Source organism: Diceros bicornis, chromosome 5 (assembly GCF_020826845.1).
Source record: "Diceros bicornis minor isolate mBicDic1 chromosome 5, mDicBic1.mat.cur, whole genome shotgun sequence".
Lineage (NCBI taxonomy): Eukaryota > Metazoa > Chordata > Mammalia > Perissodactyla > Rhinocerotidae > Diceros > Diceros bicornis.
The window spans coordinates 27091759-27235937 of NC_080744.1; the positions used below are offsets into that span (position 1 = coordinate 27091759).

Below are 144179 nucleotides of genomic sequence, written 5' to 3' on the forward strand. Positions count from 1 at the left end.
TACAATCTATCACTACACACTTGTGCCTAATCATCCCTTTTGCCCTCCTCCCTGTCATCCTCCCCTCTGGTAACCACCAATCCAACCTCTGTCTCTAGGTGTTTGTGTGTTGTTGTTTTTATCTACTACTTATGAGTAAGATCATAGGGTATTTGACCTTCCCTCTCTGACTTATTTCACTTAGCAGAATACCCTCAATGTCCACCCATGTTGTCACAAATGGCTGGATTTCATCATTTCTTATGGCTGAGTAGTATTCCATTGTGTGTATATACCACATCTTCTTCATCCATTCGTCCCTTGATGGGCACTTAGGTTGCTTCCAAGTCTTGGCTATTGTGAAGAATGCTGCAATGAACACAGAGGTGCGTGTATCTTTACACATTGGTGTTTTCATGTTCTTTGGATAAATGTCCAGCAGTGGAATAGCTGGATCATATGGTAGTTCTACCTTTAATTTTTTGAGGAATCTCCATACTATTTTCCACAGTGGCTGCACCAGTTTGCACTCCCACCAGCAGTGTATGCGAGTTCTCTTCTCTCCACATCCTTTCCAACACTTGTTGTTTCCTGTCTTGTTAATTATAGCCATTCTGATGAGTGTAAGGTGATATCTCATCACAGTTTTGATTTGCATTTCCCTAATAGTTAATGATATTGAATATCTTTTCCTGTGCCTGTTGGCCATCTGTATGTCTTCTTTGAAGAAATGTCTGTTCAGGTCTTTTGCCCATTGTTTAATTGGGTTGTTAGCTTTTTTGTTGTTCATTTGTATGAATTCTTTATATATTTTGGAGATTAACCCCTTATCAGATATATGGTTGGCAAATATCTTCTCCTGATTGTTAGGTTGTCTTTTCATTTTGCTGATGGTTTCCTTCACTGTACAGAAGCTTTTCAGTTTCATGTAATCCCATTTGTTACGCTTTGATATTTAAATTCAACTTGCACAGTATCCCTTCTACAGGTAAAATGCAGAACTGTGAAGTCTCTCATTTTGATCAAGAATCTTGTCTCCCGTTATCAAATATCTAAGCCCTAGCAGAGCTTCCAAGTCCCTCTCTCAGGCTGACTAAATGAATGTCCTTAATTAGAAAAAAATGTCAGAATTTAGATTTATCAACTTGGAATGGGGAAAGTCTTCCTTAGAAGGCTTAGATTTGACAACTATAAAAATAAAAATATCCCTGATAACAGCTGAATAAGCAAATTTAATATACAATATATTTGGAGGAGTTATGTGCAGTATATATAATAGGCAATACAATATTCATATTATTAAAAGAATTTTTACAGTTAAACAAGAAAAAGACAATCTATTAAAGTGTCAACACATGGGACAAGTTGTTCAACTGCCCTGGTAATCAGGAACATGAAAATGAAAATACCAACAAGATACTTTCAAGTTATCTAAAATCTAAGAAAGACTGAAATAGTGTTAATAGTCTTCTTGCACCCTGTAGGTGGCAGTGTAGATTGTTAGAGCCATTCTGTAAGGCAATTTTTCAAAATCTATAAAAATATAAAATAGGCATGTCCTTTGACCCAGCAATTTCACTTCTAAGAATCCGTAAGAAATATATTTATAAATATATATATATATAAATTTGTATTTGTTGATATGAATAAATATAAACATATATACATACTATGTATATATATGTTGATTTATGATTCTGGTAATGACTACTAAGAGAAGCAAAAAATGTAAATATTATTAATAGGTGATCAAGTTAATTAAATTATTATACAAGTATCCTGTAAAGTTCATTTGTGTGTGTGTATGTATGAGCACATACCAAAAACACATTTTTAAGTAAATAAAAATAAGTGGCAGAAAAATACATTTGATATGTTCCAATTTATGTAAGAAAATTGGGTAGATCTTTCCATGAGTATCCATGTAAACGAAAAGGAATGTGATTGGCAGGACACACCCCAAACTGTCAAATGGGTTACTATAGGACTTGAAGAGGAAATCCAACGGAGGTGGGGAGAGTCAGTTTTGGGCTTTCGGGTTTTACTCTACATACTTAGGTAATACTGTGAGTCTTTTACAGGGGGAGAGGATTTGTGTATTTTTTGTGTCATAATAAAAATACTTCAACATAAATTTAAAAAATAAAATTAATAACCACATATCTGCCCCTTTTTTACTTCTTCCCCCAAATCTTCTATATCCAAAGTGTATGTGCTACAGATAAGCACCAAAGAAAATTTCAAATTTTTCCCAAGGGCAAATGAATTAATTCCTAAAGTTCATTTCAATTTTTGAGAGGTCGGAAGGACTGATATGATGCAATACCTAGAGCCTAGGTGCTTGCCTGGGTCCAACGGAAGACAGTCTTTGGAACAACCAAATGGTTGTTCTCACCTTTTTTAGTGAGACCTACAAAGAAAGCAACATTTGATTAAAACGAAGAGCCATGGGCGCCAGCCCCGTGGCTTAGCGGTTAAGTGCGCGCGCTCCGCTACTGGCGGCCCAGGTTGGGATCCCCGGCGCGCACGGACGCACCGCTTGTCAGGCCATGCTGAAGCAGCGTCCTGCATACAGCAACTAGAGGGATGTGCAACTATGACGTACAACTATCTACTGGCGCTTTGGGGAATAAAAAGAGGAGGATTGGCAATAGATGTTAGCTCAGGGCTGGTCTTCCTCAGCAAAAAGAGGAGGATTGGCATGGATGTAAGTTCAGGGCTGATCTCCCTCACACAAAAAAAAACAAAGAGCCACGGCAAATCTCATTTCCTCTCCCCTTTAATGCAGGATTACAGTCTTGATTCTTTGTTTTCTCACAAGCTTCTCAGTACTTTCAATCATGTAAGCTCTTCTTCCTCACCCTCTTTGTTTCTTTCATTCCTCATTTATTTCCTCATGATCTTCTCTTTACTCCTTTTCCTTTGTTCCTCCTTTACTTTTCTTCTTCTTCTCTTGGGTTTCTGCTCATTCTTGTGCAGCCGCCTCTTTGGATGGCCGATGCTGCTTCCCTTCCCCACCAGGGAGGTATTGCACAGGTGCAGCCCCCTCTGTCCCAGTGTGCCTCTCACGATGCAGTAGTACACAGCGGTGTCTCTCAGGGTGGCCTGGGGGAGGATCAAGGTACTGGACTTTATGTCTGTTGTGATGGTCACAGATAACATTCCACTTGTCACATTGCTTTTTAGACCATGAATCACATACTCTGGACCCTGGGTGGGTATCTGTCGATACCAATATATGTACCCATATATGTACTTATTTCCACCGATTGTGGGGTGGTTACAGGGCAGGTGCACAGGATCTTCTTCAGTACTCTCCATTGCATTTGACTGCGTGGACTTAGTCACCCATAATGCCTGAGGTGTTGAGAAACAATTGATTAGCTCTGGATTGTCAAACCTGGGTGCATCTAAGGTCAGGTTCACAAGCACTCCCAGAACTCCTCTCTCCAGTGGTAACCCATGCTTGAGTATTTTCCTGTGTGTTGCTCAGGACATGAGAAATATTACTGGTATTTATTATTCAGCTATTCAGAGCCACAAGACCAAAGATAAATTGCTGCCTTCCATGAACCTTGGGCTCAATGAACCCAAACTCCTTACAGCCTGAGAGCTGTGAGACTTGGGGGATCTTCTCCGAGTAGAGGATACCATCAGCCTCTCACAATGATGCTCAGACTCTCTAGAGAAACACACAGAGACAGAAACACAGGGATGCAAGTTGTTTCCAGCAGTTTGGAAAAGTACAGTAGGAGAAGTAGAAGAAGCAAATAGTCCTTTGACTTTAGCCATGAAAATCATCCTTTCTTAGATCCACATCACTTACTCAATATTAGAAGAATAATTATTCTTGTCACTGATCTCGTAGTTCAAGTGCAATCTGCGGTTCCAGGCCTCAGAGCTCAGGATCTGTGTCTGATCCTCGGTTGGAGGTCCCAAGCAAAAGCACACACAGCATCCACTAGCACAGCCCCACACCAGGCAGCTTTCAATTCGGGTGTTCCCCGGCCAAACATCAGCTGAAGGTAGAGTAGTCTCTTGGTTGGGTCTACTCCCACCCCCAGAACTAAAGATAAATTTAAAAAGAAGGTAAGAACATTTTCCAAATGTCTAGGCCTAAGTCAGAGGGTTTACACCGAAATCATTTCCAAGGTTCAAACTCAAATAGTCTATGTCTGAATGAAGCTGAATGAGTAAAATCATCTACATGGAGATTGTCCATTCGTCATTTGCAGTACAATGCAAAACCTGCCATTAATCAATGGTTTGATGATACATCAAGTTGATATTACACGTCCCTTAAACCAAGAAACCTATGTTGAGCTCTGGGCTGCAAAGGCAGGAAGAGAACTCCTATCCATATTCCCAGCCAGAGCAAGTAAGTCTCATGAGCAGTAATATATAATTTAACTTTAAAAGTTAGAAACTTCAGGTCAAAAAAAACCCAAAATGACTGTAAACTAAGCTATAAAACCAGTGACAGTGTGGAAGAAAATATTTGCGACACATATGACAAAAATAACTTCATGGTTGTATAATATTGTTGTGCTCAGTCTGACGGGAAAACATTACACTAAAATCCAGCCTAAAAGCCAAGTTGTCTGGTATTCAGGTCTCCCACATTGGCTCCTGGAACGATGTCTTAAGCATCTTCCAGATGGACATTGTTGGATGCCTCTGGTCCTCATTGAGGAACCACTGACTTAGATGGCACTTATTCCTATTCCACTGAGCCCCTCTTTAACACATATTTTCTCATCTCCATGTCCATGCCTAGGGGTGGCATACACTCAGGCCTCTAAGGAGAAGAGAAGAGAAGGAAGAGATGGGATGAGAAGATTTGGAAAGGGAAATGAAATGAAGCCATTTTACAAAAGAGGTGGTAATAAACATAAAGGAACTTATCTGGTTATTCTCAAAAGTGGTTATATTCACCAAATGGGATAGAATAAAGCTAAAATTACTCATCTTTCTCTGCTACAATAACTAAGCTTATTATTCCACTATGGGAACAAATATTTGGCCATTTAAAATTAAACTATTAATCATCTCTCTCTTTTCTTCCTGTGAGGTGTCAGCTCTTTGCTCTGCATTTGTGAAGGGGCTTACCCATGTCCTTGAAGCTGTGCACACACTCAGTGAGGTACACACTGGCGAAGGGGTGGAAAGTAAGCTCTTTGCACAGCAATGATAACCTCTCCCTCACCCTGGAACAAGCTTCAGTTTGCAGCTCTAACAGCTCCCTCTTGTGACTGTACTATGAACCCCTTTACTTAGAACCAGGAACAAGTCAGTCATCAATCGTTAAGTTTTGTGTTTCCAGTCTCAAGATAAGTGTCTAAAATATGATACCTCCATCTAGTGGGAAGGCTCAGTGAAGCGCTTCCTACCACCGTACTCTAAGATTAGAGATTGAATTATTTTCAGTCACTGGGGAATTTTAGAACTATTTCTATGAGAAAAACATCAATAAATTTCCTGTCATTTTCCTTAGTATCTTGTACTTCCCACGTTTAAAGGCATTTCCCGAAGCCCACGTTATTCATAGTTTAGCATAGAATTTGGCACAGACTATACACTTAATAATAATTTGTTGAATGGATATATTAATTAATATTTACCAGAAGAAGTTATGTGGAATCACTGTCAAAATTATTCTGAATAGAAGTTTCTAATTTTCTGGAAAACTAGTTAAACAAAACTATCCAGCAGTGAAGGTAAATACAAGATTAGACTGTGGACAAAAGTCAAATAGACAGCACACCGACTTCACTCCCCATCCTCCAAAAAAGAAAAATTCATGAATCTAGAATAAAGAAAGCCTGGTTATGAGAATACGGCAGTGTATGGCGTGGTGATCATGTATTCATAACTAATGTAATAAATATTCAACGTGCATCTACCATGTGCCAGATTATAAAGTAATAATAGTAATTCAAGGCTGGTATAAATATATAAATGAAAGTAATATTGGAATTGCTAAAAGAAATATGAAAGGTAAGAGTCTTTATGTCCACTAGTTATATAATGTAAAAGTAGACCAACATTACAACTTTTTATCTAGGGTTCATTACTGCCATGTTCACACCGAATGGAGAATCCAGACTGAGTCCAGAGAACAATAAATACTGTTATACTTTTTGCTTTTGTTTGTTTTTATATAACAGCTTCATTGAGATATAATTCACATACCATACAATTCACTAATTTAAATTGTGCAATGGTACAAGTGTTCAATGTTCTTTAGTATATTCACAGAGTTGTGGGACCATCACCACAATCAGTTTTAGAACACTTCATGATCCCCAAAAGGAACCCATCATTTCCCCCCATGAAACTCCTCCTAGGCAACCACTAACCTACTTTATCTCTGTCTCAGTCCATTCTGTCTGCTATAACAAATTCCCACAGACTGCGTAGCTTATAAACAAAAGAAATTTACTTCTCACAGTTCTAGAGGTTGGGATGTCCAAGAAACAAATGTTGTTTATTTTTCTTGATTTCCAGTTATTAAAACTTTTATTTCTTTTTCTTTGTTTTTTATACTAGCAAGGACCTCCAGTACATCGTTTAATAGAAATAGTGCTACTTGGCTTCCTTGAAATAAGGAATTTAACATTTCACCAAGTCTGGCGTTTGCTATGTGTTTGTAGCATACAACCTTTGGCAGAATAAGAAAGTTTTTCTTTTTCTTTTTTTTTGTGAGGAAGATCAGCCCTGAGCTAACATCCATGCCAATCCATCTCTGTTTGCTGAGGAAGACTGGCCCTGAGCTAACATCTGTGCCTATCTTCCTTCACTTTATATGGGACGCTGCCACAGCATGGCCTGACAAGCAGTGTATCCGTGCGTACCCAGGATCCGAACCCCAGCCGCCAGCAGCAGAGCACACGCACTTAACCGCTATGCCACAGGTCCGGCCCCATAGAATTTTTTTTTTAATCCTAATTTGCTAGGGATTTATTTCTCTATTATGTGTGAATGTTTTTTAAACATCAAATACTTCTGCGTAACTATTGAGATGATGAAATGATGTTTTTATTAATGTGGAATATTACTTTGATTTATTTAAAATGTTAAATAAACATTGCATAAACCCAAATTGGTTGTGATATATTATCCTTTCATAAAACTGCTAATTCTTTTTGGTAATATTTTGTTTAGAAGGTTTTTTTTATTGCAGTAACATTGGTTTATAACATTATGTAAATTACAGATGTACATCATATATTTCAATTTCTCTGTAGATTACATCATGTTCACCACCCAAAGACTAATTACAATCCGTCACCACACACATGTGACTAATCACCCCTTTTGCCCTCCTCCCTCCCCCCTTCCCCTCTGGTAACCACCAATCCAATCTCTGTCTCCATGTGATTGTTTGTTGTTCTTTATCTCTTGTTTAGAAGTTTTAAATTTACGATCATTGAATGAGGTTACCCTATAATTTTTTTTAAATTTCTGTATTCATGTTTTAGCATTAAGATTATTCTGTCTTTGTAAATGTTTCCTGGTTTTTTTTGGTATTTAGGTAAGTTTGGTGCACCAGTCATGTTATGATAGGTTATGCTGTCATAATAATCAATGATCAAATTCAAAATCTCAGTGACTTAAAGAAACAGCTGTTTATTTCTTGCACATACATAATTCATTTTGAATCAAGGTGATTTTCCGGGTCAGCTATACTACGAGTGATGACTAACGTTTGAAACTCCAAATCAATACACATTAAACAGTCACCACAGTCTGAGAAAGCAGAGGTGGAAGGTTAAGCTAGGCAATTGAATGCCTCTATCATGAGATGACACATGCCATTTCCACTCACATTTCTTTGGTCAAAGCAAGTACTATGGCCACGTCATCCTTTAGGAGGCACCCAATTCTCCTGGGTTGCTGGAAGGTGAGGGGAACTGGATATTGGTAAACAGTCCATAGTCAGCCTTTGGATTTGTAACCAAGAATTCATTTCCTCTCTTCTCCCCACACAGGAGAGAGGTACTCCTTCTCCAAAGGAGGCAACATAGGATCCCCTTTCAGTGACTCCTTCTGATCAAAGGCAGGATCTCTGATGATCTCCCACAGTCTTCCTCAGGTCTGGATGTGGCTCCTCTTGGTCTGAAGATCTATGAAAAAAAGCAAAAAGAAAACAAACAAAAACAAGTAAACTGCCTCCTTCACACACTGAATATGCAATTGTAGAACAGTTACTTAATTATGTCCTGCAAGGTTCTCTTGCAAAGACATTGAAGAGGGACATGGAGTGTTGGTTTGAAGTTAGCCTGGAATCCCTGGAGGCATTGGTTATGGCATTCCTTACCCACTTGTGATGAGACTCTGACTGTGCTTTATGCAAGGAGCTCTCTTGCTCATTGTTTTTCACATTATCTGGCTCAGCCCTCTGGAATGTTCTTCTTCCACCATCTTCTTTGGCCACACACCCCTTCCTTGGGGGATAGATTTCTCAGCCCATTCTCTGCTTGAGTTTCTTAAGAGCTGAGGAATTTCTTTGAATCTTTAATGATCATAGTTTGTTTAAGTCAAAGCTGGTTTTGAACATACAGCTCTTTCAAAAGATTAGATGCCTTCTTATCTATTTGATTCCAGTAAGGGTCATGTTTATGTATTAAAATACATAAAAATAAATTTATGTATTTATAACATTTGTGTATTAATTAATTAATTAATTAAATGCATCATTATATTTGTGAGAACTGTTAAAATCTGCATGATTAGAAGAGAAAATGAATGGGTTTTAGTGCTATTTCAGACCTGAAAATTTAACAATTCAGGTTGATAATTAGAAAACTACTCCGGATTTTCCTGAAATAAATGGGTTCATTCAATCTAGCTGTTTAGTACAATTTGAAAAGCACTTTGTGATTTATTTTAACCCAAGGTACAAAAATAATACCTGGGGATCTCATGGAAAAATGCGGTTTTACACGAGTTCAAACATGGGAACCCTTTTTATAGAAGGAGAGTTTACATCAGAAGGTCTCAGCTGTGCCTCCACGGTGCCTGCCTTCTTCTGTCTGTGGTTCACGTGAGCAGCCTCTGAGCAGGTGTCTGCCTTTATGGAGCTCTAAGGTTTTTGATTGTCTTCTACTGTCATTTCTATTACTGTGGGATCCCAGAGAGCACAGAAGTACGTTGCTGAGTCTGCCAGTTGTAAGGAAGAGATGGTGAGGCTGATGATTTTTTTTGCCTTTTGAAAGTTCACAGAGAAGCGATGCTGCTTTGCACTTGGCTTATTATAGCCCTGATAAATAAGGAAAACCATCTCTCCACCAGAAGGCTGTTTGTACCAGTACAAGCCATAACTGCTCCAACCGGTTTCATACTTGCAGTCCATGGTCACAGCTTCTCCTTCCTGCCTTGTTATTATGGTCTGAGATTGTGTTACTTTCTGAGCCATGCTGGATCCTGTGGAAAAAGCAGAAAACGGGGTTTGTTTCTTCTGAAATGTCTCAGATGGGCCATGAGGACAAGATTCATTTACGACACAAAGACAAAAGAAAAGAATCACTTAGTGTTTCATTTCTCCACCTCTCTTCCCTCTTAATTCCCCCACTAGTTACAACTTGCATAGTCTCTTCCTTGAGCTCTAAGAGGAAGCCGAGGCCTCGTGTTTAGGGCCACACGTACTGAAGCCAAAGGAGGCCAGGAATGCCCACAGCAGGCCAGGGCAGAGCATGGTAGAAGGTCTTCTCCTGGTGGAAATTTCTCTTGTTCTCACTCAAGCCCAGAGACCAGCCTTTCACTGAGTGCACCAGTGTGGAGTCTCTGGGGTATTAAATGTTTCTGCCCCCAAACAGGAAGTAAAGTTCATTAGTAGGATGTTACACTGTCTTATGCAGAGACTGGAACATCTAGCCTACCCCAAATCTCTGTTTTGCCTCGATGTTTTTTCTGTGGCAATACGTTTGAAAAATGGCTATCACATCTAGCAAGGTACAGGAATGAAGTTTAATTATCATTTTGTTATTTAAGTCTCGCCTAATACCATTGTGATCAGACTATATACTGAATGATTTAAATCCTTTGTAATTGATTAAGGCATGCTTTAAGATTTAGAATTGAGTCAACTTTGATAAATATTCCATGTGTATTTGAAAAGAATATGTATCCTGTGGTGGTGGTATTCTAGGTACGCAAATTAGGTAAAGAATATTGATTGTGTTGGTCATATTTTTTCTACATTTCTACGGAGAAATGTGTGTTAATGCCTGTCACTATGGTTGTTTATTTATTGATCAATTTTTTTTTTTTTGGGGGGAGGAAGATCAACCCTGAGCCAACATCTGTGCTAATCCTCCTCTTTTTGCTGAGGAAGACCGGCTCTGAGCTAACATCTATTTCTAATCTTCCTCCTTTTTTTTTTTTGCCCCAAAGCCCCCAGTAGATAGTTGTATGTCATAGCTGCATATCCTGCTAGTTGCTGTATGTGGGACACGGCCTCAGCGTGGCCGGAGAAGCGGTGCGTGGGTGCGAGCCTGGGATCCAAACCCGGGCCACCATATTGGAGCACGAGCACTTAACAGCTAAGCCACGGGGCAGCCCCCGATTGATTTTTTAAATAAACAAATTCTACTAGTTTAACTCTACTGATTTATGTTTGATATATTTTGAAACTCTGCTTTAGGTGCATATAATAATAGAATTGTTCTATCTGCCTGATAGACTGTGCACTTAATCATTTTGAAGTATTGCTCAGTATCTATGTTAATAATACCTGGTTTAATGTTTACTTTATCTGATACTAGTAAGGCTACTCAGCTTTCTTTTGCTTAAGGACTCCAAAAGTCTTGTAATCCAAGTGCAAAAAATGAAGTTGTATCTCTACCTCTCACCATATTAAAAATTAACTTGAAATAAATCAGTCACTTCAATGTACGAGCTAAAACTATAAAACTCGTAGAAGAAAACACAAATATAAATCTTTGTGACCTCAGATTAGGCAGTGGCTTTAAAATATGACATCAAAGCCCAAGTAACTAAAGAAAAATTAGTTACATTGGACTTTATCAAAATTAAAAACTCTTCTGCTTCAAAAGATACTAGCAAGAAAGTGAAAAAGACAACCCACAGAATGGGAGAAATTATTTGCAAATCATATATCTGTTAAGGGTGGAGCATCCAGAATATATAATGAACTCTTACAACTCAACAATAAAATGACCAATGACTGAAGGAAAAATTTAATTTTAACAGTGGTTTTACTGGGATTCTGGGGATAGTGGGGATAAAGGTGAGAGAATGTTACTTTTCAATATATTTCACTTTTTATAATTTTTGTTTTATACCATGTATATTTATTACCTATTCAAAAATCCAAGAATAATTTGTATTAAAATATTTTCACTATTCTTAGTCCTCCTTTATAAATATTAATTACTTTTTTTTTTTTTGCCTTACAAAGGAATCGTTGAGCTTTTTCTCTCTAATTTGAATGTTTTGTTTAAAATAGTTATTATTTTCCTCTCCTGAAGGAACATTGGGAAAAACTGAGACCGTTCCTACTGTTGCTGAAGTTTATGTAGACCTAAGAAGTTTGAAGGAACTGATGGTATGTTTGGGCAAAATCTCAAAACCTTTGCATAGAGTCATTGAACCCTGGTGTACACTGTCATCAAAACCTTTCCCAGGTATTTCTGGTGAGCAGACATCCATCACAGGACAGAGGCCGAACAGAGTTAAATGTTGCCATCCCTTTCCTGCTCAACCTTTAGCACTGAGAACAGTGTCTGGCACAGAGTAGGCAGTCAGTAAATACTTGTTGAATGTAGAGCAGTTGCAATGGGAAAAAGCTTTGCAGGACTTCCTGTGATTGCTATTTGAATTGGACCGTTTATAACCAAGCATCCATACACTGAAGATGAAATTTACAGAGGAAAACGGACATAAATATTACATGAAAAATATACTTTAATTTTTAAATTGACATGAATTATGGCATATGATATGAATTAAGGCATGAGGCATATCATTAAGACACACCTGGAATGAAAATACTTATAGTAAGTGATTATCTTTGGGTGGTGAAACTTTGAATGATTTTAATTTGTCCATTAGTTTTCTATATTTTCAAGAGTGCCCATAATGAGCATGTATTGATTTCACGACAATTAAGACTTTTTTTTGTGAAGGCCACCAAACGGTCACCCAGAAGAGTTTTAGATCTCTCTGGTACGTTATGGAAGGTGCAGGATTTCAATGAGAGAACTTCAAACACCCCACTGAGGTTATCTTTACAATTTACATATCTACTTAAAACACCACGACTTCTCCTGTGGAATAGTTGGAGTTAGTACAAATTGTAGTAGTTCATCATGAGTTTTTTTGAAAACAGACATTTTTATAATCACAATGATTACATCTCGGCATTCTTTTCCGGTTGGAAACAAGTGCATTATGACATCCATTCTACCCACAGCCTAGTCAAGGACAAAGAATGTGACTGGAGCCCCCGCTGCAGGCTGCAGGGGCCTGAGAGCGCTGTGTGTTCCCTGCACAGAAGTACAAGGCTGAGTCTCCTGGTTGGGTGGCTGCGATATGCAAGGAGACATGTTGAACTTTTTATTCAACAGTACTGTGAATCTTCTGCCCTGTTTTCTATCCGCACTTGAAGGAATCTCTATTAGAAGAGTAGAGTCTTTCTCTGCTTCCTTCTTGTACCAAGAGAAATAATTCAAAGCTCCATCTGTCTGACTACAGTTGATAACAGCTGCTTCTCTCTCCCAGACACTCAGGATTCAAGGACTCTGCTTCACATCCTTTTTTTGGCCTCTCACCACTGCTGAGGCAATGAAGACAGGTTACTGGGTCATTTTCAGAATTTACATTGTATTTCTAAAGTATCTGCAGGAAACCTGAGAAGAACCAGAATGACCCTCTTCCTTCCCCAGTCATGCAATGGACCCTTCCCGAAGCCACAGTTTTAGCATCTATGACAAATCTTGGACAGATAAAAATGTTAATAAGAAACATCTCTTTTCACCCATTTCCTCAGAATTATATCTCGTGAATAAAAGCATATGAATAAACATCTTTTGAGGTAAAACTCTATGGAGATAAAGGATTGAGAGAAGATAATATAACACAAGAAGAAGGGTGGTTCACTCAGTCTGATGTGTTGTCCATCCATGTCATCTCTAGGAAGGGAAAGAAGTAGAAGACCTGGAAATAGAGGATTCTGCAATAATGCTGCCCTTAACATAAATATAAAAGTGTTCCTGAAACAATCTTGTTGCTTCATGAGCCACTGGAAATCTAGCTTCTTGAATCACTGTTAATTTATATTAATTTAATAAGGCTTCTGTGGTTATGTTAAAAAGACATCTCTTTTAGAGCACTCCACCCTGGGCTCCTAGCTCCACCCTCACCTTTAAGCCATCTCTGCATTCCCGCAGCAGGAGAAGATCTCTCTCTCTCTATTTGCTCTTTCTCCTCCCCCAACAATAGATGGCTGTTTGTTATGTAGTGCTGGCTAGGCTCATTGTGTGGGTACCTGGACTTCTCTGTTGTCTTGAGCCAGATTCAATCTTAGACAGGTCCATGTATCTGGATCTTGGATTTAGGATTTTCTCAGTATTCACGCCTCTCCTCACCATGGAGACCAAACACTGACTGCCATGTTTCTCTGTGGGTCTTGTGCAAGAGAATTTTCTGTCTCTCTCTCATTGGTAGCAGAATTATAATGGTATTGTTGTTGCATCTTCAGCTCCGAATGGTTTCCTGTCCCTCAAACAAAGGTAGAGGCTATTTTCCTTGACTCTTTTCTTTGCTGCAATGGATCTTAACTGTGCCCTGGGCGGTGTGTATGTGTATGTATGTGTGCGTGTGTTTGCGTGTGTGACAGAATTTGCTGTCATCTCTTTATCCCCATCCTCAACAGTTTCAGGCTTTTCCTTCACGTGAGAGATGGCTCTTGGGAAGTTGTCAGGATTTGTCCTTTTCTGTAGTCACAGTAGATCATGTCCTGCAGGCCTATGTCCCTGATGGGGCTCCTTCTGTCACCTGCTCTGTCCCCAATCATTCTTGTGAACACATGGTGGAGTTCTGTGAAAAGGACCTTACCAATGACTGCAAACTCCTCTTGTGTCTGTGACTCCCAGCAGTTCTATATTGTCAAGAGGGTCCTCAATCAGTCTTTCAGCTGATTTCTCTTTCTTGCTTGTATGGCAGCAAGCTCCTCTTTTACCTCTGCTCTGCTCAAGTTGTGCCAGTCCATATGCCTGTCTATCCTTGGAGGAGCCTATTCCTCATTGCAATCCAGCCTACTTGGTTGCCCTTTGACCTCAGGTCTCTGATAGGTTAAAGCATAGTTATGATTTTCCAACCATAAACATTAGGGTGGAAGCAACATTCTTTCATGCTTTATACATCCTAGGAGGAATTGAACCTTGTCCATCTTCTATTGCGTTTAAAATTGAAATATTGATATCAGGAATGCAACATTCTCTCTGAACCATAGGAAACAATGCAAAACATATTATCATTATAAATCACAGTTCATTATTGAAATTCCTCCTTCCTATTCAGTCAGAGAAGGAGGGCATTGTTTTACCTTCTCCTGGTTGTATTTTGACTTCTATTGGTCTCTAAGCCCTTTTTTTAAGAAAAAAAATTTGATCACATTTTATATTTTATTTTTAAGGGTCTCAGAGAAACTAGAGTCTTTATTGGGTCTCTGCTGATGGAGGAATGGGCAAGTTCCTAAGAGTATCATTACTGATTCTGGCTTCAGCTAGGTTGTGCATCATGGGAGTAAATTTGGACACAATAAGGAGAAATCCCAAGGAACATTACTAGGCTGAGGAATCAGATAATTATGGCTTATCCTGGTCCAAATAGGTTTTCTTAGGGAGCTTTAAAAATGGGTTTTGGAGATGGATTATGGATAATTCGGATATCCATGGAACATCTTCCACATTGTTTTTCACCTTGGTCTTGGTCCAAAAATCATGGGGAGAAGCATTTTGTAATACATGTAAGGGAACTTGGACATAGACATTTCCCTTAAAGCAGTGAGAAGCAACTGAAGGGTTTCACACAAGGCATATGTTTTTTTTCTTGATGGAACAAATGGTTGACTAAACCAATGAGGCAAAGTATCCAACAAGCATTGCAATCCTACTTTGAGTTCAGGCAGATAAAATTTCCAGGGAGGAGTGTCCAAATTGTCCAGCAATAGATAACAACTAGGAAAGAGTTGACACTTCATTTATTCCATTTGTGGTTCTGACAAGTTGTCAAATCCTTAGTTGAGGGCACAGGATTAAAAGGAAAGGAGGTTAAGGGTTAGTCACTGTGTCAGGCCTGCATCCACATGAGTTAAAGTCCACTCAGCATTCTCATCAGAAGATTCCTAGGAGGGATTTCTAGGGAATTCCCAAGGCAAAGAAAATGAATCATCAGAGTTGAAAGACTAGTCCTGTGGACTTGACCCAAACAGTTGGGAAGTAGTTGACTGAACAAAGGAATACTGTGGTTTAGAAACAGCAGTCCCATTTCTGGTGCTTCCATGAACTAGTCAGGTGGCTTGCAAGATCAACTTCAGATGTTAACAACTGTAGCTGCGCCCCATCACTACCTCCTTTCTCGGTTGTGGTTAACCAAAGTTTGTGATGGACATGTGACTATAGGGGGACCCCAAACCACAGACCCAGCTGCAAGGAGCATGAGAATCAAAGGGAAGCCAAGCCAAACTGAAGTTGGCAAGGGTAAGAGTGAAATGTAGCCAAGGAGATAAGAAATGTTTCTGGTCGAAAGTGGGTGACTATTCTATTTGGTCCAATCGACTCCAAGCTGTAATCTCAGCTGATGTTGCATTTTTCTGGCCAGTCTTTAGGCATTCCAGTATATAAACCACCACTTTATGTGCTTATTTTTTCCCAGTGTCTTCCACACTATCCTCCCCAAAATATCGAGTTGAACATGTGTAAGATTTGAAACAACCATGTACAATTTAAAATGTTGTCCTTCATATGATGCATTTTTTATGGCATACTCCATGGGAAGAAATGGAAATATGATGATATCTGAAGAGTATGGCTTTTACACACAGTCCTATGTGGTCTCTGAACCAACTGTGAGGGAGTGCTTCCTAGAATGAATTCAACAAATTACTTTCTAGATCTCATCCTATGCTCCTTAACGACTAACTGCTAACAAATGTCTGGGTAAGGTTTGTGAGTCTTCCCTGAGATTATGGGAAGAGGCAATTGTCTCTGGTTGAGTTCTGGGCTTTTTGTAAGGCTGTTCTATCGTATTTCTATTTCTGCAGTGAGCTCTCTGAGATAACAGAAATATGTTTCAGAGTCTTCTAGCTGTGAGGGTGATGTGATGAGCCTGATAGTTTTAGTTGTTTTCTGGAAGTACACAGAATATTGACTCTCTGTTGAATTGGTTTCTACGTCTGTGTGCTGAGAAATGAGGAAAATCATCTCCCCACTGGGAGGCCATATGTACCAACACAATACATAATATACAACTGTGGCGTCACATGAACATTCTAGTTCTACAATCTCGCCCTTCTGCCTAGATGTTGGCAGTTGAGACTGAATGACCTCTGGGATGTGCTGGATCCTAGACAGAAGAAATAACAAGATTGATCCTCTGAGCTGACCTTGTATGGGATATGCCAAGAACTTTTGCAGCAGGAGTTAAATCTTCAGACAAGGTGCTACCAAAATCTGGTTCCTTTCCCCTTCCTTCTTATTTTTCTGGAGTGTTTGTTATGGTTGACCATTGTTCATCCCGTCTGTCCCTCCTCACTACCTACCCCCAAGCCTAGACTGTTCTCAGCCTTGCTATAAGCCACTGTCCCTATTAAGAATGACAAAGACCATCAGTGCCCACAATATGCTGAGAAGAGTCATTTTTGCTCCTCTGTCTCTAGGAAAATATCTCCTACTCTGGGCCTGGGGCTCTGTCTCATTCAGTTTTGTGTAAAGCTCCACCTAGAATTGTTGGCAATAGGCAATGCATGTGTCTCAGAACAGGAAATCTAGTTGATGGCGAAGGAGTGGGACAAGTCGTCAGATCATATCCTGCTCATCCTGGCACAGACTATGTTGATCCACTAGATGTGTTTAAGATAGCTTTTTTCCCCTGATAAAAGTTGTTTAGTTAGTTTCCAGAAATTTGGAGACCATGTAAACTTTTTCCTAGATTTACATTGACATTAGAAAAAAATACAATACCTATGTTTTCTTTTCCAAATGAAGAAAAGATATTTTAAATTAAAATGCAGATATAGTTCTGTATTCTTGTATGGTGATAGATATATATTCTTACACAGAAATTTCATGGTAATGCTGGAACCTGTGCCTTCTTTTCTGTCTCCTTTCCCTCTCAATTCATACTTTCAACCACTTTCCTTTAAAGTCTGCTCTTTTTTTCTGATTATCTTAGGCTTCTGGTGAGATCTAGGTAACTATATTTCGTTAAGATAAAAGAAAATTTCCATTCTGTTCAGTGTTCTTTGCCCTGGGCTCAGCTATAGTAGATCACTTAATGATGAGATATTATTTCCCATGATTGCATGTCACTAGCTGGTCTGTGAGATTAGGAGAAAATTATCTTTTCTCTACTCTCACCTCCAACCCCTCATACTGCTCACCTAAAAGAAAAAACCCTGGAGCCACCATGCCGTGTGGATCACCTTCCACAATTTTATTGAGAGAACCTAGGCTTACTTGAAATGACCACTTTTGGTTAATAAAAATACTAGCAAAATTCACTGATCCCTTAACCTGGTCTATGAAATTCATGTATATAATCTTACTTAATCCTCACATTGTGGGAAAGGTGAACCTTGTGAGAAATTATTACTTCCCTTCCTTCCTACTTTACAGAGGGGATATGGAGGCTCAGACACTTGCTCAGGATCACAGTAAATGGAGCACCTGGGGTGTAATGCCCTCCAAACTAAGACACTGAACTTCAATCATTACATATTGCCTCTTGTTATCTTTCCCCACCTTCACCTTCTGCTTGTTTTATTTTTATTTTTTTTTTTTTTTGTGAGGAGATCAGCCCTGAGCTAACATCCGCCAATCCTCCTCTTTTTTTTTTTTTTTTTTTTGCTGAGGAAGACGGCCCTGGGCTAACATCGGTGCCTATCTTCCTCCACTTTATATGGGACGCCGCCACAGCATGGCTTACCAAGTACTTCGGTGCGCGCCCGGGATCCGAACCAGCGAACCCCGGGCCGCCGCAGCGGAGCGCGCGCACTTAACCGCTTGCGCCACCGGGCCGGCCCCTGCTTGTTTTATTTTTTATTCTAAATTGAAACAGAATTGCTTAACTATTGAGTTAAAAGAAGTGTTACAGCTTATCTTGAGGTCTAGAACTGAAACTCTTTTATCTACCTTATTTTTTAAATCAATTTTATTGGATATAAGTTACATGAAATAACATGTTACATTTCAAGTGTAACATAAAGTGTTCTGACAAATATATCAAATAGATCATGTATCTATTTTTATATATGGATCAAATTTCACTGTGACCCACTGTACTCAATGCCCTCCATCCATTCCCAACCACTGGCAATAACAAACATGATTTTCTCACCATAGATTAGATTTGCCTTTTTCTGGAATTTCATCCACATGAAATGATATAGTAGGTACTCCTTTGTGTCTAGCTTCTTTTTTTCTGAATAATGTTTTAAAAAATTCCTCCATATTGATGGATGACTCAGTAGCTTATTTTTGTTGCTGAATGTTATTTGATTTTATGAATATACCAATTTCTTCATTCATTTAAGGACTTTTTCTTCTTCCATCTCCAATCTGCTCTTGAGCCCATCCGATGAGTTTTTCTGTTATTACACTATGCTGTTCTAAGATTTCCATTTGTTTCTTTTTTATGGTTTTCATTTCTCTGCTGAGTTTTTATTTCTGTTCACTTACTAAGAACATATTTTTCTTCAATTTTTTGAATATATTTTAGTTGAATTCTTTGCACCTGTTTATTAGAGCTGCTTTAAAATATTTGTCTGCTCACTTTAGGAACTTGAGCCATCTCAGAGTCAGTTTCTACTTGCTTTTTTCTTGACTATGAATCATATTTTCCTAGTAATTTTGGTTGTGTAATGAAGATCAATGTCTATGGCTCCATTTGTGTATTTTAACTTCTCTAACAAAGAAGCATTACTTTCCTCTCTGTCATCCTAAATTCTTGTGAATAAATAACCAATCCAAACTCGTTGATCATGTACTATATGCCTGTGTTCTGCTGAGTTTGATGCAGGGTCTTAACTGAGGGAAGATATTGACCCTTGCATATTTGGGCAAATTAATGTCATGTTGATAACTCAGACTACCTCAGGCAAAGCTGAAAATCCAACAGAATAAAGCACAGCGACAAGAGACGTGGAGGTAAGTCTAAAAGTGGAAGTGTTCTCCTTGACATTCCCCAAAACAAATGTTTAAAATCTTGGAAAAAATTATTGCTAGTAACCACCAATCTAATCTCTGTCTCTATGTGTTTGTTTATTGTTGTTATTATCTACTACTTAATGAAGAAAATCATACGGTATTTGACCTTCTTCCTCTGACTTATTGGTTACCAGAGGGGAAGGGGAGAGGGAGGAGGGCGAAAGGGATAATTTGGCACAAGTGTGTGGTGATGGGTTGTAATTAGTATATGGGTGGTGAAAGTGATGTAATCTATGCAGAAATAGAAGTATAATGATGTACACCTGAAATTTATACAATGTTATAAACCAATGTTACTGCAATAAATAAAAAATCTAAAAAAAATTATTGCTAGTGACCTCTCAAGGTAAGTGACGTTATCGATGTAACGGTGTACAATCCTGATGCCTTACAAGAAACCAGACTAAAGAAATTTTTGTTTGTTTGTTTTTTCACTATCTTCCTAATGAGAAGCTGAAGACACCTAGCAGAAGAAAGAAAGATTAGTTCTCATTCTCAGACAAGAATACAGACACAAAATAATTCACATATATGGTTCACTCTGGTTTTGAACACCGAAATTTATTTCATTTCTTCTTAATCTAATTTACCTAACATGCAATTATATAATTACCTACCCAGCATTTGTACAATTATCAAGAAAATATGTTAAAATAGATATGATCTTAAGAGCATAGTCCACTTCTTGCGTTATATCTTCATGAAATTGAATTTCCTTCAGGTTTCTCTTTTTTTATGGATGAACCTTCTGCTAAGTGCCCCACAGGAGCCCTGTGCTAGGAGAGCATCGGTGGCCCAGCTTCAGGCTTGAGTACAGCGTTTGGGGGCCTGGGTATCACTGTGTCTCTACTCCACAGAAGTAGGTGCCTGAGTGACTGCACTGAGGAGCTTTGATGAACAGAGAGCTTTGCTGTTTTTTTTCATTTAATGTGACAGTTGTTTTGTCATAACTCTTCTCCGTCTTTCGTTAACATCATAAAGAAGATAGGACCTTCACCATGCTTCTGCCAGTACCATTGTAAGGAATATAAAGTTTTGAGAAACTGCAGTTGATGGTAACGTCTTCCCTCTCTTGTAGGATCAAGGACTGAGGACTCTGCTCCACTTCTTCGCTTCTCACACCTGATCAGAAAGACAATTGAAGGACACAGAAGACCTTCACGAGATACTGAATTTTAAAAAGGGAAGCACGATTTTTCTCCACTCCTTCCTTATTCAAAATGTAAACAGCACCATGTAATTACAGAACATTCTCCACATTCTTGGATTGTAAAACTGGCAAGAGGCTTATTTAGCTTTTTAAAAGGTTTACATACATCTCAAAGGACAGACAAAGAATTCATAATTACAAGTTTTCTGAAGTAAATACTCTAAGAAAAGAGAGGAGGAGAGTGTCATTCTCTTTTTATACAGGGGGATAAACTTCAAATTCATTTTTCTTATTTTTAATTTATATTTGCCCTTACAACCTTCAAAATGAAAGAGCTCTCTGTAATGAAACTTTTGGGGGATGCCTTTGGAGTAGGTTACTGGGGTAATATGAGGTTAAAAACAAGAAAAACAAATAACTGAATCTAAAAGTGAGAAAAATGTAAGACTACTGTTATTAAATATTTGGGTGGAAATTTATGTTGTCTATGGTTAAAAGCCTTGGGATGAAAAACAATCCCATAGTCTCCTATGAATGTAAGAAATTGATGAAAATTTAAAAATGAGCCCTCTCTGAAAGAAAGGTGAAGGTTAATTTTTTCTTAATAAAAAATTACAAGAACATTAATACTTCAATAAATACATATGATCAATATAAATGCAGGTCCTTTCTTTGTATAAATACAGCACTTTATTCATATCTTGTTTTCTGCACTTACACATGGGCACAGAGAATCGCAAAGACATTTTATGTCAGTCCTCCCACAGTTAGGGTTGTGTTGAGCTGCAAGCAACAAAAAGTCAACCAAATAATGGTTTATTAAAATTTTTCATGTAAAAATAAATCTGGGGGAGGGATTTTACTTGGCATCTAGAGGATGATCAGGAATGGGACTGGGGAGGGGTTCTGCTGGTGCTTTCCTTTGTGGGAAAGTTGTCATTTCCATGTTTCAGGAAGACAAAAGTTGGAAAAGGGGACAGGAAAATGTGGTGCCTGTACCAGGAGAGCAAAAACATCACAGGAAATCCCTAGCGGGTTTCTGATTATGTCTTATTGGTCAGAACTTCGCTGTATGCCACCCTTATTTGTAAGAAAGGATGTAAAATGTGATATATATGAATATATATTTTTAAGCTGCAGATATAGTTGCCCAAATCAAAATTGAGAGTTCTGTTAATAAAGAAGCAGAAGAGAAATGGTGATGATGTTGGCAACTCGCAGTGTCTGCCTTCGTGACTACTAAAGTGGGCATTCAGAATATTAGGCAGAGATTAACTCATTCCTCCTTGAGGAGTCAGTGGAAATTTCACAATAGGGATAAGATTTATCTACAGGCATTAATAGTAATATTATTTACAGGGGCATTTATTGAGTACATATGTTGCACCTGGGACTTCATATAATTTTGTATATTTTATCTCATTTAGTACAGCAACTCAGAAAGATAGGTGTTCTTATAACATGTATTTATAAGGCAGCGTAGAAGAAGATAAACAATTGCCCAAGGACACAGAGATAGAAAATTGCAAAGACAAGATTTGAACCTGAGTTATTGTGACTCCAAAACCCTTGTGTTTTGTATTGTATCATCTTTCTGTAGAGAACAAATAGGAATTCTTCAAGTATAAAAATGGGCCAGTGGAGGGCCTGCCAGGTGGAGGGAACTGTCAACTTCTATGTTCTTCAGGCTTGAAAATTTGAAATTCTTGGTATCTGCCTTTGAAAGTCTAATGCCCAAGCAAACCCTGTGCAGACACAGGGTATTGTAGTTAATGTTTGAGCAGTTTCAGAATCACCAACTGGGGACATTGCTTTGGAATCACAGTTGGAGGTTATTGAAATACACGTTGGGCATCTTTCTGTTAAAAAAAGTAGCAACTTTCTTCTAATTATTTTTTACCCTACTCTAGTTTAATAGACAGGGAACATAGCAGTTACATCAACTGCAGAGTACTAGAATAAAGCTGGGAAATCATCCATTTCTGACCCCTTGGACTAACCATTCCTGGCTGTGGCCTTTAAGAAAATAGAACCAACAGTCAGAACTCTGATGAGCCCTGTCTAATATCTTCCATGTGTCCCTCCACATCAACTCTCTTCATCACCCCACTGTCTACACTGGAGAGCTCTAGACACCTATTGTTTCTGGTTCTAACAGTGAGCTACATTTCCAGAAGGTTGTCTTGTAACGGAGGGGTCTTGTTCTTCAGTGTATGTGGGAAATTTTTTGGAAAAGCATCAGAAAGGGTTCCACGAGGGGCTGGGGTTGTTATCACTATTCATGCCAAGAGGTGTGTGAGGAGGAGCTGGAGGAATGTGGCAGCAGTGTGAGTGGGGGCCTGCAGCAGGGTTTGGGTGCAGGCAGCCGGCACCCCAGGAGCACTGTGCCCCTGCGCAGAGGTAGATGCCTGCATCCCCAGGGTGGGCTGCAGTGATGAGCAGGGAGCTGTCCTTTCTTTCCTTACCAAATTGAGCCCTTAGTCTCTTCTGCTCCTTCATTCCTCCACCCTTAGTTAATGTCATTAAGAGGACAGGACCTTCCCCAGTCTCCTGTTTGTACCCTTGAAAGCTGGCAAAAATGCTTGAGGAGTTGCAGTACACTGTGAAATTTTCTCCCTCCTGGATGCTTAGAAACCGAGGACTCTGCTCCAGCTGCTGGGTGCTCTCCCCTGTTCAGAAACAAGGAAGGCACCGGGAAAGGGAATCAGGGACTTTTCACAACCTGAAGTGATTTTTCCTCCCTCCTCTCTCCCTTCTCCCTCCCCCACTGTCTCCCTTTCTTCCTTCTTTAATTCTTCCTTTCACACTGTACCGTAAAATAACTCACCTTCAAGGATTTTCAGACTCTTTAGGATTTCCTGTTATCATAATTGGGAGCTTCTCAAACTCACATGCCAATTGAATCCAAAGGATGAACACTGAGAATTTCAGGAGCATCTTTTCTTTCTATCACGTGGTGGCCCTGGTCACTGACTTTAGCTGCCCTTGGAAGATCCCCTCCTAAAAGAGGTTTTCTTGGGCTAGAGGAATGCCTGCCACCCACTTTGATCTGAGTAAAAAGGCTGAGGCCTCTGTGTGGCAGCCAATTGAATCATTCACCCTCCACCGTCCCCTCCTCCGGCCTCCAACTCTGCTTTGACTCTGGGAAAGATTTCGCCTTTTGAAATACTCCCTTCCTGTGGAGAGATTGAAAAGTGATTTACTTTCAATAATGTTTCTGTTTCTCCCAATTTCCTTTGGTATGCACAAGTATGAAGGTTTAAGTAGAGTCTAATGAACTTATCCCAGAAATGGAAAATATATCCTTTTAAAAATTGATCATTTTCAGCCAGAATAATAGGAGATAAAGGAAATATTATCTTATCATTTCTGGTATCCTCAACAAGCATTTTGAGCAATATGGTGTCTACAAGCCGTATTTGTAAGTGTATGTGTGTGTTGTGTTGTATATGAAACTTTATTATATTTTCTGGGTCATATGGCATGGGTAAGTACCCTGTCATAAACCTATTTTTACCAAATTCAAGATGCATAACCCAGTTGTATATTATTTAATTTAGAATACTTCTCTGATATCCTATTGCATTACTCTGTATTAGGTCCCTGGTTCATGACTATCCAAGTCCTCAACATACTGTGTTGTGATTGCACTTGCTGGATTCACCTACAGGTTCTTTGATGAAAAGATTGTGTCATTTTCACTTTTGTGACCCTAGCAATTACTCGGCAGAAAAACAATACATAGGTAACAAACTGTTGCATTAATATGTAAAAGTCTGTGTGTATGTGCATTAATATAGTGATTCAAGAACATAGACATTGTGGTGTGGGTGCAGTGTGCATTTGAATACCACAAAATCTTGGATAAATGACATAATGATTGCTTTAACTACTGCTTATATTCATTATTAAATATAATCAGTTTTGGCCATGTGACCCTTAATATCCCAAATAGGATAATGGTAATGCTCATGCATTTTTTTTTTTTTAATTTTTAGCTCTAAGTAGAGTGTGGGAATCCAGATTCCTCAGATAGGACTTAAAATAGAGGGTCGCTCTTAATCCTTTCAGGCTGATAAGAACAATAAAAGGGCTGCTTAAGGAAGACAAGCTATGGGCTGATTTTTTGAGGTATCCCATAACAAACCCTTTAGACATAAATATAGATTTCACTCCAAAATGAAAGTATTGATTTAACTTCAAGATGAGGATAAGAATAAACTTTCGTGGCATTAGAAATAACTTTCATAGCCATTTTACTGACTGGGAATCTGGAAGGTTCTTTTTTAGTGCGCAAATCTCCTGACACCTTCATCCAGAATAAGAGCCCTGCTGTGGTTTACAAAGGGGGATGGAATCCAGGACAGCATGGATGGCGCAAGTCTTCTTCCTGGGATTATAATTTCCAGGTGTAAGTGAGGGAAACATAGTCATGGATTGGCCTAAGGGATGTAATGAAGTAGAGGTACCTTTGTGTGTCTCTACAGTAGAATGTTTTCAGCCCAGCAGCATAAACCAGTTCTCATTGATCAGTGCACTTGTCAAAGGTGCATTGTCGTCAAGTTGTAGGACCATGTACTAAACGTTTCTTATGTGTCAGGGATAGTGATAACACCTGGGATTAAAGAAAATAATATGAAAGGGCCCTTATCCTTGAGGAACCTGGACTAGTGAAGAGTTAAGAACCAAAAAAGTATTCATAATGTGGTAGATACATGCCATTGCAAAACTATGTACAGAATATTAAAAGAGGGAGAAGGCAAATAGATGTAATTTAGAGAACTTCAAAAAAGCTTTTAAAAACGTATCATTTTCTGGGTCTTGAAGACTAATTAGGATCAGGCCAACTCTAAAATTGAATAATAAAAAAAAGAAGAAAAGATAGTGTGAGTTCATTTGATATGGCTGATGTTCAGAAATCATGGGGTAATGATGGGGATGATGATGAAAAGTTACTGGGAGTAAGACTGTAGGTGCCGCACAAACCTTGATTTCTACTTTTGGGTAATGGGGAGCTATAGAAGGTCCTGAAATAGGATAGTGATCTAATCTGATGTGTGTTTTAGAATGATAACTCCAGGGAAGATGATGGATTGGAGAGATAAGAGCTAAGAGGTAGGGGATACACTTAAGAAGTTATTCCAATCAACTAGATGAGAGATAATAAGAACCAAAGCCAGGATAGTAACAAGGGGATTGAAAAGGAGTGGCTGAATATGAAAAATATTTAAAAGATAGAATTGATATGACTTGGTGTATCAACTTTGACTACAGTAATGCTCAGTACAAACAACCTCAAAATCTCAGTGGATCACAAGAACAAAGTTTAGTTGGTTGTCCATGGTATGTTTGCTGTGGGTCAGTTGCAATTCTGACACTCTGAGGCTCTGCTCTCGGTTACAAGTGGAATCAGGTCTGCTCCCATGAGTTGTCTTTTCATTCTGGACCTTGAGTCTGCAACACATTATGGGATAAAAGCTGAAAGAACAACCACTATCTGGTACATGTGGGGAAAAAACAAAAGGAGCCAAACTATGTGAATATATTTAGTTTTTGCTTCAATATAGCATATTTCCTATCCACTCACATCCCATTGGTCAGAGCTAGTCGTATCACCAAGTCCAAAGTCAACAGTGTGGGAAAGTACAGGAAATATACTCCGGCTAAAGGTTAGCATGACAAACGTGGAGGAGAACAACGATTGTCAGCAAATAATACAATCTGCTGCTCTTGGAAATGAGCTATGTGAGAGTGAGTTTAAAGGGCACTCTGAGTTTAAACAACTTACAGGAAAAAAGAAATATTAACTTGACTCTAAAATCTTTAAGAAAAGTTTTTGTGAAGACCTAGGAGAAATCATGAATAATAACAATATGCTTTTCCCATCTCTCTTTTTTGTTCTTTCTTTTTGAAGGGCATGCCTTCAACGAACTAGTTGCTCACATTAACAACCTCATTTGTAAGATCTTGCCCCTTTTATAAGAGCAGGTGGCTTTGCCCTGGAAAGCTCTGTGGTTCCTAAGGTCCCAGGTCTGTACTCAAATACCTGGCCCAGGAAGCCATAATAATGAGGGAAATATGATTTTTTAAATGTAGTTTTTACTACTGTTTAATTTCCCTCAACTCCATGTGACTACATGATAAACAAAGCTAAAGGGCTAGAATCCACCATATCAAACATGTGACCTAATAACTGAAATTCAGAAGTGAAGTCTTTCCCTCCACACCACTCAGCAAGCAGAAACATTTTTCTTGGCTGATTCACAGCTATTCAGAATGGTCTAGAATCTTGCTTTAAAGTCATTGTATTTCAGATTTTTATTTTCTTTCCATAGGTATCAGAGCAATCCACAAATGAGCCAGATTTGGCTTCACTTTTCCATCTTCTGACTTTTGAAAACTGTCCTAGAGTCTCAAAGAAAACTCCCAAGAGCTTTCTTAATAGCCCTTGCACCCAAGTTTTCTTTAGGTTAATGGCTGTCCCAACAAACGTTTTTGCTCCTTCCCTGCCACGCTGTGTTCCATCAAGTACTTTTGAGTTGTAAATACTGTATCACCTTTTTCTCATGAACTATGTTATTCACAGCATCTGACAGAATTAAGTCATATTAATTAGCTACTCACATTCTGAGGTGAAATGGAATCACTATTAACTTTTTCCAATTGTTGAAGAAATGTTTCTCTCATAAATGTACCCATTATGAAGGGATCTGTTTATAATCATATACAGCCATGTGCTATATAATGATGTTTCGGTCAGCAATAGACCACATTTATGACAGTGGTCCCACCAGATTAGTGCTATAGAGCTTAGGTGTGTAGTAGGTTATACCATCTAGGTTTGTGTAAGTACAGTCTATGATGTTCACGCAATGACAAAATTCCCTAACGATGCATTTCTCAGAATGCATCCTTGTCGTTAAGTGATATGTGACTGTATTAAAAAGAGAATAAAATCAGTTATGTTCAAACAGCACAATTATCTCTCTCGATATATAATGAGAAGAAGTGTGGCTCCATAGGAATATAGGTTAAAAAGCACTACTTTCATTCCTGGTTGAATGAGCAAGCCATTTCTCCAGGATCTGACTTTCCAACTCATTGCTCATTCAGTAAACAAAGTTTCAGGCACTGGACTAGGTTTGGGGGATATAAATGTGACAAGACACTGTCTCTGCCTTCCGGGTCCTCACAATCCGAAGGTGCTATTGTCAACAATTTTTAAAGGTAATGTGTTGGAAAAGATCTACACTAGCATCACAGGCAAGCATTGGAGATGTAATAACTGTACTGAAGTTTGGGCCATTGAGAAAGACTTTATTCAAGGCTTAGAGAGGCACCCCAACAAAGATTCACTCGTGGGGAACTTGCCCACATCCCTTTATGCACAGATGTAGAGCCAAGTGAGAAGCAAGAGAAATAAAATAGCACTTTGTAGGATGGGCTAGAGAGGATGGGGCTGGGGTCAACTGTTGACCCCTAGGGTATTTCCCCCATTTCTCAGAACTTAAATGGAGCCATCAGCCACACACAGAGTCCCTCAGAAACATGCGGTGTGAGCATCTTGGCCCATGTGGACAATTCCCCTTTCACTCTGAGTCCTCCCCCGGGAGCCACCAGCGCTGCTGAGGGTGGTGGAGAGAAATTGGGTTCAAGGTGCCAGTTCTGTGTAAGCCTCTTCTCAGCATCACAAAGCTCCTCAGTGGCACTCAGGACTCATGAAAATAAATAGAATATTGAATATAAAAAAATTTAACACAAAATCTTTTGTGAAAGGGTGATAAATTCTCACTAAATTATTTCACATTGGAGTCAGACTTCATACTTAGATTAAACTGCATCATTGCTCTTTACTAGCTAGGTCACATCAAACAATTTATTTAATCCACTCATGTTTCCTATTCAGTAGAACAGGGCTTACATTACCTATTCCATGGGTATGTCTTGAGGCTACATTAAGATTATGTATATAAACCAGATTGTGTCTCAATCAACATATAGATGATTCCTTATCTAGGTTATTCATCTCTATTCCTCCCATTTCTCCTCAACAGGCACTTAGCAAAAGGCCCAGCTGTGTCCTTATCCAGAAAAATCCAAGAACACATCACCATCATCAGCCACATTCATCCTAAGGGAAAAACACTCAGACTGTGTGAGTGTCCTGCCCTGTGACAAGGGTTATGTGAAGAGGTGGGACAAATACACAAAGTCCAATTAGTCACCTTTTCCCTCTTTAATCAACTGGTATACAAAGTACCCAACTAGGTCAAAACGGATATTTTTTTTATGGATGATGTTTTAATAGTTTTTAACTGTGAAATTTTGGGTTGTACATTTTTGTTTGTCCATCACCATATATATGTCTCCCTTCACCCCTTGTGCCCACCCTCCACCCCCATTGCCCCTGGTAACCACAATACAGTTTTCTCTGTCCATGTGTTGGTTTATATTCCACATAGGAATGAGATCATACAGTGTTTGTCTTTCTCTTTCTGGCTTCCTTCACTTAACATAATACCCTCCAGAACCATCCATGTTGTTGTAAATGGGATGATTTTGTCTTTTTTTATGGCTGAGTACTAATCCATTGTGTATATATACCACATTTTCTTGATCCAATCATCAGTCAAGGGACACTTAGGTTGCTTCCACTTCTTGGCTACAGTGAATAATGCTGCAATGAACATAGGGGTGCATAAGCCTCTTTGGATTGTTGATTTTAGATTCTTTGGATAGATTCTCAGTAGTGGGATAGCTGGATCATAGGGCATCTCTATTTTTAATTCTTTGAGGAATCTCCATACCAAAATGGATATTTTTGATTTGGTAAACTTGATAAACTGTATATACAACTAGCAGTGCTATAAACTCTTCTAAACACTTTAAATAAATCAACTCATTTAATCCTCCCAATAACACTGAGAGGTAGCTAATATTATTCCCATTTTTTTCAGATGAAGAAATTGAGTCCCGGAGAGGTTAATTAACCTTCCCAAGATCATTTAGGTAGTATGAGGCAGAACCAGGCTTCAAATCCAGACAGTGCAGCAAAAGAATGCACAAACTTAACCACCTTAGGATACTGCTTCTCAGATAGTATAAACCTTACTGTGAGAGGCTGGAAGACCAGTAGCATCAATATCAACTGGGAGCTTGTTAAAAATGCAGACTTTCAAGCCCTACTGAATCATAATCTGTAGTTTAACAAGATCCCCAGGTGATCCACATAAAACTTTAAGAAGTTGTGAAGTAAAAGTGGTATAGTAACAGTCCCAGATCACTGTGCTAATTGTGGGGAATAAATATGCATCCAAGCTGGGTGGTGGATCCCAGAGAGAATCATAGGTACTCACCTATTATATCTACCTGGAGTTTTATAGATATTCTAATGTACACTTCCCCTTCACGTAGCTGTGGATATTCTTTCCTTAACCCACTTCCTCAACCCAACCACTGAGATATTTCTTAGTCCCTCATGTCTGTAATGTGGATGCTGGGGACATCTTGTGTTTTTATCTCCTCAACTTCTGCCTAGGAAAATCTGTTCTATCTCCGTTTACCCAAGGCTGAGATTGCATCTTCTCATGCCAAGGAAAACATCTTTTATTTTATTCAACTTATTCAAATCAATGAGTTGCTTTACATAATCCTAAAATTTTTAGGATAACTACAGTGCAAAGAGCTAGAGCTTAATTTTGAAATCTAGAGTTTAACGTCCTTGGATGTTCACAGGTGCTATAAATTAACTAACTGGCCTGTGTTCCTGGTTAAGTCATCAAAGCAACTCTCTCCAAGTCTGTTTTATATGAACAAATGTACATCTTTAGCAACCTCTGACTATGTTGCAATTTAGTATTTAATCCGTTTCAGAAATACTCTACATTTTACTTCACCCATACAATGAGGCTCATCCCATTATCTATATAATTCTTTATTAGTTTCATATTATTTAGTAAATAGAAGATATTTTTGAACAACCCTGTGAGAGGTAGAGTAGGCAAAACTGTCCTCACATGATAGAGGTGGAAGTCTGTCTAAGATCACACAGGAGGGATGGACAGACCAGAGTTAGAAGTCAGTTTCCTCTTGCCTGCTCATTTTGAGGCACCACAGAGAGGCAGAAAAAGGAAACGGTGAGATAGGACAAAGAAAGAAATGTCCTTGTTGATGAAATGGAAGAAATTAGAACACAAGTAACCATAAATTAGAGAGATCAGCACTGCATTTACTAATAGGAGTTATTCAGATTTAGGCCTAAATCTGCGTGTGTGTGTGTGTGTGTGTGTAAGTGAGGAATACTCACATTGCAGACCCCGTTCATGCAGGGGCAGGAAATAAGGTAATACCACCAACATTTAGAGGATAGGAAACTATGAAAAGCCACTATTACAACTCAGTGTATAGGCTTGAGTGACCTACAGTGTCATATTATATAATATCAAAAAGAGAGAGGATAGATTGAGTTACTGACGTGCCTGATACACAGGAAGAGAAGCTGATAACAGTTCATATTAAGGTACAGCCATATTATTGAATGATATGTATTAGCATTTTGAGATAATTTTTCCAGACTATTAAAATATTTGATTCACTGAGGTTGCTTTTCCAAAATACCTGTTGAGGACAAGTTTTCTGCCGTGATGCTGAGTGTCACAACCCCAGTAGCAGGACTGGGGACAGGCTGCAGGTGCCGAAAGTACACAGAACACAGAGGCAGATGGTTGAGCCTCAGGCTGGGAGACTGAAATGTGGAGGAAGCTCTGAACCTCCTTATTTGTAAGCGTAACTCCTGGTTTCTCTCTTCCTTTTCATTGCAATTTAAATGTATTACAAACGGGATATTGACAGGCCTTCCTGGGAGTCTGCTTATACCTGCTAAATCACAAAAAGAAACAGAAGTAAGAACTTTCCTCTCCCTCCCCGCTTTGGCATGCAGGGATCAATAACTGCTCCCTGTTGATGGGCAAGACAACATAAGACACATTAGTCTGATCTCACTACAGAATTTGCATCGTTTTAACATCCTTCTTATGGGGAACGCTGGATAACCCCAAATGAACATGACCGTGCTATATCCTTTAGCCTGTCGGGAAAAGTCTTTGACAGCTTCTGTGCTCACATCCAGGGTGCAGCCACAAGATCTGAGCTGAGGACTCCAGGGTCTTCTCTATTTGTCCTGGTCAAGTATCCAAGCCTAAGATGCTCTAAAGTTTAGATTTGTTGAGATCTTATACTTCAAGACACAGAATCGTGTGTGTGGTTGTGAAGAGAATCAGAGACAAGCTCCACTCTGCCCAGTAATCATTCACACACCCAGTTTAACTATAAATGGTGTCACTGAGGTCTGTGGGTGGAAACACACACATGACCTTCCTGCGGGAGATTCATAAGTGTTAAAAATACTATCCCATGTACTGTAAACTATTTCCGTTAGGGGTATTCCAAGCAGAAGGCTTCTGTTTTTCAGGTTTGTGGGGCCCCAAGAATCTTTTCCAAGGCTGGAAACTCTTCCTAAAGTTAACAAATAGCCTTCTCATGCTAGGTCTTACCAGTTCTTAGAAAATTATCAAGAAACAGCAACCTGACCCCCGCTGCTCTAGGACCAGCAGACCATGCTCTTCTCTCCTGGAAAAGCCACTTTCCCCTCCTATTTCCTACCACAAACCCTCTTCTAATCTGTCACTTCCATAAACCCTATACTTTCCTGAATTAATTTAAATTTTTTAAAATGAGCCAGAAAGCCTCTAGGCAAACATAGCTTTCTTGCCAGACATGATCATTAACGTGCTGAAGCACAGAGACACCACCTGCTTGAAGAAAAGGAAGGAGAAACTCGCAAGGAGAAAGGAAACATAAATTAACATAGCAAGATAGTAGCAAACTATATTTATATATACATAAAAAATATACACACACACAGATATGTATATATATACTTTTCCATCATTTTAAGGTTTTAAAATTTATTTAAATGCTAAAAGTGATACTTTATGAAAAATTATTTTTTTTCCATATCTTTGATTATCTACCATTTTTTCATTTTAAATGAAGTTTATTTGTGTCTTCCCTTCTTTTGATTTATTTACTTTTTTCAAGATCCAATTTTTTAAAAATTACTCTTCAATTCTATTTTTCTGTCTCATCAAGTTATGCTTGCACATTTATTAATACCATTTCCATACTTTCCTTAGGTTTCTCGTGTTTTTCTTCTAATTGCTTGAGTTGCACACTCTCTTAACTTATTTTGTTTTTTCTTTATTCTTAATGAAAGTGACGTTAAATGATAGATTTTAACATCATCATCATTATCATTATTACCCAGTCACTTGACCAAGGAAGCATGTCCCAACTGGGTTTCCTTGTCAAAGAGAGAAAGCATTCTGACCTTGGGAAAGTGTTTTGTGTGTATTTCCCTCAACTGCCTTCCCAGGCTGCGTCCTCTCTATGTCCTGGAGCTATGGCACAGGAGCAGCCTCACCTGTCGCTCTGTGTGTCTCTCAGAGCACAGTCATCTCGCAGGTTCACCGTGGGCAGGTTCGGGTTGCTGGACTTTCTGTCTGTGACAATTGACATAGAGGCCATGTCATTTGTTACAGATTCTTGTATCATTGAGTCAGAAAATCCAGTCTTTGTCAGGGAAGCTATCAGTCCTAGACTATGCTTTTATTAGCTGCTGAGCTGCGGCTGTAGGTGGACCCCAGGTGACTGCAGTGAGAGGCTGGGATGTGCGTGCTGCTCCAGGACTAGAGAACTAAGCACAGAGTTACTGCAGAGCCTCAGTGAACGTTCATCCCCAGCAGAGGAGCAAAGCTGGGGCCTGGCTTCACACTCAACCAAAATGGAAGCTGCACTGGGTACTAGGACTTGTCCTGATGGAATCTGTGATCCCAGATGACACATACCCTAAAAGCTGGCCCTGCTTATGGAAGACATAAGGAGGGAAAGACTCACACCTTCCGTGAATTCTTTGTTCAGCTCAGAGGAGTTTCAGGGAGTCACATATTGAGGAAGCGACTTTTGGAAGAAACGTGGAATGTTCTGACGGCACCTCTAGGTCTCCAATGCCCAATTCAGACCATCTTTCCTTAGGACCTCCTGTGTTATCTTTTGTACCTGCAGTCACAGAGGCTCAGCACAGAAGTAAGGCCATGTGTGGGCATTCAGGCTCTGTTACCCTTTCCTGCTTAGTATCTCCCAGCTCAGCTGAACATCCCATTCTGACTTTTGCCTCTACCACTGAATTTTTTTACAGAATTCTTTCTGGCCTGACTCCATGAATCGGCGCACACATCAGTTCCTTTCTAATTCGCATATTAAGATCGGCCAGGAAAGAGCCTGCTGCTATTGAAAGTGACAGTGGGATAGATAAAAGTCTCGAGGAGCTGTTATAGACTGAGGATTTAATGAACTGAAGCTCACACAATACAGGAGAGATGGGCAAGTAAACTGCCAGTGTCTCACTTCGCTTATCCAGACTCTCACCCATTGAATAATGGAGAAAATCTATCTTCATCTCCTCTCTTACCTATTGCCTTCCATACAGTCTTGAGAAGAAAGACAAAACTTTGCACGTAGTTGTTGTCGTAGCAGAAGAAAACGTGTTACGACCCCAGTTACTAATCAGCGCTGTGTCAGGACAGAGAGAAATGATATTCTATTTCATGAGCGCAAGGAGAAATAGCTGTAAAGAACATGATGTTTACAACCTTAGAGAGATGTGGACTAGATCTAGGACAACAAATTAATCAAGGTTAGAGAAGGTTATGCCAGATTCTCTCCATTAAGTCTGTTGCCCAGTATTCAACAGGATCAGAAGAATATCTGTCTATGTGACTAGACATCTGAACAGATGATACGTATTGTATTGTTTCAAAGTTTTTCTCCCCTCTATCTCCCTTCCCCTCTACCTTCTTCCACCCTGCCCATTCTTTGCTCCCAATACATGTGTGCAAGATAATTCACCAGTGGTATTGTAAATTGAAAATACCTGGCTTGAATTTAAATCCAGGGATATTCAGAATGCAGGTTACTCTCTATAATGTACTAGATGTGTGATCATGGACAAAATCATTGTGTTTTCTGGGCCTCCAATTTTTAATCTATAAGAATTTATTGTGTTTATACTGTGGTAGAATATGAGTTAAGCCCTTGATAGATATTTTCTTATTTGATCATTAGAACAACTTCTGAAGGGATTATTATTATTATTATCCCAGGATACAGATGATAACACTGAGGTTTAAAATGTTTATTAACTTTTTTACTGTAGTTCAATTGATGGCCGACTTGAAAACTGGACACATGTCTATCCAATCTATAAACTTACCTTCTTAGATGGCTTATAATACTGCTTTACTTAACAGGGATTATTTCTACTTTCCATGTTTTGATTATAATTGAATTACATATATCTGCCAATAGTCTTGCATAATACATGCTGCATAGTAAATACACAACTATGAAGCACCAAGAAAAAAAGTTGAAGAGGGTAGACAGGGCAGGAAAGTAGGAAATGATTTGAGCTGCTCATACTAAAGATTCTCCATGAGATGGAGCTTGTAGAATTGACTTTTCTGTTTTCTTTGTAGCTTCTACATAAAAACCAATATTTTAAAAGCTAATAGACTTTATTTTTTTAGAGCAGGTTATTTTTTAGGTTTACAGAAAAATTGAGCAGAAAGTATAGAGAGTTCCCATATACCCCATATACACCCACAGAAAAAATATTGATTTTCAAACTCTTATATACCAAATATAATACATAAAAGCTTATTTTTTTTTATTTTGTCATGTTCTATAATGCTTCTGACAATTAAATGAGATGCCAGCATGTTGTTATGCTGTTATACTGAACACATCCAGCAAAAAGTAAAGAGAAGAGTGGGCACATCGCAATGGAGAATGGCTACGTACTCCTCACGTCCACTCCATTCTGCACCTATGGGCTCCAAGGATGCTTGTCCCAGCTAACTTGGGGCCTAGCCTGAGTCATGGTTTCCCCTCTCAGCCTTATTTGTTTCTAGACTTGACCCACCACATGACTCGGATATTCTTGCGCCTGTCCCGTCAAAGGCTAAGGGAAGGCACAGTGACATAGCTCTATGTGAGTTAGTGATGTCCCACCTTGGGTGAAAATATGTAGACGTATTGTAGGGTACCCCATAATGTTCTGTTCTAATTCATCATGTGTATAACAGCACTCATTTTGTGGCAGATCATCTTCATAACTGGTCATTTTCAAAATGATAAAGGAATAAAGTTTTCCTGTACCCTCTCTGAGATCATTACTGTAACAGGAAGGCTCATCACCTGCTCCAGAATTGTAGCATCTGATGTGAGTAGAAGTGATCTCCATTTAATCACTGAGCACAGGAAAGCAACATAAGTTGTAAAAGGCACAACATTTTCTAGCTGGATACCTGGTGCAGTAATAGCAGAAACTGCTCTAGTTTGCCTGAACTCAATACAGACTAGAGTTTCCTGGATTGCTGAGATTTTTCTTTTCTATGTACAACACCATCACCTGAGACACACCCAAGAAGGAGATCAGATTATTGATTAGAAACTTTTTTCTTTTTCTAATGCAAACATTTACTGTTATCAATTTCCTTCTAAGCATTGCTGTCTGTTCTTTCAGTTGTTGTTTAGTGAAGTGTTCCATAAATATCAATAAGTTCATATTGGTTGATAGTGTTGTGCAAGTCTTCTATTTTCTTGCTGATTTCTGACTACTTATTTATTACTTATTGAGCACAAAGGGTTAAGGCCTCCAAATGCAATGGCAGATTTGTTTATTTTTCTTTTCAGTTTTAACAGTTTTACCTTCAAGCATTTTGAAGCTTTGTTGTTAAGTGCATATACATTAACATTGTTATGTCTTCTCAGTAAACTGACTCTTTTATAATTATGTAATATCCTGCTTTATTTCTGTAATATTTATTTATCTGAAGCCTAATTTGTCTGACATTAATATAGCCTCTCCAGATTAGTGTTGGCATGGATATCTTTTTCCATACTTTGACTTTTAATCTATCTATGTCATTATATTTAAAGTGGGTGTCAGAGTAATTCATTTGAGAGATGAGGGTGACTTGACCAAAGAGGTAGCAGTGGAAATAGTGGCAATTGTTAGATTATGGGTTAATTTTTAAGATAGAGCCAACTGCATTTCTTGACGGATTAGATGTGTTAACCTTAAACAAATAGACGTCCACTTAAATCTCCAGCAAAAATGGGTTTATTCAGGATTAGCAAAGAATTACAATTCGGGGTCTGCAACCATGGTGGGCCACGTGCCAGAACCCTCAGCAGCAAGGGAAGAGAAACTCTTTTATAGAGGGGAGGAGGAAGTTGGGAGGGCCATTGTAAGCAAAGAGTCCCTTGGATGAATTGAGAGCTTGATGTGTAGTGGCTTTTCATTGGCTGAGTTGTGACAGTGCCTCATTGGCTGAGCTTCTTACTGGTCAAAAAGAGGAAGTCTTTCTTCTTCCTCTTGAGCTCTGCTATTGACACAGGATGTGAAGAGCCCTCCCATTGCCTCTTGACTCCAAATTTAATGAGGTTTCTCTTTATTAATTTAATAGACATAAACAGTGAGAGAAAAATAAGAGTCAAAGATAACTCTGAGGTTATGACCAGAGATACTGAAAGAATGGAGGTGCTGTCAATTGAAAAGCAAAAGGTAGTGGGAGGAGTATGTTGGAGGTGAGTTCAGAAGGTGAAACATGAGAAGTCAGTATTGGCCACATTAGATTAGAATCCTGAGCCTCTAGAATGCAGTATCTCCAAGTGGAAGGAGAATATCCATACAAGTTTTTCTGCACTAGGTCTTGTTTAACATGACCCAGTATAAAAGAAGGAACATATTGAAGTTCCTATTTATCCTCAGGAGCCAAGCATTCTCCAGGGCTCTCATCCCCACCTTGCTCACTTTCATCACATGAGAGACCTTGCTGAAAACAGATCAGGCTGTGTCCTCGAGTATCTGAAAACTCATGTCTCAGGAGGTTTGTGTTCAGCTCCTCCTGCAGTCTCAGTCACTGTGTCACTCAGAGCACAGAAGTACTCGGCCGAGTCACTCAAATGGGCTGATTGTTTCCACAGATGGAAGGAGGTTTCACTCTTCTTAAATTCAGCCTGGAAACCTTTGATGCCTTTAACCAGGGTGGCCCCTGATAAGTACTTGAGGAGAAGCTGGAGGCCTTGGCTGGGGTACTGGACGTACCAGAAGAGATACAGAGTCCCACCATAGGAATAGTTGCACCTCAGCTCGAGAGGGTCTCCTTCAGAGACAGCGATGTGGTCATCAGGCTGGGTCACTGACTGGGCTCTGGTTCCTCCTGAAACATCAATGCTGAGTCAGTGAGACCAGGACAGTCAGACTTACCCGTAATGAGACACTGTCTCTAATCAGATTCCAGTTGGAACGATGTTCCTTCTATGGAGACAGGAGCATGGAATACACGTTACTTACTCACTGTGAAGAACATTCCAAGCAGCAGAATGGTGATTGAGAACATGGCTGGGCAGAGAAGAAGCAGAGAGCTATATTCTGGAAGATCTTCCTAGAGGAGCAGGAAGGAATGTGCCAGAGTATGCTGAGTCCTTGCAACTGGGAAAATCTGGGACTCAAGAGATCGCTGTTTAGACAAAAAGATGCTTCCTTGACAATGGCTGCTCCTGGTATTGAGCCTGCTCAGAACGTGCCCCTCAGTGAGCTGTGAGTCAAGAAGCTCATACGACTGAAGTAGAACTTTAATAGAGGAGATATTTCCAGTTTATGCAACATCCCCCTCTGGAGGTCAATTATAGAAACAAATGGAGTCTTAATGTTTTTGTGCCCCATCTCCTTCCTATTCCCATCAAGGCTTGAATTTCTTAGCATTATCATCTGAAGAGAGTGTTTTCAGAGGTCTACTTATTAGGAAAATTTTTTAATCTTATGAATTAAGTAGAATTATTTAATCCTATGAAGTAAATCATATTATCATCCTCATTTTATAAACAAGGAAACTGAAGCATGAAACGAAGGATGTAAATTGTCCAAGGTTACCAGTAAGTGACAACTGGAATTTGTCCCATTAGTATGATTTAAGAATCCACATTATTACCCACTGATAAATTAACACTATAGCCCTTTAGAGTAGATATTATCCTTACTTAATAGAAAAGAAATCAAGTCTTTAATAACAAGTTCAATAGTTCGCCCAAGGACACACAAGGACTAGAACTAATGCTGTTAGACTCCAACCCCAGCTCCTCACCCACTAGGTTATCTATGATATAGTACCACCCTTTAAGAGCAGATGTAATTTCACCAAGACAAACACTCAGAGCAAAATTCAGAACAGAATAGAAACTAAAGACAATCCCCAAGGATCCCAAACACTAAATGGATGGGCAGTGGGAAAAGTATCACAGAAACCTCAATGAGCAGTCCAGAAAGGTAAGTGACAAATCAGAAATGACTGGTGTCCTGAAAGAGAAGAGAAAACAAGTTTAAAGAAGGAAGGAATGTCCAACAGAGAAAATGCTGAAGAAATGTCTATCTAGTCAGATGATGACTAGAAAGTATCCATTGATTTTTAACAGCACAAAAATCATGATTTAAGTTTTTTCAACAGAACCTAAACTGCAGTGGGATGAGGCATGCAGATGAGACAAGGAACAGAAAATCTGATTATAGAAATCTTTTTCCAGAGGTTCGACTCTGAAGGGGAGGAAAGAGACATGGTGTTAACTAGATAAGGATGTTGAAGTGGTAATAGTAGGCTTTATAAAGATTGGGATATATTTTACATGCTTTTGGAAGGATATATAAGCAATGGATCAAAGCTGTGAGGACAGATAGGATTGGAATACAGACCAGAGGCAGAAGGACCAAGTTTTGGGACAAGGAGGAACAGTTATTTCCAATTTTATTGGAATCAAGAAGGAAAAGATTGGTGTATATTTCAGTAATTTTTCAGTGTGTGAAGGCATAAAGTTGAAACATCTTTAATTTCTAATAGAATCTTTTTTGTTCTTATGAACAGAAATTAAGTGCCTCCCGAGAGAGTGAATGGAGGAGGTTGGGGTTAGGGAATCTGAGGAGTGTGAGAATTTTTGAAACAGTCCCTGTAGGAAATGACCATGGGAGATAATTATAGAGACAAAGAATATTTTCCTGGCAACACTGTGGGCCTAGTTAGTGTTGATGATGACAATAGGTTTCAAAGACACCAGTCTGCACCCCTGTGTGATTATCTTGAACTCTGCCTAACAGACAAAATATACATTATAAGAAGGCAGATATTGAACCATGATTGGGAATTAATAAAATCACTGACAGGACACAGAACTGGGGAAAGAAGAATGAGACTAATGGCTAAAGACTGATTGAAGTAAGACCACGGAGTTTAGGTGTTTAGATAACAAAATAAAAGATAGGAAGCCTCTGAGATGTAAGATGACAATAAAGGGATCAGGGGACTAAATGATCATATATCATCAAAGAACAAGTGCTGTAGAAGGAACTGAGTGTAAGAATCTAAGGATGCGAGGTTTTAGACAGGATGTAAGATTTCAGAGGTGGAGCAGCATGTAACTTGGAGAATTATCATCCGATCTTTCTAAAGTGTGGCCATGGGAGTTAATGGCTAAAGAGATTCTAATTAGTGGTCTTTAAGTTGATGAGTTCAGGATTCTCTCTGAATTGTCCACGTGGACATTTAAGTTACGTGGTATTTTAGGTTACAGTGGAGTCTTCTGAGCTGTGTTAAAGTCTTTAATACATAAAGGAGAGTGTCTAGTGTTTATAAAGATGGTAGAGAAAAAGAGGTAGGGAAAAGTAGGGGTGGAAGACCTGAGTGTCAAAGGTGCACAGATCATAATCTGGGTTTTTTGGGAGATGGTGAGGAGAATGCTCTTCCTATCTCTAAATCTGAGGTGTTGTAGATGAGGGGGAATAAGGAGCAAGCACCAGAGAAAGAAACTATTCCAAACAGACTCAGGTTTTAGTGAAGGCATGTGGAAGGAGTTTGCACAGGGGCTGTTGAATGTTTGTTTACAGTAGAATGGGCATCTAGAGGCCAACTTGGAAAGATTTCCATGGGAAGATAAGAGGCAGTTATATCAATTTAGAAAATAGAACAGAGTCAAATTCCTTAGTGAATCATTTCTCTCTGGAAGGAGTCAATCACAGGTAGGACTGAAGGTGCTTCCAAGGGGTCCTAGCACAGAGGAACACGGCCACAGAAAGACCAGTTGGTGCTCAAGTCTCTCAGCAGGTGTCGTAAATCAGTCAATTCTGGCTATCCAGATGGATTCAGCTCGCATACACTACATTACATTACACATTACATTACAAAATCTTCATGCGCTTCTATTTATACACAGAAACACTAGAGAAGAGTATCTCTCGCTCATATTCAAAGCTCACGTGGCGGAGGGCACACGTGGAGCACAATCCCTGGGGCCCCGCGATCACTGCACTCATTGCTTATAAATAATTGCCTGGGTCTCTGCAATGGAGGCTGTAATGTGCCGGAAGACTTTGGAATGTTTATTTTGGTTATTGTGAATCTTCTTTCTTGCATTCTTGTCTACTGATAATTTAAGTATCTGACCCCTCTACTTTCATTCTGAACATCATCCCTCTCTTATCTTCTCTTGCTTCCTTATCTAATACAGAGTCTAATACAATCATTCCAAAGATCTTTTATAAATGCCATCAATCAGCACATTCCTCTCTCTTCCATTTCACCAGCCTGCCAGATCCAAAGACCAGATGAACTCTCTTACCCACTATTACAGCAAACTGGAACCATGCACTGAATTATGGGGTAATGTTAATTATGGCAAAGATATTGGCTAACAAATCTTATTGACCACATAACATGCCACAGTGCTATGGGAGCCCTTGAATGTTTAAGGCTGTGGCAGGTACTACTTGTCATCTACAGAGAGTGGATTTACTTCTTCACCCTTACTAACAGCATCCTGATGTTCTTTTAGTTAGTAATGTTCCTACATAGAAATACCTTCCCAGACTTTTGCAGCTTGGGGTCACCATATGCTCTGTTCTGATCAATAAGATGTAAGTATCCTGAGAGATTGTTCCTCCTTTCCTATTCAATAGATTTGTTTACTTTTCCTCATAATCCAAGATGTTGACAGCTAGTCTCCTTGGACTATGCACCAAAGGTCAAAAATCCTACATTTGTATCCCAGATAGAGGGAAAAGACCATTATCATATTTCTCATCTATGGTCTTTTTTTTTTTTGAGAAACTTTTTTTTCCCTCATTTTTTTAATTGATGTTTTAATAGTTTTTAACATTGTGAAATTTTGAGTTGTACATTTTCACCATATGTATGTCTCCCTTCACTCCTTGTGCCCACGCCCCACTCCCATTGCCCCTGGTAACCACAAAACAGTTTTCTCTGTCCATGTGTTGGTTTATATTCCACATATGAGTGAGATCATACAGTGTTTGTCTTTCTCTTTCTGGCTTACTTCACTTAATGTAATACCCTTCAGGCCCATCCATGTTGTTGCAAATGGGACGATTTTGTCTTTTTTTATGGCTGAGTAGTATTCCATTGTATATATATACCACATTTTCTTGATCCAATTGTGAGTCAATGGACACTTATGTTGCTTCCACTTCTTGACTATAGTGAATAAGGCTGCAATGAACATAGGGGTGCATAAGTCTCTTTGGATTGTTGATTTCAGGTTCGTTGGCTAGATTCCCAGTAGTGGGATAGCTGGATCATAGGGCATCTCTATTTTTAATTCTTTGAGGAATCTCCATACTGTTTTCCATAGAGGCTGCATCAGTTCGCATTCCCACCAGCTGTGTATGAGGATTGCTGTTTCTCCACATCCTCTCCAACATTTGTTGTTTTTTGTCTTGGTGATTATAGCCATTCTAACAGGCATGAGGTGATATCTTAGTGTTGTTTGATTTGCAATTCCCTGATGATTAGTGATGTTGAACATCTTTTCATGTGCCTATTGGCCATCTGTATATCTTCTTTGGAGAAGTGTCTGTTCATTTCCTCTGCCCGTTTTCTGATCGGGTTGTTTGTTTTTTGTTGTTCAGTTGTGTGAGTTCTTTATATTTTATGGAGATCAACCCCTCGTCAGATGTATGTTTTGCAAATATTCTCTCCCAGCTGGTGGGTTCGTCTGTTCATCTTGATTCTGGTTTCGTTTGTCTTGTAGAAGCTCTTTAATCCGATAAAGTTCCACTTGTTTATTTTCTCTTTAGTTTCCCTAGTCTGGGTAGGCATGTCATCTAAAAAGATTCCTTTATGACCAATATCAAATAGTGCGTTGCCTATATTTTCTTCTATGAGTTTTATAGTTTCAGGTCTCACCTTCAGGTCTTTGATCCATTTTGAGTTAATTTTTGTGAATGGCGATAGCAGATGGTCCACTTTCATTCTTTTGCATGTGGCTGTCCAGTTTTCCCAACACCATTTGTTGAAGAGACTTTTCTTTCTCCATTGTATGTTCTTAGCTCCTTTGTCAAAAATTAACTGTCCATATATGTGTGGTTTTATTTCTGGACTTTCAATTCTGTTCCATTGATCTGTGTGTCTGTTTTTGTACCAGTACCATGCTGTTTTGATTACTATTGCTTTGTAGTATGTTTTGAAGTCAGGGATTGTGATGCCTCCTGCTTTGTTCTTTTTTCTTAGGATTGCTTTAGCTATTCAGGGTCTTTTGTTGCCCCATATGAGTTTTAGTATTCTTTTTTCTATTTCCGTGAAGAATGTCATTGGGATTCTGATTGGGATTGCATTGATTCTGTAGATTGCTTTAGGTAATATAGACATGTTAACTATGTTTATTATTCCAATCCATGCGCATGGGATGTCTCTCCATTTCTTTATGTCATCATTGATTTTCATCTATGGTCTTTTAACAGAGCCAGAGCTTACCCATGGTCTGAAGTTATGCTTGTTTAACAAATGTGTTCTTACTCAAATATTTCAGGCACAAAAAGGAAAACTAGAATGAAAACACCTGAAATTTTAATTTTAGTTCACATGTCACCTTATAATTAATATGAGGCCACTGTTTCATTTTAACGATTTTATTGGAGTATAACATACATATAAGAAAGTGTAATATATTGTAAGTGTATAGCCTGATAAATTTTCACAGAATTGACACACCCTTATAATCAACATCTAGATCAAAAAACAGAACCTTAACAACACGCCAGAGCTCCCTTTATGACCTTGATGATACTGTCCCATGGGTAACACCATCCTGACTTCTAACAGTGTAGATTAGTTACGTCTGCTTCTGTACCTAACAGAAATGACATGTTTATTGGACATTATTTTGAGAAATATCTGCTTAAGACTTTTGCCTTTTCTATCAGTTTGCTTATTTTCTTATTGATTTCAGGATGTTTTTAAACAAAATGAGCCTTTTGACAATAATATTTGTTGCAAATATCTTCTATTCACTGGCTATCCTTTTAACTATTGAAATTACTTAATTTTAGTGCCAATTTTAATATAGGCTAATTTTGATGCTTAAATATTTTTGTATTCTGTTTAAGAAATATTTATCTAACACAAAGTAATGAAAAAGTTCTGTATTTTCTTCTACAAGCTTTGTATTTTATTCTTACATTCACATCTGCACTCTATCTGAAGTAAAGGCCAAGATATACGTTTTCCATATGACAAATTATTGAACACCATTTGTTGAAAATACTATCCTTTACCCATGGCAAATAGTGCAAATGTTTTTTTCAATTTTTATTGTAATACTGTTCAGTATAAATTTTATCACAAAATTTTATTTTACCACCTATCTCCATCTGCTCATCTTATTCTTCTATTTCAGCTTTTTCTCTATTTTTAGATTTTTGCTTTATGTTTTATAGTCACCACTTATTTCTTACATTGATGATGCAGTTTTCTTAACTTTGTTCTAATCAGTAAAATAAATTTTCAGAAGTGTTCTCCTCCTCCTTGTGCTCAGGATATTTTCTTTTCCATGAGCCGTATGTGTGTACATTTGTTATTTGGTTTCTCACAAAATTCTCATCTCCCATGTACTTCTGGTGGCAAGTTAATTTGAAAATCATTTAGCATGTTAGCCATTTCATGCAATTCTGATGGAACGAATCAGATATTCTCCTAACTTTAGAATCAATCTCTCAGACGTGCTTAACAGGCGGAGTTTGTGGGAAATTAGAATCCTCAGTGTGCACTGCTAACAGTCTCTTCCTGATTCAATCTGTATTATTTGTAGGAAGTAAAAGTCAAGCAAAAATCAAAAGGTACAATGTGCCAACGGAGCTCAGAGTTCTTAACTCTTGTTATTTTCTTGTGAGATCATTTACTAATGGTAAATCTCTAATGGTCAAACTAGTGGTAGAACTAATGATGGTTCTGTTAAAAACTACCCATTAATCTTGTAATTTATGAAGATAAATTTAACAACATATTTTAAAGCAGAAAACATTCAGTGTGAAGACAGCCACATGATTTTTTTGATTGGTAGAGGATTATTTCTGAACAGGGATGAAAAAGACAAGAACATAAGAAAAGTTTTTTTTTAATGTGTCAACTACTTTAGCGTTGGCAAACACTGTTTCCTGGGAGCATAACATGTGTACATTTTACACCTTCATTGGCTTGTAGTTGTGGCAATGGATTGATTGTGAGTATCAACTGATGTCTAAATATCTTTCTTTGTTTTTTTCTGTTTCATTTTTTGTAAAGTTAGGAGAATCCCCTGCCGCTTTATAGAAGATTCTAGCTAAATGCCATTCTAACCTTTCAAAATATCTGGTGTCAACCACCTTGTGACAAACACAATGTATTAATAGAGAAATTTATGCCAGTTGGCAGGATCTATGAAAAATTTCACAAATAAAGAGAATTTTGAATTGGAATGAATTGAAATGTCACAGGAAGAGTTTAACAAAATACTTGGGGGACCTATTTTACTAAGAATGATTGGAAAAAGGAATAAAGGAAGGAAGGAAAAGAGAGAAGGAGGGAGGAAAGAAGAAATGAAAATAGGAAGAAAAGAATTAATGAGTATAGGAATAAATAGAGATTTTGAAATATATCCCTACCTTCATTACTATATGCATGTGATATTCTTGAGCTCTTTCCTGTATTTTTGTAGAAGATCTAACTCATGGCCCTGGTATTTTATTGTATCTCTAGCATTTGTCACTAAAATTTTCAGTCATGAGTATTTATTTATTCAGTAAATATTTATTGAGTACCTACTATTTGTCAGGTACTGTACTAGTTACTTTGGATATGTCAGTAAACAAAACAGACCAAAAAAAAAAATATGTTTCAGACCTTTGTTTTCAAATATAGGGATGCAGAGGATGGCCACAGAAGGAAGGGAAAGTGAGATCAAAGCCTGTGAGGAAGAGGAAATGAGTGTGAAGAAAGGAACTGGAAGAATCTTGAAAGAAATATGCTAATCTTTAGAAACTGCTACTAGCCCCTCCCACTGCACTTTCTAAGACTTGAGTACAAATATCTGTTCCCTCATCTCTCTCTCATGGAATCCAAGCAATTTCCAACGTATGATAATCATAGCAATTTACATTTGTGTACACATCTTATGTATCAGGACAAACTTCTCAGTCTTTGTGAAGATCCAAGAATATCCTGAACGCCACTCACATCAAGGATCAGAGCCCCTCTCTCCTGTTTTCTCTGCCTTGTGTACTAATTTCTTCTCTAGCCTTTCTGCTTGGGAAAATACATGGCTAATACAGAGCTAAGGATGCTTCAGAATCTCTCTACAATCAACAGGTATTTCTGCTGCCATTTGAATATTTAGGGGGCTAGCACTATCTCTTTATAGGATTAGAGACCATTGCTTTTCTCAACTCATAACTCATGATTCCTACTCTAACATTATGACATTTTGCTCTAAAATGTGTATCACCTTCTGGGATGGGTACTATGATCCATTCCACTGACTTCCATTTGATTCATTATTTGGATGTTTCCTTCTTATTGTTGCTTCCAGTAAGGCAAGATTGAACAACATACGCTCAGGTTTTGGAGCTTGACAGTTTCAGATTTAAAAATAAGTTAAAAAGTTGATGCTAACGCTTATTAAGACTGTGAATATTGGCAACTTTTTAAACCTCTTTGAGGCTTAATTTTCTAATATGTAACATAAATCTCAGAATAATTCTTCACCAAATGGTAATGAAGATTAAAAGATATAATATAATTAGGGATTTCCAAAAAGATACTAACATTTGAAGCCAAAAAAAAATAAATACCTGATAGATTTGACAATGTAAAAATTAAAAACAACCACACTAAAAAATAAACAAAACAAAAGGTAGTGTGTTAGAATAAAATATTCAAACAAATATAAAAGCAAAAAACTATCTAAGATATAGAAATAATTCCTACAAAGAAAAAGAAAAATAACCTAGCAGAAAAATGGTCAAAATGTAGGAATAGTCACGTGACCAAACTTGAACGACAGGTGCCAATGTATGGAGAAAAAAATTGCTCAAAACACTAGAAATCAGGAAGATGCATATAGATAAAGTTGCACAAAGATAAATTAGGATTGTTAAAATAAAAAATACTAGTAATTCCCAATTTGTGCAAAGATATAAAGCAAGCCTTCTCATTTACTGTGGGTTGGAGTATAATTATTTAAAACCAGGGAAAAGTGTCACTTTCTCCAAAAATTTTAAATGCACCTTTCCTTTGACATAGCAATTCCAATTTCAGAAATCTCATTAAAACAGACACTTTCATACAAAAATGAATCTACAAAGATGTATAAGACAATACTCTTTATGACAGCAAAGGAATAGAAAAAATTTGCATCAATAGAAAAGTAATTAATCAAATGATGGAAAGTTTCAAAGTTCTAAATAGGCATCAAAAAGAATGAAATGAACTTCTCTGCTTTTTTCTATGGTAGAAATATCTCCAGGACACCTGATTGAATGAAAATCAAAAGGCAAGTCACAAAAAATTCAAATAAATCCAGTTTACATGGCAAATTGTTTGTGTGTGTGTATGTGTGTGTGTGTGTAAATGTGTATGTAGTTGCATCAAGTTATATGCGAAGATATATATATATACAATTGAAAGAAAACAGGCTGGCATGATACGTCTTAAACTATCAGAACTGGTTTCTCTGAGAGGGACAGAGGGAGCTGGGGGAGATGATGGAGACACAGCCATGGGCTTTCACTTCTGCTCTGCCTGAACATTTTATGATGAGATGGATCTGTGTGTTCCTTAGGGAATATCAAAAAATGATGAAAACTGTTTAGAGATGCAGGACTTCTAAACAAATAAAAATAAATTAATATTCACAATTTTTATTTCTTTCCAAAAGAAAATTTTCTTTCTCACAAATACGCATGCTCTAGATTAGCAACAAAAAAATCATTCAGATTTTTCTCAGGGAAAGGGTAATTTGTTTCTGGTAAGTGAAACAACTATAATAGTATGTGTTTCAGAGTTTGGACTTGCCCCTGGGTCCAAATAAAAGAAATCTTTGGGACAAGTAGAATTACTTTTATTTTCCTCACCCTTTATATTGAGACTAACACCCTGAAAACCACATTTTATTGACATGAAGAGGAGCCATGACAAATTATTAATACCTCTTCATTTTACTGCTATGTTAGAATTATGATTCTTAGTCTCCCCATAACTCCTCTCAGCCACATCCACAAATTAAGTGCTTATTCCCTGTCCTCTCTCCCTTCATCCTGTCTTTCTTCTTTTCCTTATCCCTCTTCTCCCTTTCTCCTTCTCTTCATTTTCTTCCTTTCTTATTGCTTTCTGACTCTCCTTCTAGATGGTCCTAGATTTGCTCTCCATGGCTGCTGCCTCCCCACCCCCCACCACCACCACCAGGGAGATATTGCACCGGTGCTGCCCCATCTGTCCCAATGTGCCCCTCTCACGATGCAGTAGTACACAGCAGTGTCTCCCAGGGTGACCTGGGGCAGAGTCAAGGTACTCGACTTTCTGTCTGTTGCTATGATCAGAGAGGCCATGCTGTTGTTCACAGTGTTTTGTAAGCCATGAATTATATACTGTGGACTCTGACTGGGATTTTGCCGATACCAATGTATATACTCATTTCTACTGATGGTAGAGTGGTTACAAGGCAGGTTTACATCTTCTCCTTCAGCATAATCCATGGAGTTGGGCTGGGTGGTCTTAGCATTAATCACAGTCCCTGAAGAGTAAAGAAAATCAAATTAGCTCCCGACCACAAATCAATGTAATTCTGTGGATCAAGGACACAACACTCCCACAACTCTCTGGCCCTACCCCATAGTCCAGTGTATTTATTTATGTCCTGCTAGAACACAAAAATATCATCAGTGTTCATTGTGGAGACCAAAGATACATGCCAAGAATCAGAGACTCCATAGGCTCTGTTCCGTGGGTCCTTGGCTCAATAAACCCAGAGATTTCTTATAACCTAGATATTGCTAAGGTCTCTTTTGAGATCAAGCCTATGTTTTAATCATGTGGAAGTTTGTGCTTCCTAGACAAATGCATAGATCAGTTCTCATTTCCATTCATAACACGCTGGATAAAGCACAGGGAGAGGAGTAGAGAACAGTTAACCCTTCAAAGTCTCTTGGCCTCAAAGCCATCCCTTGGTAGACACAGAACACTTACCCAAGGTCAGAAACACAGTTACTCCACTCACCAGCCTCATATTTCAAGGACAAACTAGGATCATGGGCCCAGAGCTCAGTCTTTGTGTCTGATCTTAGGCTTAAAAAGGTTCCAGAGAACAGAAGCAACAGCTACTAGTACAGACTGGCAAGGAGTGCAGCTACCACTGTGTTGTTGCCAGGACCTTGTCAGCCAATGAGAGAGCAGTTCTTTCTTCCTCCCCTGCTTTAGTCACGTCCTCAGTAAGAAGGTGCGACTATCAACCAGACATCCCCAACTCACAGGGTGCCCACTGCAACTATTTGTGAGGTTTAAAGTCTGGCTCTGGATAAGGAAAATCAATCAATAGCATGTGTATATCCAGAAGCTTTCTTCCATCATTTCTTCCTCAATGTACCAAAGAAACTGGTTGATGTTCCGTGGAGCCAGTGGAAAGGGTCCTTTAATCTCAGAAAACTGTACTCAGCTCTGTGCTGTAAGGAGATGAAAATTCCCATCCACATTCCAGAAAATGCATGTGAGATTCAAAAGTAGGCAGTGATGTGCTCAAGGGGACAGGAAAGATTAATAACCTTGAGACTAAAAGCTAAACCTCTGGGAGCTCAGGTTTCCTACAAAGGCCCCTGGAGTCATATATCTACTGTCATCTAAGGAGACATTTCTCAATGCCTTTTTTCTTGATAGAGTTACTGATGGCATGCATGGTGTTCACTCTCATCCTCCTAGAACAAACGTCCTCAATACTCATCTCCTCTATGCCCATGCTATGGGTACTGGGCACCAGGGATGCTGGAGCAGAAAGAAAAGAGAGAAGGGAAAGCAATCAAGGGGAGGAGATGGGAGTGGTAGAGAAGGCTAGAGGAGGGAAGACAAAAGAGTATAAGGAATGGGGAAGGTAAGGCATCATCAGGGAAGGGAAACTGAGGGAAAGTGCTTAGGGAGGTACAGGGAAAGGGCTCAGCCGAGTAGGCTAATGGCCCTGAATCCTTGACCACACACACTCAACAAGAGATTATAAAATCCAAGTGGTCTAAAGAGGATGAAATATGTCATTTTTCCTGTTTTCTGTGGAAGATCAATGGAAAACATAAGTTTACCTTCTCTTCTCCCAGAAAGGAATTAAGCTTGGAGATGAAGCAGCTCCCTCTTGTGACTGAAGAGATGAATTGCACAACTCCAACCAGGCAAAAATTCGGCCAGCAATCTTCTGCAAGATGCTTTCCTCAGGGTTGAAGGTGGGTGTCTTAGTTGTAATATCTCTGTACTCATCTTTGTTTTCTCTAAACACTCTGAAAACTCCAATGAAGGTTTAGATTATTTTTGATAACTTTATTTCAGTAATATTCTCACTATGATTCTCAGTTGTTGGCCTCTCTTTAATTTTCCTTTTTTCACTGACCTTATATTTAAAGGTTGGCTCAAAAGCCCATATTATTTAATGTTTATAAGAGAGGTTGGTACAGACTAGGCACTCAAGAATTACCCGTTTCCTGAATGAGTAGATGAGTCTCTATTCATGAATTTAGTGGGACAAGTTATGCAGAGGAACTCTTAAATTATTCTAAATACAATCTTCCAATTTATGGAAAACATTTTGAACAAAAGACTCCAACAGACAAATATAGAGTTAGATTTGTGGACAAAATTCAACAATAGATGACAAACTTCCCAAACCTAGGGTGGAAAAACCATACTGTGAAGATAAGGGAGTAAATGTCATAGTTATCATACTTCATTCATTTAACAAATATTCATTGGGAGCCTATTCTGTGCCAGATCGCACACACACACACACACACACACACACACACAGAGATAAGTCAATAAACACACTAATGCTGAAAATATAAGAACAAATAAAAACTGAGATTACTTAAAGGCAGAACTAAAGTAATTAATAACTTTTTTGTTGGTTTATTTGCCTTTATGTTTTAGAAGACAGTGGAGGTCACTAATAAGCGGCATTTTAAATAATTTTGAAAAACAAAAAAATACTCTGTATGACTCTGGAGAATCTAAAAATATGTTTGTCCAGTCTATTGCCTCTTTTCAGAGTCTTGAATTTTAGAAGTTCGTGTTATCTATCTCATATGGTCCTAGAGATAATATGATCTTCTAAAACAACGTACTTAATTTACTTTCAAAAAAACAAGAGAATTTGATAAAAGACTAACACCTTTGCTTGATGAATACTCTTAACAATCCAGAAACAGAAGAGAAATTCCTGAATCAGATAAAGAGTGTCTATGATATTGTCCAAAGTCAATGTTATTCCCCCTGAGGTCAGGAACAAGACAAAGAGATAGATTCTCACTACTTCTATTCGCTGTCATACTGAAAGCCTGTCATCAAGTCAGGAAAAGGAAATTAAATGTATAAAGTTCGGAAAGGTAGAAGTAAAGCCATTTTTATTCATAGATGATACAGTTATATGTGTAGAAAATACAAAGGAATTTATAAACAAACTACAAGATCTAGAACTAATAGGTGAATTAAACAAGGTCACTAAACACAAAAATCAATTTTATTTCTAGATTCTACCTAAAAGCAATGGAAAATAAAATTTAAATGCCATTTATCAAATATCTGGAAATAAATTTAATGAAGATATGCAAATCCTCTAGAATAATAGCTACAACACATTAATAAAAGGAATTAGAGAGGATCTACATAAATGAAGAGGATATCATGTGAATCTGAAGACTCTGTATGTTAAAATGTCAATTGGCCCACATTGACCCATAAATTCAACACAATCCCAGACAAATTATTAGCAACCTTTTGTGGCGGAAGTTGAGTAGCTAATTCTATAATTTATGTGGAAGCACAAAGATCTAGAATAAGACTTGAAAATGAAGGAGGAAGTTTTACTTGCATTTCCAGATTTTAAAACTTATGTGAAGTCCCAGCAATTAAGACAGAATGGTCTATTTGACCTTCTCCCTCTGACTTATTTCACTTTGCATTATACCCTCAATGTCCATCCATGTTGTCACAAATGGCTGGATTTCGTCGTTTCTTATGGCTGAGTAGTATTCCATTGTGTATATATACCACAGCTTCTTTATCCTTCATTAAGTAGTAGATAATAACAACAATAAACAAACACATAGGGACAGAGATTGGATTGGTGGTTACCAGAGGGAAAGGGGGGAGGGAGGAGGGTGAAAGGGATAATTCGGTACATGTGTGTGGTGATGGGTTGTAATTAGTATTTTGGTGGTGAACATGATGTAGTCCATGCAGAAATAGAAGTACAATGATGTACACCTGAAATTTTTACAATGTTATAAACCAATGTTACTGCAATAAACAAAAAATTAAAAAAAAAAAAAGACAGAATGGTCTACTGGTATGAGGATAAAATAAACAGGTGAATAAACAGAGTCAAATCAAAAAATACACCCATACGTATACACTGCCAATTGATTTTCTCAAAAGCTGCCTATACAATTCAATGGGGGAAAACATGATCTTGAGCCAGCCCTGATGGCCTAGTGGTTAAAGGTCAGTGCTCTCCACTTCAACAGCCCAGGTTTCTTTCCTGGGCACAGAACCACACCACTTTTCTACCAGTAGCCATGCTGTGGTGGCCGCTCACATAGAAGAACTAGAAAAACTTACAATTAGAATATACAGCTATGTACTGAGGCATTGGGGAGGGGGAAAAAAAAAGAGAGAGAGAGAGACAGGAACATTGGCAACAGATGTTACCTCAAGGCAAATCTTTCCCAGCAAAAAAAAAAAAAAAAAAAGATGATCTTTTTAAGATAAGTACTGGAGAAATTGGCTATTCATACTTTTTAAAAATACCTTGACCCCTCCCTCACAACATACAAAAAATTGATTCTAGATGGATAAGAGCTGTAAATGTGATAGATGAAACTGTGAAGCTTCAAAAAAAAGCAGGAGAACTTATGACCTTGGAAGTGGGCAGAGATTTCTTTAAAAGTAAACAAAAAACCACTAACCATAAATGAAAAAATAATAAGTTGCACTCCTTAAAAATTAAATATTTATGTTCCCCAAATACACCATTGAAAGAGTGTGAAAGCAAGTTACATACTAGGCTAAAATATCTGTGCTACGTATATCTGGCAAAGAACTTGAATACAGAATACGTAAACTTGCCTACAGATTTAAAAATAGTAAAAATAAAATAAATAACCTAAAACCCAAAGAAACATGGGCAAATGATGTGAAGGGACACTTCTGAAAAGCAATTATCCAAATGGCCAATAAGCTTAGGAAAATGTGCTCAACGCCATTACTCGTCAATAAAAAGTCAATTAAACCCACAAGGTGATCCCACTACACACACAATAAAATGGCTAAAATTTTAAAAAGAATAAGAACGTCTGCTTCTGGAAAGATGGAATTGTCACAAATTTTATTTTAGCCGTTCTGATAGGTGTGTAGTGATATCTTGTTGTGGTTTTAATTAGCACTTCTCTAATGGCTAATGATGTGGAATATGTTTTCATGTGCTTATTTGTCATCTGTATATCTTTTTAAGGGAAATATGTCTTTGTTCATGTTCTAGTTGGTTTGTTTGCTTTATTTACTGTTGAGCTTTGAGAGTTCTTTATATATTCTAGATATGAGTCCTTCGTGGGACACGTGGTTTGCAAATTGTTTTTCAAAGTCTGTAGCTTGTCTTTTCATCCTCTGAAGAGGGTCTTTTGCAGGGTAAAGATCTTAATTTGGAAGTCAAATTTATCAGTTCTTAAAACTTTTATGGACTGTGTTTTGCTGTCAAGTCTAAGAACTCTTGGCCTAGAGTTATATATCAAAAATTTTGTCCTATGCTTTTTTCTAGTTTTACAGTTTAGCATTTTACATTTAAGTCTGTGATCCATTTTAAGTTAATTTTTGTATAAAGTGTGAGACTTAAATCAAGGTTCATTTTTCTTGCCTATGAGTGTCCACTTGCTTCAACATCATATGTTGAAAAGTATATCTTTCCTCCATTGAATTTCTTTGCCACTTTTGTGAAAAAAATAAATAAATAAAACCAGTTGGGTATATTTGTGTGGATCTATTATGGGTTCTCTATTCTTTTCATTGATCTGTGTGTCTATCCCTGTACCACTAACATAATCTTGATTACTGTAGTTATAGCTTGAAATCAGGTAGACTGATGGCTCCCATTTTATTTTTCTTTTTCAGGATTGTTTGAGCTATTCTAGTATCTCTGCCTTTTCACATATATTTTAGAATAATATTGCCTATATGTATTACAAATCCTGCATAGATTTTAACAGGAACTATGTAAAATATGTATATTAATTTGTGGAAAATTGACATATTTACTATTTTGAGTCTTCCAATTTACAAACAGGATGTCTCTTCATTCTTTTATTTCTTTCATCAGTGTCTTGTAGTTTTCTGCAGGAAAGTTCAGTATACGTTTTGTTTGATTCACCTAAGGATTTGGGGTCTTTTTTGAGCCATTGTAAATGGTATTGTATTTTTAATTTAGATGTTCACATGTTCATTGCTAGTATATAGAAATGCATTTGATTTTTGTATGTTTATCTTGTATCCTGTGACTTTACTGGACCCATTTAATAGTTTTAGGAGCTTTTTTGGTATATTCGTTGGGATTTTCTACATAGATAATCATGTTATCCACAAATAGTGGAAGTTTTACTTCTTCTTTTCTGATCTATATGATTGTCTTTACTTGCTTTATTGCACTGGCTGGAACATCTAGAACTATGTTGAATGAAAGTGATAAGAGTGGATATTCTTGCCTTGTTCCTGACTGTGAGGAAAAAGTATATAGTCTTTTACCAGTAAGCATACTATTAGCTATTGAGGAAGTTCTCGAGTATTCCTATGTTTCTCATAGATTTTACCATGGATGAGTGTTGAATTTAGGCAAATGTATTTTTTCTGCATAACTTAATATGATCACGTGATTTTCTTTTTCAGCCTGTTAATATGGTAGATGCCATCAGTTGAATTCCAAATATTGAAGCAAGTTTGCATCCCTGAAAAAAAATTCATTTGCTGGCCAGCCCTGGTGGTCTAGTGGTTAAGTTTAGTGCACTCTGCTTTGGTGTCCTGGGTTCGGTTCCTGGGCATAGACCTACATCACTCATCTGTCAGTGGTCATGCTGTTGCAGTGGTTCACATACAAAAAGAGGAAGATTGGCAACAGACGTTAGCTCTGGGCTAATCTTCCTCAGCAAAACAAAAACAAACAAACAAAAAAACCCATTTGCGATTGGTGTATTATTCTTTTTATATATTGATGATCTCTACTAGCTAACATTTTGTTAAGAAGTTTTCTGTCTATGTTCATGAGGGAAATTTTTCTATAGTTTTCATTTTGTATGGTCTTTGTCTGATTTTGGTATCAGGGTAATACTATCTTCATAAAATGAGTTAGGAATTATTTTCTTCTTTATATTTACTGGAAGAAATTGCATAGAATTCGTGCTAATTCTTCTTCAAATATTTGGTAGAAATCCCCAATGAAACCACCTTAGCCTGGATTTTTTTTTAACTAAAAATTTAATTTCTTCATAGACACTGTGACTTCAGCTTTCTCTGACTCCTGCTCTGAAGAGATATAAGGAGGAGCTGCTCCTGGACCCCACAGCAAGGTTTGGGCACAGGCAGCAGGTGCTTCGAGAGCACTGTGCTCCTGCACAGAAATAGGTTCCCTCATCTGCAGTCTGGGCGGCCGTGATGTGCAGGGAGCTGTCTTTTCTTGTCTCCCCAAACCGAGCTGTCAGTCTTTTCTGCTTCTTCACTTCTCCACCGCTAACTAATATCATCAAGAGAACAGGACTTCCCCCAGGCCTCTGCTTATACCACTGTAGTCCGTTTAAAGTGTTTGAGGAATTGCAGTACGTGGTGAAGTTCTCTCCTTCTTGTAGGAGCAGGAATGGAGGAAGTTGCTTTATCTGTTGTCCATTCACTTCTGTTCAGAAACACAATGGGAGGCATCAGAGAAAGTCTGATTAGATCTCTATTCTCTGAGCTACAATGGTCTCTCTCATTCTTGTCTATTTTTCTCCTCCTTTCCTTGTCTCCCTCCCCAGCTCTCTCTCTCTATCTTCCTTCTTTTTAGTTTTGTTTTGTTTTGTTTTTCAGATTCTTTGCCCTCAATCAGAAAATCTCATTCCTGCATCTGCAGATAATATTCCACTATGTAGAATTCTCTGGAAGCAGTCAGAGAAATCTCAAACTCACGTGATACTTGCATCCATATGATCATCACTGGTACTATAAGTAGCATCTCCCTCTTCATTCTCTCCAGAAAGAGTTCCTGAATCTCTTGCACAAGCTTCTTCAGGACCCAAAGAAATGCTGTGGTCTACCACTGCCTTTTAGAAAGAAAAGGGAAGGAATGACTGCAATTTGAGACAGCCCATCAGACTTACCTGTTTTCCACTCACCTACCCTCAGCCTGTGTTTGCAGGTGCTGCCCCCGTGTGACTGGACTCAAAAATTGCTGATTTTATAACCAGTTCCTTATACACTGCTTTCTAATTCAAGTGGTATATATGTTTGTCAAGGCTTGGAAAGAAAGAGTTTACTCATGCTGATATTGTTTAGGGAAGAATAACTTGCCTTTTGAAAATGCATTCTATGATTTAAAACTAGGGCATCAGAAGGAAATAAAAAGTTTCAGTTGTCATTTCCAGTTTCATCCAGAATCATGTAGTGTGTGTCCGTGCACGTGCTAAAGGTACATATGAGGTCACAGACGTTTTAATAAACGTGGGAAAGACTCATAATTTATTGTTAGACAGCCCATGACCTCAAAATGGAAGATGAAAAGAATCTATTTCTCTGTTGTCATACAGATTATCCTGGTTGCAAATTATCCAATTTAGAGCTCTTCTCTACTGTCCCACTATGTCACTTTTCCACATATCGTAGATTTTTAAAAATCAATATAATTTGAAAAAAAGTCTTATCTATCATATATGAATTTCTCTAAGATGCCTTTTTTAAAACAAAACACTTGGATAGAATAGCTTCAAATGACTCCATGAATTTGTCTCACTTTTCACAGCACTTGTCACTCTGTATTATAACGACCTGTTAATTGTCTGAGCTGGCCCCCTGTACCCTGAGGGTGTGTGTGTATCATCTTCAAGAACTGTGCTGTCCTATATGGTAGCTGCTAGACACATGAGGCTACTTAAATTTAAATTAATTAAAATTAAATACAATTTAAAATTTAGTTTCTCAGTCACACTAGCCACATTTCAAGTGCTTGTAGCTACGTGTGGCTGTGGCTATTGGACAGTGCAGACACAGAACATTCCTACCATCTCAGAAAGTCCTATTGGACTGTGCTGCTCTGGGATGTAGCGTCTATGAAAACAAGGAATTTTTTCTGTTTTGTTGGCTGGTGTATCACAAGGAAAGTCCCTGATGTGTGAGAGGCACTTAATAAATACTTGTCTGTTGTTCGTCACCATGTTCCCAGAAACTACTCGAAAACCTGCTAAATAGTGGATACTTAAATATTTGGTGAAGGATGAATAAATTTATGTGTTTGCATATATAACATGTGAGAGTTGAACTCAAAATATTTCAAAGACCAATCTAAATGTCCTTCTAAGAATGTTAACAATCAGGGGACAGTTTTAGCTGTTTAGAAATGCTACTTTTGGGAGACTGTATTACTTTCCTACGTCTATCATAACAAATTACCACAAATTTGATGGCTCAAAATATTTATTCTCCTAAAGTGCTGGAGGCCAAGAATCTGAAGTCAAGGTGTTGGCAGGGTCATGAATGCTCTTAGAGAGAATCTTTTCTTGCCTCTTCTAGCTTCTGGTGTCTCCAGGCATCCCTTGGCTTGTGGCTGCATAACTACAACTTCTACATCCATTGAGAAGACCTCACACGGCCTTCTCCTCTGTGTGTCTCTCAAAAGGACACTTGTCACGGATTTAGGACCCACCTGGATAATCCAGGAAGATCTTCTCTTGACGTCCTTAACTTAGTTACATTTACAAAGGCTCTTTGTCCAAATAAGGTCACATTCACAATTTCCATGGATTAGGCTGTGGACATGTATTTTGGGGGTCCACCATTCTACCCACTATAGGAACTCTAGTGTCTTTGAAGTGCTGTCATGTAAATGTATTAATGGTAGAAATCTTAACACTTCATTTTGAGTCCAAAGTGAATCTGAATCTGAGTGAATGCAAATCATGAAAACAGAACAAGGAGCAGTTTTAGAATGTGCTAAAAAATGAAAGCCTCATGTTAAGATGAACTTTTTTGAGATACACACCATTGGGATACTTTTTCCTTCTCAAGGATGTTGCATGTGGATGCCAAAATGAATACAAAACTACCAATCCTATGCAAGTGAAGACTCCTTCCCCATCCCAAAAGAGCAGGGGTCTAGAAGGAGCACACGTGGATGCTTGAAAAGTTCTGTCATCTTTACACAGAACAGGAGCACTGCTGCCGTTTACATGGGGGAACATAAACCAGGACAGAAAAGTCTCACCCAGGAGAAATTTGCTCTTTCCCAACTCACAGCATGGTCTCTGTTGTACCCTCTCTCTGGTTCTCACGGCTTGACGTAGAAATTTGCTAAATGAGGACCTGGCCATGCATTGGTTTAAGGAGTAAAAGGCATCTCTGCACTCCTGGTAGGAAATGCTCCACTGAATATAAATATAAGATAGCTCTAAGTAGCAAATATTTTTGTCAAAGCAATCATAAGAGGACCAGATACAAGAATATCTATAATAAAATGTTACGTGTTATCCTATGAGATTTCAGATAAGAAATAAATAACGCTGCCTGAAGTGGACCATGAAGGATGAGTAGACATGTGTGCATTTTACAATGGGAAAAGTATATTCTGGGCAAAGAGGGCAGCATCTGCAAAGGCACAGATTTAGGAAAGAGCTTAACATGTGCAAAAATGGTTAGAATTTTAAAATGGCTGATATACATCTGGAGTATGTGGTGGAATAGAGTGGATGATGAAAATAGAAGATGACTTAGGGAAAAAGTGTAAATGGTCTTTTATCTTTTAATATAGAATATGGTCTTTACAACTTCTAATGGTTTCTCATTACCAGAAATAAGCAGGAAGTGATCTGATCATATATTTTATAACAACTCTAGTGGTCATGTAAGAGTTAGATTCAAGGAGTTGAGACTAGAGGCAGGAAGGCAATTAGGAGGCCATTGCAATCAACCCAATGAGAAGTGCTGAATACCTGAACTAGAAGAGTAGCAGGGAGTATAGAAATAATGAAATGGATATGAGTACTATTTGAGAGGTAAAACTGACATGACCTTGAAAATTCCTGGATGTGTGTTGTGCTTCATTAGCACCCTGGTGCCTACCTGTCATAAGGAATCTGTCTATTCTGTTAGCTCTTGTGCTAGCCAATGGCCAAAGATGACCCCTTGATCCTGTGCTTCCTGATTCCATGCCTTGTGTAGTCTCCTTCCACACTGAATCTGGGCTGGCTCCAGGACTCACTTTCATAAACAGAATGCAGCAGAAGTCACATCGTGGCAATTCTGGGACTAAACATGAAGATGGCCTGGAAGCTCCCACTTTTGTGATTTTGGAAGCCCTGAGCCACCAGGTAAGACGTACAGCTTTCCTTCTAGAGAGACCAAGTGAAGAGCCCACGTGGGAAGAACCCATATTCTCACCGAGAATCGAGAATACACTGAGTGAGAGATAAGCCCAGCCATCTCTGTGTTCCAGCTGAGCCCAGACTTCCAGGCATTCTCTTAGAGGCTCCAGACATTTACGTGAGCAATTGGGTGTTCCAGTCCAGTAAGGCCCAGATATCACCTGGAGCAGAAGGATCATGAAATAGTAAAATGGTAGCTGTTTAAAACCACTGAGTTTTGGGGTGGTTTGTTATGCAGCAAATCACAATGGTGCACAATGGTCTTTGGAAGAAGAGTCTTGTTGAAGACCTGTGAGAAATTGGCAAGAATAAAAATGTTTTTCCTCTATCTGATTTCTGATTGTCTCTAATAGTTCAACCTGGAACATCTGCCTATTTCACCAAACTTCTTTTCAGATATGGTCCTAGCGCTCCTGGTCTGGCACAGAAGACGTGATGGTGACGCTCAGATATAATGAGAGCCCTGGGCCTCCATGGCACAGTCAGGTAGGTGGCTGATTGCTCATGTTGGGGTCAATAAACAAGGAGATGTAAGTTTTCGTGTTCAATATGATTTTTCTATTTTATTCATTCTTCTCATTCCATGTGATTAAACTCTAAAGAAAAAAATGAGGGGCTATTTATAATGGCATGACTTATTTCTTACGTCTCTATAAATAAGCAAAATGTGGCAGACTAGTTTAAATTTCAGACCAATTTTAGAACCCAAAGAGACTGAGAATTTTGGTTCCCATTTCCTTGATTACACATGACTTTTAGAAAGGTATGGACTTTTTTTGTAAGGACTCTGCACTCCAGATATACATTTTTCTCATGTTTATAACAGTAGATTTTCCAAATTATGTGCCACTATATCCGGGAATTGATTATGTGTGGGGGGAGAGATTATCCCTTCACATCTGAAGGCAAGCAGGGGGCCCAAGGAAGTTGGAGTCATGAGCCACTTTCAAGTGGCATTCTCTATGGAAGTGCTGCATAAATGTGATCAATTTCCATGTGTTCTATGACATGAAAAAGGCTGTGAAGCATTGTGTTGCAGCAATGTGCAAATGAACTAAACTTTGTCCTTGATTTTTTTCTGTGCCTTTTGTTTCCGCTAATTCACAGTAAGCTAAAGCCACAGGATCATTACTGAAAACACTAGAAATTCTTCTATTGATCTTTAGTCAATAATGATGGAGACCCGGTTTGGAAGTTGACCAGCAGACAGACAATAATTACTCTTCTTTTGTGTGTTTTCTTTTCTTCATCTCCTCTCTCTTTGTCCCCAGGCACATTGTAACTGCATTTTGTGGGAGGAGTTAGCAATATACAGTAGTGCTGGCTGAGAATTTGGGGAACAGAGAAGGCTTTGAGGTACATCCTTTGTGGCTGATTGGGACCCAGATTTTTGGCTTGGGCATCCAAGCTCACTTCTTGGGCCCCATTAACTCGCTAACATCATTCCCACTCCTCCTGGAAGACAGCTGCTCCTCTGCTTGTCACTCACTCGAACAATCCAGCATGGTTACTATCTCCACACCCATGCCTCTGTGGCCCCACTAGAAGGCCCTTTCCTCTGCTCTTCTTACCCAAGCACCACATCTTCCACAAAGACCCCCTACTCTAGCCTCCAGTTATCTTTCCCTCCCCTGAAATCCCGAAGTAACCATCTGGGCCTCTTCCTTGATTTTCACTCCGATCAGATGTGGATGTAGGTCAGTCATAGGAAACTTTCATTTTGATAATTCAAAAATTCCGATATCAGTCATACTTTGCATTTGCTCTTTGAGAAAGTGAATTGCATCTTATGCATTTATCTTCTGGACTTGGTCAGTGTTTAAAAAATAATAGTTGCTGTTTAAATGCAGACCTGATGCATGAGCCTGACACCAAGGCTGCACCTCGGGCTTGTCACAAGTGATTTGACCTGGGCCGGTCCCTGGACCGATGGAGGCAGCATCTTTAGCAAGAAAGCATTTGCCTGCAGGGCTGAGATGATAAGGACAGCGGAGCAGGAAGGCTCCGTGGGGTGGGCTGTGGATAGTGGGAGATCCCAGAGGCACCCCAATCCTACCACAGGGTGAGCCCTTCTTGACAGGTCTCCTAGTCTTTCCAGGCCAGGCAAGCCCCTGGAAGAAACTCCAAAAGAAAAATGCTGCTCTCCAGAAGGGCTGAGAGCTGAGGGTTCTGTCCTGACTCCTCCTGAGCTGCTGTAGTAGGTCTCCAAGTTTCCCTCTCTAGATTCTTGTTTCTGCGTCCTGTGACTTGAGGCTTTGGGTTTGGAGAAATAAGGCCTCAGCCTGAAAACAGACAAGGAGGCAGATGATTCCTGGCACATCCAGAGCATTAGAATGAGCCAACCTCCTGAGTATCTTTTCTGTTGCAGTGGTTGTGAACTTGCTTTTCCATTTATAAGGAAAGCCCTTTGGCTCCATTTGAAAATAATGCTGAGGATTCATCTCCTTGGGAGAAGAGCTAAGACAGGGTACTCTGGCACTCTTTGGCTCTGATGTTGCAGGAAGGGGAATTGGAGCAGGGGAGGGGAGAACTGGCAGGCAGAAGGGATGGAGAATGTCACCCCAGGCATGGTGGCTGTCATTGGGAGAGGGGTTACTCTTTGTGAGAGAGGACCATGGCGGGTGGAGAGCACAAGCAGATGAGTTGGTTCAAGAGGAGGGAGACTGAGAACAAGGAAAGCGAACAATCACCCAGATAGAGAAAGGGAAAGAATGGGGAAGGGGGCGAGAACACAGAAGAAGGCTAACCCTCCCCCTCCCCTTCTGCCCCTCCAGACACTGAGGTTCTCCAGGCTTCCCTCTCACATATGGGCGTAAGTCAGGTAGAATGAAATCTTGCCTTGCTCTGGTTAAAAATTATTGCTTCAGATAATGAAATCTTAGTCTTTGGAAACTTCAAAAAAAAAAAAAAAGGCCCTTCAAGCTGTGACTTATAGGAAGTGTGGTGATGGAAATGAATTCATCATCCCATTTTCCCATGTCAGAACAGGGAGGGCAAGCTTGATTCATTACTTGGCCATGTGTGGCTGGTCCCCATGGCAAGGTGAGGGCTGGGCCTGCCCTGGAGCTGGTGGGGGAAGTTCCAGGGAGGACCACCAATGAGGGTGTGGGGAGGGAGTGAGAAACATCTCATTGGCAGGCTCTGGCCTCAGGTTTTCCTGAGGATTTGCCTGAGCTGTCAAAACATTTCAGGGCTGTGCAGAAATTGCTTCTACAGAGAAAATTCCCTAATAGCTCCATGAAAGGAGCTATGTCGTTGTTGTCGTTGTTTTCTTGTTTGGTTGTTTTTTTACTGAAATTAGAGCATCTATTTATAGATGGCATTTTATAACAGTTTTAAAGTGTTTCCATATATCCATGTGGTCATTGGAGATATCTCTTCATCATTATGTCTGTTAATTATTTTTGCTCTTTATGGTTAATATGCATACACGTCTCATATTGTCCGAAAATATTATTCACAGAGTTCATCTATCACTGTATTCCTTTTCTATGACAATATTGTTTGTTTTCTATGACAATTTTGTGTTGTTTTCTTCCACCGACACTAGTGCACAGTGAATCATAGGTTCTCCTCGCTCAGTGCTGTGCTATGCCCTCCAGTTCTACACACATTCAAATAGGGTGACAGATCCAACCATTCCCAGTGTGAGGGTCAAATAAACTGATCACTACCTTGTGAGTGATCTTTGAAAAAAAAATCTTTCCACGTGCATGTCTATTACATGGCTCCAGTCTGAGGGATTTGTATGCAATCCAATATTGTTTTAAAATATGTATTATTTTTTCCTAAACACGTGACAGTGACAGTACCAAGATTTAAAAAAACATAACTCTACAAAAAGAAACAGAGAGAGAGCAGTAGCAATAATCTGGGAGGCTGGCCAGGAGCTGGGTAAGTAGTTATGAATGTAGACGTCGGGAGAAAGCTGAAACTTGAGCTGTGAGATGAGAGGCCCAGAAGCAAGTTAATTCATTCACATTTTGATTTTTTTGTCTCCAATCCTATTCTAAGGTGAATTATGCTCAACAATCCTTGGCTCTCTACAAGACACAAACAAGAGGTCATCACCTCCCTTCCCTCCTACTTACCCACCAACCGTGGATACTGCTAACTTCGCAACAGCAGACATCCTCAGACAAATGATAACAAAATAGGTTTCTGACTTCTGTAATCTCTCCAGTTGTCTATTGGAATACCAAAGGGTAAGAGCAGTAAAATCATATTCATTTCTGGGATGCAACACTATGCTTAACTTATTAGAAGTTCTAGGGAGAGAGAATCCATAGGGCCTCAAAATTCAAATATTTGGCCATGCTGTTGCCAGATTGTTTGGTGCAATTCTATAATTCTTATTATAGTTATCATGAAGAAAAAACCTCTTCCAAAATGCAGTTTTATCAGCAAAAATATTACAAACTATAAATAGCATAAATGTTTTCTAAAATAAAAATATTTCCCTCTCTATACATTGAAGGATTCTCTTCCATTTTATTCTGCAAATTCATCTAGTGAAAGCATTTATGTCAAATTCTCAAATTCCAAACATTTTATTTTTGCTTGACCATCTCATAAGGAAACCTGAATGAGAATTGAGTCATTCTATGGTAAATTGTCCTCAGACTTTCCTTGGTTCATCTACAGAAATCCCCAAACTCGCATACGACGTGAAGCCACAGAATCACTGCTGAGGTTCTCAGATCTTCTGGTTCTCCCTCCCTCTTACATCCTTGATAATGGCTGTCCTCTGATGCTGACCATGCAATCCAACATAGGCATTATCCTATTTCAATCTTGTATACTGCAGTCGAATCAAAGCTACTCCAATCAGACCTGCATACTATTCCACATTTCTTATCCAACTTTCCAAACTACTAAAAAAAGAAGCAAAACAAACTTTGAAAGACAGAGGAGTTCATATACTAACATCTTTTTTAATACATATATATGATTTTTAAACTGTAATCACCATGATGTACATTACACCTCCAGGACTTATTTATCTTATAATTAGAAGTTTGTACCTTCTGACCATCTTCATCCATTTCACCCAGCCCTCCAAATCCTGCCTCTGGCAATGACCAATCTGTTCTCTGTATTTATGAGTTTGGTTTTTCTCTTTTTAGATTTCATATGTAAGTGAGATCATATAGCATTTGTCGTTTTCTGTCTGACTTATCTCACTTAGCATAATGTCCTCACAGTCCGTTCATGTTGTCAAATATGGCAGGAATTCCTTCTTCTTTTTATGACTGAATAATATTTCATTTTTTTATCCATTCATCTTTAATTGGACACTTAGGTGGTTTCCATTACTTGACTATAGTAAATAATGCTGCAATGAACATGGGAGGGCAGCAATCTTTTCAAAATATCTTTTTCTGTACCTGCTGTCCATTTGTTTATCTTCTTTGGAAAAATGTCTATTCAGGTCCTCCATTTTTTAATCAGATTGTTTTTTTTCTCGTGAGTTGTATAAGTTCTTTATACATTTTAGATATTAACCTCTTATCAGATATATGATTTGCAAATATTTTCTCCCATTCCATGGGTTGCCTTTTCATTTTGTTGATGGTTTTCTTTGCTGTACAGAAGCTTTTTAGTTGATGTGGTCCCTCTTTTTATTTTTGCTTTCGTTGCTTTTTCTTTTGGTGTCAAATCCAAAAAGTTATTGCCAAGACCAATGTCAAGGAGCTTACCCCCTCTGTTTTCTTCAGAAGTTTTATAATTTCAGGTCTTACATTCAAATCTTTAATGCATTTTGAGTAAATTTTTGTGTATAGTGTGAGATAGGGTTCCAGTTTCATTCTTTTGCACCTGGTTGTCCAGTTTCCCCAATACCATTTATTAAAGAGACTGTCCTTCCCCGTTGTATATTCTTGGTTCCTTTGTCATAAATTAATTGACCATACATGTGTGTACTTATTTGTGGGATCTCCATTCTGTTCCATTGGTCTATGCATTTGTTCTATGCCAATATCATACTGTTTTGATGACTATAGCTTTGTAATATAGTTTAAAATTAGGATTTGTAATGTCTCCAGCTTTGTTCTTCTTTCTGAAGATTGCTTTGGCTATTCAGGGTCTTTTGAGGTTCCATACAAATTTTAAGAGAGTTTGTTCTATTTCCATGAAAAATGTCACTGGAATTTTGATGGGAATTGCATTGAATCTGTAGATTGATTTGGCTAGTATGGACATTTAACAATATCAATTCTTCCAATGCATGAGCATGGAAGGTCTTTCCATTTGTTTGTGTCTTCTTCAATTTCTTTCCTTCAGGCTTATAGTTTTCAATGCACAAGTGTTCACCTCCTTGGTCAAATTTATTCCTAGGTATTCTATTCTTTTGATGCAATGGTAAATGGGATTGTTTTCTTAATTTTTCTTTTTGATAGTTTGTTATTAGTATATAGAAACACAACTGATTTTTGTGTGTGTGTGTGAGGAAGATCGGCCCTGAGCTAACATCTGCCAATCCTCCTCTTTTTGCTGAGAAAGACTGGCCCTGGGCTAACATCCATACCCATCTTCCTCCACTTTATATGGGATGCCGCCACAGTGTGGCCTGACAAGCGGTGCGTCAGTGCGTGCCTCGGATCCCAACCGGTGCACCCCGGGCCACCGCGGCGGAGTGCGCACACTTAACCGCTTAAACCACTGGGCCGGACCCCCCACAACTGATTTTTGTGTATAGATTTTGTATCCTGCAACTTTACTGAATTCGTATATTGGTTCTGATATATACTGACATCTTGTGGGCATGTCTGTCATTGCTAACTCGATGATACGATTTTTTTTTCACTTTCTCTTTTTGTGTATTGAAAAAGTATACATTGTGGACTAGGGGAGGAAGTCTCTGGGTTGTTTATTTGAGGTTGAACACCCTTTAATTCATAAGCAAATTACAAGATTTTTCTGGTGAAATTTTTATTGACATTTATGTGGACTGTTGGGAATACACCTGGCAAACTTGTAGATAATAAGGATTCCGTTCTCCATTCCATGAACTGGTTGAGCTAGTAAAAACTGTGGTTTGTACTATTCTTTTTAAAAATTTATTTTTTTATTTATTAAATAATTATCATATGGAAAATTGCAGAAAATTATCTAGCAGACACCTTTGCCCCCCAGTAATGAGAATTTAATTTTGCTGTTTTTTTTACAGACCCCCCACCTCTCTGTCTCTCATTCTTTCTCTCATTCAAACATCACAGACAGAACTAAAAGAGTAACCCCCATTCCTTCTGTTTCTGAAGTAGTAACCATACAAGTGTCTTGACATGAGCACAGCCATGTTTGGCCGTTCCATTGACCTACAGCCACCAGCACACAAAGAAACATAAAGCTGTTTTCTTGTGTGGTGGGAACTGGCCTTTTTCCCTGGAACAGCCCTTCTCCCACGCAGATAGTTGCAAACATTTCAAGGCTCTTTGGGCATCGCAGCTTGGGGCAGACTGGCCATCTGTGTCAGGCTGGGATGATAACCAGGGAAAACAATATATGTACACAACTACTGGGCTGGGACGATAGCCAGGAGGCTCAGTGCACGTACACCACTGATAACCATTTGTGCATGGGAACACTGAATGCTTGCTCTACAAACTCTGTAACTGCTTACTCTGGAAACTACTGATGCTATATAAGCTGCTAGAAATTGAGGCCTGGTGAGAGTCTCACCTGTGGAGGGGACACCTTGCCCAGGACCTCTGATGATAGGATTCCCGCCTAGCCGTGTCAATTGAAGGGACTCTCCCCAGCAGAGGCGCGTGGATGTCGTGAGTAACCAATCTGATGTGGTCTCTTTTCGGTCAACCTGGTGTTTCTCTCTCTGGTTGATTTGTGTCATTTCCCTTCAGTTGATCTGGTGTTTCCCTTTCCGAATGAGCTGGTGTTTTTCCCTCTTATTATTTGACCTATTTGGATCTGTTTGCAGACTATCGCCTTTACTCTCCTCTATATAATAAAATACACCTTCAATCCATTTGTTTGGAGTGGAAAGTTTCTTTTATGTCTCCAATCGAATCCCCCGAACCTCTCAAAACAACAAGTTTTATATAAATTCACTGTAAGTAAACATAAGTTTACAGAGTAAGTACCCAGGTGTGTGATAGCTGGGTTGTAAAGTAAGTGAATGTTTATCTTTATGTGAAACTACTAAACTGTTTTCCACAGTGACTGGACCACTCACCTACCAACAATGTATGAGTGATCCAATTTCTCTGCATCCTTGCCAAAACTTGATATTGTCAGGAATTTTTATTTCAGCCATTCTGGAAGATGTAGTGTGGTACCTCATTGTGGCTTTACTTTGCATTTCCCTAATGGTTAATGATGAACATCTGTCCATATGCTTATTTATATGCTTATTTTACTACCACATACCCTCTTCGATGAAGTGTCTGTTTGAGTCTTCTGTCCATTTTTTAATTGGATTGCTTGTTTTCTTCCTGATGAGATTAGAGAGTTCTTTATATTCTGAATACCTGTCCTTTGATGGAAATATATTTTGCAAATATTTCCGGCCAATCTTTTTTTTCTTTTTCATTCTCTTAAAAGTGTCTTTCACAGAGCAAATGTTTTTAATTTTGATGAAATCTAAGTTATTTATTTATTTTATGGATTGTGCGCTTGGTGTCGTGTCAAAAATCTCTTCCTCTAAACCTAAGTCATGAAATTTTTCTTCTAAAAGATTTATAGTTTTATAATTTACAACTGGATGTATGATCTATTTTGAAATTGTTTTCAAATTTTTGTGTAAGTTGTGAAATTTAGGTCAAGGTCCAATTATTTGCCTGTGAATACCTAATTGTCCCAACATGTGTTGCTAAGACCATCTTTCCTCCATTGAATTGCGTTTGCCTGCCCTTTTGTCAAAAATCACTTGTCCCCACTTTTGTGGGTCTGGTCTTTATTCTTACTTAGTGGCATAAAAATGTTAGTGATATTCTTTTATCATCCTTTTAATATCATAGAATTTGTAGTGTGGTTTTCTTTTTCATTTGTTAAACTTATAATTTATGTTTTCTTTTTTCCTTTCATAATTCTACTTAGGGTTATATCAATTTTATTATTGTTTAAGAAACTTGACTTTGTAATTCACCACTTATCTCTATTGTTTGTTTTCTATTTTACCAATTTCACTTTTTTACTATTTGTTTCTTTCATCTTACGTTGAGTTTAATTTGTTCTTTTTCCATCTTCTTTTGTCGAAAGCCTAGGCCGTTGTTTTTCAGCCTTTCTTTTTTGGTAATATAGGTATTTATCATGATAAATTTCCTTCTATGTACTATTTTAACTGCATCCCATACATCTCTATATGTATGTGTTTATTACATTTTCTTTAAAAATATTTTCTAATTGCCATGGTAATTACTTCTTTGACCTATGGGTTACTTTAAAGTTTAGTGCTTAAATTCCAAATATTTGGCAGTTTTTAGAGACATCTTTTAGCAATTGATTTTCTAAATCAATTCCATTTTGATCAGAGAATAAATTCTGTATAATTTCAGTTCTTTTAAGTGTATTAAGAATTTTTTGGCCAAACAGATTTTATGTGTGTGTGAATTTTGCATCTATATGGCAGGGTCTGGCTGGAGCCTCAGCTGCAGGTTTGGGTACCGGCTGCAGGTGCCTGGAGAGCACTGTGCACTTGCTGCACAGAAGTAGGTGGCTGAGTCTCCAGGCTGGGAAGCCGTGATGGTCAATGAGAAGTGTTGGGCACTTTTATTGATGAAAACTCTGAATCTTCCATCTTCCTTTTCCTTCACAACTGACCGTATGGCTATCAGGAATGCAGGGCCTTCACCAGGGTATTGCCGGGTACCATGGGAAGTAGTCAAATAAACTGTTCTCATAAGTACAGTTCAAAATTGAAATCTCTCCTTCCTGGACTATCAAAGACTGAGGGCTCTGTTTCACCTGCTGCTGGTCACTTTTTTCCTTCTGTTGGCCACTCACCCCTGTTTAAAAAGATAACAAAAAGTCATTAGGCCCCCAAATATATATTTCCTTCTTAAAGTTTCTACCTGCATGAGTTTGTCCATACCCCCGTTTTCTCATTCCCCTAAATTAATGACATATCCTGGGGTTTCTCCTCCACAACTCACAGCCTAGTTGAAGCCATAGAATTAAAACTGATGCTCCTGGGATCTTACTCATTCCTCTTGGCACCAAAGCCCAGTGACAACTCAGGTGTCTTCTGGTCTTCTCAGCCAGCTGGAACTCTGACTGTAACGTCACACCTGCTTTAATTCTTTCAACAGGCCCCGCCCTTTCACAAGTCCTTTCTCTTAAATCTATTTCTGTCAAAGGAAGTACTTCCCCATTTTGCCCTGACTTAGAATTGCTGAAAATACTTTCATTGGGAATCAGAAACCCCCTCCTTACACGTGGATAAGGATCAGTTTAGAATTTCTCTTCCTCAATCCCCCTCTTCTGTTCCCTCACACCTTCTAGAATGTTAAAAATCATAGACTAGGACATCTTGATATGTCAACAGAGATTACATTATTTTATGATGGGGAAGAAAGGGAGTCTCATGAAGCCACAAGATTAGCATGTATAGGAGCATTTCTTTTTTTATTACAAATACTAATTAAAGTCTATTGAGGACACACAAAGGGCATAATACCTCGTTATAAGCTAGGATCATGGATTAGAACACAGAGAATATATGGTCCCTCTGTCTTTGGGGAACTTAAATTTTATTACAGTCTTTCAGATGTTTTCATGTCTTACATGACCCTAAGAAAAAATAGAAGATAATTAAATCAATTACAATTTCTTTATATTCCTTCTAAAACATAAATCAGGTAAATTAAATATTTCTAAGAATATACATGGAGAAAAGAAATTGGTAAGTGCTGGAATTATTTGGTCTGGTGGAGCTTTGACCTCCAAATGGCTGAGAGAATAGAAAAATTCTGCAAACTTCAGAAGATATGGGGCCATGGCCATCCAGTAATGCAGCAATTTTGGTAACTCTCATTCTGAGCTTCGACAAAGGTTTAATATTTTCTTCCCACTTTATCCTCATGGGTGAAATACGAAAATGGGAAGAATCAATTTGGCTTTTGATGTTAACACAGTAGGACACAGATTCAGAAACTGAGGATAAATTCCAAAGCAGCCCTAAAAATAGAAGTGATATGCATTATAAATAATAGAGGATAAAAGAAATAAAAGGCATACTTTTTCTAAAGCAAAGAGAAAATTTTGTTGTAAGTGTATTTGATGTCATCTCAAATCTAGTCAAAGTAAAACACCATTTCAGTCCAATAGGAGACAAGGGTAAGAGTCCTCATTCCTCAATCTACAATCTAATCCCACTCTAATCCAATATTCTAAGAGGATTTTTTGTTTGTTTGTTGAATTTTTGATGTGTTTACTTTTTCATTTATTCATTCATTAAGGCATATCTTCAATATATATATTTACTGAATGGCTACTAAGTGCCTACTAATGGGCAATACTTGGGTCTCATTCATGAAAGAGACAGTCCCAATCTTCAGTCAACCAAGTTCCAATACTCAAGTACAGCCATATCAAACCTACCAAAGAGAACCATGTATCTATACGAAGTAACAAAGAAAAGAGCAATGAACTCTGCTTCTGGGCCCAGTCAGAGAAGTGCTCCAATGGAGGAGATGCTTGAACTGGGACTTACACCGTCAGTAGATTTCCCAGTAGAAAGAACGGGTTAAGGGAATTCTAGGCATAGACTAACTCAGTGTGGTTGGAGGTTGGGCTGTATATGGGTGAAAACGCTATAAATTTATATTTGAGAAGCCAAGGTGGCCCTCACCTTGAAGGACAACATGTATAATTCAAAGAAGAGTTGATTTCCAAAGTCATATTTTTCAAACAATTAGACAAGAATAAACACAGATACTATTTAGGTAGATGGATGGATAGATAGGTAAGTAAACACATACACACATAGATGATTGATAGATATAAGTTGAAGCAAAGTAGAAGATAATTACTAGATTCTTTAAGGATAATTTCTGGCTACTTGACCATGTGTATGTGGCACATACATTAGTCTCTGAAGTAGCATTGCCCCTTTGTGGCTGCATAGAGAACTTACACTGAACAATTTTCCACAGCTTCTTAACAGTTCATGTTCAGCAACCCCTACATCAATCAGAGCACTGAAATAAGTGGCTGAGTTTTCTTCTCAAGCCAATGATTTCTTCAGAATAAAGCAGATTTGCCCTTGTTGAGACCCCCTATGAGAACTTTGCTGTTCTCCATTTAAACATCAGAAAAGCCCGTGGATTGTGCTGCTGCTGACATAGAGGGCTGATTTTGATTTGGACAAGATGATTGCTTTCTTTATCAATGGAGAAAGTCAATACATCTCAAAGAAAAACTGAACTTCTGATTCTCTTCTGTGTAGGTTTATTCTATGTTCTTATAACATGAGTAGGAGGCTGTGAATTCCAGAATGGCAGTGTGAGTAGATCCAGGGGTACTTTCCCCAGCAAAACTATCATAACAGGTAAAAATTATTTTCAAAAAATTAAAGTCTCTCGAAATTCTCCTAAGGGTAGACAGCAAATAAAAAAGGAGCCATGACCCAGCCCCCACCCCCCAGCTCAGCATGATGGAAGCTCTACTTTGGGTGGGTGCAGCCAAGAATACAAGGCTCTCCCTCCCCCCAGCTCCCAGTATGGGCTATGGTATCTCCCTGGCGGGGGCTGACTTCCACCATTTCTCATCTCCCCAGGCCTTGTTTTGCAGAAGCTCTATTGCAAGCAAGAGGACCTGATAGATCTAGGGCTACTTTTCATTTCCCAGCCCCTATTCATAAGGCAGAAGGTCTACCCCAGGCACAGCCAACTGAGAATCCTGGGCCTCTGCTGCCCTGACCCCAGCTCATTCATAGAGCAGTGGTTCCATGCTGGTGTGGGAGATCAAGATTTGGCCATCCTAAAATATATATATCTCTTTAACTTGATTGTTTTCTCTGAGGGACATTTGACATCCCCCACTAACTGCCTAAAGAATTTGACATAGTAACTCCTTCCTGGAACAGATCTATCATGATGGCTACAAAGATAATGTAGGATAAATGTAACAATAAGAAAGGCACCAACAAGCCCATCTTACCAGAAGTTCTGTCTCTCTGGCCACATTTTCTGGAAGGCCCTGCAAGGAGTTGCCAGACAAACATTTACATTTATAAGGGAAATCTCCATTTGTAAAGGTATCTCCCTCTCTGTTTTAGGAAGAGGGGGGGATGGCCTCATTTCTAGAGGCTTATCAATGTAGAAGGTGAGGCCTTAAATCTACATAATAACTTTACTCTTGTTTACTGTACTTTAGTGGTAATCTCCTGTAACTGACTCCCCCCACCCCCAAAATCCTCCTTTGTCATTGGCTGAACATAGTATTTAAGACGAGAATTTCTGCTATTGTGTTAAAAAACGCAGTGTCCCTGCCTTCTTCCATGTATACATGTTATTAAACTTGGTATTATTTTCTCCTGCTAACCTGTCTTGTTAATTATTTGGCGAGCCATAAGAACCTTAAAGAAAAGGGCAGAGGGAGATACTCCCTCTTCCCTCGACAGTTTTGGCGTAGTCGCCAGGAGCCACACTGGCTGGCAAGTTGCCTTCTCTGGCTGGAAGACCTGCCTTCTCCCTGGACTACTGCAGATGATGAGATACGAGAATGCCTGACGAAAGCTGGCAAAAGGTAAGACTTCTTACCACGTCAGCCTCCCGGCATCTCTATCTGCGGAGTCCAGTGGAAGGAAGTGGTGAGAATTTTTTTCTCTTTCTAAATTTAGATTGGCAGGAGAAAATATTTGGGAAACTAATTTCTTGTGCTTTTAGTGACTCTTGGTTTAAATTTGGTAGAATACTCTTGGTTTTGATCTTGATCCCTTTTCCTCCCAGAGTAGTCTCTGTCTTGTTCTGTGTCCTGAGAAAACTTGGCTTTGTGACCAGTGAGAATATTCTCCTTGTTCTCCACCATACGGAAGGTGCATTTACCGGAGTGCACCTTGGTGGCCCGAGTAGACTGGGGTTCCGAACTGTCTCTTTGCCCGGCTGTGCCAAGCTCTCAGGGGAGTTTGTCATAAAGAACCCAGTCCATAAGGGCTTTTGTCGTCTTAACCTTCATTGCTTGTTAGTGCTGGAAAAATCCCATTCCAGTATCGCCTGCCCGGTGTCACAGATTAGAGGGTCTGTGACTGGAGGTGTCCCACACTCTTGTGGGAGACCGGAGACACCATTTTCACTACATCATCCTTACCACCTGTGCAACGGAAGGTCTTTACTTTCTCTGAATATCTTTGGGAGTAAATTCTGTAGATCATGGGGGCTACATCATCTGCGCCCTCACCAGGGACGCCTCTTGCGTCCATGGTAAAGATTTATTCTAAGCGTGGAAAGTTACCTCCGGGTCTTTCCTTAAAAAGGCTTATTGGATTGAGTCACTATTAGAATAAATATACAAATGAAGATCCTACTCTTCAATGGCCAGACGACGGATCCTTTAAATTGGGAAAACTTCTAAATTGGGGGAAAAAAAGTGTTTTGAGAGCTCTCACATAATTATTTATTTGGTACCTAAGAAAAGGCTAAGACCTTGACTCAGGTTACAATTAAATTGAGAACATGTAAAAGCGTAAGTGTTGATAACATTATAAAGGTTAGAATGTTTGAGCTAATCTTATATAAAGAGGTTACATCAACTTTGCCTGAATATGTTAAGTCTGACTGGGAATGCTTCTCTTGTCCAAAATTAAACGACCAAGACCTATTGATAAAAATCTTAATGATAATTATGTTTAAAGGTATAAGAGGTGATGAAATTTACATGAAATTTTGTAGGAAAAAACTGACGTTATTTCTATTACAGAACTGGTTAACAAAAATAGTAATTTAAATGATGGCTAATTTTATCTAATGTCTTATGAAGTCTTGTAGGCAATCTAAATAATTATTGGGAATAAGTAACTAAATAGTTGTAAAAAAGATAAGTGTTAGATAAACTTTAAACAATAATTATGTGTTATGGTAGTTACAGCTTCCAAACTCTTTTTGGTGACTTAAAACTTTAGAGTTTTGCTAAATTTTATGATAAAAATTCTCTGAGTATCATCATTTCCAAATAAGATAAGATATTAGGCATTGATTGCTAAACTTACGTTTGTCTACCTTTGGCTTTTCATTACAAGAAAACTAAAAGGTGTTTTGGGTCTATTGGTAAACATGTGTTTTATTAAAAGATTGTACTATAAAGTAACATATTTCTAGAAGTTATAAAGTGTTTATAAATTTTCCAAGCCATAAGATACTAATGTAAAAATGTTTATAATTGTTTACTTAGTTTTTACTTACAAATTAAGGTTTCTAAGGGTTAAAATTTCCAATTAGTTTATGTGATTGACGCTACTAAATATTAAAAAAAAAGTCTGTGTACAAAAAAAGTAAGATGTATAAAAAAGATACAAAGAATGAAAATATTTTGTTTGATTTATTAAGAAAGATAAATTTGTCCTCAAGTACTAGGAGGGAAAAAAAAGACATGACAAATTCTAAATATAAAAAAAAAAGTTATAAAAGGTTTGTAGAAGAAAAATTCTAAAAAAAGAGTTTTTACATGGTCAAGTTGGCTAAGATTAAAATAAATTTAATTAAGTAAATGAGTTTTAATATCAGAAGTAAGCTAGTACAAAATTATAATTTAGTCTTATTTCCCTTAAAAAAATTATTTTCTTAAACTTGATAAAGAGGTTATAAAAGATTTTTCTTTACCTTTGAGTAAGTCTACCTAAAAAAAAAAAAAAAAAAAAAACCTATTACAATAATTTCCTGTGTTCAAAAGACTGAGGTTTCTCTATTAAAGCTTTTTAGACTGTTAATGCTCTGTTTGCTTTGACTTTTTATACTTTTGACAAGCTCCCCAAAATTCATATCTTAAATAAAGTCTTTTTTTTTACTTTTTTTCTTTAAAAATTTTCAAAGGGCCCTGAGACTCCTCAAAAACAGTTGCTCTCTTCCTATAAAGAAAAAGATACTTAACTTATTAGGCTTATTCAATATGCTAAATTACATAGAAAACATTGTCAGACAAGTGAAGATAAACCTTCTTAGGTGGTATTATGTGAGTAAATGTTATTGACACAGGTGTTTTACAATTATATAACATTACTAAAATTCTGATCTGTCCTGGTTATCAGTCATAATTCTGGTTATTATTTTAAAGTGTTATATGTCACAAAATTAACCAAATTTCTGTCAATTGCCATTTTGAGGTCTTGTTGTTTACAGACATTTCTTTGCTCTAATGCTTTTGCAAAATGTTTAAACTTCAAAAAAATTCATAAAAAAGACTCTGACATTTGCACTAGAACACAGGCTTCTGTTAAACTTTCTCATCATAAAACTGAACTTGGTAAAAAAATTACAGAAATCCGATGGAGAAACTGATGACTTCATGAAGCCACTAACAAAAAGAGTGAGATCAAAAATAGATTACATAGGACTAAATAAACTGATAAAGATGATTATAATTATTATGATTTTTCATTTAAAGTATTGCTAAATTTTTAATGTTTTGTTTTTTCAGATTTAAAAAAAACTTTTCTCTTTTCTCCTGAGCTAGCTATAACATAACAATTTGGTAAATGATACTTTTATAAATAAAATTAAAACATTTACCTTTTTCTCTCCATCTGATCCCTCAAATTTAAAAACTCTTAGTGAGTAAATATTGTTGTTTTCACGGCAGTATAGTTATTTACATAAGTTCAATAAAAATCTGTTCTCCTTATAACAAGACACAATTAGAAACACTGGTTATATTACCAAGGTTGTGACTAGAACATTGATGGTGCTCAGGGCAAGCTGCCCCAGGAAGCACCACTCTGGTATGTGGATTATTTCAAGCTGAAGACAATAAGGACTCAGAGAGCTCAGGAAAAATATTTGAGTCTCCCCTCCCAAACTGCCTAAAGAATTTAAAACCAAAAAATCTGTTTTAGGAAGGGGTTATTATCATGACTGCTATAAAAGATAATTTAGGATAGAGGTTACAATAGAAAAGGCACCAACAAGCCCATCTTATCGGGAGTCCTGTCTCTCTGGCCACATTCTTTGGATGGCCCTGCGAGGAGTTGTCAGACAATCATTTACAAGGGAAGTCTCCATTTGTAAAGGTATCTCCCTCTCTGTATTGAGAAAAAGGGGGGGTGAGCTCATTTCTAGTAACTTATCAATGTGGAAGATGAGGCCTTGGGGCTGTATAATAAACCTTACTCTTGTTTATACTGTGCTTTAGTGGTAATCTCCTGTAACTGACTCCCCCACCCCCAAAATCCTCCTTTGTCATTGGCTGAAAATGATATTTAAGACGAGAATTTCTGCTATTGTGTGGAGAAACGCAGTGTCCCTGCTTTCTCTCATGTATACATGTTATTAAACTTGGTATTATTTTCTCCTGCTAACCTGTCTTGTTGATTATTTGGCCAGCCAGAAGAACCTTAAGGGAAAGGGCAGAGGGAGATTCTCCCTCTTCCCCCGACAACATCATATTTGCCATATAACCATACAGCTTTTGAAAAATAAAGATTAGATGTTATAAAATAAAGCCACATGAAAATATTGGCCTGGTACCTTATGTTCCAAGCAACATTTACCAGGATAAATAAAAAATGTCACTTATCTGGCAAGTACAAAGAACCTCCAAATATTTTGGGAAAACCTCAAAAGAAAAAAATTCACCCAAATCTATAGATATTACAGGCGAAGTCTGATGACAAAATCCTTGGCTTGGCTTTCCTGGCCTCAAGAGGCCTTTAAAGTTCAATGTGAGATTCCTTATAAAAAGTTCCAACAAAACAGATTTAAAAGAGCCTATGTAATCAATTGCTATTCTTGCTGTACTTATGTAAATAATTGGGCCAACTCTGTTAGAACTAGACTTATTTTACAAACTAGTTAGTTTTAATTTGGCTATCTTAATAAAAATGAGGGTGATTTTAAAGAAAAAAATTATATTTCAATAAAAACTATAATATACATTTACAGATATTAGATCCTAGTTTTGTTAATTGTCTTTTGAGGTTTTTGTTTTATATCTGTTGACTAGACTAGATCCTGATTTCTTCTAGTCTCCTAAAATATCTGGCTACAGATATCCAAACTAACGTTTTTGATTTTTTCCATCATTTTCATTTAAAATCACTAAAAACTAAACCTGCCCTTTTTCCTAAAAGCTTACAAACTAAAGCTGATAGACTTGATATAAACTTAAGTGATGACCTGACTACACCATCAGAGACATTTTAAACTGCAAAAGATGCTTTGACGCTGACATCTAAAACCTTAACTGGCTGTCCTCTAAACTCAAAAACTGCTTTACAACTTGCTCCAACAATTAACCTTGTTTTTCTTTCATTTACACAGAAATGCTTCATTAAATACTTGATTGCTTGCTTCCATAATATAGGCATAATCTCGAGAGCCCACCTATGTCACCACCTTCCAAAAGGAACTTAATTAAACTGATCTATTATCAGGACTAAAAAATGTGTTCAGTGAGATAAAACAATCTACCAACTCAGCTTCTAGACTATAAAACCTCTTTAAGTTTCAAAAAGACTGTAAAACTTTTAGTTTCAAAGGCGAGACTGTGGGACATCAAGATTTGGCCATCCTAAAATATATCTCTTTACCTTGATTGTTTTCTCTGAGAGACATTTGACCTCCCCCACTAACTGCCTAAAAAAATTGACATAGTAACTCCTTCCTAGAACAGATCTATCATGATGGCTATAAAGATAATATAAGATAAATGTTACAATAAGAAAGGCACCAACAAGCCCATCTTACCAGAAGTTCTGTCTCTCTGGCCACATTCTCTAGATGGCCCTGCAAGGAGTTGCCAGACAAACATTTACATTTATAAGGGAAATCTCCATTTGTAAAAGTATCTCCCTCTCTGTTTTGAGAAGAGGGGGGGAGGGCCTCATTTCTAGAGGCTTATCAATATAGAAGGTGAGGCCTAAATCTACATAATAACTTTACTCTTGTTTACTGTACTTTAGTGGTAATCTCCTGTAACTGACTCCCCCCACCCCCAAAATCCTTCTTTGTCATTGGCTAAACATGATATTTAAGACAAAAATTTCTGCTATTGTGTTACAAAACGAGGTGTCCCTGCTTTCTCCCATATATACATTTTATTAAACTTGGTATTATTTTCTCCTGCTAACCTGTCTTGTTAATTATTTGGCCAGCCATAAAAACCTTAAAAAAAAAAGACAGAGAGAGATCCTCCCTCTTCCCCCGACACTGGGAAAAGCAAACCAAGAAGACCAGAGTCGATTGCCCCCACCCAGCACACTGCTCATAAATCAGGGATGTCACTCTGAGACAAGCAGGCTGCTGTCCCTTCTCACAGCTCCAGAGCAGTGGCACAGGGGTTGTGCCAAGGGAGAGAAGCAACTGTAAAAACAGAGAGCTCTCCCCTAGGCAAAACTTTTTTTGGAACAGAGCGTTGGGAGGTTCCAGTTTAAGGGTGCTATTGAAAACAAAGGAGAATTTGGTGGTAACCAATTAAGAAGAGGCTGGTAGCTCAATGAGAATGTGGGAGATCAAAATTTGGCTATCTCAAAATATATCTCTTTGCCTTGATTATTTTCTCTGAAAGAAACTTTAACCTTCCCCCAAACTTATGCCTAAAAGTGACAGACTGGGAGAGTTCTTGCTAAGCCCATTCTTTTCAAAATTCTTTTTACCAAACATTTACATTTATAAGGGAAATCTCCATTTGTAAAGGTACTGGGAAGAGGGAGGATGACCTCATCTCTAGAAACTCTTATCAGCATGGAGGGAGAGGGCTTAAATCTGCATATTATTGATTACTGTGATTTCTGTCTCCCTCCCCACCCCCAACATCCTCCTTTGTCTTTATCTAAATCTATTTAAGGTGAAAAACTTCCACCATGAGTTCAGAAACTCAGTTTCCCTGGTTTCTCCCATGTATACATGTTATTAAACTTTGTTTTATTTTCTCCTACTAACCTGTCTTTTATTTGGCCAGCCATAAGAACCTTAAGGGAAAGGGTGAAGGGGGATTCTCTCTCTTCCCCAACACCTCCAAAGATATCCAAGTGGTAATGCCTGCAATATGAAAACGTGATTTTGTATGGCAAAAGGGACTTTGTATGTGATTTATTTAAGTATCTTGACATAAATTATCGTAGATTGTCTTGGTAGGCCCTAAATATAACAACAAATGTCCTTATAAGACAGAAGCAAAAGGATATTTGATTCCAGAAGAGGAAGGAGATGTGGTTATGGAAGCAAGAGGTGGGAATGATTCAAGAAGGAATCATGAGCCAAGGAATCCAGTGGCCTTCTGAAGCTACAAAATGTAAAGAAATGGATTCTCCTCCAGAGCTTCTAGAAGAAATCAACCCCGCCAGGACCTTGATATAGTCAGTGAAACTGATTTCAGACTTCTTGCAGAACAGTAAGAGAACAAATTTGTTTTGTATTAGATCAAGGTGTCAGCAGGGTTAGTCCCTTCTGAGGACTGTGAGAGAGAATCACTTCCATTCCTGTGGCCCAACTTCTGATAATCTGGTGGCAATATTTTGTGTTCCTTGGCTTGTAGAAGCATCACTCCAATCTCCGCCTTCATCTTCATGTGGTGTTCTCCCTGTTTGTCTGTTTATGTGTCCAAGTTTCCCGTTTTTATAAGGACATCAGTCATATGGGATTAGGGCCCATCTTAATGACCTCATCCTAACTTAATTAATTACATTTGCAATGACCCTATTTCTAAATAAGGTCACATTCTGAGGTGCTAGGGGATAGAACTCCAACATACAAATTTCAAGAGGGGGCACAATTCTACCTATGACTGCAGCCATGGGAAACTATATACAATATATTATCTAAAATGTCTAGTTTTCAACAAAAAATTATGAGACATGGAAAGAAACAGGAAAGTATGACATTTATACTGGTAAAAAAATTGGGCAATAGAAACAGCTTTTGAAAGTGTCTAAATGTTGGACTTAGCAGATAAAAAGTTCAAAGTAGCTGTTTTAAATACATTCAAGAAGCTAAAGGAAATCATGCTTAAAGAACTAAAGAAAGCATGATGGCGGCATCTGCTAAAATAGAGAATATCTGTAAAGTAGTAGAAATTGTTTTTTAAAAGGAACAAAATAGAAATTCTGAAGTTAGAAAGTACAATAACCAAAATAAAAAATTCACTAAAGGGGCTCAATAGTAGATCTGAGCTCCCAGAACAAGGGATCAGTGAACTTGAAGGTAGATCTACAGAGATAATACAATCTGAAAAACAGTGAAAAAATGAATGAAGAAAAATGAACACAGATTCATAGATATATGGGACACTATTAAGAACACAAACGTATGCATGATGGGAGTACCAGGTGGGAGAAGAGAGGTAAAGTAGCAGAAAAAATGTTTGAAGAAATAATTGACGAGAGCTACCTTGATTCAACAGAAAACACTGCACTTATTTAAGAAGCTCAGTAAATCCAAGAAGGATAAATTCAAAGAAATCCACACCCAGACACATCATAGTAAAGATTTTGAAAGATAAAAAGAAAATCTTGAAAGCAAAAATAGAAAAAGAGATCTTTATATACAAAGCAATTCTAATCAAATTAAGAACTGTCTTCTCAACAAAAACACTGGAGCCAGAAGGCAGTGGGAAAATATATTCAAAGAAAAATATAGAAAGAAAAAATGTCATCAATGAAAAATCCTGTATTTGGCAAAAGTAACTTTGAAAAAGTAAAGTAATAAAAGACATTCCCAGATAAACACAAACTGAAAGAATTTGTTGTTCTCAGATCTGCCTTACAAGAAATAATAAGGAATGTTTTTCTGGCTGAAAGCAAATGACCCCAGACAGTAATTTTGATACACACACACACACACACACACACACACACACAAAAATATACCACTAGAGATAATTATTTACATAATTATAAAAGATAGTATAATTGCATATTTAGTCTACTTTCTTCTCTGACCTGATTTATAGAGCAATATATAAAACAATTTGTAAATAATTGTATCATTGGGCCTATTGCACACAAAAATGTAATATATTAGACAATAAAAGCACAAAGGAGGAAGGTAATTACAAAACTGTATAGGAATAAGGAAAAGACATCATATGGTAACTTGAATCCACCAGAATTAATAAAGAAAACCAGAAATGGTAAATAAGAAAGTTAATACAACTAATGCCATAGATATGTACTTGTTTTCCTGTTTTCTCTTAGCTCCTTAAAATGCATGAAGTTATAAAGATGTAAAGTAATAATTATAACAATGTATTTGTGATTTGTAACATATATAGAAGGAATATGAATAAAATTATAGCACACAAAATGGGGAAGAGGATATAGAACTATATAGTAGTAACATGTCAATATATCACAGCAATTAAGTTAGCATAATTCTAAAGTAGATACTAATAACTTAAGATGCATATCATAAGCTCTAAAGTAAGCACTAAGAAAATAACTCAGGGCTGGCCCTGTGGCATAGTGGTTAAGTTTGGCACAGTCTGCTTTGGCAGCCTGGTTTGTGGGTTCGGATCCTGGGCAAAGACATACACCACTCATCAGCCATGCTGTGGTGGTGACCCACATATAAAGTAGAGGAAGATTGGGGCAAATGTTAGCTCAGGGCTAATCATCCTCGAGCAAAAAAATAGAGAGATCTAGTGAAAAGTAATTAAAGGAATTAAAATATTACACAAGAAAATATTCACTTAATGCTAAAGAAAGTGGTAAAGAAAGAATAAAGAAACAAAAAAGACATAGGACATATACAAAACATAATTAAAATGACAGACATAAATTCTACTATATCAATAATAACATTAAATGTGAATAGGTTAAACAATCCAACCAAAAAGCAGAGACTATCAAACTGGTAATGAAAAATGATGTACAACTAAGTGCTGTCTATAAGAGACACACTTTCAATTCAAAGATAAAAATAGGTTAAAAGTAAAAGAATGGAAAAAATGTATTATGCAAACAGCAAACATAAGAGAGCTGGAATTATTACAGTATTATTAGAGAAGATCAAATTTGAACCAAAAATTGTTGCGAGGGATAAAGAGGGATATTTTATAAAGGTAAAAGGGCCAATCCATCAGGAAGATGTAACAGTTATAAACATATATGTACCTAACAACAGACACCGAAATACACAAAGCAAAAATGGACAGAATTGAAAAGAGAAATAGATAATTCAACAATCTTAGCTGCAGACTTCAATATCTCACTTTCAATAATAGAACAACTAGGCAGAATATCAACAAGGAAATAGAAAACTTGAACAACACTATAAACCAGATAGACCGAACAGACATCTACCCAACAACAACAGAAGACACATTTTTCTCAAGCATGTAGGGAACGTTCTCCACAAATAGACTTTATCCTAGAACATAAAACATGCCTCAAGAACAAAAATGGGACTTAGTTGAATAGAATACACATTTTAAAGATTTTTCCACAATATATGAACATTCAGCAAATTTTTTTTTTGTTTGCCTTCCTGCACTAGTAGAATGGGATGCAAGTGTTTGCAGTTGCTTTGGGACACATTGTGATGAGGCAGACCTGAACACTTGAGACACCCAACTAAGCTAGATCATTGTCTAATAAAGTCTTGATTGGAGTGATTTTCCTTTTCTTTTTGTTCCTTTCATTTTTTACTCTTTTGGAGTCTAGCATACTGTTGTTTAAATATTTATTTTAGTTCTGTGCTCTTAGCTACTCTGCTAGGTCCAAGTTAGAGGTTTATAGTGCAGAAAGAGATGTAGATTGAGAAGTGAAGATAAAGGACCAAAGTCCCAGACTTGTAGGGCCAAAAAGTAACTATGGTTAAAACCCTACCAATTTGGGTTAGCAATATTAAGCTGTGCAAATGCTGTGTGGTGGCCTTGTGATGTGATTGTGGTTGGAGGAGGAGTTGAGCCCAGCTGAGGGTTTGTGTACAGGCTGCAGATGCCTGGGGAGCACTGTGGCTCCACAGCACAGAAATAAGTGGCTGAGTCTGTGGTCTGGGAAGAGGAAATATACAATGAGCTGTGGCGTTCTTTGGTGACTATCGTAGCCTTTAATCTTCCATTCTGCTTGGTCCCTGAAGAAATGTAAAACAGGCTGATGAGGTGGCCCCCAGGATTTTGGCGAAACCACTGCACGCTGTTTACAGAGATGGAAAAATTGCACCGCAGTGTGGAACTGGTTCCCTCCTGGAGACTCAGGGTTGGGGGACTCTGCTCCACCTGAGCACCCCTCACACCTAATGAGAAACAGAGAAACAGTCACAGGTGACAGTCACTGTAACACCTACAAAACCCAGAAAATGCTCCCATAGATTATTAGTGAGAGGGGAAAAGAAAGAAATTCTGCAAGACGTGAGCTCCTTTCCCTCTCTCTCTCAATACTGCAGCTGCTAAATCCTTTCACAATCCCATCTGGGACAGCCCCGACTCACAGCAAACCTGGGTGCACAAAAGCCCCAGCACAGTGCCCAGCAGCCTCTTCATGACGCTCTGCCTTGTTGCTGGGGACATTTTCACAAGATATAGTTAACTGAACCTTGAGGTGACGAGTGTCATGACTTGGTTCTGGAACTGTTCCTGCTTCTGCAACCAATCAGCCTCACTCACAACCCCTGCTCAGGCCCAGTGACTGTGAAGGAAGCCCCACCCTCCAGCCTCAGGCTGACTGAGCCTGGGCTGGAGGGTGGTGGAGTGAGAGGGGAAAAGAAAGGTCATAATTCTAGTGCTCGAGGGACAGTTTCTGATAATCCTTTATGTGGTAAAGAGTGTCAGAAGGAGAGGGAGAGGCCTCCTCAGGAGGGACAGGAGCCTTGTCTATGCTAATTAGAGCCTGAGGAGGATCATAGAAAGAACATCCACATTTTTAAATCCGAAAAACAGCATGTGTTTTGATGAAAGGATTTTTACTATCTTATGAATTAATTATACGAGTCATTCCAGTCATACAAAGTAATAAGAAGATAAATTTTATGTAATATATACTTAAAGAATTTCTATTTTTAGAATATAAAAAATGTATGGATTGGGACTCTTCTGCAATAACTAAGACTTGTGGTAAATATTGTTATAAGAAATGCACCTAGTAAGACTGTAAATTGTGGGGAAAAATAGGATTAATTTGGACATTATTGTTACATATTATGCTTGCTGCTATGTTGTTTTTCTGCTTCTTGTCTGTAAAAACTTCTTGTGGTTCACACTTGCAGTTCAGTCATCCTTTTTCTTTCTAGCTCCTCTGTCTTCCTCTTTTCCTCACACTTTCCAGAATCATTACATTTCTACTTCTATATTCTCCTTTTCTTCCCTAACTTCTCTCCGTTCCCTCTTTTTGGTTTTCTAGTTACAGGAAAGGGACAGAAAGATATTAAAACGTGGCATTCAATTGTTTAGAAATAATTTCAAACTTGTGAAATGGAAGTTCATATTTTCCCCTGATATATAAAACTGCTGGGCTACAAAAATGAAAAAATCAGAAAACTCTGATTTCTATACTTTGGAATTCTCTAACTTCCCTTTTGCTTTATATGACTCTGATCCAGGAGTCTTTTCTAATAGATAAAGATAAAGATAATGACATAGATAAAGACAATGATGACAATGTAAATATAGATGTATGCAATATAGCTATAAGCTTCTGGTCCTTGATCAGGGAATAAGGCAGAGGTGTTAATCAAAGGGAATATTCAGCAAGAAGCATGTTTTTTATGTGCTGATAATGATTAGCTTTTCCTCACAGACAATTATTCTCCCCTCTTTACTATTCCTAACCCCAATTTGCACACTCAAAGAATTTCTCAAATCTTTCAACAGCTATTCACAACTAGATCCCCAGGGTAGTCCCTGAATTTTAGAAAAGCCTATAGTGCCTCCTAATGGGCTAAAACCTTAAGAAGGAACACTTCTCACTCAGCAGATATACGTAGCGCAGCACAGCTGGCTTTTCTAAGGCTGTACGTGTGGGCTGACATGGAGACACAGAAGTGAGGATGGAGAGCACCATAAATAGGACCAGGAGTCCCCACAGAGCCTTTTTATGAAAATAAATTCTTTTATATAATGTAATTTTATGTAATGATGTGAAAACAATCCGTTTAATTTTTACTTATAAAAAATGAGCCCTCCAATGTGATCCAGTTTAGCCAATATATTTAAGAGTGTGCTAGACCTGGGACAATACAAAAATGAATTACACACTATAACTTCCTTCAGAGAGATTGTGATATAATGAGGGAGACGAACATCTCTGTATATTTAATAAAGCCCTGAAGGACATCATAATAGAAGCATGCCATAAATATTACATGAACACCAAGACAGTAACAATTATTTCAAGCCTGTATTACAGGAGATAGCTCAATGGAAGGTGTGATACTGTATGCTTTCTGTGGAGGCAAAAAGAAAAGTTAGCGACAAAAGCAAAGATGAGTGATCTCTGAAAGGTGACCCTTTATTTTGAATACAAGAAACAGAGAAGATGAACAAGTACGCGGATACGGCCACAGACACAAATATACATACAAATACACAAATACATACACACAGAAATAAATGTAGCAAAGAACACAGGGTGTCTATGTCCCTTGGGTCTGGGCGCAATCCGTAACCTTCAACATCTACTAACACCCTTTAGGCTCAAGGAAAATGCTTATTCACATATCTTAACAGTTGTCCTTGAAACTGTATTTGTATCAGAAAAATTTGTGGACTGTGCAGCTACTAACATAGAAGGTTGACTTTGATTTGGAATTTGGAGGGGATTTTAGGGAAAAGAAAAGAAAAATCAATTAGCCCAATCTTTCCTTTCAGATGGCATGGATGCCATAGATTCTTGCATAACGAAATATTGCTTCCCCGGAGTGCTGAGGATCCATTTTCTCTCTTATGTGCTCATTTGTGGTTCTGAAGTGTGCTCGTGAATCAGCATAGTATTCACAGCAGTTGCCCATGATGGCTGGAACACTTTGCTGTCTTAAACAATATTACTTCAGAATTGTTTATATTTATTCTAGACTGATCCTGCCTACAGAGCAATATTCATTATTTACTTAAGCAACTAGATGGGCACTGAAACTAGAATTGCAAATAGTTTTATTTTTATTAAAAAAAGCTATAATTAACTTCGAAAATAAATTTTAAATAAAATTTCAGTTTTAAATACTTCTTATTAAAACCGTTAAATGTTAATTATTATTTGTATTTTGCTCTTTAGCTTTAGCAGATTATTTTCAAAGAAAATAATTTGAGAACATATGAAAATAATTTTAGTTTGAGCTCTTATCTCAGACTCTATAAATAATAATCCTCTGTAAATGGATTTGGAGGTAAAGGGGATGGAAAATGAGGACCTCTACATTTTTTCACTGAAATAGAGAGTGAAGTGATCTGCAGACACTGAAGATCAGATGAACTGTTCAAGAATGTTGCCAATGTTTACTAACGGCTCTGTGATAAACAGTGTAGAAAAATAAGTAAAGATGATTAAGGAATCACTAATCATTATAGGGCACTCAACAGGTATGAGAGAAACTGAATTAGAAGGGACAAAAAGGGAGAAAGTTAACCTGGGTGGATCTGATAAAGAAAGAGTGGGTCACTCATAAAACAACCAACCCCGAGATTCCACACGGAACTTTGGCATGGTATTGTGTTTAATTCAGAATGCCTACTTGGAGTCACTGGATAAAGAAGGTGTTCTTTCCTTCATACTATATTGTCTTTGGAAAGATCACCTTGTGCACGTCCTTAAGTGCTGGCTTTAAGTCAACCAATCTCAAATACTTTAGTCAAAGAAGTGAAGTCCTTTAAGGAAAGAAGCTTCTCAGGACACTAGTAAAATAATCTGGAGATAATGCATTTGAAATAAGCAATTGTCCTGGGTTTTCTCATTGCTTGAGAGATGAGATTAATACCGTAAAGCAATTTTCTGATTTGCCTGATACCAACTCTCATGGCCAATCTCAAGCCATCTTAGCTCATCACTATTTCAAAGGACATGGGGGTAAGTAACTTCCTCCAGCTTGTTGAAAATCCTATAGCCTCATTCTCTTTAGAATCCTGACTCTAGAGGATAAAAATGCTGCACTTCAGAAAACAAGACTTTCCTTTGCAAAATGGAAAAAGAAAGGAAAAAATCTAAGATTTCCATAGGAAATAAACACTTCCCAAGATTCTGTATTCTCTGTACTGTTAGCCTTCATGGAGCATGCCAACTTCCTGAATATAACTCAGGCTGAGACACTGAATCCTTTAAGCTACAATGTCTCAGGAGGTCTGTGTTCAGCTCCCCCTGCAGTCCAGGCACTGTGTCACTCAGAGCACAGCAGTACTTGGCCGAGTCACTCAAGTGGGCTGAGAGTTTCCTCAGGTGGAAGGAAGTTTCAGTCTTCTTAAATCCAGCCTCAAAATTATTGATACCAGAAACAAGGCTGTTCCCACATGTGTACTTCAGGAGAAGCTGGAGTCCTTAGTTGGGATATTGCACATACCGGAGGAGATATAGAAGAACAGAAGACGAATGGTTGCACCTGAGCTCCAGAGGGGCTCCCTCAGAGACAGTGATGTGGTTGTCAGGCTGGGTCACTGACTGGGCTCTGGTTACTCTTGAAACATCAATGCTCTATCAATGAACTTAGCTAAAACAAAAAGTCTCCATGCAGAGTCCAACCAGAATAATGTTCCATTTGTGGACAAGGGAGTAAATGGAACGGTACTCATTCAGGAACAGGAGCACCCCAAGCATCACGGTGAACACCAAAGTCATGGCTGAGCAGTGAAGAAGCAGGGAGCTCCTTTCTGGGAGATTCCCCACAAACAAATAAAAACCTGATGACTGGGGGACTTGAACCCAGGTTGCTCTGAGGCTGAGGAAGAATGACAGGGGGTTTAGACTTCTTCTTAGAGATGTTGTAGGGACTGTTGGAAAGAGATGCTCTCTTGACAAAACTGCCTGCCTCCCTGAATCTCTGTCTGAGATTCTTTACATGTCCTTGTCTAAAAAATGTGGTCAGAACACCTCTTTAACTGTAGGAAAGGAAGGTTTTGGTGAGTTTATTCTGATCTTTTAGAATTTCTAATTTAGGCAACAACGCCTTCCAGGGGCCAAATAGAGGGCAAAGGAGAAGTTCACAATTTTAGCGAAGCCTCTCCACCTCCTTCCTGCCCTTCTATGGTTGAATTTGAAAGCACTATGATTATGTACAGAGGAGGATTTACGTTTTGTAGGCTCTGAAACGTATAAAATGGGGGCTTTTTAATAGAACACATAATTATGAAAAAAAATTGGGTAAAAATAATTTTTTAGAATGAGAAACAAAATCATAACAAGTTACAAATTTTAAAAACCAAATACCACAAACATCATAAAATCTAGAAAATTACATAATATTTTATTACTTATTTCCCTGACACATTTCCATAATACTTTTTGTTTCATGTTATTTTGGTTCCATACTTTTTAATTGTCTCCTCAAATGATAATAAATTTAATGTTTTCTGTATAGAAAAAAGAAAGATAATTCAGTCTTTACTCCTAGCATGATCTATCAAAATTTATTTAATTTTTTAAAATTCACAGTGCATTATGAAAACCATAAATTTGGTGTTATAGTCAAATTTTGGAAAATGTCTATTAAGTTACTATATACTGTAAGATTTCATTACATTTCAGGTTCCTATGCTGTAATGAATCCTAAATACTATGAGCAGATGATACTCATTAACCAGTTTATTAAGTCTGTTTTATTTCTCTATTGCTGTGTAACAAATTACCATGAACTTTGTCACTTAGAACAACACCCATTTATTATTTTCTGGTTTCTGTAGATCAGAAGTCTGGACACAGCTAAGCATCAAATTGTGTTTATTTCTTTCTAAACCCGTTGGACTACTATTTATTTCAAATCCATGTTTAAATGCAGAATTTCAAGTAATGCATAAAACTACATTTAATGTAAAAGAATTGAAATCATAAAGAGTATGTTGTCTGAGCACAATGGAATAAAACTATAAATAAATAACAGAAATATAAGAGGAAAATCTCCAAATACTTGGAAACTAAACAACACACTTCTCAAAGGTCACAGAGGATGTCTCAAGGGAAATCAAACGTACGTTGAACTGAACGGAAATTAAATTAAAACATAACAAAATTTATCGGATATAGTCAAAGCAGGGCTGAGAGGGAAATTTATAGCACTAAATGCAAATATTAGAAAAGAATAAAAGTCTCAATTCGATCATTTAAGCTTACACCTGAAGAACCTAGAAAAAGAAGAGAAAAATTAATCCACAGCAAACATGGAAAATGGAAATAATAAAGATAAAAGCAGAAATCAATGAAATTAAAAGTAGAAAAATAGAGGAAATCAATAAAACAAATAGCTAGATCTTTAAAAAGATCAGTAAAACTGACAAACTTCCAGCAAAACAGTCAAAGAAAAAAATGGGGAAGATGTAGGCAGGCTAACTAGAAGTGGGGCATCCTACGTGATTGGTTAGAAGTGAAAATTTGCCTTTCTCTATTGGGTCCTGAGTTGGTTGAACCTCTTAAACATTATGCCAAGTGAAAGAGGCCATATACAAAAGGCCACCTATTGTATGAATCCATTCTATGAAATCTACAGAATAGGTAAATCCAGAGACAGAAAGCAGGTTGGTGGTTGCCAGGGGCCGGGGAGAGGGGAGAATGGTGGGGTGATAACAAGGTTTGAAACTAGATAGAGGTGTTGAGTGCACAACATTGTGAATGTACTAGATGCCACTTAATTGTTTAGTTTAAAAGAGTGAACCGTATGGCATGTGAATTAATCTCAATAAAGCTATTATTTATACTGAAGTTGATAAAAATCTAAAGATCAAAGAATTCACAATTTAACTTCAGATCATTATATCAGGTTATGTATATTTAATTGCTTCTATCTGGAGGGAGAGTCAATTTAGAAAACCCCTTTAATGGAGAAAGGTCTTCAGCTTCAAGATAGGACACATGGTTGGAGCCCCAGCCGCAGAGTTTGGGCATTGGTGACAGGTGCCCGTTGTACACTGTGTCTCACAGCACAGAGGTAGGTGGCCGAGTCGCCGGGCTGAGAAGTTGCGATGTATAGAGCACTATGTCTTGACAACTTGTCCAATGAGGCTTTAATTCTTTCACTTGTTTGCTCTCTCTGATTTTACTGAATTAACAACAGAGAAGTGAGCCCTTTCCCAGGGTCCTGCCTCAACCACTGAAGGAAGTAGATAGCGCTATCAGTGTAGCTGCAGTTGAGAGCCAAGCTGTCCCCCTCCAGGACACTCAGAGCTTCAGGACTCTCCTCCACCTCCTGTTTACTGCTCACCCCTGTTCAGAGAGAGAACACAGAGAGAGGGACTGGTTAGTAGCTAGTTATTCTTTGGAAATTAGTTTAAAATTTTTTTTTTTTAGTCTCCACAGAAACTCCCAGCAAACCACACTGATACAACTCCCTGTCTTTCTCTCTCTTCCTTTGGGAGAAATGTCCCGGAGTCTGCCTGATCTTTGCCCATTTCTAGATCCCTCTAACTCACAGTCTAGTTGTAACCGAAGTATGACCAGGCTCAGGGGTTTGTCCATTCTTTCTGTCACTCAGACTCACTGAGAACTATTCTTGTGTCTGTGACATTGACAAGGGCTCACAAGATAAAGGATCTGCTTTGCTATCTCATGTGTTCAAACATTTCTACAGGAAACACAGAGATGGACTAGCCAATCAGAGACAAGTCATACACACACACACTCACACACACATACACACACACACACACACACACACACACACACACGCAGGCTGATCTGCAAAGAGTGGGAGGTGGAAATGCAAACACTACCATCTCAGGACCAAGCCTGACATTGACAGAAATGCTTCTCTCTCCTCCTTCTCCTGAAGGAAAACAATTTTTGAAATATCAAATTTGTAGAATGTAGCTAAATCCGTGCATAGAGTAATGTATAGCATAAATACTTATATTAGAAAGAAGACATCTAAATTTTTACTATGCAGTTACAGCTGCTTTCTCCAGATTCCTATAACTGCTCCCCTCCTTCCACTTCAGCCCTTAAGGACTAGTTTCCTTTAACTCACACATTCCTAAAGAGCCCCTTCCTCTCTCTTCTCACCCATCAGATTGCAAAAAGAGTTAAGAATCACAATATTAATACTCAGTGTTTGTGATGATGTCAGGAAGTGGGCACTCATATCCAATAACTGAAGTGTAAACTAATAAAGATTTATAGCTGTTATTTACATATCATTGGATGCCAGAAATTCCACTTGGCTGGGAATTTTTTCTTAAGAAATACCCTTATAAATGCATGTATAAAATCGTACATTGTATGTAGCAGAGAAAAGCGGAAAATTTTAAATATCCTTCAATACAAATATTCAATACATTTTTGTAGATCTCTATTACGATATACTATTCAATTGTGAAAGACTAAGTAGACTTAAATTTTCTGACTTGGTGAAGATTTTTCTGATAGATCAATCAAATCATAGTACTTTACATATAAATGTGATCCCCTCTATATTTTTAAACAGTATGTTTATTACGGATATGTATGTAAATGAATGGAAACAGCTGAAGTGCTCACTAAATCTTTAACATTAATTGAGAACTTGTGAGGGACAAATCCAGGAAGTATCACTTTTTAGTCTATATGCTTAAAATTGCTTTAATTTTAACTAAGTAAATTTTAACTTATAACTTGTTTAATCATAAAAATAGAGAACTTCACAGCTATATAGAAAACTAAGGAAAATATTGAAATAAGAAATATTAGTTGTCATTTTCTAGCAAACTTTCAAGATTCAGCTATTTCTCAAATGCAAGTGCTATAGTTGAAACATTGCGAGAGCACAGACATTTCTCAGCGGAGTAACGTTCAACGTATGAACTTCACATTGGACCTTCAGCAGGAACGAGAATGTTGAATTGGAGAAAGGACACATTCAGACTCCTCCTTCTCTCTGCATTTTTCTTCCTGGCCCAGTTCTTGATTTCATGAACCTTTTCTTTATTTTTTCATTTTCCTTCTTCTTATTTTTTTCCCACCTTTTTCCATTAAGCTTACATTTTCTGTGTAATGTCCTCTTTAAATAGAGGTTATCTCCCCTCCCCCACCAGGGAGACAGGTATGCCCCGTCTGCCCCACTGTGCACTCTTACAGCACAATAACACACAGAGGTGTCTTCCAGGGTAACCTGGTGCAGGATCAGGATACTGGACTTTCTGTCCACAGGGCAGCCATTTTATTGGTCACATTTTTCTTTAAGTCTCAAACAGATACTGTGAGCCTTGGTTATAAAATTGTCGATACCAGATGATGTACTCATTTCCTCTAATGGTGGAGTGGGAAAAGGGTACACTCACTTCTTGTCCTTGAGCACTGTCCAACGAGATGGGCTGTGTGGTCTTAACATTCACACAATCCCTAAGGGGGGAAAATATAAGATTGTCTCTGGACGCCCAAAGCATATTTTTAAGGACAAGGTACAATACCTCTAGAACTTTCCTCTCTGACTCCCATCCCCTACCTCAATTTCTCTGATTTCCATTCTATAGAAAGAGCAAAGTATGGGTAGGTTTATCTAGATTCACTGGTAAAAAGGCAGGACTCCATTGCTCTCTTGCATTTTCCCTTGGGCTCAAAGAATATAATAAATTCTTTATAGCAGGGAAAGCTCTTCTGTGATCACTGAGGGTTATGGATTGATTTGTGTCCCCTTCAAATTCATATGTTGAAATCCCAACCCCCAGTCTTTGCAGAGGTAACCAAGTTAAATTGAGGTCATTAGGACAAGCCCTAATCCAATATGTTTGACGTTCTCATAAAAGAGGAAATTTGAACACTGAAACATGTATAGAGGGAAGAGGATGTAAAGAGACACAGGAAGAAGTTGGTCATTTACAAGCCAAGGAGAGGAGTCTGGAACAGATCCTTGCCTCACAGTCCTCAGAAGGAACCAACCCTGCCAGCACCTTGATTTCAGGCTTCTCGCCTCCAGAACTGTGAGGCAATAAATTTCTGTTGTTTGAGTCACCTAGTCTGTGGTACTTGTTACCACAGGCCTAGCAGACTAATATACTGGATACGATGCAGCTTCTCACTCTGAGGATGTGACTTCCTCACAAAGTAGACAGTTGTGATCTGGACTCTTGCTCTGAGCATCTTGGGTGAAGGACAGTGAGACAAGCGGAGGCAGCAGGTCCCTCTTCTGATTCCTTGCTTTCAAATACTATCCTTTCTTAGGCTCAAAACACTCACTCAGAGTCAGGAACACAGACACCTCCAATACCAGCCTTATACTTCAAGCAGACACTAGAATCCAGGGCCCCTAGCTCAGCCTCTGTGTCTGCACCTGGGCTGGGCGAGGTGACAGAACACAGACACATCAGCTGAGTTTCTCCCAGTACAGTCCTACACTTGGTGGCTGTCACTCTGGGGAATCCGCAGGCCTAGAGTCAGCCAGTGACATAGTAGCTCCTTGGTTGACACACCTCCCCAGGTTTAGTCATGTCCCTGGAACTAGGGAAAAAATATGAAACAGGCATCTATTCTCAACCTAGGGTTTTTCTTGAGAGTTTTTATGAGTTTTAAACTCTAGGAGGCTAAGTCCGAAAGAGGAAAACAAGGATAGCATCCACCCAGAACACTTTTCTTATTGTTTTTTCAAAACTCAAGAGAAAGAATATATCTTGCTGGGCATCTGATGCTCCAAGGAGCTCAAAAGATTTTTCTTTGCAGTTAGGAAAGCCACCAAGTCTTAGACCATCATGAGAGGTTGGAGAAAGCCCAGCTAAATGAGAAGAAAACAAATGAGACTCAGATGCAGAGGGTGATGTGCTCAAAGTGACTAGGAAGGTTAAGGTCAGAGTCTGATCTGGAAGCCAAGGTTCCCAATTCTCTGGTCTAAAATGCCTCTAGGGTTCATGTGACTCTAGGAGGGCATGGATAGACCACACATCCTGGTATAAAGGACACAAGAGGTCTGGGATGGCACTTGCCCTTATATCCACAAACCTTGTTAATAACACCCCTTTCCCCATTCTCTGTGTGTGCCTAGTGGTCTCACACACACAGTTGACTGACAGAGGAGAGAAAGGAGAGAGGGAAAGAAAGGCAGTGCAAGAAAGAAGGAGGGAGTAGCTTTCAACACTTTTTCTTATCTTCTCAAATTTAAGAAAACTGAAATAGATTGAGAAAAATAATTTCCTTCCCATCAGAAAAAAATTCTGCTTTTCTCTATCACTACATAAAATTGACAAAAATAGATCAATTAAGGCTGAAGGCTTAAACATCAGTGCCATCACCTGAGAATCAATGGCATTTCCATTGGGGAGTCAAGATGAGCAAGTGGAGGAATGAGATCAAAAGAGAGTGCTCTTTGATTTTGTAAACATAGGAGAGTATTATCTCGATAAAAATAAAACTTATTTTTAAAAAGAAGGGAAGAGAGACTGCTGAGAATCTCAGATAAGATGAAGATTGAAAAATATCTGTTGGCTTTAACACCAAAGTCACTGGTGTCAAGGTGAGAGCTTCTCTTAGAGTGACGCTAACAGAAGCCAGATTCAACTGAGGTGAGGAATGGGAGTTGAGGAAATGGAGACAGTAAGTAGAGACAATTCTTTCAACTAATTTGATTACTAAGGAGAAGAGAAATGTAGAAATGTGGCTGGTGGAGCTGTGGGCTTCAAGAAGACTATATTAAAATGAGAAAGATTCACTTACAGACGTATGACCAGATTATTATGGCAAAATGCAAAAAAAAATTTTATTTCAGGGAAGAGTGTGTATTCCTGTGCAGTCTCTTTTCAAGTGGCCAAGACTATAAACCAAGACTCCATATCACAGCTGTCCCTTCTGAATCCATGTGAGGGAAGCTCTGGGCTCTTGTAAAGAGCAGACTGACCCATGTACACACAAAGGGGACTGTCTAGGATCCCTGGACAGAATGAACTGTAATCTCTGGTGTCTGGCTATGTCAGAAGACTTCATTCTCCATAGGACCACTTGGAAAGAGGTTCTGGGTGCTAAGTGAATACATCTTCAAGGAGGAAAAACAACAGAGATGCCCTTATTCCAGAGCCGCAGCTGCAGGGTTTTGGTACAGGCTTGCAGGTGCCTGGGGAGCACTGTGTCTCCACGGCACAGAGGTAAGTGGCTGAGTCTTCAGGTTTAGGGGCTGTGATGTGCAGAGAACTTCTTTCCTTTGACACCGTGGCTCTTAATCTTTCTTTATGCTTTTCATCCCCAACTGAATACAGAAGGAAGAGGAGTTCGGGACCTTTCCCAGGATCCTGCCTGTACCACTGTAGCCCTCTAAAAGACCTGACCTGGTAACTGCAGTTTAGGCTGAGACTGTCTCCCTCCTGGAGTCTCAGGGTCTGAGGACTCTGCTCCACCTGGTCTTCTCCACTCAACCCTGTTCAGGAAAACAAAATCAGAAATGAGACACAGCTTTTAGTTCAGCAGTTTTGAAAAATTCCAACAAGAAACCTGGGATGAGCTGAGACTCAACTCCTATCTCTTCTCTCCGGCTTTGGATAACTGTGCCCTTATGGTTCTCATCTCTTCACCTCCAACTTACAGCCAAGCTGAAGCCACAAGACTATGAAGGCACATTCCAGTATGTTCTTCATCTTGATATCTCAGTTTTGATACAATTTGTGATGATTCCAAACCTTGTCTTCTCTGAGGAGCTGTTTCTGTGTCTTAGTTCTTGTTCTCTGAGGAGCGAGAGAGCCTTTCTGTTGATAGCTCAGCCAATCAAAGCAAATCGTCTAGTAACTTTCATGCTTTTGATGTTTAAGGCATTCGTGGAATGAGAGGAGTGGAGCCACTGCCACCTCGTGGTCACAAACATAATCTCATAGTACCCACTTCACACCACCTACAAAGAAAACTGAGGGAAGGACATTTTTGATATTTGGTGGGCATAGAGTATGTGAGGTTAAAGCAGTCATCAGAAAAGCCTTCTCTTACTGACACTTTTAATAGTTTCATTGTTCCTTGAATGGCCTTTAAACTGTTGCCAGAGGTTATAAAAGAGTTGAACCCAAGGGTAGGTGTGATTGATTATAATACACAAGAATCTCAGCAGGTGAGACTTTCAAAGGACTAGAGCACTGAAAAGTGGGGAATCAACTAGGCTGTGGAAAAGTCTGGAGACCTCTTTGACCAAGATTAGGAAGAAAAGTTAAGAAATCTATTTCATCAAGTAAGTTTATGCCTGGCTACAGGGACCAAGTGTGACCAAAACTAAGGGTCACAAACTTGATAGATCTTAGCAGGGAAGGAGGGAAGAGTATAGCAGAGGGAAAAAAGAACTCTCCATTTCAGGACTTGAGAGAGATCAGAAAGAGACCTGGGTGGGGGTAGGGGGTAACTATTATTGATGCAAATCATAAACATTTTACATAATATAAATAATATACAGTAAATTTAAGTCTTCCTTCCTCATTTATCCTTCAGTACCACAGTTCATCCATAGAAGCTACTATTTCTATCACACATACACATTCATTATTTTCAGACAAACCTATACAGTCCACTCTGTGCTTTGCTTTTTTTTCACACAAAATGGCCAAATAGCATACCATTGTGTGGATATACCATATTTTACTAAAGGTTTTGTATTTTTGCAATTTTAGATTATTTCCAATCTCTTACTGCCACAGATTACGCTGAAATGAATGTCCTCATACAAAGAAGTTTGCCAACATGAACAAAAAAATTATTGACAGCATAAAAACTGTGACAGGGGGCCGGTCCCCCGGCTTAGCGGTTAAGAGCACGCACTCCGCTACTGGCAGCCCAGGGTTCGGATCCCGGTCACACATTGACGCACCACTTGCCTGGCCATGCTGAGGTGGCGTCCCACATACAACAACTAACAGGATGTGCAACTATGACATACAACTATCTACTGGGGCTTTGGGGAGAAAAAGGGAAAAAAAGGAGAAGGATTGGCAATAGATGTTAGCTCAGGGCTGACCTTCCTCACAAAAAAAAAAAAAACAAAACTGTGACAAAGGATCCACGCATTTTTCATTTAATAAGTATTGCCAATATGCCTCTAAACAAGCAGTAGCAATTTACGCATTTACAATATGTCAGAGTGTCTGTTTCTCCACTGTCTTGCCAACATATCACAAAATCAAACTTTTTATCTTTCTTGATTTAATAAGTGAAAAATGCTAATTCATAATATCATTATTTATTTCTCTATTGCTAGTAAAGCTGAGATTTAGAAAATAATTTTTAAATCTATTTGCATGTATCTCTTTGAAAAGTCTCTTCAAAATTTTGTTTAAGTGTTAGCTTTGGAGTTAGAATGACAGGGCTCAAACTCCAGCTCTATAGATTATTTGCTGTGAGATTCTGAACAAGTTGCTCAGTGACTCTCTCTAAGTTTCCTCAACTGAATAATGGAGAAAGAATAGTACACATCTTATAGATTTGCTGTGAGAATCCTTTGAAATATGTATTGATGTATATGATAGATTACATAGATGATGGACAGAGAGATAGATAAAATACAAAATAATGGCTAGAACACAGCAAACATTTGATTAATATTAGCTATTATGATACTAATGCAATTTTATTTTGGAGAGTTAATCTTATTGATTTACAAAAGCTCTTTATATATTTGTTACATTTTCCCTATTTTTACAGTTTTTTATTCCATTTGGCATTTGATTTTGGCTTTTTGATGGTGTTTTTGCAATGTAGAAATGTTTGCTTTTACATATTCTTATTTCTTGTTTATTCAAATGTATCCATTTTATTGTGCCTTCTAAAGGTTGATCCTTCATTAGAAAGCTTTGACTCACTCCAAGATTATTTTTTACAAATCCTGAAAATTTCTATTATGTTTAAAATTTAATATTTTAAATCTACCATTTGGAATTATTTTGATCTAAGGAGTAAGGTAAGGGGTCAGTTTTTTTTAAGTGGCTAGTCAATTGCCCCAACATTATCTGTTGAATAATTAATTGTTTTCTCCCTGATTAGTATTAACTTTGTAGTATAGTAATTTCCTGTATGTAGTTTGTTTCTGTTTCTTTCTTCTCTCTTCTCTTTATCAGTCTGTCTAGTTATATGTTTGCTGGTAGCAGCTATTTTTAATTATTCCAGTTTTATGATACCATTTAATGCGATAGAGCATGTCTCCACCCCACCCCATTATTCTTGTTTCAAAACTGTTTCCGATTTTCTGCATATTTAGTCTTCACTTGAATTTTAGAGTCAGGGTGTCTAGTTTCAAATAAGTATGTAAAAATTTCAAAGTAATCATATTTTAGACAATATCACGTTCCTACAAAAATAAGAGCTATTGAATTTAGGGAGTAATTACCTCACAAAAATTAACTTTAATAACATCTTGACTTAAATCCCAAGCTGTTTTCCTAAGAATATTGAAATTAGCAACACTAGGCTAAGATATCTATGGCAAACTAGTATTACTTAATTTGTTTGATTCTATGACACACCATTGGATTCTGTCGTTGAGCATGTGTTTATCCTGTTAAATTAACCACCATTTGTATAAATAAACAGTTTTTCTCTGTTTCTGAATATGTGCTTCAGAAAGAAGGTGTAAAAGATAACTGCGTGATTAGTGCAAGGGCTCTTTGCAGGGTAGAAACCAAAGGAACCAAGGGGCTGAATGTGTGATGTGTAACAGAGGCAGAGAAGATGACTCACAGTTGGGAGGTTTACAAAAATTTTAATTTTTAAAAATATTTTTAATTTGAAATAATTATAGATGCATGGAAGTTTCAAAAAATGTACAGGGAGGACTCAATGTCTCTTCACCCGGTCTCCTCCAGTAGTATCTAAAGCAGGAAACTGACACTGGTACAGTCAACAGAGTTTATCTAGATTTCCACTTTTACATGCACTCATATGTGTGTGTTTGTGTAGTTCTATGCAATTTTACATATTTCAGATTCATGCATTAATGTGTATCATATGTATAGATTCACAGCCACAATCAAGACGCCTAACTGTTTCATGACCACAAAGCTTCCTAACGCTACCCTTTTGTAGCCACACGCATCCCCTCCTGCCATTTTTAACCCCTGATCATCACTAACCTCTTCTCACTTCTACAATTTTGTTATTTCAATGGTGTTATATAAACAGAATCATATAGTAGTAACCTTTTGACATTGTTTTTTTCACTCAGCATGAGTTATAAAAGCATCAGATGTATCCAAGTTATTGTGTCTATGCAACCTGTTTGTTCCTTTTTATTTCTGAGTAGTATTCCAAGGTATAGGTGTACCACAGTTTGCTTAACCAGTCATCCATTGAAGGACATATGGGCTGTTTCCAGATTTTTGCTGTTTTTAGTGTTGAGTTTTGAGAGTTCTTCACGTATTCTAGATACAAGTCCTGTGTCAGATACCAGGTTTGTAAATATTTACTCCTAGTTTGTAGCCTATCTTTTCATATTCTTAACAGGGTCTTTTGCAGAGGAAAAATTTTTGATTTTAATGAAATCCAATGTGTGTGTGTGTGTGTGTGTGTGTATGAGTATGAGTGTGCGATGCTTTTGGTGTCAAATCTAAGAACTCTTCAACTAGCCCCAGGTCCTGAAGAATTTCTCCTACTTTTTTTCTAAAAGTTTCGTAGTTTTATTCTTTACATTTAGGCCCATGATCCATTTTGAGTTAATTTTTTATAATGTTTATATTTTAAAGGATTTTTTTAAAGAGGAATGCATCATTATCTTTGTCTTAAGCTTTACCTGTTTGCTGTGATCAAGTAATCAGCTCAAAGCAGCAAAACCAAACTGTAGGTTGAGAACTTCTCACAAAGAGTGAAAAAACTTCTTATATTTTGAGTCTGCAAATTTTCCTTTTTATACTTACTATGATTTCTCCGCAGAAAAATAAATTTAAAAATATAAGTCCCCAACCAACCCTTCTCAACTCATCAGCCTCTGAAATTCCCTATCATGTATTACAGGGCAATGTTTTCTAGTACAAATTTGGAACATTGTTACATCTATCTTATGATAAAGGATAACTGTAATCTTTCCTAACATTCACATTCTTTTGAATTTTCAAATTCTCTGAGAAAAATGCCTATCCATCTTTAAGTCATCAAGCTGAACTAAAAATGAGATTCTCCTGCCTTGTCTATAACTTCTTTCCTGATAATTGAGCACATGTTGCTTGAAGAAAAGAGTATTCACTTCAAATTGCCCCAAGAATGAAAAATCCCTCTTTTTATTATTACTTTTTTCTAAAATACATGCTTTCATTTATCTCTTTCGCAGCCACAGTCCCAAGGCCAAAGAACTCAGTTCCCAGGATGTAGTGATGCTCCTTCCTACTGTCCCAGGGGCAGAGTTCTGATTTTTCTCTCACGGGGGTATTTTGACAAGACCAGGATTACAATTGAGGGTAATACTTTGTAAACTTTTCTTAAAGGTTAAGGATCCAGGAGCTTTAAAGGGTTCTTGATTGAAGTAATTCAGCCCTTGGAACCAGAGTCAGGAAATTAGAAAAACAGGCTCACTTTCCTTAAGTCTTAGGCTAGGACTCCCAATGGTAAGACTATCTACCCCAAAGCTAAGTAAATCAACTAGGTCACTAGACTTGAAAAAAATATATGCAAAGAAGCAGAGCAAGCCATGGCAATAGTAAAGACTAATGGCAACAGATGGTCTGACCTCATCCAGTTGTACAGAAGGGAAGCATCTAGTGTATGGAGAACACCTACTGTACAAAGGTCATTTCATTTGTACCCAGAAATTAGGATGACAGAAAAAAAGTATGGGGACACAGAGCTGAATTAACTGTGATTTTCTTTCAGCCTGGACACCTCCCCCACTACCACTCTTAGCTTTGCAGGACTCATATTTGCAAACCTGGAAGTAGTGCCATATAAGAAAAATCCGTAGAAACAGAAAGGGAATTTATGGCACATGCAAAAAGAAGGAGTGTTCTCATGGTGATGAGAAATGGACAAATACAAGAAATAATTGATCCATGCTTATCTAACAGCATCCAAAGGATAGAAGTTCTGGGTCTGTTGATGTATCAATTAATTATTCTTCTTCAGTCAATAAATATTTAATGTGCAACCACTACGTGCCAAATACTGTGTAATATAAAGTACATACATGTTTCCCGACCTTATAGAGCTCACAGTTATAGGCATAACAGGAATTTTAAAAATCTATAAATAAGTATAGATATAGGTATAGACATGTAAAAGCTTATTAACTGCAACATTTCCTTTTGTCTTGGACTTGGGAGAGAGCCCTCAATACACGAGACCACATGGAGAGAGACCACAATACATGCTTGGAGAAGTTTGCAAAACAAACAAAAAAAAAAAAACCCATTTTTTTTAACTTTCCTTAGCCTATTATCTGCCGTAAAGAGATGAGAAAGCTGAGAATTCACTAAGAGTTGGAGAGAACAGGAGTGAAGTTGTGGTGATGTGGCATTTCCAATCTTCCTCAAGCCAAGTTATAGGGAGATTCGAGAGATTGCTCAGAGAGTTTGAAATGAGTGCCCTGGACTTTGGAGGATGTAGAGGGTTGTTCTAGGCTGCAATGTCAATTTCTCTTACTTTACTATATTTATGGCCAGAATGCTTAAAATTCTGTTACTTTTATCTACGTATATACATGACACATATGTGACTCATATGTTTTTAATTGAGTGAAAAGTAAGAGAAAGTAGCTGGTGAGGCCTGGTACAGGGACATAAATATGTGAGTCTCAGGCATGATAAAACATCACAGAGAGAACGACATCAGGAGAGAAGACAGCCTAAGGCTAAAGCTCACAAACGTCCAGCAGTTAATGATCGGAAGGGAGATGAGAGCGTGTGCAGGAGTCAAAGAGGAAACAGCCCAAGAAGTGGGTAAGAACCCCAGAGAGTGGTTTGTCAGAGAAGCCTGAGGAAGAGAGAGTTTAAGAAAGAGTAAGTGGTCACAACTCATGTGTCAAAAGTTTCTGAGAGGTCAGCTATGGTGAGAACTTAAGATTTCTGTTGACTTACAACACAGACGTCATTAGTACTCTTTTTGAGGGCTTAACTGGTGAAGGAATTAAAGCCAGATATAGGTGTACCCTTTGATCTAGAAATTCTAATGTATATGCCCAATAACAGTGTGTAAATATGTCTACCAAAGAGCACGTATGAGAATATTCATAACGTCACTGTTGATGACAGCCAAAGACTAGAAAAATCCAAATAACTATTTAAGTAGATGGCTAAATAAACTGTGGTATATTCATACAGCAATGAGAATAAACAAACTAAACTGCATACAACATGGATAATCTTAGAAATATAATATTAAGAGAAGAATCTAGATAGAAAAATATCCAAACAACATTATTCTGTTTATATATATAAAGTTCAAAAACCTGCAAAACTGATCTGTGGGATTGTGGTTTCCTTGGAAGGGCAGGGAGTGACCAGAAGTGGACATGGAGGGACTTCTGGAAACCAAAAGTACAAACAAGAAAGAGCACAGACTCAGCTTCAGTCCCTGGGAGGTCCTGGCCCTTCCACTGAAGCTTCCTAAAGTCCCCTTTTCAACTCCAGGAAGGATTTGGGGTGCAGTGTGAGAAACATCAACTTTGGCGGCACAGGCTGGAACAGGGTAGGCATTTAGATTTGGGGTCTTCCACTTTAATGTAATCACCATAAAAGAAGTTTTGAAAAAATCTTTTGCCAAATGCTCTACTTCAAGATAAAGAACTGAAGACAAAGATCTTTTTGATGAACAACACTTTTAGATATGCTCTCTGAGAGAGAGAGCATTTTCCTTAGAGTGAAGCTTCCTCCTCTAAACCCCCCACCACTGCTCACACAGTCCCTGCCTCTTCCTGTCCACACTGAGACTCTCGCCCAGGGGTTCACAGCTCGGGGATGCCTCATGTTGAGATCTGAGGTTTTTGTGGGGCTCCCACAGGCACCCACAACACTGTGGCCTCTCTCAGAGCACAGAAATACACTGCTGAGTCCCCGAGCTGTGAGGCTGTGATGCTGAGGCTGATGGAACTGGCTGGTTTCTGGAAGTTCAAAAAGTACCGATCCTTTGTTGTATTTTGCTCATTGTAAGAATCCTGATGAATAAGGAAAATCATTTCCCCACTTGGTGTTTGTTTATACCAGAATAAATAATAACTATAACTATAACTATTAGCTTCATATACACAATCCAAGGTTGCAGCCTCCTTCTCCAGCACAGAAACTGCAGGCTGGGCTTGAGTTACCTTCTGGGCCATGCTGGATCCTGCAGGAGAAAAAAAAAAGAGAGAGAGAGGATTAAGCTGATTCTCCTGGTGGTATCCATGGGGTTTTAAGGAACTAATGTAGGACTGAGAGTTCTGATTCCTCCGCCCTCTAACTCTACTCCCCAAAGACCCACCAGATAATAATAACCGGCCTCTAACCCCCAAACTCTCCCCAAGCTGAGAGGAGCCTGAGTCGTGTTTGTGGCCATTCTTACTAGACTTACCAAGGCAGATGGAGGCTGTGACTACTCTCAGCAGGCGGGGGAGCAGCATGTTGGAAGTTCTCCTCTGAGTGAAACGTGCTGTGTTCTGACTCAGATTCAAGTCTCAACGCCTGGCCTGTGGCTGACAGCGCACGTCCGCAATTACTGAGCTGTAAGATGCTTCTGCCCCGGAACAGGAAATATGATTTACTGACATTAGCTTGCCTGTGTCATACCACTGTTGACGTGGTTGGAGACTCTAACCCGCCTATCTAGTCATTTTGTACTTTAATTAGCAACAATTATGTCTGGACATATATATGAGTTAAATTAAATTGTAGAACATTAATGATGAAACCATTTGCGATGTTCAACCAATGCATCTAAGATGGACTTGTAAGTTTCATAAGAAATAAAATTTATTATGATTATGGTGACTTCTGAGAACAGTGATCCATGTTGTTGTATGGTGTATGGTTTTTTGTCTCCAGCCAAAATCTACAGTGAAATTTGCTCACAGATTTTTCTTCTGGACAAGAAGATAAAACTATTCACTCTCAATCGTCATAACTTTTCTTCCTACACTCTAAGACATTGGTTTTTGGGGAAATTTACACTGGACAAAGCTCCTTGTCTACTTAATGCTGTCACAGCAAGTTTCCTGATTGACAAAATTTGTCCACCTCATATGTCTAACAGCAAGAACATGTAAGAAGCGTGCATTTCATTGTATGAAAAAATTATACCCCAGTAAAGAAAAGAACAAAAATAAAATAAAATATATACAGAGAAAATTAATTTGTCCAGCTTTCTGTAGTTGTTGCAGAAATTTATTTGTGCTTTTCTAATTGTTACAGAACAGCTGTAGTCTGCTGTGATTACAGCCCACTCCCAAGCCCTCTGACAACTGCCGGAGACTGGGAAACAACAAAGACTGGCTGGACATTAATATGCTCTGAGAGGCTGAATACATACAAATGAAATGATTAAAGAAAGTGGAATACTGTGCAGCTCTGAGAATAAAGATCTACAGCCAGACATAATAATATGAATAAATCTCACAAAGGTAAGATTGAGTAAAAGAAGCCAGATACAGGAGAACATCATAAATAATTCTATTTGCATAAGGTACAAAAACAGAGAAAACTAATCTGTGCAGTTGACGTCAAGATAGTGGTTACTTGGGGTGGTCGAGACAGGAGTGGCCTGGCACGTGGGTAATGTCTTGTTTCTCGAGATGGATGCTGGTTACCTGGGTTTTTTCCAATTTGTGACAATTCATCTAGCCATCTAATTATGCAAGTGCCCATCTCTGCATGTGTAGGTTATTTTATTGTATTTTGGTTCCTTCTTTATTGAAGTATAATGTACTTACAATAAAATGCATAGTTCCTATATGTTCATTTCAATGAATTTGAAAATTTTATATACCTGTGTAGTCACCATCCACACAAAATAGAGAATATTTCCTTCACTCCAGAAAGTCCCCTTGTGCCCCTCGCCAGTCAAACTCTCCTTCCCAGAGGAAACCACCTTTTTACTTTTAACCGTAGTTTAGTTTTTCCTGTTCTTGAATTTCATATAAATGGAATCATCAGTACTCGGAGGGGAGAGTCTGGCTTCTATTGCTTCACATAAGGCTTTAGAGACTTATGTTTTCACTTCTCTTCAGTAAAGACCTATGTGTGGACCTGCTGGGCTATAGCATGTCCCCAAAATGATTACATTATTTTACACTCCCACCAGCAGTTTATGTCAAGTCCAGTTGCTTCACATACTTGCCAATACTTGAAGTTGTCTGATGGTTTGATTTTAGTCCTTCTAGTGGGGGAGAATGGCATCTGAATGTGGATTTAATTTGCATCTTCCTAATGACTAACGATGCTGAGCATATTTTATGTACTTATTAGTCAGCCTATTGACATATTTGGTTATTGTGCTATCTTTATGTTGTTGATTTATGAGAGTTCGTTATATATTCTGGAAATAATCCTTCTCCATATATATCTTTCTTTAGATTGTTTATTGATTTTCTTCATATTGTCTTCTGATAAGCAGAAATTTTAAATTTTACTTGTATCCTACTTATCAATCTTTCTTTTATGGTTAGTATATTTTGTACTATGTCGAAGAAATCTCTGCCTACTCTGAGGTCTCAGAGATATTCTCTATATGCTTTGTGCTATTTTTAGTACAGTACTGACTTTTGAGATTAAAATATGCATCTTTAATTTATCCCAGTCTATTTTCAAATAACATTATTTCTCTTTATGAAGAAAATATGTTCTTGTTGGGTCTGAATATGCTGTAAACATTTGCAACACATTGTTTTTTATTTTGATTTAAAGAAACAATAACTTTTAAAAGTAAATTTTAAACACTTTTAAAATTTTACCCAGATATCTGCCTTTTTGGGTGTTTTTTGCTTCTTTTTGTGAATCTGAACTTCCATGTGATATTTCCTTATAGCATGAAGACCTTATTTCAGCATTTCTTGTACTCAGGTCACCTGGAGACTAGTGATCTTCAGTTCGGTCTCTCTGAAAATATATTTATTTTGCCTTTATTTTCGAAGGACACAAAGGATATTTTTGCTGGCCATAGAATTCTAGGTGGTCATTTTTTTTTTCTTTCAGCACTTTAAATATATCGTTTCCTCGTCTTCTAGTTTCCATTATTTTTGGTAAAAAGCCACTGATCATTTGTGTTACTGTTCCTACATGCATGTAACATGTTTGTCTTTTTCTTCTGACTGCTTTTAAGTCTGAATTTTTTTTTCTTTTTCGTGAGGAAGACCAGCCCTGAGCTAACATCCAATGCCAATCTTCCTCTTTTTTGCTGAGGAAGATTGGCCCTGAGCTAACATCTGTGCCCAGCTTCCTCTACTTTATATGGGATGCTGTCACAGCATGGCTTGACAAGCAGCATGTCAAGATCCCAACCTGCAAACCCAGGGCCGCCAAAGCTGAGCGTGCACAATTAACTGCTATGCCACTGGGCCAGCCCCTTAAATCTGATCTTTATTTAAATTTTTTTCAGAATTTTGAGTGTGATGTCCTAGGTGGGATCTTCTTTCTATTTATTGTTCTTGGGATCATACTGCTCTAAAAAACAGTCTTAAAAAAAATAAGGACACTAATCCTGTCATGGGGCCCCTCCCTCATGACCTCATCTAAACTTATTACCTCCTAAAGGTAATTACCTAATTACCTCCTAATTACATCCTAAAGAAACAAGGATTTGAGTTAAAGGGCCAACCAAGAATAGCTAACAAAGGAGGCAAAGGGGGAATAAATCCTGGGTATCCTTGCTCCCCTCTCCATGAACTCCTCAATTTACAGCTCAGCTGAAGTCATAAGGTCAGCAAAAAGAACCCAAGAGAATTCTCTGCTGTTTCTTATTAGAATTGATAATTTATTCTAGGATTTGAAGTTTGACCAAAGTTCAGATGAGACACCCTAGTTTTCCTGTGTAGTGCTATTACGGCTCCAATTTGGAATCTGGAAACACAGGATTACACTATCGATTTGGTTCCCTACTTAATAATAGACAGTGTGTATCTTTCTCTTATGGACTGAATTGTATCTCCCTAAAATTCATATGCTGAAGCCCTGACCTCCAATGTGACTATATCTGGAGACAGGGCTTTTGAGGAGGTAATAAAGTGATATGAGGTCATAAGGGAGGGGCCCTAATCCAATAGGACTGGTGTCCTTGTAAGAAGAGGAGGAGACGCTAGAGATCTCCCTTTTTCTCCCTCTCTCTGCACTTGTATATGGAGGAAAGGCCGTGTGAGGACATTGCAAGGAGGCAGCCGTCTGCCAGTCAGGAAGAGAGACTCACCAGAAACCAGCCTTGCTGGTACTTTGATCTTAGAGTCCAGGCCTCCAGAACTGTGAGAAGATAAATTTCTGTTGTTTAAGCCACCCAGCCTCTGGTATCTTGTTATGGCAGCCCAAGCTGACTAATGCACTTTCCTATTCTCTATACTCTTTATATTTCCTAGACTGACATGGGTTTTTCCTGTGAGAGGCATCCATGGTCTTTGCACACAGATCTTTGTTGTTTTACAGAGAAATACACAAGAATATTGAAATGTTTTAGTTTAAAGAGCTGAGATGTGTGAAAATCCTGGCCTCCTTTCAGAGGAATTATCACAGAACCTAAAGCCCAACGCAAGTGACTGACCACATCACATCTTCAGGATTTAAAGATCTGGTGATGGGAGAGGAGACTGAACACGCAGAGCAAGGACTCCCTCGACACAGACTTTCCTGCGTCTCACCTAATGTGTAGTGTGGACAGGAGGAGGGGATGTCCCTCAGTGTTGTCCTGAGAGTCCCTCCATAGCAGTGTTTCCTGGGCAGCTTTATGGAATGAAGGGTTAATGGGGAGTTGGGTTGAAATTTCTGCAGCAGGGACTGAGCCAGAGAGGGGCAAAGCCTAGTTTAGTTGCAGAGATTATGCAGGATAATCAAGACCAGATTCCATGTCCCTTGTTTGGTTCATGAATGTTACATGAAAAACACAAGATTTCTGGGGCTTTCGAATAGTTAAAATATATTGGTAGAGATTAATCCCACGACAAGGTTTTCCTGGGAATGTTTCCTATGAGAGGCTTTGTAGTCTGGAGAAGAGAGGAACCTTTCTGGCTGAGCCTGGGTACTTCTGGGGATCAAAGCTTGGGTTCTCTTTAACACTGACGTCCACCCTATCCCACCTGCAGAGCAATTCCCAAACTCCTAGGTTTCTAGGAATTAGACTTGAGCTTGGTTCATTGTCCTGAGGAAACTCTAAATAAACTCAACACTGCCTAGGGAGAGAATGTAACTCTCCCTCCTAGGGCAGCTCACCTTCAGCCCCTCCTGTGCCCTCTGGGTTTGTATTCAGCTCCCCCTGCAGTCCCCCTCACTGTGTCTCTCAGAGCGCAGTAGTACACGGCCGAGTCTGACATTTGCACTGAGGGTTTCTGCAGGTGGAAGGAGCTATCACTCATAAGAAGATCGGCCTGAAAACCTTGATGCTCTGTCCTCTGGTTTTCTATTGAGCTCTTCAGGAGGAGTTGAGGAGCTTTATTGGGATACTGGACATACCAGAAAAGGAAAGGAGCTGAATAACTGGTCTGGTAAGTGCAGTTCAGGATCACAGGTGCCCCCTCTGAGAGTGTGATTGGGCCTTCTGTCTGGGTCACTGAGTCTCCACTGGTCCCTCCTAAAAAATAATTATTTTATTATGTTAGAAATGTACAGCAGGAAAGTTTTCAGCCAGAGAAGAAAACTAAAAATTATCTATGATTATAAGAAAATGAAAAGTCACTAACATTTAGGATAAAATGTTACTTACTGAGTATTAAGATCACAAGAACTGAGCAGGTGGCAGAAAGCATGTTGGCAGAAGAAAATGATCCTTGCTCCCTGGAGTACACCAAATCTAACAGGGCTAGTCTCCAGCAAGATCTTGTATAAACTCCTCACTCATAAACTAAGAGCCCCTTCTGCACAGCAACAGTCTATCTTGAGGCTACAAAGGCAGGCGAGTCAAACTACCACCTAAAAAATGTGTAACCACATCTGAAGGAAGCAGCGCTGCCTGGTGGTCATCCTGAAAATTGCACCTCAGCCATTTCTGACCCTATTCCTTTTAAAAATTGCCTGAGGGATAGGTACAGAAGAATGGGATGGGACTATAAGAGGAAAGCACTAAACATTCGCTTTATAAATTCACAACTATGTTTGGAAAATTATTTGATTATTACTTAAATCATTTGCTGCATGGTACAGAGATCTAAAGCTTCCTAAATAATCCAGGCACAACTTTTAAGTGAAATAATCTAGGTCTCTTCTTTGCATGTGTCCCCCTGGTTCCCACGGGTCAGAGAAGGATCCTTCTGCCTAGAAAGTCCTCCCTTCTCTCCTCCAGTCCTTTGCCTGAATTAGTTCTATTCATCCCCCAAGACTCAATCAACACGCCATCTTGTAGAGGAAACATTATCTAATGCAGTTCTTCTCAAATAATCTGCAGTTGCATGAGCAGTTTTTTCCCCAACCCATCATGGACTGATACGTTTATAAAATACAGTAAAAATAAATTACTGTTTCACTGATAAATGTAGAGTTGACCTTCCAAGTAGAAAATTGGACAAAATAAATGGAACAATAACTTTTGGACATTGGCCTACAGGCAGCACAGAGACAAGGGAAGTCAACGAGGTGAGCCCTAACATCGCCCCAGCTCACTTCCTGGAGGTGGTTTCTAGACACCAGTGCAGGGAGGATTTGCCAGAAATAGCCCAGCTGACTCACTGTGTTGATAAGACAGAAGAGGAGTTTGGGGATCTCGAGGCATCTAGAATTTGTGGACCAGTGCATCAGAGAGGAGCAATGTGTACAGTGAGAGAGAGAGATAAAATGACAGGGGGGTGACTTTGAATCTGACTGAGTACACACGAGAGGAAACTCACTGAGTCTGGTGTCCCAGGATCCCTGAGAGAGTCTCCCAGGGGTCCCTGGACCACACCTGGATGGCAGCAGCCTTACACCTTTAGCCTTAGGAGGGATAGGCAAACTTACTTAGGTAACTTGCTTCTTGAAACACCATCTTTTTACTTCTTGTCACATCACTGTTTTAATCCAACTAAGTATTTTCTTTTAGAAAGTCAAGTTTAGATGCTTAATATTATCAGTCAAGCTCTCTTCATTCCAGAGGCATGCATATGGTATTTATCTGTCTCCTGTTTATTTGTTTTATTAGGGAATTCAAGAATCTCAATTAAAAGCACTGTTTGCTCGGGTCTGTCAGCTTGTTTGTCTAGTTTCCTTTGTAATGATTTGTGCTAATGAAGTAAAGCCAGCAGAAGATTTAAAAGTGTCATTTCCATAGCTTGTTATTTCTCTAGGATTGAGTTTCTTTTATGCAGGGTATGAATGTATAATAGTAAGAAATGGAAACATTGTTCTCTGCTTGAATAAACCATCTTAAAGCATTGGGACTCTGAGTGTAGGCACTGTGATAGTTTCTTACACAGACTCTCAGGGGCAGTGCTGTCAACATAATAACAATGGCTGTGACTAAATCAATTGAACACAAGAATGATCTTCTTCAAATAATAAATATTCACCTAGATGGATTTTCTCACCAATAACTTTCTTTTAACTCTTACTAAAATTAGGGTCTCGAGTAGAGTTATCACGCTGGCAAGATTCTCTAACTAAGATCACCTAGTTGCTCCTAAACTATTGTGCATGTTCAGGACTCCCTAAGCCCAAGCATTCATCCTGGAAATGTACAGAGTTATCTACGATGTGTAAAGCTCTGTGAAAAAACACATAGACCAAAACCAGACATGATTCCTATCTCAAATTGCTGTCAGTTGAGGGAGGAGCAAATGAGTAAAACAAATCTTATTTTCTGCCCGCATTTCCACTGGCCCAGGCCCAGGCGTGTGGGATGAAGGACCAGGCTGGAAACAGACAGCTGATGCGTTTATCATGAGGTGAGTGAAACCTGTTTGAATATCTTATTTCCCGTGTTTGGATGTACTTTTGTTCTTCTATCTCCCTCTCTCTTTCTCAGGCCTGTCTGTCAAGATGTTTAACCTCTGATGTCCAGGTGTCTCACATTCAGTGTGCAGAAGTCCAGAGTGTCAGGGAAGAAGGCAGCCTTGACCTTCAGGTTTGGGTCTCCAGACACATGCCTGGTGCTTTCTCCCTTCTCCTCCTTCATCACATTAGTTGTCTGACTAGCTTCCAGAAAGATCTAGTATCATCTAGCCTTTGGAATAAATAAAATTGTGTCATATTAATATATCTTAAATATTATAAAACTGACTTTCAAAATCAAAATACTCTCCATTTTGCCTGAAAGTTGTATTATTTGAGGAGTGGTCTCTGGAATTTGATTGATCTGAAGCTTATTTAATTGTGATCAAATTGTGGTTCTTGAGACCCATTGCCACAACCCCTGCTGGCCTCCTTTGAACTTTTTTCAATTTTAGAGCCTAGGATATGGGGGTAAAATTAAAACTTCCCTGCCCTTCGAAGGGCTCTTCCCTTCTCGCATCTCTCCAAAGCTAAATATTCTGCAGATGCAGTGATGCGCTTCTTCCCGCCACTCAGCTGTTGCTACAGGAGTCCTGTCGGTCAGTCGTGTGCCTCTGTCAGTCCTTGAGCTGAGTGGGGACAATGTTGAAATAAAATGACCCAACTCTGCAGAGCCCCTTGAGTGCCTTGTCTGGTGCTATGAGGGATACAAAAGTGTAAGCAGATTTCAAAAAATGTATAGTCTTTTTGGAGTGATAAGATATGAACTCACAGCCAGGTAAATTGGTCTGGAAAACCTAGATGTCGTATTATTTTATCTCTGATTATTTTAGCACATATGTCTAAGTTCTAATTTTTTACAAACACAGCCACAATGCCATCATGACACCGAAAATTAACAATAATTCCTTAGTGCAATCAACGCATGTTCAAATGTCAATTATTTTAGTTTGTTTGATTCAGAATCCACCTAAGGACCACACACTGTGATTGATTGACATGTTTTTTAAGCTTCTTTTAGTCTATAGGTCCCCTCACTCCATTTCATTCCTTGTAGTTTATTGTTGAAAAAATCAAGTGTGTCCTGTAGAGTTTTCCATACTATGGCTTTTGCTTATTGTATACTTCTGATGGGTTTAATATGTTCCCCTGTACTTTGTACGTCTTGTAAATTGGAGATTGCATCTAGAGGGCAGTCTCTTTTTAAATCTGGTAAACAAGAAACAAAGATGATTTCACTTCTTTAGGAAGCCCGTTTGATTGAGTTACTATTTCAAGTTCAGCTAATGTTGTTTCTCTCTGTTTGGAGATGCTAAGGAAGACTGGAGATTATGGAATAATGATGGTGCGAAACATACAGGATTCCACCTACTTCCGAGGAGAGTACACATATGGCATTGTACTGTTCCCTCCCAAGGACATCTGACTCTGAGGGGCAATTCCTCGCTTGTTGAGAGAAAAGGAAGCTTTCGTTATGAAATCAAGTGGAAGAGTTTTTAAAGATGACATTGTTGGGGGCACTAAGCTGTTGAACCTGCATCCCATCATCTGGAAGGAGACGGGAGTGAGGACTACACAGCAGAGGATGTAGGTAGTGGGCAGGTGGCTCCAGGAGCCAGACAGAAGGCAACAGCCACATGTAGTCAAGTGGAGGGGGGGAAGGGGTGAGTTCAGAGCTTATTTGTGTCACGTGTAATATGGACCTATGTAGTCAAACAAAACATTATGTATTCAAAGTCATTATATATTCAAAAAGACCAGAGAGGATCTTGTGTTCCAAGATCTTCCAATTTTTATAGAGAAGCTAGAAATCCAGTTTTTAATAAAATGTCTGATTTTTAGATGTTGAAAATTAATTCAGAGGTTTTTAAAAACTTGTGTGGAGCAAAAAATAAAAATTCTTGTTCCTGAGCACCTGTTGCAACATCTGTAAAAAACTTATATGTTTGGACAGGAAGTAGACACTGGACAAGACCAGATAGGTACCGGTTGCCATGGCAGCTGTCATCCTGATCCTAGGTGCTGGAGGGGAGAGGGAAGGCAAGAGACTTGATAGGTTAGGACGAATTCCCCCTTTAAACATTTCCCTCTGTAGGCAGCATCTAAGTGAGAGCAACATATTTAGGTAAAAGTATAATCATGTCACAAAAAGAGAGGAGCCAAAGAGAGGTAGTTTGAGGAACATTTCAAATCTTTTCTGTTGTGCAAGTGGTCATCAGTATGATTAAAGAAATAAATCTAAATTAAGTAATTCATGCTACCTCATTGAGGATTGATACCACTTTTGAGAAAAATCAATGAAAGTCACTTTTATTTCTTTCCCACTGGTCCTCTGGAACCAGGGCATGAAAATGTTCTCCCTTCTCTCCCCTACCTTTGTCTAGGTAATGTCTATTCATTCTTTTTTTTTTTTTGGCTGAGGACGAGTTGCCCTGAGCTAACATCTGTTGCCAATCTTCCTCTTTTTGCTTGAGGAAGATTTTTCCTGAGCCAACAACTGTGCCAGTTTTCCTCTCCTTTATATGTGGGTCGCTGCCACAGCATGGCCACCAACAAGTGGTGTAGGTCCACACCTGGGATCCAGGCCACCAAAGCGGAGCATGTGGGACTTAACCACTAGGCCATGGGTCCAGCCTGTCTATTCATTCTCTAAGAACCAATTTTTATGCCACTTCCTTGTGAAAGCACTCACCCAGCTCTTCAGGCTGACTGTGCCCGTCTCTTTTCCCACTGTACCTTGTACACATGTCTATCACTGTCATTAGTACATCACATTAGAATCATCTGTGTCCTGTTTTCCAAGCTGGACTTGGTGTTCCTGAGATCAGAAACTTAATCTTATCAATCTCAGTAACCAATTTCTCAAAATACACAGGTCCTTAAATTATAGTAGATCCTCAAAATATATCTGAAGAATGAGTGAATAAATGAATGAGTAGGCGTGTCTGGTGCGTACAACTATCTTTTTATGAAGTAGGGTTTCTATGAGAGCATATATCTTAGACCTCTGGTGTCACCAGCTTCTTCTAGAGTCAGATCCGGGACCTGGATAACAGGTGCATTCAGTGTTTCTCAAAATTGAGTAAGTTTCAGATCTTCATATAAGGGACCGCTCTCATATTGACTGTTTTAAAAATATTATAGTGCCTTATTGCACACAAAAATGAAGTTAAGTATAAACTTCTTAGGCTCATCATTCTTACATAATTAACAAACCAAACAAAAAAATGCAAACAAAATATAAAATCAGTAAAATTCAAATTAAAATATTAATGTGGGGGATGATCTTTTGCTGAAACTAAAGAGTTGGTATAGGCTTATTAGAAGAAAGCTATACATGTGTGTAGTTCAATAACTCACTTGATTGAAATGATTTGGAGCTTAATGCACTATTGTCAGAACTATTGTGATTAGTGACTTCTAGTATTTTTACTTTTCCTTTTCAAAAATACCCATTTAAGTCACCATTATACAATTGTGTTATTTAATAAAGCACCCAAAAATAAGCACTGGAAAAACTATGTATCGTTTATTTACTGCTACTCTTACATCTACTGAATTGCGTGTTGATACATTACACAATGAATGTGAGCAATGCATCTTCTTTCAATGGAAACACGGCAGTAACTGTGGTAACATAGGGTCTTTGGGTTCTGGCCTGTCTGTAGTACCATGTGCCATGTCATAACCAAAATTTTCTGAACACTTGTCGCCATTTAAACAATTGTGATACCTTTATTTATAGAGTACCATTATTCCATTTGTCTTTAATTTGGTAAAAATAACATGAAGAACACAAAAGCATCAAAATCAAGGAGAGTATTCTGTTGTAAGTTGGTCATACAGATGATTAAAAACATGCCTTTATTTTTTTGCTGTTGTCTTCGTCAAACAGAAAACTCCAAATCAAAAAATTCTCACATCATTCCTATACCCGAGGAGTTGGCAAACTTTTTCCTGTAAAGGGCCAAATAGTAAATACTTTAGGCTTTGAAGTCATTTGGTTTCTGTCGCAACTACTCAATTCTGCTGTTACAGCAGACATGAACCATAGTCAATGCATAAATAAATGGGCATGGCTGTTGTCCAGTAAAGCTTTATTTGTAAAAACAGGTGGTAGGCAGCTTTGACCTGTGGGCTGTAGATTGCCAACCCCCACTATAGCCCAAGAATTTACCCATAAACCTCCAAAGATCCATGGACTGCAGTCTGAGAAACTCAGTCACATTTTCTTGTTTGTTCTTTCACCGTAATGTTATCATAGCTCTTTGAGGGGACTTAAAGTAAAGGAAGAATACTAAATAAGTTAATGGATAGAAAGGAAGAAGAAAGAGATTTGATGATCTTAATGCCTAAGATACTTTGGTGCTGAGGCTTCAAAGGTAGTCCTTGTCATTAAGGAGCTCACAGAGTAGTAGTGGAAATAGCTTTTAATCAAATAAGCAAAGAAATAAAGGAAAAACTGCAAGTTTGAAAAGGCAGAGGTGTATGATTCTGAGTGCATATTGAGATCCCTTCACTTACTAACTCTTGGACAGATGTACAAGAATGAGCAGGCATTTACTAGTTTCTACTCTTTTAAAGGGAGGGAAAATAATTTTAGGAAAAGGAAAAAGAATAAGAAAATCACCTAAAATTGCTATGAAGGGGTCATAGAGAAGGAATAAGGTGCTCTTAAGAAACTTAAATAACACCAGTATTATGGCAGACAGAGAGATTAGGAGCATATTATGGAATGAGCCTGGAAAGGTAGCAAGATCCTAAATTACGTAAGGTTTTATAGGTCACATTAAGAAGCTTTTCTTTATTCTAGCAGCAAATGGGGATTCAGGTGATTGACACAGTCAAATTTGCACTCTGACAAGGTCACTCTCACTACGTCGAGGAGTGATGGGGTGTGTCAAATGTGCTGGAGGCAGGGGAGCAAGGGATTAATGTGGATTTGAAATTAGGATTGTGGAGGAGAATTGCACTGTGGGGATTGTGATGTCCTATGAAAGACTTTTAGGAAGAAAATTCAACAGGACTGTTAGACAAGATGATTACGGAATTTCAAAAAAGAATAACTATGAATCAAAAAAAATATGAGTCTTAATACACCCTAAACTGAAGGCATGGCAGAAACTGCTGGTTGCCTATACAATATCCATTCCTCCTACTTCTTACTAAGAGAACCCCAATTTTGATGTGGGTGGTAACATACTGAGATAAAAAATTAATAATCCTGATATTCCAGCCTCCCTTGCAGATGGGAGAGGGAGGGGGACATTGAATAATACTCTGGTAAATGAAATGTAAGGAGAAGCTGATGAGTGGAGTTTCTGGAAATGATTGACTCAGCCAGCATGGACCCACCTGCCTTTTGACTTTGTCTTTCTGCCTGGAAGGTGTATAAAGTGGATGATTCTATAACGGTTTCTTGAAAGTATAAAAAGAAGAGTGACACCTTCTGAATGAGAGACAGTGAGCTAGAAAGACCCTTGATCCCTCACAACATTATGAAGCTAGTATACCAGCCCTGCTTTATGACAGAGCTTCTTTATGTGAGAGAAAAATAAACTCTACCTTGTTAAAAATATTATTATTTGAGTTCTCTGTAACATGAAGCTGAGCCAATCTCTAACTAATACAGATGATATTCATTCAAAATACAAATCCATAATTTAATCAGAAAGTGACTAAGCTGGGATAGAGTCTGATAATCAGATTTTCAAAGGTACTCTAGGTGATTCTGATACAGTTGATGTTGGTGGTTGAAGGTCTGGCATTTGGGAACCTCAGCCCTATAATGCCTTTCCCCTGCCTCCCTCATCTTTTTCACCAAACATGCACGTAACTACAAATGCCCTCAGTTACTCCATAAACACATTTTCAGTAGTATCAAAACCGTATTAAGAAAACTATATTCAGCATTTATTTATCTTACTAGGAGTAAGGATAAACGGATGGAAAATTGTTATGTATTTGATAGTAGAAGGACCCACTTTCACAAAACAACATTTCAGGACCTGGTAGTGGAGAACATACATCTCTCACTGGGATGGGGAAAAATTATGACTTTCCTATAAATTCCCATTTTACTAATGGAGAAATTGAGCCTTGGAAATCACACAACTAGTAAATGGCAGAATCAGATTTGTCTCTGTCACTCCAAAGATTCAGATCTTTATCTCTATTTTTACCTAATGTTTCCACTTCTCAGCTTTAAAATGAAAAGTTTAGTTGAAAAAGTCCTAAGACCCTTTCTAATTCTAATGCCTGATGAATCTGCTATTTCCTATACAGGAATTAGAGGACTGTAAAAGTCATCTCACGCATCTCAAAGACCCACTGAAGTCTTGAGGGGGCTGCACGTACAACAGATGAGACCTCTAATGCTGAGAAGTCCTTCGTCATCCTCCACATGAGGTGTCCAGAGCTTACTTTTTTTCCAGATAAAATTAGAGCGTGAAGCGTCTTTTGAACTCATCAGTCCAAATCCTTAATTTCAAGTGAGGAAATCGAAGGCTGCTACATTGATGATGTGCCTAAGGCCACGCAGCCAGGATTGGCAGAACTGAACCCAGCATTTCAGTTTCCATTCTAAATCTCATGCCCTTCACTCTAGTCCAAGGTGCTTCCAAAAAAATCAGATATTTGAGAGGGACTGCCTTTCATGTTGCCAGCTGTTTGTAGACTCTCCTCCGTGGGAAGACATAACCACCAACTCTACCCATCGCTGGAGCTCCGAAGAGGTAGCTCTGGCAGAGTTTGTGTAGGGGCTGCAGGTGCCTGGTGAACACTGTGCATCCACAGCACAGAAGTAAGCAGCAGCGTCTGCAGCCCAGGAAGCCATGATGGACAGGGAGCTGCTTTGCTGGAGGTGTCAAGTGTGACTCGTAGTCTCCCACTGTGTTTCTCTCTCTCATTTGAACGTAGTAAAATCAGTAGGGCAAGGCCTCTACCGGCATCTTGTCTATACCACTGTAAGACGGTTATAGTAGTTTTATAACTGCAGTTCATGGTGGCATTCTCACCCTCCTGGACACTCAGGACCTGGAGATTCTGTTCTCCTTGTTGGCTGTCCACCCCTAGGCAGAAAGACAGGCCAGAGGTGAGCAGTTAGTCATTGAATTTTTACCCTCTAGTGTTTGCATTTCCTTCCATAATGTTTTGGTACATTTCCAAGTTAACAAGGAGACTTTGCCCCTCAGTCTTGTGTGCTCTGAACTTTGCTCACCCTGTTCCCATCAACAAGAGCCCCAACTCACTGGCCAATTGCAGCCATAGAATCACCAAAGACACTCCCAGAAGTTTCTCCATTCTTCTTCCTTATTGGGATCACAGAAGACAGCTCTGGGGCCTGAAATGGAGCCAGGTTCCTCAGTCTAAAGAGTTAGCTCTCTTTACAGGGTCTATCTATCTAGTCCCTCTGGATCCCAGAGAGAGAGTCTCAGGTTTCTTACCTAGCCAATGGGAGACAAGCTCAACCCTTTGCTTTCAATACACACATGGTGATTTCAAACCCAGTGAGTCTGAGGAGAGAGAGGCACTGCCATCTCGTGGTGGCATCATCCTGCTGATAGAATGTGCTCTGGAAAGGTGAAGTGTGTACAGGGCAGATTCGGAGGAAGTTACAAAGCTCTTCTATTCTCTGCCCTCACTGAACTCCTGTTCCAGCCTAGAGTAAGAACAGATTCAGTTTAATTCAGGTAAGAACTCAATTTAGAAAGAATGTTGGTGCTCAGTATTTCTTGACTAAGGAAGCACTGTTAGGTTTCTTACAATCATGTCTGATAATGTACCTATGAGTTTCCTTTTTTATCTAATTTATCTAAAGCTGGAATGAGATTGTATATAAGTCAGGGTTCTTACTGGTGAGCAACAGATACTGACTCTGGCTGAATTAAGTGGAAAAGAAAAAAGTTAATTAATAATGGATTTGCCTCAGAATCTCCAATATGCTTAGGGAACTGGACTCAAATCCATTGAGTCAGGAACAATACAGAAAATCACTCTGGAGAACCGTTCCTCTGAGTGTCCCACGGGCTCCTCTTCTGAGGTCCAGAGATTGCAGGTTGTGCCTTCAAGGCTGCTAGTAGAGGACGCTGTGTACAGCTGCACATCCACTGCCTCTATTGCCCGGGAACTATAATCTTCATCCTGTTGCAATTACCACCAAGCTTTCCTTTTCTGCAGAAGTAACTCCCAAGTCAAAGTTTGGGAAAAATCATGTGCCCACACTTCTCTCCACAATAGGGTAGATATATGAGTGTATTTGTTTGCTAAGGCTGCCATAACAAAATGTCACAGACTGGGTGGCTTAAACAACACAAATTTATTTTCTCACAATTCTAGAGGCTAGAATTCCAAGATCAAGGTGTCAGCAGATTTATTTTTTTCTGAGGCCTCTCTCTGTGGCTTGCAGATGACCACCTTCTTGCTGTGTCTTCACGTGGTCTTCCATCTGTGTGTGTGTTGTCTGTGTCTTAATATCCTCTTCTTATAGGGACACCAGCCGTATTGGATTAGGGTCTACCCTAATGACCCCATTTTGACTTAATTACCTCTTTAAAGGCCCTATCTCCAAAATACAGTCAAATTCTGATGTACTTGGGGTTAGGACTTCAGTATATGAATTTTGGGGGACACAATTCATTCCATAACAATGAGTACCTGATATTTTCAGTTTTTATGGCAGGAGGCAGTAGGGATCAGGAGAACAAGCTTTGAAGTCATGCCATCAAAGTCAAGATTAGATCTACTCATTCAGTAGCTGTTTACATCCTCTGTGCTCATATTCTCTTGACTTAAAATACGGATGATGAGCAATAATAATACTACCTTTTTAGAGTTGTTGAAGTTATTGATAAGACAATACAATACAATTTAGAGCAGGGCCTTCCACTTACTAATGACTTGAAAATTATTGCTGTTACACGAAAATGGGTTCTGATGCTGAGAAGTCAAAAAGAATGACAGAGCCAGCCCTGATTGATTAGTGGTTAAAGTTTGACATGCTCTGCTTCAGCGGCTCAGATTAGTTTCCTGGGAGCAGAACCACACCACTCCTCTATCAGTAGCCATACTGTGGCAGTGCCTCACATAGGAACCAGAAGCACCTATAACTGGAATATACAACTATGTACTGGGGCTTTGGGGAGGCAAAAAAAAGAGAGGAAGATTGGAAACAGATGTTAGCTCAGGGTGAATCTTTCCCAGCAAAAAAAAAAAAACAATGGCAAACATCTTCTAGGGTATTTTATGAATGTTTTCACAAATTTATTTTAAGATATTCTGTGCATAAAATAGAGTGAGAGATGGAGAAGATGGGAAGGAAGGAAGAAACTTTTGTTTCTTCCTTGACAAAAGTAAAAAAGGAAGAGACTGTTGGCTGGAGCAATGTATGGGTTAGAGAGTGCTAGGAGATAAGTTGAGGAGATGGCTTGGGTTGGATAACTGCCAGAATAAATCTGAATGGTTTTCAGTAGGACGCAAAGAAATATTAAAGGTTTTTGAAAGTTTAGATTTCAATCTGTTCTCATCTAGATAGTTTTGAAATATTTGTGAGGAAATTTAGAATAGCAGTTAAAAGATGTCCCCTGGCTCTGAGAAATTAAGAGACTTGTGCACTGTCTCACAACAAAGAGGGCAAGAATCTAGTTCTCTTAATGTTTGTATGTATTTGGCTGTATATGCAAAATGTATATCTAGAAGCAGAAAAATAAACCAGAAACATTGCTACCCTCTGGGGAGGAAAACTGTGAGGTTAGCTAAGTGGGATGAAAGGGAAACTTTTCATTGTACCTTTTGAATTTTAAACCATGAGAATTCATTTTCATTCAAAAATGAAATAAATGAAAAAATATACTTATAACAAATAGGCTTTATTCCAGGAACTCAAGGATGGTTCAAAATTAGAATATCCATAAAAAGTATTATTCAAGTTGAAAAAAACAAAATCCATGTAACTTTGCTAAATAAAAATATAGTAAACTTCATATTCCTGATAGAAAGTCTCAATTAATTAAAAACAAAATATTTAATCCTGTTACAAGACAAAGTATATCTATTCCAAACCATCAGTAAATATTATACCCAATAGTCAAAAACAAATGTCATTTATTTTAAAGTTAAGACAAAGGATAAAATTACTCATAAATATTAACTAAACAATTTCCCAGCAGCAACCTTATAACTGTATAATATAAAAGAAAGATTCTGTTTATAATACCAAAAAAATTAAATGTCTAGGAAGAAACTTAAACAAATTAAGAAAACTAAAAAGCTGTTATAAGAAAACTAAAACAAAGAGGAATCGTATATTTTTATAGATTAATACGAATTAATGTTGTTTGATTAATATTAATGGAAAGATGTAAATTATGTAATTTGTACTGCTTGAAAAATAATTTTTAAATTTAATACAATATTAACCAGAAAAAGAAAGATTCAAGCAGAATTCAAGCAGAAAAGACTAAAATGCAGATTCAAGAAGATTATCTTTCAAATAACCTTTGAAAAAATGTAATCTGGGGAGGTAGCATTTTTTCCCTTCTATCTGAAATTTTGAGAATTATTCTCTTTATATATAAGATCCATAAATGTTAGGATGAGGCTATATGTTAGTGCAGTCCTCCATTTCCAATCCTACTAGACATTTGGTCATTCCTTTCAATATTTTTTATCCCAAATAAGTGGTAAAGTCTTATAAGCTTCCAGTTAGAGAAAGAAAAAGAAAATCGCCTACCAGAGAGAGAATCAGGTTAATTTCCACCTAAACAGTAAATGCTATAACAGCACTTTTCGAAATGTGCGTCTGTGGATCCCTGGAGGATCCCAAGCATCTTTCAGGTAGTCTGCAAAGGAAAACTATTTTCAATAATAATACTAAGATATTATTTGGATTTTTCACTGTGTTGAATTTACATGGATGGTGCAAATGCAATTGCTGACATTTTAACACAAGTAAAATCAATGACACTAAGATGTACTAGTAGTCATTGTATGTATTCATCACCACCACATACTGGCAAAAGAAAAAAAACGTTTTGCTTAGGAATGTCCTTGATGAAGAAGTAAAAAAAAAAAAATTATTAAAGCTTGACCTTTATGTATACATCTTTTTAATATTCTGTGTAATGGTATAGGAAGTACACATAAGGCATGTCTATGGGACACCAAGCATGAAGGTTGTCTCAGGGAAAAGAATTGTTACTTTTTGCATTTATTCTTCTTTTTTCTTTTCTGGTGTGGAAGGTTGGCCCTGAGCTAACATCTGTTGCTAATCTTCCTCTTTTTGCTTGAAGAAGAGAGGCCCTGAGCTAACATTTGTGCCCATCTTCTTCTATTTTGTATGTGGGTCACCACCACATCATGGCTTGATGAGTGGTGTAGGTCTGCACCTGGGATCTGAACCCGTGAACCCGGGCCACTGAAGCAGAGTATGCCAAACTTTTTAACCACTACGCCACCAGGCTGGCCCCTTTACTTCTATTCTTACATAACTTATTTAACATTCCTTTACTGAGGACATATTGTGGGCTGAATATTGTGTTAGAAGGTTACATAAAAACCAGAGAGAAAACAGTAGTTCTTCTCTGGAGACTTAGCCCAATACAAAGAGGAGGCAAGATAAAGTTTTAATGCACTGTGATACGTGCCAGGGTGAAAATAAATACATAGTACAGTTGTCAGAAGTGAGGGTGAGAGTGCATCTCCAGAAGTCATAAGATGATGCTAAAAATATAAAAAGCCACTTGAGCTGGAAATTAAACAGTCGGTAGGTGTAAGGATAAACGCCACAACAATTCAAGGACTTGTCACCTCAGTGAAGTCTCTAGGGGTTCAGTGGTCCAAAGAATGTTGAGATATTCCCTCCAAGGTGAAAGACATGTGGCTGTACCTCACACCACCAACCACAGAAACAGAGACACAACACTTGGTAGGATTTTTTGGATTTGGGAGATACATATACCGCATGTGGGAATGCTACCTTGACCTATTTACAGAGTCACCTGTAGAGCTGCCAGTTTTGAGCGGGGACCAGAGCAAGAGGAAGCTGTACAGCAAGTTCAGGCTTCAGTACAATCTGCTTTACCACTTTGGTCTTATGCTCCAGCATATCCAACAGTGATACTTGAAGTTTCCATGGAAAATAGGATGAAGACTTTGAGAAACACTAGTAAGAGAATCACAGCATAGTATTTGGGGGAATATATGCCCTTTTCTTCAAAAAACTATTCTTTTGAAAAACAGCTTCTAAGTTATCAACTGACCTTGGTGAAGTCTGAACATCTTACTTAGGAAAAACGGTGACCATGCAGCTTGAACTTTGATCATGAACCAAGTGTTTTCTGACCTACTTACTCACAATGTTGGTCATGCCCAGCAGAAATCTATCATCAAGTGGAAATGGTATATAAGAGATTGGGCTCAGGTGGACCCAGAAGGTACAGGAAAGTTGCATGAGTAAATGCCTCAGATTCCTTTGACACCAACTTTTCTTGTATTGTCTACTCTTCCTTAATCCATACCTACAGCCTCCTAAGGAGGCCCTTGCAATCAGTGAACTGAGGGAAAAAAATCAAGCTTACTTTTCATATGGATTTGCACATTATATTTTTACGACTGAAACTAGCACTATAGCCCCCCTGAGGACAATGGTGAAGGGAGAGCCCCTCAAAACATCAGGTGGTACATTTTGGCTGTCAATTTTATCTCAAGTGACAGATGGCCACAAGTACTGATCTATATTGATTCATGGGCAGTTGCTAATGGTTTTACTGGATGATAAGAGACTTGGAAGGAACAAGATTGGAAGATTAGTGACAAGGAATTCCAGAGAAGAGGTATTTGAATTGTCTTCTTAGAATGGGCACAGAATATCAAGATAATTATGCTTCATGTGAATACTGACCAAAAGAACTACTGCAGTGCAAGCTCATAACAATGAACCAAATGATATAGTCTATGGATGTGTCAATGTATTTTCCCAGCTGCCCCAATGCTTCCTCAATGATCCCATGAACAAAGTGGCCTTGTTAGAAGGGATGGAAGTTAAGCATGAACTCAAAAGAGTTGATTTCCCCTTATCAAGTTTGGCCTAGCTAATACTACTGCTAAGTGCCTAATCAGTGAACCACAGAGACTAATGCTGAACCCCTGATTTAGTGTCATTCCCCAGACAGACTGCCCAGACACATGGTGCAGGTTGAACGCATTAGGTATCTTCTATGGTAGAGATGGCTGAAATTTGTCCTCACTGGAATAGACAAATATACTTGTATATAGGTTTGTTTTCCTTGTTTATAGTACTTCTACCAGCACTATCTTCATGAACTCACAGAATGCGTAATCTTATCAAGACATTCCCCATAGCATTTCTTCTGATGAAGAAACTGTTTTCATAGCAAAGGATCATAGCAGTGGGCACATGCCTGTGGAATTATCCAGTCTTACCACACACCCCATCACCCAAAGTGGCTGGTCTGTTGAAATGTAGAATGGCTTATTAATTCAGTTCTGGCACCAGTTGTAAGACAACTGCATACAAAATACAGTATATGCTTTAGATCAGAGACCATTATATGGTGTTGTCTTACCCATAGACAGAATGCATGGGTCCAGGCATCAAGAAAGCAGCCTTGGGAGTGGATCCTCGCACTATTATTACCAGTAACTCACTAGCAGGATTTTTGCTTCCAGTCTTTGTAACTTTGAGCTGTGTGGGTCTGGAGGTCTTATTCTCTAAAGGGAGGAATGCTTACACCAAGGGACACAAAAATGGTTCCACTAAATTGGAAGATGAGACTGCCACATGACCATTTTAGGCTACCTACATCACTGAACCAATGAGGAAAAAGAGGTTACTCTACTGACTGTAGTAATTGATACCAATTACCAAGGAGGAATTGAGTTGCTGCTACACAACAGATATAGAGAGGACTGTGTCTGAAACCCAAGGGATTTTCTGGGGGGATCTATTGGCACTTTCATGCCCCAAAGTAAATGTTAATGGAAAATTACAGCGATAAATAAAAAGGCAAGATCATTGAGCACTCAGATCCTTTGAGCATGAAAATTTGGGTCACGCCACAAGGAAAATAACCCAGTCAACTGAGGTTACGGCTGACAGTAGGGGAAATACAAAATATCATAATAAAAAAAAGAAGCTGTCTATGTCAATTGCAGCCTCATGACCAAATCAAGGCAATCAAGGACTGTAGTAGCTTTCCATATTTTCTTTTTGCCCTTTATATGTGTGTGTACCTTTGTATATGTTGCCATTTTTTTCTTCTCTCTCCTCACCATAATTATTTTATATACAAATTGTCAGAGATTAACTTTACAGTTTAGTCTGTATATAACAGCATATTCAGTGGAATTTCCTTGACTGTTGGAACTGTGTTTTAGGAGTCTCCTCATTTTGGGGAAAGGATGAAAACTTTTTGTTCAAAGGACAGCTTTAGCTTGCTGGATGGAAACATAGAATCATTTCATTGTTGTTTGGAAGTTCAAATGTGTGTGGAGGGGTGCATGTGAAAGACCAATAATCAGAAGGATGGGATGTGCCACTTATCAGTTTATTGTCTTTCAACTCCAAATCTACCCTTCATTGTCCTATTTGTGACTCTGGACCCGGCCCTTATAAATATTTCTCCCTTGCCAGTTGGCAAGATATTAAGCTTTGTCAGTAGAGGGAACTGGAAGGACACTGCAGGAGGAAGAGGCTTCTCTTCCTGGGCCTGGCATGTTTCCCTACCTTCTTGTTCCTGCAGTGCTTGGCCAGGCTGTGAGACACCAGTGACACTCCAATTCCAGCAAAGTTCAGTGACAGCCCCACAGGTGGTTTCTTGGCAAGTTTCAGGAGCACCCCAAGCAAGTTCAGCAGCACTCTTTTGCTGCTTCCTGTAAATTCTGTTGGACCCCTGGTGGGTGTTTTCCTGCTTGCCAGCCTTTGTCTCTGGCACCTCAGCAAACTTCTCTACCATTCAGCAGGCTACAGCCACACGCAGTCCTCAATGAGGTCTGAGTCATAGATTCAGCAGGAGAATCTCTGCTCCTGGAGAGCGGGGTACATATTACAATGTGTTACTTACTCTGCTTTAGTCCTGGAGAGGAGAGCTTCTCCCTACACATGCTATTCCCGTGTTCTTTAGAGGTCTTTTTACACATTAGTAATTAAATCTCTATTATTAAATAATTGTTAATATTAAACTTTCCTTGTTCAAATTACTGTGTTTTTTTTGTCCTCCTGATTGGACCTTGATTGAGATAGCAGGAGTCGATGAAGTGCATAAGAGGAAAGGCATTAGATGCAGAAAGATCAATCATATGTCATGAAACAGTACAATACTTTTAAGGAACTGTGCTTAAGTGTATGTTGGTGAACACAGGAGAGGTAGACACGGTGGCAAAGGAGTTGGAGAGGTGGGACCGTACCACTTAAACCTTGAAAGCTCCAGGTTTTTCTGGGCCAAAAAAATAAGGTGTTTTTTTATGCTGTGCTTTATAGTTTTTATTTCAAAAGTATTTTCTCCAGGTACTATTAGACAGAATAAATACACTTACTATTTTTAAAAATAATTAGGGAGCTAGGCAGAGTAGGTAATTAGAATTTTCTTGGACAAATTTTTGAGGTTAACCTTATAGCTGACAACCAATGATATTTTATCTAAGAGGTAAACTCAATATCGGTCTCTAGAGAAAGAATGCCCCACTGTGGCCATATGGAGAAATTACAAAGAAATATTTTCTTTAACTCCCAAAGGGTTTGTGCTCTACCTCCCTTGTAAAACCAGTCACTGTGTCCCTCAAGAGCACAGTAATACATGGCTGAGTCTTCCTCTTGAGCTGATGGTTTCTTCAGATGGAAGGACCTCTCACCCTTGTTAAGGTTGGCCGTGAAGCCTTTGATGCTCTCTCCTGAGGTGTGTTTCAAGAGTAAACGGAGGCCTTGTTTGGGGTACTGAACATACCAGAAGAGCACAGGACTCCCAGAATATGAATAGTTGCACTTCACCTGTACCGGGGCCCCTTCAAAGACAGAGATGTGGTCCTCAGGCTGAGTCACTGACTGGGCTCTTCTTCCTCCTGTAACACCAAGTCTGGATCAGGGAGAGTCTTGCAGACTGAGGATAATACTTCTTTAAACTGACTCTAAATCAGAAGACCATAGAAAGACAGAATAAAAAGAGACTACTCACTGAGTGTGAATATCATCACAAGCGCTGAGATGAGGATGGGCTTCATGTCTGAGCTGTGAGGAGACAGGAGGCTCTTTTCTGGAAACAATTCAGCCACATGGACACTCTGACAGAGCGGTGAGTGACTTTCCTCAGCAGTAAAGCAAAAGCTCTTCCTCAAAGGGCTGGTTGCTTTCTCGCTTTCTACCAAGTTCATTTGTGTAGCATCTTCCTCTAGAAGCCAAATCTGATACTGTAGATAATCTCAGACTTCAGGAAGCTCTGAAATTCTTAAACAGAATGGAGAGGGATTTCCTCCACAGTTAATAAGACAAAATGTAATGCTCCACTAATTGAAAAGTATTATTAGAAAGGTGCAGATAGAAAGATCAATGGAACAGAATAGAAAGTCCAAACATACAAATTACTTATGGAAATTCAGTTATAATAAAAATGAGGAAAAGATGGTATATTCAGTAATATGTGCCTCCATGAATGTAGAGTTATTTAGAAATTAACAAATAAATTTGGATGCCTACCTTAATATTTGTTACAAAATAAATTCAAAAAGAAATAATATTAAATATTTTAAAATAAAATAAAAGACTATTTTTTATAAATTTAGCATAGTCATAGGTTTTCAAAGCATTACAGTCAAAAAGCATAAGAGAAAATATTGATAGATCACACTTCATAGAAATTTAAACTCATTTATAGGTATGTCAATGAAATGTTTAACCATTACCAGATCAAGTTATTTTCCATTCATCATCACTGATTCTGAACTTCCCCATACCCTTTAGAATTCTAGTTTTACAAGTTTTTTTTCTTAAATAGGCCATAAACAAAGGAACAATTATTTAGCCTGGGAAGAAGGCAATTCTAGAAAGATGGTAGATTGAAAATATCCCTGATCCCCTGTGCTCAGCCAAGTATCTTCTGTGACAAGTCAGGCTATGCCAAGACAGCTCCAGTGAGGTATCCCATTCGGGGCTCATATATAAAACTGGGGCAGGTAGCAGGGAACTCCAGGATAAAGAGAAAAAGCTATGGATCATGGAGGGAGCTTGGCCTGCAGAGATCAGTAGACCTCTAAGAAGGAAACTCATTCTCTTGAGAAGCCTCTCCTCTAGCCGCCAAATAGCTGAGAGGAAAGTCACAGGTAGGCTGAGTCCCATCTGTCCTTCATTAGGAGGAGTACAAGGAGATCAGAGAGCAAAGAGATTTCCTTCTAGTTTGTCAGCAAGGTGCTGACAGTGCTGCTGCTATCCATGCCCAGCTGTCTGCTACACTGCTGACCACAGGCACAGAAAAATCTTGGCTTTTCAGCCTCACAGGATTGCCTCCACTCAAAGTGCCCCAGTAATCAGACCTGTCAAGAGGGGAGTAGAGAAAGGCAGAGGATACCTCAGAGAGAAACCAGGGCCTCATCTGGGTCAAATATAGCCTGAAAAAATAATCAGGGTCGGTGACCCAATTTCCTTACCCAAAAATCAGGACACATCGTTTGAAAAGTGATTGAGAATTCATTTAAAAGAAAGTTCTCACAAAGAAAGACAATATCTCATGGAAACCACTGTTTATTTATTTAATCTGCTTAAAGGAGTAAATACAATTAAATGAAGTTAGAAGAATTCTGTAAACCTCAGCCTTACGGTCATCACGAGGAAATACAATGTCTCCAACAAGACTTTGGTTGAAGAAAAGAAAAATAGCACATGAATATGATGGCCACTTGAACTCATGTCCATCTCCCTTCTCCTGTCCAACACTTTCTCCTACACCTTGCAGGCACACCTGTCTGGTGCTGCTCTGTGACTATGAAATACAGGCCATACTTCAGGTAACCGTGTCCTATTTCTTTTTCCCCAATCTCTCTTTTCTTTTCTCCTCTTTTCTCCATATATTTATTATTTTTTTCTCTTTTCACATTTCATCTTCTCATCTCCGTTTTTCCTGTTTATTTGTTTATTTATTTTTGCTGAGGAACATTCGCCCTGTGCTAACATCTGTGCCAATTTTCCTCTATTTTGGTTTTTTTTTTAGTATACGGGCTGCCAGCACAGCATGGCTGCTAACGGAGCAGTGTAGGTCTGTGTCCAAGAACCGAACCCAGGCTGCTGGAGCCAAGAGCACTGAACTTTACCACTAGACCACCAGGGCTGCCCCTGTAAATTTTTTTAAGAAGTGAAATCATTCACCTCATATTTTCTGCCACTAGAAGTTATGAAATGTTGAATTAAGGAAGGCTTAACTTCTGTGTATGTAAACATTTTATAATATTTTGGGGGGCAGTTTTTTAATCCTATTATATGAATCAAATCACAAATAACAATTTGGAATATCTAGAGGTATAATGGATATAAAATATCTTAAACATGTGGGCATTTTGGTACAATTGTTTGAGAGGAAATAAAAATGTTGCCTGGACTTAAATATCCCTATTAGAATTAACATAATCTCTGATTTTGTGAATTTTGGTAGTAAAGGTCTATTTTCCTATGAAGTTCGTTACTGCGCTTTGAAAGGCTGGAAATTTTGGTTGAGTATGTAATTTTATATTATATCATGAATTAGTGTGACTTCTTGAAAACTCCCCAGGTTGAGGTCTTGAATCACGGAAAGTCCCAATGTCTCAGGAGGTTTGTGTTCACCTCCCCCTGCAGTCCCAGCCACGGGGTGTCACCGGAGCACAGAAGTACTCGGCCGAGTCACTCCAACGGGCTGAGGAGAAACTAATACTTAAATCAGCCTGAAAAACGTGTCATTAATTATCTAATCAATGCAAACTAACAAAGGCAATAATTTTCTTTGTCCAGCAGAAAGTGATTTCAGGTGAACAAGTTTGATATTAAGGCTGTAAGAAAATGACTTAGGCACTACATGTTTAAGTGGAGAAAGTGAGAATTCTGTTCCAATTGTCAGTGGTCACAATAGACTGATATGTTATGCCAAATTATGAGGACCTTACACTAAGAACACAGACAGAGGAACATCTGCAGAGAAATCTGAGCAGAATTATAAAGGTAAGGAAAATATGACATAAATAAGTGATTCTGGAAAGAATTAAGAAAAAAAAAGAAAAGTAAACCTGTATGAACTCAATAAAGCTGGAAGGAGTGCAACCAGCAAAGCAGAAGTGAGAGGAAATTCTGGGAGGTATAAAAGACGTGGGAGTAGGTTGACAGTGACATTCAACACAGCTAAGCAAGCAGCAGTCTCATGCAGGGGGAGATGGGGCCTATCAACAAGAGAAGTCACTCTATGGTCTGATAGTAAGATGAAGCTCTGAAGGGAGAAGACTTCCCCACCCAACTTATTTTAGCATAGAGAGCGCTGGGACCTAAAAGTGAAATAACTAACTAAGGAGAGAAATCTCAGGTGAGATGAGAATCTGGCCAACAGGGGTCCTTTTCACAAGGTCAGAACAACTCGCTCCTTTCTGAGTACTCTGTTGACTTGGACCAGCTTGAAATCAGTTCTTCCTTGGGGCTTCTGATTTACTTCTTGACTCTGCCTATAGATTTTCTTTCATATGTGAGAGTAAATCATATAGTCAGTTTGAAACTTTAAATGTTGTCAGGGTGTGCTTCTGATTCGAAATATCTGGCTAAGATATGTATTCTCCCCCTTTTTCTCCAAAATTCCTACTGAAATAAAATTTAGAAGTATAGACAGGATGAACCTAAATCCATAACAGGAAAATAATAAAAAGCTGAAAGACCTCAACGATTCCCATAATATGGGAAGTGGATGTGAATACATTGATGGTGATACTGAGAGGGAAAAACACAGCCCAGGATGAACTATGAGATTTCAGTGGACATGCGAGTGAAGGAAATCTACTCCTTAGGACCGTAGAGAGGTTCTGGGCTGAGAAAGAGAGTGAGTATGATGGAGGGCAGGAGGTACAGAACACAGAGGGACAAATTGAAGGTCAACCTGTGGAATAAGTACACTAGTTCTCTGTACTCTCCATCCTACTACTGTACTTATGTGTAAGAAACATATCAGGCCCGCCTTTACATGGGCATTTAATCTTCACTAAAGTTGAAAAGTCACACCTAGAATGCTAAGTTTTTAGTGTAAGCCTTTGACAGAGTTAAGCCACCTTCAAACTGACATTAAACGCAGGGGAAGGGGAGGAACAACTTAATAACCAGTTCATTGCTCATCAATCCTAGTAAGAAGCCTGCCAATTAACACGGTATGCCCACATGTCCCGATTACTGGCCAACCTCCGCACTCAGGAACAAACTTTGTGGGGACGATGGGCATGATAACATAAGGAGTCCGTTCTGCTACCCGGCCCTGCATTCTTAAATATAAACCAAGAATAAGGTACCATTAGTCATTTATAAATACAGATAGTAGCTCTTTCCATCTGTCTCTCCATACACGGAAGCCCAGAGTCAGCAACTGTCAATCATCAGAGTATTTATACCTGGATGCAAAGTGATGGCAGAATGTCACGCTCTGTGGTCTAGTAGTGTATGAAGGTAGTGTATTGAGACTGGCCAAAGGAACAAAGAGAATTATATATTTGTTCTCTGGTTACTAATTTCAAAAAATTCTATCTCAGCTGCCTTGGCTTTATATTTATTTAGATTTTTTCTCTCAAAAAGTGCTTTAACTTACATTATTCTAATTCTTCCAGAGTGGTAAGACCAACTTTACAAACCTCATTAAATGGAGAAAAAAATTAAAATTTTGAATACAATAATGATAATGTCTACCATTTATTGAATGCTGACATGTGTCAGGACAGTTCATGTTAACAGTAGACACTATTGGTGTCCAGCCTAGATGCCCTTTTCCAGGCCATTGCACCCAATCCCCAGCTGTGAGTGTTGGCTACTCTTGGCTCACAGAAATTTCCCCAGAAAATTGACCTCTGCCAGTAAAAGACACCATTGTCCAATAGGGTACACCCCCACCCCAAAGAAAGACCACAGCCAATGACTACCTTATTCTGGGGTACAAAATGTCAGCTGCCTGGCCCCCTTGACTCAAGCTGGGAGGGATCAATTCTGTGGCGCAATTCACGCTCCAGAGCTCCCCATGAGATCAGGCTGAATCAAGACTCCAGCTGAACCACATGCTTAGCCTTTTCCTTCCTGTCTTAACCTGCTTTCCTCAATAAATTATGGCACAAGAAATCCCAATTCAAGCTCTGCCTTTAAAAACTCAACCTAAGACAATATGCTATCTCATTTATTCCTGGAAGCAATTCTAAAATATATATATGTAATAGTATAGGCTAAGAACAAATAGCCCATTCATAACAAAAGATATTTCAACGGGCACCACAAATCAGGTTCTTTCCAGTATGTCAAGACACCAGTAGCACACAATAAAGTGGAACTAGAATTCGAGTATCTTGATTCCTGCACAACTTTCTGCTCTTTCTCACTGCCTTACAAATGTTCCTTCCATGATTTGAAAATATTTGTACAAAGTCTTCAGTCTGCTGATTGAGAATTTGAAGCAAATCATAATTGGAGTACATCATTTTAGTCAGTGACTACGTGAGCAAAACTGAACAGAAATCTTAATGCTCCATTTCCAAGTTTTCCCACACTTTGGACTACATAAACACTGTCATGTCTAACAGACCACATCTTCAGCTTTACAATAAATGTGACTTTTAATTTTTTTTACTGTAATCCAATTTTTCCCTGTAATTGTAATATTTATTACAAGGCCTTATTTCTATCAGGCCACAGACATTTTTCCTGGACTTGAACATAAGTTCTAGGGCAATTCCATAGTTGCAAGGAGTCAGGGGACAGGGGCATTCATATGATCTTTGGAGTTTCCATCTTTCCTCACCATCGTTTTTTAAGACATCCTCAGTACCATATGGTCTTTGATAACTGATCCATGTAGGTCTTTAACCACCATAACAAAGCTCCTCGGTGTCTGGAATTCTTTTAGATACTTGCTCAGAGATCCTTTTCAGGAAACTTGAAGTCATTCTGTGCTCCCGCGCCCTGCCTGTGCATATGACGCATTCTCTGGCTATGGCTAATGCTCTTAATTTCTATCTGCATCTAGACAGCAAACAGAATTTCTCTGCCTTGCAGCCTAATCTCTGTATCAGACATTTGTGGGGCCCCAGCAGGTTTGGGTACAGACTGCGGGTGCTGGAGGAGCACTGTGTGCTCACTGCACAGAGGTAGGTGGCTGAATCACTGGGCTGGGAATCTCTGATGAGCAGGGAGACATATTGGCTGGCTTTAGTGAGCTATGCTGTAAATCTCCCTTCATCCTTGTCACCACTGGAGTATATGTACATCAGCAACTCAGGGCCTTTCCGGGAATACTGTCTGTACCCCATGAAGTTCTGGGAAGAACGGTCACTATAAGTGCAGTCGAGAGAGTCAATGGCTCCCTCTGGAACACTCAGAGATCCGGGACTCTGTTCCACTCCCTTCTGTTGGCTCCTCATCCCTGTGCAAAAAGACAATGGCCAGTCAAAGAATGTTCAGGTAGTGGAAGCTTACTTTCCAGAATTTAAATTATCTTTTCACAGCCCTCCCACCCCCACTCTCCCTTAGTTAGAGGGAAAATACATTCACGTTTCTACCCATGGGCCCAAAATAGACAATAACCCCAAATATTGTACTTTATATTCCCGTAGAGATGCCCAAAACTCACAGGTTAACTGAAGCCACAGGATCACTAGCAAAATTCTCGAGGATTTCATCATTCTTTCCTCCCCTGGTTCAGTGAGGATTCAAATTTTAAACCCTAAAAAATGGGTCTAGCTCAGACATCTCTAATTCTTCTGCTTTAGGAATCACAAAAAGAATCTGTTCTACCAACTAGAAAAGAGAGACTTTTTTCACTATGCCTGCTACACCAGCCAGCCCCTCCACTCATCTCTCTCTCTCTCTCTCTCTCAGTCTCTCTCTCTCTCTCTCTCTCTCTCTCGCCTTCACACACACACACACACACACACACACACACACACACACACAAGCAGGAGCACTTGAGAGCTTTCCTCAGAGTCCCTGAGAAGACACTGCCATCTTTTGGACTCATGACTGTGATCAAAGACACATTCAAAATATAGATCCGTATTATGTGAATTGACAAAATAAAAATCTGCCACTTTAGTTAAATTAAGAATTTGAGAAACATGTGGTCCAAATCAAGGTGTATCGGAAAAGGGGGATGTGTGTGTGTATGTGTTTTACATCAAATGGCAACTCTTGTCCGAGCAAAAGCAGTTACATCAAAGAGCCACTTTCCTGCACTGAAAAATCAGTCATGAAGTACTCTACTCTAGAGGTCTGCATGAGGTTCTCACAATTTAAGGAGGATTTCATATTGTGTAGCTCTTCTCCACTTCAGGCCAGACACCACCTATCTCATTCCCTCACCACCAATTTTTAAAGAAATCTATTCCAACTCAAAATAATCATTTCAAGACGGAGTGGCCTAAAATCTGACTGAACAAACATGTTTCCAGCTCACAACTGGGCAATATTTTTTAACAAGGTCAGGGACTAGATGAGCCTGGGTTTCTTCACTCCATTTTGCACCAGTTACACATCTGTGCTTACTTCGGCTATTATTATTATTGTTGTTGTTGTTGTTATTGCAATAGAGATGGACCTACCTTCAGTACCTAGACTGTAAATAAAACACAATGTTCCTGTTCATTTGTCTAATTCCTCCTATTCCCTTTTCTTGTATAAAGCTCTAGTATCTAGGGATTAATCTGCAAAAGTAATGGATCTGGTCTCGTTCTCTCTGCATTTCCATTCTACTCTAACCAGCAAACCAGATTTACCAGAGGGCTGTCTATGCAAGAAGCTTAACTGGGTCTACAGAGAAACAAGCACAGTTAAATCCTGTTCCTCCTTGTTCCACAACCTGCCTCATGGCCTTGTAGAAGCTGGTGGCTGGAGATCAGCAATGCAGCAGGCCGTTCTCCAGAACCATGTAATCAGTCCCCATCAAAGATGGACTGGTCAGGCCCTTCCCAACCCACCAAGAACGGTATAAGGAACAGAATGAGGGAAAAGATGCTAGTATTGAAATCCCTTCCTCTAAGAGTACATTGCATTTCACAGAAACCACACAGCCATTTCTCAGGAAAGATAAAAAGCAAAAGAGATGTGACAGCAACATAAGACAGCAACCAACACAATCTTAGAAAATTTATGAAAACCAAATATGACCTTAAAAATAGAATGTGGACCTGAAGCACAGTTTTTATAAGAAGTACTCCCCCTTTTAAGATTTGTAACAAAATTAATATAAATGGATTAATAGATCTAATATTGGATCCAAAGCCATATCAGTGCCAGCAAAATGACAGAATAGATATAGCATCAATGTTGTCCTGCCTGCAAAAGCTTCTGTTCTTAATGATGTCTCAGGAATATGTGAATCTCTTTCAGAAGACTGAAGGACGGTGTTATGGCAATCAATCAAAAAGAAAAACAACAGTCCCTTCCCCCACATTATTTCAGTAGTCTTCATTTTCCACAGCAATAAATTTTTTAGATAGGTCTTATGAACCTCAAAGTACCGCAAAGCAAGCTCCCATTCAAAGGCAATTTATCTTACAATACTGTAAATACTACTAATTTTGCATGCATTTGAAACATATGAGTTGTACTATTAAAAACAAAAAACAAAGGAGATCTTTATACGTGTGGAAACACACACATCTTTACACATAGTGTTCCTATTAACATAAGTTTATAATTGTTTATGCATTTGTTTTCAAACTATATAGCAAAAAAGAGGAGATACAAACAAAAAATACAAAAATACTGGATTTATATTTATCTATGTAGTTACCTTGACTATTGTTCATTATTTTTCGTATGGCTCCAAGTTACTGTCTAGTGCAATCTCATTTCAGCGTGAGGGACCCCCTTTAGAATTTCTTGTAAGGCAGATCTACAATTGATGAACACCCTCAGGTTTTGTTTATCTGGGAATGTCTTGATTTCTTCTTTCTTTTTAAAAGATAGTTTTGCTAGATATAGAATTTAAGGAGAACAGTTCTTTTCTTTCAGCACTTTAAATATATTATCTCACTGCCTTCTTGCTTCCATGGTTTCTATGAGAAATTGATTGTTAATCTTATTTGTTTGTAATTAATCCCTTCTCTCTTACAGCTTTCAATATTCTCAATTTGTCTTTGTCTTTCGATAGTTTAATTATTATGTATCTCAATGTGAATTTCTTTTCTTTTTTCCTACTTAGTGCTTGTTGAACTGCTTGGATATGTAGATTCGTGTACCATTAAATTTGAGAAGTTTTTGGTTATAATTTCTTTAAATATTCTTCCTGCCTGTTTCTCTCTTTCTCTTCTCCCCTTCTGGGACTCCTATTACATTTATGTCAGTACATTTTACAATGTCCCACAGGTATCTTAGGCTCTGTTCATTTTTCTTCATTCTTTTTTCTTTCTGCTCTCAGACTGGATAATTTCAATTGACATATCTTCAAGTTTGCAGGTTCTTTCTCCTGCCTGCCCAAATCTGATGTTGAATCCCTCTAGTGATTTTTTTTTTTCTTAGAAAATTTCCTCTGTGTTGCTACTTCTCTGTCCTGAGGGAGCTCCAATTTATGTGACATATAGGCAAGCCTTTGCATTAGTCCTTCAGAGAGCCACCTGAGAGGTCAAAGCAGTTAAGCACTATTCTTTGATAGCAAAGTCTGCTCTGCTTCCTCCACCACCAGGAATCCACACTGGGAATGCAGGCTGCCATTTAAAAACTCTCGTGGAGCCAGTGATGAGAAGACAGAGCATGGGTAAGTTAAAATGCCGCAACGCTCTCCTACAAGGTTTCAGTTACCTTTTTCTTAAGTGTTTTCTTGATTGCTGTGTACCCTTCTGAGGTGTTGGTTGGAGTAGACTGGTTATTGTCTTCAAGTTTTCTGTCTTTCTAGGCTGCCCTTTTCCTGGTCCTTTGGTTAGAGAGAGAAGGCTTTTCTTGGATTTTTTTCTTCACCTACTGGCACTTCCAGGTTACTGGCTTCCCTAGAACTCTGTTGGGTTATTTGAGGGAAAAGAAAACTCAGGGAACTCACTGCTCTATCATTCCTCAGGTCGCGAATTCCTTAGCTAGTCTGGCTTCTTCACTTATGTTTTGTTTTTGTTTTGTTTTTACATAAGGTCCAGTGGTTTTTAGCTGTGCTTAACATTAGGAGCAGGAAAAAGTACACCTACTCCAACGTTTCAAAAGTGGAAAGCATGGTTCTTCTTTTTTGCTCTGCACAGCAATCTCAGACCAGCTTGGTTGGTACACTCTCCTAGTAGAAGCCCAGTCAAAATTGTATTAAAATTTAAATCAGGTTCAACCATCTGGATCCTTTTGTTGGATAAATATGGTCCTGGACCATGAAGATAGCTTCCATTTATTTGATTACACTACTCTAAGACTTCACTCACAGTGGCCCAGAAGGGCCAGGATGGTGAATATAATTGGTCTCTCTAAATGGCATGAAAATGCCCCTGTCCCTCTTGCTGTTTACCCTTCTTTTTAAAAGTTTTGAATGTGTTTAGGAAAAGACTAGAAAAAGAGGTAAAGTTATGGCTTAGAATGGTACACCAATTTTGTGGTGGTGGAGATAGAATAACAACCATGACACCTACAAAGGGAAACCTTAGACCCTGGGAGGTGGGGTAGGTTGAAGAATTAATACCCCCTTTGTATTCTAGATCCAGCACCGCAGCCTAGCAAAACAACCATACTGTCTGCTGGAGCCGAGCAACAGCTGCAGTTGGGGATCTGACCTGCTCTGGTTTGTCATCATCTTCCACATTCTATAAAAACAGAAAAACTCATATAACATGGCCTGTCCTGAACTATTCTGCTGTACCTGACACCATCAATGGAAGTTTTGCAACATGGATTCTCATCCCTATACGTGTACAAACACATAAATCAGCACACTTTGTTTCAATCTGACTGGTAAAAATGTATATGCTTCTGATCTCTAAGCAGTCTTGAGTTATGCCTCATGAATGGCTATTGAGGTTGCAAATACAGAGTAACACTGCTCGTACAGCTTAACTAGTGACATAATGCTGATTCTAATCAAGTTTAACAACAAATCCCAAACTGGATTAACCTGTGCTCTTGTGGGTTATATGTTTACATCTGGGGAGAAAGGAGTGACAGAACATCTTTCCATTGGGAATGGTCATTGCTTTTTGGTCCCTTTTTGGCAATTAAACCAAAATCAGTGTGTCAGTCTAAACTCCCGTACATGAATCATGGTGAATATCATACTACATCCTAGCCATCTGTATCCTGGGACTTATTCACAGTTGACTGAACCGTGGATCCTAGGAGGCATGATTGAGGTTAATGCTGCAGATTGGTCTCAACCTTCTGCTCAGAGTTCTGCTAATAGTAGCTTTAATCAAATCAAATGAGACAAATCAAATGGATGTAGTCTCAGTCTCTGTCAGTCAGATTAATCAGAATGGCTGATGAAGTGGCACACTCATGAGAAAAATTTCTAGAAACTAACACAATATAGGACCACGGAGTGGATATTGTTGAAAATTCGCTGTGAGTCTCTCACACTCCTACGTGTCTTGCTGGGTGCACCAACAATGTAAGGCCATGACCACTCAACCTGAATCAGTCCTTGATCATACTAGTGATCTTTAACCAGGCCTTAAAGAAAAATCTAGTCTATGAAAGGTCTCTACTAGGGCTAATTATTTGAATTCGTTTCCTGAGGAGTTTTTATCTTGCAGTAATTCGAAATAAAACTTTTACATGTTCTCATAATTATTTGACTCAAAGTTACTTTTATACTTTCCAATGTCTTTTGGATATGTCTTGTTTCTTTCTTTTAGATATTTTACCATGGGATTACTAGCTTTCAGGTTGACCCAGTTCATTCAGATCACACCCAATAAGGTGAGGCCAGTTGGGTGAAGACAGACTGAGACCCTGAATGAATCTAATTATTTGACACAGTCCAGTGACCAAAGGAAGACTGGGATCTGAGTCTGGGGGTAAGGGCCATAGAGAACTGAACTGCACCACATAGCCAAGCAAGGAGAACATCCACACAGCTGAGAGTTGCTAGGGTGGGAATGAGAAGAAAGGAAAAGAGAGAGAGAGTGGAGGGCCAAACAACATTTATTCATTCATTTATTCATTCAGCAGATATTTCTTGACTGACTGCTATGGGTCAGTCACTATTCTAGGCACAAAGGACAAGGACAAAGCTGTGAACAAAACAAACAACACCTCTGACCTCACAGAGCTTCTATTCTAACTGGAGGAACAGCAATGAACATAGTGACATACAAGTCAACAACGTAACTGCATGTTAGGGTTACTACCATAAGGGATATAATGAGTGCTGTGACAGAGAGGTAAGAGGAGGTCTATGGATGGCTACATGAGTCAGAAAGATTAGCAGAGGTCACAGGCTTTTTCTACAGTGGTGATATTTGAGCTGAGACCTGAAAGATGAAAATGAGTCTGGCTTGCCAAGATTTTGGGGAATAGCATTTCAGATGGATGAAAGAGTAAGATCAAATGTGGGAAAGGACATGGCAGGTTCAAGAAAAGTGAAAGGAGATCAGTGTTGTTGCTGCACAGAGAGCCAGGGACTGAGAGTTAAAAGCTGAGATTGAAGGGTCAGGTGAGATTCAAATTATGCAGAACCTTGTATAGCACAGCCTGGAGTTCGTACTTTATTCTAGGAACCAGAGAAACCTATTGAAGCATTTTGTGAAAGTAGAGACAGCTTTTGATTTACACTTTTGTTTTTTTTGGTGAGGAAGATTGGCCTTGAGCTAACATCTGTTGCCAATCCTCCTCTTTTTGCTGGAGGAAGATTGTCCCTGCACTAATCTGTGCCAGTCTTCCTCTATTTTGTATGTGGGATGCCACCACAGCATGACGTGACCAGTGGTGTGGTGTGTAGGTCCACGCCCAGGATCCAAAGCTGTGAACCCCAGGCCATCAAAGCAGAGTGTGCAAACTTAACCACTACGCCACCAGGCCAGTCCCTTTATTTACACTTTAAAAAATCACTCTGGCTACTAGTTAGACAAGTGCTTCTCAAACTTTTAAGTGATAGAATCACCTGGGGATCTTGTTAAAATTCAGGTTCAAATTCAGTGGGTCTGAAGTGGAGCCACAGATTCTGCACAAGTTTCAATACTGCTGGTCCACACTTTGAGTAGCAAAGATGTGGGAAATACATTGCCTAGAGAGAAAAGATACCAGTTAGAAGGTAGCTTGACCACACAGTGTTTTTCAAACTTGTTTACTATACCTTATTTTATGAGAGGATATTTATTCTTATTCTGTGTAATGTACCCCGATGTTTTCTAATCTTATTTTATTTAATTTTTTAGATTTTACAAAATGTGTAACCTCATAGATAAAAAGAAAAGAAAATTAAAACACTGAAAATTTTCACTTAGTAAAATGGAAACTACTTTAAAATAATAATATCCATGATTGGTAAAGTGCTGGAAAATCAGCATCCTTATATGCTCCTGTTGAAGTCAGAGCTTGGTGAAAAATTTCTTCATGGAAATCAGAGATTCACTGTTATATCTTTTCCCTTATCCAAGAAATTCCATTTCCATTAAAGCCACAGCTTTAATAATGTTCATTAAAAAATGTCTATAATACTGGATAATTGGAAACAATACCAAAAAGTGATTGCTTTAAATATATATATATATATATATATATATATATATATATATATATATATATATATATATATATAAAATGGAAACCAGATAGTCATTTAAAATTATTCTCTCAACACATGTTTCCTGGCATGGAAATACCTACAACATAATATTGAGAGAAACAGTATCTTACAGAATACTGGGTACATTATAAGCCCCTTTCATACAAAAATTTAGCTATATATGTGCACAGAAAAATTTGAAAACTGGTAATAGTAATCATTTCTAGATCATGAAATTATGACAGTGTTCAATTTTTTTCTGGGTGTTTATATCTTCTAAATATCCAAAATTAACGTGTATAATTAAGTAATAAAGCTGTTCATTTAATTAGAATATAAAACACACAACTCCTTCGTACAAACTGTGGATCCCACTTGGCATCTTTAGTGGAAGAAGCAATTGACAAGGAGTCAGAATGTCTGGGTTCTATTCCTAGCTTCAATTTTGCTATAAGTCATACCTTAAGTCATGCAAGGCCTGTAGAGCCTAATTCTTTCATCTATTAAATGAAGGGCATGGGCTGAATCAGTATTCCCTAAAGTGTGGTTGATACAGGAGGTATGTTAGGCAGCACATAGATGGACTTGTTAATTCTTACACATTTGATGCTGTTTTAGTTTGTAATAGAGATAAATATAACCAGCACATCAAATATATGGTTTCACGGATAGTATCAGTTAAAACAAGGATAATTATTTTACATAGTTATTTTTAAAGTCTATTTCATATAAAAGTCATTTTAACATTAAATTAGTAAATAATGTTATAGGTTCACAGATATAGAAAAATATTATGAAGATTATGAACAACTGAATAAAAGGCTGCTGGTGAGGGTACAACTTGATGAAAACTTGCTTCAAGGACTAGGAGCCTGAGCCATGAAGGGTTCTAATCTCTTACAGTGAAGAGTACAGCAGTGGAAGGGAATCTGGTGGCAAACAGGACAAGAATCAATACAATCTGAATTGAGAAATTAAAATTCGATGGTAACAAAAGAAAATTTAATTAAATATAAGTTCAGATTCATCACCTAAGGGAGATGGTGTACTATCCTTCTCTTCTGTTTGGAGACAGAGACTGTAAAGAAAATTCCTTCAATAAATAAAGAAAACACCTTCACTCCCACCCACAAGGCTAGACCTGTGCCACGAGGCCCAGCTGCAGGGTTGTGGTACAAATGGAAGGTGCTTGGAGAACACTGTGGAGCAAAGCACAACAGTAGGTGGCTCATTGTCCAGGAGGAGAGGCTGGGATAAGCAAAATAGTACAGAACTTCTCTTTTCCAAGCAGTTCCTTCAAATCTGTGTAGGCCTGCTCTTTCTGGCATGACTGAATTAAAGTCAAAGATACAAGTCCTCTCCCAGGATCCTGTCCTGGGAGGTTGTAAATTGTTTTCTTTTGATAAGTACAGTTAAAAACGACGTGCTGTCTCCTGGATACTCAGGAATGAAAGACTCTGCTCCAGTGTATATGGGCTGCTCACCCCTGTTTAAACAGAGAACCACAGACAAAGGGGATTTATTAATGCTGATTCTTTTTTGAAAGAATATATTTCCTTTTTACAATCCCCCCAGGTGAACATGGTAGCTCTAGCCACTCTTCTGTAACTGTCAGATTTATGGAGAAGGTTCCTAGGATCTGTTATTTTTCTTCATATCTCCAAAGCCCACCAACTCACAGCACAGCTGCCAAAGATGATCACGAATGAAACTCCCAAGGACTTCTCCATTTTTCTCTTCATTGAACTCACGAGGACTCAGGCTGGAGTCTGAGAGCCCTCAGACACTACCAAGCAAATAACTTGTTTATCTGAGTGAGTATTCATACTTCTATTATCCCAGGACACTGAGAGACTCCTCAGCCAACCAGAAATTAGACCCATTCCCCTGTGCACATATTCACTCAGCTACTCCTGCTCTCCGAAGAGGTAACATGGAAAGAGGACCATGTCAGGACCACATGCAGATTGGTTGGTGAGCTACACCTGTTGTTTGTCGCCTAGATTGTTCTTTTGTTTTTTCTTCTATAAAATCTTGAGCATCTACCATGTACAAGTTATAAATTGAATAACTAAAAAGCATCCCTCCCCCAAGGAAAACCTAGAGAAGTTCTTTTCTCTGTTCTCCACGCAGAAACCTGCTAAATGAGCTTCTATGTAGGAATCTAGTTATTGACACTGTAGTTGAGTATAATGATCTTATGTCTCAGCCCTGCTCCATGAAGTTTGTGTGGATTCATCCTAGAATTTACATTAAAA

At 38.5% G+C, this 144179-nt stretch overlaps 11 gene segments (V, D, J or C); all 11 read right to left on the minus strand.

Annotated features, from left to right (window-relative positions):
- Positions 1-9064: 9064 nt before the first annotated feature.
- Positions 9065-9736, minus strand: LOC131405501 (T cell receptor delta variable 1-like). The segment is given in 2 exon segments: positions 9065-9405; positions 9628-9736. Coding segments are annotated over 2 exon segments (390 nt in total).
- Positions 9737-22642: 12906 nt separating this feature from the next.
- LOC131405315 (T cell receptor alpha variable 27-like) lies at positions 22643-23550 on the minus strand. The segment is given in 2 exon segments: positions 22643-23249; positions 23472-23550. Coding segments are annotated over 2 exon segments (477 nt in total).
- Positions 23551-37575: 14025 nt separating this feature from the next.
- LOC131405502 (T cell receptor alpha variable 8-4-like) lies at positions 37576-38281 on the minus strand. The segment is given in 2 exon segments: positions 37576-37922; positions 38057-38281. Coding segments are annotated over 2 exon segments (393 nt in total).
- Positions 38282-48391: 10110 nt separating this feature from the next.
- On the minus strand, positions 48392-49377 carry LOC131405503 (T cell receptor alpha variable 26-1-like). The segment is given in 2 exon segments: positions 48392-48804; positions 49257-49377. Coding segments are annotated over 2 exon segments (453 nt in total).
- A 6427-nt stretch (positions 49378-55804) lies between these two features.
- LOC131405504 (T cell receptor alpha variable 25-like) lies at positions 55805-56596 on the minus strand. The segment is given in 2 exon segments: positions 55805-56190; positions 56463-56596. Coding segments are annotated over 2 exon segments (444 nt in total).
- A 27168-nt stretch (positions 56597-83764) lies between these two features.
- LOC131405807 (T cell receptor alpha variable 22-like) lies at positions 83765-84568 on the minus strand. The segment is given in 2 exon segments: positions 83765-84243; positions 84439-84568. Coding segments are annotated over 2 exon segments (492 nt in total).
- An 11298-nt stretch (positions 84569-95866) lies between these two features.
- LOC131405808 (T cell receptor alpha variable 20-like) lies at positions 95867-96739 on the minus strand. The segment is given in 2 exon segments: positions 95867-96444; positions 96610-96739. Coding segments are annotated over 2 exon segments (444 nt in total).
- Positions 96740-103935: 7196 nt separating this feature from the next.
- LOC131405505 (T cell receptor alpha variable 19-like) lies at positions 103936-104571 on the minus strand. The segment is given in 2 exon segments: positions 103936-104297; positions 104523-104571. Coding segments are annotated over 2 exon segments (411 nt in total).
- A 4785-nt stretch (positions 104572-109356) lies between these two features.
- Positions 109357-109998, minus strand: LOC131405506 (T cell receptor alpha variable 18-like). The segment is given in 2 exon segments: positions 109357-109712; positions 109845-109998. Coding segments are annotated over 2 exon segments (399 nt in total).
- A 14033-nt stretch (positions 109999-124031) lies between these two features.
- LOC131405507 (T-cell receptor alpha chain V region PHDS58-like) lies at positions 124032-128343 on the minus strand. The segment is given in 4 exon segments: positions 124032-124199; positions 126783-126928; positions 127805-128113; positions 128227-128343. Coding segments are annotated over 4 exon segments (669 nt in total).
- A 6109-nt stretch (positions 128344-134452) lies between these two features.
- Positions 134453-134917, minus strand: LOC131405316 (T cell receptor alpha variable 12-3-like). The segment is given in 2 exon segments: positions 134453-134658; positions 134866-134917. Coding segments are annotated over 2 exon segments (258 nt in total).
- Between the last annotated feature and the right edge of the window lie 9262 nt (positions 134918-144179).